General features: G+C 33.1%; 1 protein-coding gene and 1 long non-coding RNA gene across 2 annotated transcripts; one reads left to right on the top strand and one right to left on the bottom strand.

Moving 5' to 3' along the window:
* Nucleotides 1–1,003: 1,003 nt before the first annotated feature.
* LOC143083958 (uncharacterized) lies at nucleotides 1,004–84,247 on the bottom strand. The gene is made up of 20 exons (XM_076260375.1): nucleotides 84,081–84,247; nucleotides 74,063–74,211; nucleotides 72,480–72,503; nucleotides 70,874–70,963; nucleotides 58,786–58,884; nucleotides 57,895–57,996; nucleotides 56,999–57,100; nucleotides 56,267–56,365; nucleotides 55,278–55,379; nucleotides 41,464–41,553; nucleotides 40,013–40,088; nucleotides 23,887–24,144; nucleotides 21,528–21,713; nucleotides 21,264–21,497; nucleotides 9,023–9,180; nucleotides 7,398–8,630; nucleotides 6,450–6,527; nucleotides 3,680–3,760; nucleotides 2,167–2,647; nucleotides 1,004–1,616 (listed from the first exon to the last, which is right to left on the bottom strand). Exons 3-20 carry the CDS (start codon nucleotides 72,495–72,497, stop codon nucleotides 1,585–1,587), a joined length of 3,519 nt encoding a protein of 1,172 aa, XP_076116490.1. The 5' UTR covers nucleotides 72,498–72,503; nucleotides 74,063–74,211; nucleotides 84,081–84,247; the 3' UTR covers nucleotides 1,004–1,584.
* On the top strand, nucleotides 63,581–64,591 carry LOC143082048 (uncharacterized). The gene is made up of 3 exons (XR_012980237.1): nucleotides 63,581–63,694; nucleotides 63,837–63,915; nucleotides 64,483–64,591. It is a non-coding gene; the product is annotated as an uncharacterized LOC143082048 (long non-coding RNA).
* Nucleotides 84,248–135,389: the final 51,142 nt, after the last annotated feature.

Here is a 135,389-nt window from a genome sequence, read left to right on the forward strand (position 1 = left end):
GTATGTTCATATTGAAATTGATAGAAAACCAAAAATTGGGAATTTTGGAAATGAAGGAGGAGGTATAAAACTTCTAACAACACTTTACATACTTTTAACTCCGCTCTGAATGCCCGCGATTTCGCGGGTGTGTTCTAGTAATAGAATAAAAACAGTACATTTGGCATGTTTGGTAATAAAATAATGATAACAATGAAATAACTTCTTATTTGAAAATCACTTAGTCAAGGTAGTGATAAGCCTCTTAGCAGTAATAGCTCTTAAACAAGTTGCTTTTTTAAAAGTTTTGATATTTAAAGTGCATTTTTAAATGTTCTTATATCATTACGGCCATTTATATAATTAATAAAGGGTCTATCTAAGACCAGCTAAAGTAAGTGCTACTCTTTTTTTTTTTTACATTCCCTTAAAATTAAGTCTGTTATTAGATTGTATAGTTACTGCTCTAATTACAAATATAAGTTTAAGTACAACTTTTTGAAATTTCACATAAGACTTACAGTAAAATATTAGAATTTTAATAATTTTTGCTTTCATATCTTGTACACTGTATATTGATTACCAGTATTCATGTGTCGCCTTTGTTACTATTGCAACTTTTGGCAGATCTGATAGCATTCCACAGCAGTTATTAGCAGTTTATAAAACCATATTAGGATGTAAAACTTAGCAGTTGGCATGAATATTCATTATTGACAGCTGTTATTATAGCAGTTCTCATGAATATTCATTATTTGATAGCTGTTATTATAGCAGTTCTCATGAATATTCAGATCTCATTTAAATTTTTCGTTAAAAATAACTGCCAAAGAACTGTGAAGGCTATGGAATGCTATTGGAATGCCTTTATGCAAATTAATCATTGCCTTATATTTGGTAACTGTGAATGCTAATAAACTGCCAAATAATTGCTGTCAAGTGGGAACTGTGAATGCTAATTAACTGCTGAAGAACTGCAGTTCACTTTGACTTGGGTATTTTTTTAATTTTCCTTTTATTATGAATGAAATAAGACGGTGAATATATATAAAAAAAACTGGGATAGACACATAACAAAACAATATTCCAGCCATAAAGGGGTGCCTAGATAATAAAGCTGTGAATATATATATAGCATCAACACCTGATGCCCTTATGGACAAATATTTCTTATATCTTCTCATGAAAAACAAAGAGAAAATGCTTTCCTGTTTTGTCTTATGTTTCTCACGGCACAAGTTTTCTTGATTTCACTGTAAGAATACTTATAGATACAAGTTTATAAAGTTTCACACATATTTATTAAAATATGTAAATAGCGATTATATGAGTAGTATGTTATTAGCAATATTAGTATTACAGTATTTGCTGCATGTGAATATTAAAAAAAAACAGTAATTATACAGTCAAATATTTAACTTTAGTCCAATTTTTTCCACTTGGTTCGCATTCTTCATCTTGCTGTCTATAGTTTTATGAATAGATAGTTTCAACCTGAATTTGACAGATTTATGTTTCTATTATAGATGATCGACTTCGAATCTGTTACTTTGGTAAACTGTGTACTTCTTATGATATGTTTCTCTATTGTGGTTGAACATTGATTTAGTGCTCAATTTCAACTTCAATCGTCATCCCTAAAATAAAATTATAAGCTACTAATTGAACGATTGGTGTTATTTAAGTGGCATTTGTATAATGCACATTTACTGATTAGGACAAGAATAATTTACCAAAGTGCAATTGGTATGTCATTTAATAGGTGCTCCATTTTTTACTGTCGGTTTAAAGAAGACTAAACATGATAATATTTATATTCCTGAGTTATCCTTGTTATAACTGTTTCAAATTATACTTAAAATATTTATCAATGGCAAAATCAGTAGGCGAAGTTAGAATGACTACTCATATCAGGTAACGGAACGCATAAAATATATCGCAACAGGGTCTTAGCAAATCTCAACTTTAATAAATTGTTAAGTCTACATACACTTATATTTTAATACAAACAAGTCTTCATTTACCCTTATTCTTTTACAAACAAGTCTAGTTATGGTCATTGTCATTTCTAGGAAATCACGAAAATAGCCCAGATTATATTAATGGATATTAAACAGTACATTACAGGAAAAACGAAAAAGGCTAAGAAATACAAAAAAAAAAAAGAACGGTTAAAAACATATGTACCTGATATTTCATTTTCAATTGATTTCACTTCCTCTTTAGAAATAGATTTAGCCAGAATTTCCTTCAGACGATCTGTATACAGCTTTGTTGGTGTGTTATGGCGATCAAATCTTGTTAAAAGGTCACTTGATATATTACTTAATTCATTGAAACGCATGTCGTCAAGTTTAAATAGCTGAGAATGTTGTAATTCGTTTCTTGTAAGTCGTATGCGCTCAATATCATCTCCAATAGCTATGTCCGTATTCTTAAAATCTTGCCAACATCCTCCCCATGGTCCAGGATGACATCGTGGGTGGTTTGAATTACTTGGAACATGTTTATTAAGTTTCCTGTGTTCACTGTATAAGTATGTTATATCACAATCACACCTTGGACGTAGATGTGGTTTATCTGGTTTCAATAGATCATATAAAACATCAGCAAAAATATTCAATGCTATCATTCCCATCTTTGTAAAATTAATTTCCTCTTCTGTGAACTGGAAAGAATATATTAAGAGTTAAGAATTGTGATGTAAAACAAGAACAAGATAATCTACAATAAGACTTCACATAAGTTTTGGCTGAATCAATTGACAGTTAACTTGGTCAAGTACTCACAGAAGTTTTAGCAAGAAAACAAAAACATAAACAGTTTATATTAATAAGTAAAACTAAATAGCTGGCACCAAAGCCGAAACTAACTTTTACTCAATTGGAGAAATCTGTGAATAATGTTTCAAAATAATTATTGACAAAATCTTCCTGATAATAATTCAGAAATAGTTTGTTTTGATATCAATGATAAGGAAACAGTGTCAAATTTATGTTTTTTTTTTCTTACATAGGAAAACCATAATAATTAAACACATGTATCATTTATTGATAATTTTTAGCATCTGGTCTAACAATTTAAAACATTCATGATAATATAATTGCTTCAACTTAACTAACAGCAGTATGATGACTATCAAAAGTTCCACAAAGGCAAATGTTGAACAGAAAATAATGCCATTATTTAATGAGAAAAGGGATTTGTGTTGATGAAAAAAAAAGTAAAATCACAAAAATACTTAACTCCGAGCAAAATTCAATCGTAAAGTCCATAATCAAATGGCAAAATCAAATGACAAAACACATCAAAAACGAATGGACAACAACTGTCATATTCCTGACTTGGTACAGGCATTTTCAAATGTAGAAAATGGTGGATTAAACCTGGTTTTATAGACATGTAAGAAAGAGAAATAGAAATATTTCTGTCAACAATTCTATTTCAAGTGTTTGAATTTACATTCTAAAATTAATTCACATTAATGTTTGTGGAAGTCAACATTTGTTCAACTTTAACCATCGATAAAAGAATACTTACATTTAATCTTTTTAACAATTTTGTTCTTCTATATATATCTAGTCATTGTTCAATCTTTAAATTATTATGATATCGAATGGAAAACTAAACTTCTCCTGTTTTATCATTTCGATTTTTAGGAAATGAATATAGCACAAAAATACAATGTGGTGTTACATACCCCTGTCGAAATGGCTGTTCCTGTTGCCCTTTCATTGATATTTGAAAACTCCCTCTCACCAGCTTGGACACGGACACGTACCTCAAAAAAAAAAAAGTATGTCATTCATTTTCCATAGAAAATAGTTGGTAATATTCATGAAAGGTTTACGAAGACAATTTGTCAATGTAGGTGGCACCTATTCTTTTATTCTATTTTGATAAAGATAGGTTGAATAATCGACATAGCCAAGCATGCAAGTATGTCTTAAGATAAAGATAGGTTGAATAATCGACATAGCCAAGCATGCAAGTATGTCTTAAGATAACGATAGGTTGAATAATCGACATAGCCAAGCATGCAAGTATGTCTTAAGATAAAGATAGGTTGAATAATCGACATAGCCAAGATTGCACGTATGTCTTAAGATAAAGATAGGTTGAATAATCGACATAGCCAAGCATGCAAGTATGTCTTAAGATAAAGATAGGTTGAATAATTGACATAGCCAAGCATGCAAGTATGTCTTAAGATAAAGATAGGTTGAATAATCGACATAGCCAAGCATGCAAGTATGTCTTAAGATAAAGATATGTTAAATAATCGACATAGCCAAGATTGCAAGTATGTCTTAAGATAAAGATAGGTTGAATAATCGACATAGCCAAGCATGCAAGTATGTCTTAAGATAAAGATAGGTTGAATAATCGACATAGCCAAGCATGCAAGTATGTATTAAGATAAAGATAGGTTGAATAATCGACATAGCCAAGCATGCAAGTATGTCTTAAGATAAAGATAGGTTATATAATTGACATAGCCAAGCATGCGCGTATGTCTTAAGATAAAGATAGGTTGAATAATTGACATAGCCAAGTATGCACGTATGTCTTAAGATAAAGATATGTTGAATAATCGACATAGCCAAGATTGCACGTATGTCTTAAGATAAAGATAGGTTGAATAATCGACATAGCCAAGCATGCACGTATGTCTTAAGATAAAGATAGGTTGAATAATCGACATAGCCAAGATTGCACGTATGTCTTAAGATAAAGATAGGTTGAATAATCGACATAGCCAAGCATGCAAGTATGTCTTAAGATAAAGATAGGTTGAATAATCGACATAGCCAAGATTGCACGTATGTCTTAAGATAAAGATAGGTTGAATAATCGACATAGCCAAGCATGCAAGTATGTCTTAAGATAAAGATAGGTTGAATAATCGACATAGCCAAGATTGCACGTATGTCTTAAGATAAAGATAGGTTGAATAATCGACATAGCCAAGATTGCACGTATGTCTTAACATAAAGATAGGTTGAATAATCGACATAGCCAAGCATGCAAATATGTCTTATGGCTATGTATGCATATTAGTAAAACAAGTTAGAGATGAGTTACCTCATAAAACTGGAAATTAGTGTACAATTTGGAGTTTAGTATGGGGTTCATTATCACTGAACCAGTATATATATATTTGTTTAGGGGCCAGTTGAAGGACGTCTCCGGGTGCGAGAATTTCTCGTTGCATTGAACACCTGTTGGTGACCTTCTGCTGTTTTCTGCTCTATGGTAGGGTTGTTGTCTCTTTGGCACAGTCCCCATTTCCATCCCAATTTTATTCCTATAAGTTTCATACAACTCAAGGAAATGTTTGTTTTCAGGGATGATTCTTCTATATAATTTAGGGCCGCTGAGTGGCTCTCAATTCCTCCAGCGGCCCCAAAAAGTTGTGTGAAAATAAATTCCCAATTCAGAAAAAAAAAAAAAAAAAAATAATCGATATTTCCGGAAATGTTTCCGTCACCGATTTAGGCAATTCCATTTTTTCCGCATTTGTCTTCAAAGGGTTTTAAAATCCGAATACGAATAATGTAAACGGAAGATTGCTAGGATAAGGTATGTAATCATAATTTATATTGTGTGTTTATCAGAGACGTTTCTCAATACCTTTGTTCTCGTAAAAGCAGACCTTTAAATAAAATTGAAGAAAATGCTATGGGAGTATTTGATCTCGTAAAAGCATATCGCCCAGCAGGTCGATAATAGATGCTTTTTGTCAAAATGAGTCTCGTGAAAGCAGACCTCGGCAGGGAGTAAAACTTATAAATTTTGATAAATTTAATGGGTGCCGATCTCGGAAAAGCAGATCGCCCAACAGAACCGGTTATATAATATGTTTCTAAAAAATATAAATCAATATTTCTGCCTGGCTCTCAAATCAAAAGTCCGACTGTCTGAACATTTTTACATGTTGATAGATCATTCATCAAATAGGATGTCCACACATTATGGAACAGGTAACACTTGATACAATTTCCGTTTTCACAGGAAAATAATGTTATTTCATCATAGATTTTATGTGGAAAAAAATTCCCAATTGGGTGAAAATTCCCAATTTTGATGGTCAAAGGACCCATTTGAAAACACCTGGAATCATCCCTGTTTTTTTTACAATCAGGGACGAAGGTAAAAGGCGCAAAATCATAGAAACAGCCTACTCGGTCAGTAATGCTAAAATGCTAAAATGTGTAAAATGCTCAGTTAAGAGTATCATGATTTTATAACATGAATTGTCTCAATAGATTGCATTTTGATGGAATGAACTATTACAAAGCATATAGTGTCAATCCAAAGACAATTGCTCGATTTGACGAATGCATGATATTTTCTCAAGAATTTTTTTTAAGTAAAATAAGTAATTGACATTGCACTTTATCATTGTTTATGTAATACTTACTACTAGTTATACAAATATGCTATACAATAAAATAATAGATTGTTACCTTGGTGGATTGAACTGTAGTTTGGGTTTGACTTGAGCTTTCGATTTGAAGATTAGATCTGGGAACATTTTCAGAACTCTGTGACAATAAAAAATAATTTTTAAACAAAAGTTAATAACCACTATCGGTTGACCACTACTACCTAATATTTAATTAAAACATCACTCTACTTAAAACTATGAATTATTAATGAAAATAATCATAAATTGTATGTGGTGAGAGCAAAGCTTTAACCCAATATAGAATTTACTTAACCCATATATATCGAAATCTAAAATGACGTCCATTATACGCTTTGAGTACACACCCGTGGTAAAATATGAATATATTGTTCGGGCGGTTCCGATTGTACTCCCACGTCATATGTTTTTTTTGTGACATGCATGTAATTAAGCTATCATTTAAAATCATTCAAACCTATCTAAATACGTTATTGTAATAGTTAAAGCATGCCACTAGTTCCATTTGCTCTGTTCTTTAACGTCTTAATAGTGCGTTATTTATGGGAATGGCATTTTTTCCTTCACCGAGAGCGCCTCCATCAAAACGAATGGCCATATTCGTCCTATTGGAATAGAAATAATTCATGGCGGCTTGCTTTTATACTAACTTTACCACGGGTTTGCCCTTTATGCTGATATTTCACTCTCACTGTAAAGTATTCAGCATAAAGAGCCAATTAACCCGTGGTAAAATTAGTATAAATTCAAGCCCCTATGCATTATTTCTTCAATACCAAACAGTAACACACTGACCTGTTAAAGTGCAAATAATATTTTTATCACTCAATAACTATAACTTTAGTACCCAGGAGAAAAGCAAGGAAAACTTTCATAGGCTATAGGTAGATTGAAGGACTGAAAGATAGTAACCAGTGTACAATATAATTACACATTTTCTATATAGAATACATATAACATGTAAAATATGAATAAATCTTTAACTTACATCAGATGTTTTATGTTGTAGATCTAACCATTCACCAGTGAATGGGTGTATAGTAGTACATGTCTTACAATAATATATGTTTTCCTGATCTTCACTTAAATCAAATGATCCTGTCACACACTCTGGTTTTGTTTGGCCACATTCCCACTTCAACTCAAATCTTACATTAGACATCTTGAATCTTGTACTTATTAACTTGCTTATTTCCTCTGTCACAAAGTCTGCAATGTATTTGAACAAACCTCTTTCAACAGTGACTTGCTTCCCAAACTGCCAAATCTGAATTTGAATAATATTTGGACCTTTCATAATAAGTAATTTTCTCAATTTTGTCGTTTTCTGTAACTCAAAGACAGCTGAGCTTCTGAAAAGAGTAATTTGTCTTTTCTGTTCCTTAGTGACAACTTCTTCAACGTTATATTTCCTGCACAGTGAGGCAATTAAATGATTAATTAAATGAGGTGGTAGAAACCTAAACATATAACATAACCAGGTAGACTTAGTACATATGTTTTCCGTCACATTAAACATTTTATATATATCACATTCGGGTTCTGATTTAATCATACAAGGTAGATAATAGAGAGGTTTGTCATCACCAGCCTCTCTTTGAGTTTCCGATGTGTTAGGACGTATAATGATATCAAATTTCTCCATTACATTCAGGATATGATCCTTGTGTTTGGAAAAAATGCTTTCACCTTTTCTAAATATGTCGTCTAAAACCTCGCTATGCAATTTGCCTCTACTATACAATTCTCTCCATTTGTTTTTATTTCTTATACTAAAAGCACTAAATTTTTTGGCTGTGACAATACATCTAAAAACATCAGACAACCACTGTGTGTCTAAAATTATATAAGAAGGAAGATCATTGAAATAAACTAAGGCTCTGATCTCATGGTGAAATTCCAGGAACAATCTAAGTTCTTCATCATTAAGTGGCTGATGTGTATCAATAGCAATATTCTGAATTTCTTGAAAGGAAATAATAGGTAACACCTTCTTCTTTTCTTGAAGTCGTTTTTCAAGCTGAATAAATTTTAAAGGATAATCTGTATTCCATGTTCTCATTGTTCTTGCTAAACGTAGGATGTTTTCTCGTATTTGCTTGAATACACTGGGATCATCATCTGTATTGGAAATGAAGTATGTTTGCCTGATATGTCCTAGTTCATCGTCTGATATATTCTCTGCATACTTTGAAATATTTTTTCTGCATGCATCATCAATCTAAAAAAAAAAAATAATCCTCTTATCTTTGTACATGCATGATGGGTTTATTGTACTATATCATATTTCAGAAATTGTTGAAAGATCTTTTGTAAACTATTAAAACGGATTGCTTTTCCTATAAACACTTTTAACCTTACAATGTGATAAAGCTTGCATTTATATATTGTCAATATATGTCATATGTGTTGGTCTGGTGAAACAGTAAAACAGGTATCTGTACAAATAAACAATTTGCTGTATGGGCTTTTCTCATTGTTGAAGGCTGTACAGCGATATATACTTGTTAATTTCTGTGTCATTTGGTCTCTTTTGGAGAGTTGTCTCCTTGGCAAACATACCACATTTACTTTTTTATACAAACATCTGACAACATTTGTAATTTCCAATACCTCTTCTACATCACAGATCAAGGCATCTTTCCAAGTGCCAACAATAACTATCGGTGGATCAAGATCATCTGATGTTCTTTTATTGACATCAGATTTATTTCTGTCCTCTTCCAATCTACTGTAACAGTGTATTGAATCCATCCATAATTGGAATAAATCTACAAAGAAATGTGTATACCATGTATAAATAGTTCATATCACCATTCATTCAAGTTTAATGTCATAAATGTGGTATGAAGGATAATTAGACAGCAATTCACAAAAGATCAACAGATCAGAAGATAAACAGCTAAAGGTCACTTTCCAACATTTTCAAATTATAGCAGATACCAGCAATGGAGGAACGAATTCACAAAAAAATAGTTATTACAAGATAACAAGTTGTCTGGCTTAAACATAACATTTTATTTTCGGCTTTTATAATGGACTGTGTCAATCATTTTCTACTATTAATTAATTATTGACTTTTTTATTTACTGTTTCTATTTGACTGCATCATCAAAATCATTGCCAAAGAATTATTTCAGATGTAATTTAAGTGCATTGTTCTATCATGGGAAACAAGTTATGTATACTGTCTCTATTTGTCTGAAAATGCCTTAATTCTGTTTGAGTTTGTCTTACTAATTACTAATTTTGTGTGTATGAGGTGCTTTTCTAGATAAACATGATTAACCTTCATAAGGAATGCTCAAATTCAAAGATTCGAAAGCCAAATGTATAAGACCTCAACACGTTCAGAGCTGTATAACCAAAAGGCATATACTAATTAGAAAATTTCATCTAAAGTCAACTTAGACTGATGGAATTGGAACCTTAATTATTTCTTTTAAATTTATCAAAATTGAGGAAATTCTCAGTCTGAGCCCTTAAATTCACACACAAAAAACAAATCCCAGTTCTATGGTTTTTGAGCACTCGAAATTATTTAATTCGTAAATAAGCCATGAATTGGAGTTTTAATACCTTACTCTGAGAAAACCTAATAAGCAATATCTTTGGCATTTGTTGGTAAAAGGTTTTATTTGACCTTGACCTTATTTTCAAGTTTGTTTCTAAGAAACTATAAGCAACAAATCAACTATATTTTGTGTATCCAATGATTGTAAGGTGCATATGTATTTTGGTTTAGTTTATCTGACTTTGGCTTCATGTTCTTTAATTATGTTAATGTGATACCTGTAGTAAAAGTATATATTCAGATATTTAGGACTATCAACATAAAATCAATAAACATGCGAGACATTTCAGCGTGTTCACTCTTGTTATATCTGTTGTATATCCCCTTCCTGTTTGCTAACAGTTTATCATTTTACAACACTCATTGTACAATGAAATTTGTAAAAGTTTTCTTGGCTTTTTTTTAAGGGAATCATAATTTATATTTGGTGTGCAGCTTCAGTATGTTGAGTTGTAAAATATTTCCATACAACAAATACAGTTGACATATTGCATATAGTATTAGACATTTGCGAAAACTCTCATACACCTACGATTGGGATTACAATTACACTTACAGGTAGCATTTACATCATGGGTCATCTCAAAGTGCAAACATATAATGCCGTTCCAAAACTAGATCCAACTCGTACGACTTTTTTCAATTTTTGAACATTGGGGTTTTACAAATTGTATCTAGGATATGTTGGTATCAAGGTTGTGCTTAATTTAAAGGTACGGACAGAGACCGGAGTATGATAGAGTGGTAAAATATAAAAAAAAACGATTGCCATTGCCTAGGTTGGGAAAACTAGAAATTTATTTCAGCAAGACTTAGTGTTAAAAAAGGGCGATCAACTAAGAAGCACGATGACATTATTAAATGTGTATAAAATTGAGAAAGGAAATGGTAAATGTGTCAAAGCGACAACAACCCGACCACAGAGCAGACAACAGCCGAAGGCCACCAACGGGTCTTCAATGTAGCGAAAATTCCCGCACCCGTAGGTGTCCTTCAGCTGGCCCTTAAAAATATGTATACTAGTACAGTGATAAAGGACGTCATACTAAACTCCGAATTGTACACAAGAAAATAAAATTAAAAACCATACAAGACTAACAAAGGCCAGAGGCTTCTGACTTAAGACAGGCGCAAAATTGCGGCGGGGTTAAACATGTTTATGATATCTCAACCCTCCCCCTGTACCTCTAGCCAATGTAGAAAAGTAAACGCATAACAATATGCATATTGAAATGCATACATAGTTACATTTTCTTTTTTTTAAGAACATGATGGTTAGTTTATGTACATTGTAGGTGTGAAGAAGATATTAACGATTCTTTATTTTATCATTGTACGTGCTCTTTATTTTTATTTTATGAATTAGAACAACTGTTTAATTTTTCTACCGTTTTAGAACTAAAAAAAAAATACCACGAAAAAATAACACCCAGTGGCGGACCCAGGGTGAGGGTTCCGGTGGTTGGAACCCATCCTTTTTTTGGACGACAAATGCATTTAAATGGGGGTATAAGGTTAACACTCCTCTGAACACTAGGTTGGGAACCTTCTTGAAAATGGCTGGATCCGCCCTTGACACCGTCATCAATGAATATTTTTAAGTAGAATATATAATTCCAAATGTTCAGACTATGTTCAAATGTAAAAAAGATGAACTCAAATAATTGAAATTTTAATTTTCAAATTAGTCAAGGTTAATGACGTGTCTGGGTCTGTGACACTGCATGTAATTGATTGAGTTAAATTATCCGAAATCAGAAGTAAAAATATATCATTGCCTTCCATCAAGCCAAGAGAATATTGACGATTTTTTTTTCTAGAGTGAGTCTTGAAAATGAAAAATAACCAAACAGCAAGTTGCTCCACGGTAGATGTAGAAATCACCTTCACGCTTCGACGCTATTAATTATAACGATTTGTAAATGAGTCCCCTCAATGGAGCAAAAAAAAACTTTTATAAAATTTACCCAAGGTAGTTTTGAGGTATGAACGGACAGACGGGCCAATCGAGACGAGTGGTTACTAAACCTGTCATAGCTTTTAAACGACACAGGAAAAAAGACTGCAAGGTCTTGCGTTTTTTTTTTTTTTTTTGGAGTACAATTTTTATAGATATCTTGTGATCATTTTAGTATACGATGTGGATAATTCTTTTCTATAAACAAGCGTGGCTCTAGATTTTTGACACATTATAAAGTAAAGGTTGATCACGCCAATTAAAAAAAAATACACAAATTCATTGGAATTTCTTGCGACATTTAATACAGCGATTCGAATGCATTGTAGGTTGTAACCATATGCGTATGTCGTCGAAAAGACCAATTTACAATAAAAAAAAAATCATTTGGTTTTACTATATATCTCTATTATTTATATATTTACTTTGAGATGACCCTTTGTTTTCGTCAAATGTAATCGTAAGTCTAAAGTGTAATCCTAGGTATAGACGTAGTTTCCGCAAATGTCTAATATAAAACTAAAGGCTCTCAAGAGCCTGTATCGCTCACCTGATTATAAAATATAAAAAAATATAAAATTTGGCTAAAAGTAACAACACTTGGCCAGCACCTCATAAGGAAAGGAACATTCATGCTATGTTTGATTTCATTCAATTCAGTGGTTCTTTAGAAGAAGACATTTGTATGTATTTCCCATAGGGTCCTATGTTAAACTAAGTCCCCCACTGGCAGCCATCTTGAATGATGGATCGGCTACAAAGTAACAACACTTGGTCAGCATATCATAAGGAACATTTATGCTATGTTTGGTTTCATTCCATTCAGTAGTTCTCTATATGAAGAAACTTGTATGTATTTCCCATAGGGTCTTATGTTAAGTCCCCAAATGGCGGCCATCTTGGACGTTTGATTGGCTACAAAGTAACAACACATGGTTAGCACCTCATAAGGAACATTCATGCTATGTTTTGTTTTATTCTATTCAGTGGTTCTCTAAAAGAAGTCATTTGTATGCATTTCCCATAGGGTCCTATGTTAAACGAAGTCCCCCTGCTGGCAGTCATCTTGGATGTTGGATCGGCTACAAAGTAATAACACTTGGTCAGCACCTCATAAGGAACATTCATGCCATGTTTGGTTTCATTCCATTTAGTGGTTCTCTAAAAGAAAACATTTGTATATATTTCTCATAGGGTCCTATGTTAAACGAAGTTCCTCGCTGGCGGCCTACTTGGATGATGGATCGGCTACAAAGTAACAAAACTTGGTCAGCACCTCATAAGGAACATTCATGCCATGTTTGGTTTCATTCAATTCAGTGGTTCTCTAAAAGAAGTCATTTGAATGCATTTCCCATAGGGTCCTATGTTAAACTAAGTCCCCGCTGGCGGCCATCTTGGATAATGGATCGGCTGCAAAGTGACAACATTAGGTCAGCACCTCATAAGGATCATTCATGCCATGTCTGGTTTCATTCCATTCAGTGGTTCTCTAGAAGAAGTTCAAAATGTAAAGAGTTAACGACGACGACGGACGACGCCGGACGACCCCGGACGGACGCCAAGTGATGAGAAAAGCTCACTTGGCCCTTCGGGCCAGGTGAGCTAAAAAAGACTAAAACAAAAAAAACTTAACATTACCACTGTACCATGAAAATGAGGTCAAGGTCAGATGTCACCTGCCAGTTGGACATATACACCTTACACTTATTCTATACACCAATTATAAAAGACTTATTGCTTAAAGTATCTGATATATGGACTAGACCAGGGAAACTTAATCTTATTCACTGGTCCATGAAATGAGGCCGAGGTCAGATGAAAACTGTCTGACGGGCATGAGGACCTTGCAATGATATTAACGGTGCCAATTTTCCTGCACCAAATGCGCATTTCGACAATACGTATCTCTTCAGTGATGCTCGTGGTCAAAATATTTGTAATCCAAAGCTTATATAAAAGATGAAGAGCTATAATCCACAAGATCCAAAAAGTATAGCCAAATCCGTGAAAGGAATCAGAGCTTTGCATGAGGGAGATACATTCCTTAATTTATAATCATTTCTAACATGCATGTACTACATATTGTTATCCTAATATACATAATAATTAAGAGAGAAATTTCAAGAAGTCACTGAACCATGAATATAAGGTCAAGGACAAGGGACATATGACAGACGGAAACTTCATAACATAAGGCATCTATATACAAGGTATGAGCATCCAAGTCTTCCACCTTCTAAAATACTAACAATCAATCAATCTCTTCTTATTTTTTAGACTTGTGTGTAAACCACACCCCTTATAGTTATTTGTCCACCATGACTGGACATCACAAAGGTTCCTGTCACGATTTAACTATGACACAAACTTATATCATGTATTTATGGCTATAATTGGTCTTGACAGTCCTGATAAGAACATTACAATATGAAACGATTCAATTTAGAAAATTAAAAGTCCAATTTATTACAAAACAGTAATCGAAAACAAGACATAATTGACATTACATGAAACAACAACCACCTGAAACACTCATCTACAGGCTTCTGACTTTGGACAGGCACATATAGAATGTGGAGGAGTTGAACTTAATTTGAGTGCACCAGCCAGGACAGTGGTGTTATGACACAACATGCTAACAAACTATGCAAAACATTAAAAGAAAAACAAATATGACAAACAGCAAAACACAAGAACCACTGAATATCAGGCTCCTGATTTGGTACAGGCACATAGAATATGGTCGGTTATTAAATCAATACCTACATGTACCTACCATTACTATTTTTTTAGGATGAACAGATTGTTGCAGCTTAAATGTGCATGTGTTTAAAAAGAATATTTAGTATGGTTTTAATTAACTTATAACATGTATAACAATATCAATTTTTATACCAATAAAAAACAATATTCCCTTCTTTTTTAAGAACTGGGCCATTTAAAGTTAGATGAAAGATGATCTGCATCATTGGGTTTATGATAATGTGGAAAAGTACCAATTGTTTTGAGGTAAGAATGTCACAGAAGAGACACAGCAAACTTTCAATTTATAAGAATATACAAATATTTACATTTTTGGTTTACAACCAGTGGCAAATACTTCACGTAGATGTCAACTTGCCTTAGGTTATATATATTACCGTAGTTGCATCTATTCAAAATCACAGTAAAGGCTGTTCCGTTCTAAGTGTAAGGGTCGAAAGACACTTTTTGTTTTAAATCAACACTGATATAACTTTTAGTTGATTATATTTCCAATATCTTTATTAAAAAAAACCCACAACCCATCAAATTTTAATAAGTGTTTTCTGATGGATCTTTTTGAATTTCACTTTAAGACAACTGTTGAATATCTTATACGAGTTCATAAATTTAGGTGTCGGTATTGATACCAATATTTTAATTTTAATTTATTCTAGAATTGGTTCCTCAGATGTCAGTGAAAGAGACTTACGACTTAATTTTCATGTTTTTGAACAGAACTATTAAAAAGAAAAATGGTTCAAAATCAACAGTATCTGGTATGTACATGCTTTAGTTTTAATAGTATAATAATAAGCTGTAAGTGTGGAATGTTTTCCAATGAGACAACTATCTACTATATGAATACACTTACAAATGTAAATAAAAGCAATAATAGCTAATGGTTACCATACAGCCTTTAAAAGAGAAGGTTCATGAAGGGTTAAAATTGGCCCTGATTTTTTTATGTTTTTTAAATTGGGGCAAAAAATTACAAATGTCACTTAGCAATACTTGTGATAATACTACTAAGACAAAAATATTTTTTCTGGCACTTTCCTTTACTATTTATGGAGCAATGACCCCTTAAATGAGCATAATTTGTACTTTTTGTCCATAATTTTAATTGTTTTTGGCATAATTAACCTTGGCCTCCATCTACGATCCAAAAAGTTTTTATATTGATGAAATCTATATCAAAATTGGAATCTTTTGGTTACAAAACATTCTGGATCGTAGGTGGCGGCCAAGGTGTTTCAAAAGCTTTTAGGTCTAAAAAATGCACAAAATCATCATATTTTGACAAAATGTCCAAATTGGGCTTACTTTGGCGAATATCTTATAGTCTTATGAAAAGAACTGATATATTTAGCATTTATACTTTTGAAATAGACCCATTTAAGAACCAAATTGAGACCTTTTTGATGTTTTATGATAAAGTTGATATTTTAGGCCATTTTGTGCCATTAGTGAACCTTGTCCTTTAAATGTTTAACAACAAGCAAAGCCAATACCTTAAATTTATTCATGACGCTGACACATTCATTACACATGAAAATAAAAAACACTAGAATTCCAAATATATTTGAAATAATGAATTCCTACATTAATTATACCCCACACAACTAACAAAGTTGTGGAGGGTATAATGTTTTTGACCCATCTATCTGTCCGTCAGTTCGTCAGTCCTGTTTCCCAATCATCGCAACTCCTCTCAAACAACACAACAGAATTTCATGAAACCTTTTTAGATTCTAAGGAAATACCATTTAGTTGTGCATATCGACAGGAAATTACGCTTCAATTTTTTTCTAGGAGTTATGCCCCTTTGAACTTATTTCCTCTAATGTACTTCTGCAACAGTTTGTCATTGCAACTGCCATGAAACCACACAACAGAATTTCATGAAACTTTGTAGATAATAAGGACATATATGAGGACATATTAGGAAATTATAGTTCAATTTTTTCTCCTATAATTTTTTATTCTTGCACTTATTTCATTTCTCTAATGACAATGTGGGGACGTCGGGTATGTGAGCGAAATCACTAATGTTCTTTTATTGCATATTCATTAAAACTAATATATTAAACTATAAATAAAAAAAAAATCAGCATGATATTCATGTGATTATGGACTCCTAAAGGATTCCTAACAACTAATTATGTGGTCAAGGTCAAAGATTTTAAAAGTCAACTGAATTTGTCCCAAAAAAATGGTTTTCAAGTGCTAAATAAAATACATTGGATTGAAGAATTGCTTAGATATATGACAATTTATAATTAAAATTAACTCAAATCTGAATTTTCTTGATACTAGGAAGTTGTGTATTTGTTAACGGCAAAGTTCCACTCAAAGATTGTTTTTGTTTTTCTAATGTTAATTAAATACAGAAAAATTAGCACTCATACATGTCATGTGGCAATTCATGTCAGATTTTTATAAAATGTATATCAATGGCTTACATCACATGTCAAGAGTTGGATTGAGGGAAATAGAGAGAAATATCATAGAGATTTACTAACAGTTCAAACAAGAATTTGTGGAATTTTAGTTATTGTCCCTGGGCAGACAAGAACCAGATGCTCCACAGGGCGCAGCTTTATACGACCGCAGAGGTTGAACCCTGAACGGTTGGGGCAAGTATGGACACAACATTCAAGCTGGATTCAGCTCTAAATTTGGATTGTGATTAAATAGTTGACACAGCATAGGTTTCTGACACAGAATGAATGTAGTCTAATGAACTTAACATTTTTTTTTTGCCTTTGAGCAATTCACTATGCTGTTGAATTTTAATCCTCTCAAAAAATGTTTGAAGAAATTTTCTTTTTATTTATGAAATCTGAAATGAGAAAAATTTAACTCCCCCACTCCCATTTTTTTTTACATCCCCCTTTCCCTTTTTCCAAAACTGATCTCAATTCAAATTTCTAATGGAGTTTGAAACAATAACTACTCATTTAAATACATCATAAAATATTAAAATGTAAAATAAAGTGCTTGTTATCTCTGAATGGTAAAGTTTGTTTTAATTTATCAGTTAGTAGTAAAAGGGAATATACATTGTATATTGTAAAAAACAATAATTTAAGTTGATTCAACTACTATTCTGGCCAAAGAAAGATAACTTCAATTGAAAATTTCTTGCTATTGCACAATACTGTGCAATTGAAATTTCTTGCTATTGCACAATACTGTGCAATTGAAGATTTCTTGCTATTGCTGAATACTGTGCAATTGAAAATTTCTTGCTATTGCACAATACTTACATGTAATATAATAATTTTGGATCCTTATTTGAACCAACTTGAAAATTGGGCCCATAATAAAAAATCTAAGTACATGTTTAGATTCAGCATATCAAAAAAGCCCAAGAATTCAATTTTTGTTAAAATCAAACTTAGTTTAATTTTGGACCCTTTGGACTTGACGGTAGACCAATTTGAAAACGGGACCAAAAATTAAGAATCTACATACACAGTTAGATTTGGCATATCAAAGAACCCCAATTATTCAATTTTTGATGAAATCAAACACAGTTCAATTTTTGATGAAATCAAACAAAGTTTAATTTTGGACCCCGATTTGGACCAACTTGGAAACTGGGCCAATAATCAAAAATATAAGTAAATTTTTAGATTCAGCATATCAAAGAACCCCAAGGATTCATTTTTTGTTAAAATCAAACTAAGTTTAATTTTGGACCCTTTGGACCTTAATGTAGACCAATTTGAAAACGGGAACAAAAATTAAGAATCTACATACACAGTTAGATTTGGCATATCAAAGAACCCCAATTATTCAATTTTTGATGAAATCAAACACAGTTCAATTTTGGACCCTTTGGGCCCCTTATTCCTAAACTGTTGGGACCCAAACTCCCAAAATCAAACCCAACCTTCCTTTTATGGTCATAAACCTTGTGTTTAAATTTCATAGATTTCTATTTACTTATACTCAAGTTAAGGTGCGAAAACCAAGAATAATGCTTATTTTGGCCCCTTTTTTGGCCCTTAATTCCTAAACTGTTGGAACCAAAACTCCCAAAATCAATCCCAACCTTCCTTTTGTGGTCATAAACCTTGTGTTAAAATTTCATAGATTTCTATTTACTTAAACTAAAGTTAGTATAGTGCGAAAACTTATTTGGGCCCTTTTTGGCCCCTAATTCCTAAAATGTTGGGACCAAACCTCCCAAAATCAATCCCAACCTTACTTTTGTGGTCATAAACCTTGTATTAAAATTTCATAGATTTCTATTCACTTTTACTAAAGTTAGAGTGCGAAAACTAAAAGTATTCGGACGACGACGACGCAGACGCCAACGTGATACCAATATACGACCAAATTTTTTTTTAATTTTTGCGGTCGTATAAAAATGCAACACAAGGGACATTGAAAAGTTCTGTTCTTTTATTAGCTTCTTTTTTATTCACTCAGGTCACAAGAGAGCTGGAGACCTTGAGAGGCAGGGAAAGAACAGACCAGGGAATCACAGATCCATATCAGATAATAAAATTAAATCGAAAATTTAAAGTTTGAATTTTATGTTATTGAAACTATTAATTTAATTACAAACTTCCTGAAAATTTGGATTTTTGTTTATTATTGAATAGAGGCTAAGGGTATTTGACTATCATCAATGTGCTGACACATTGATTTTTATTCAACTTTAAGAACTTCTTTTTAGGTTTTTAGGGGAATATCTGTTGTATAAGTTACAAAGTTTTGTATGGATATCTACATTTTGAATCATTCTGAATGTTTTCTGAATATATATCTGAATCCTTCTGAATCCATCTGAATGTTGTCTGAATCCATCTGAAAGTTATCTGGATATTTCTGAATGTGTCTGATTATTTCTTAATCCTTCTGATTAAAATCAGATTTTTCTGAATTCATTCTGAATATTGCCTTAATTTATTCTTACATAATTCTGATTTTTGTCTGAATGTTCATATGAAAATTCTGAATTGTTCTTTAATAATCCGAAATCCAGTAAAAATTCAGACATTTGCGTAAATGTACATTATTTTAGCCATTCAGACATTATTCAGAAAAAATTAAGAAAAATTAAGAATACTTGTCAGACAGAATTCAGACACGTTTTTATATGAGGGCAGATGGACGGACGGAAAGCGTTGCATTTGGGACAATAAACACTAAACCTAATTCAGATTAGGTACCCTATAAACCTAGTATGTTGTCATTAGAGTAAATATGAAGACAAAACTGAAAACCATAAGTCATTTGTGTAGAAGATTTAGATTTTCCAGTTTTTCTACCTTATGGAAAATATAGTTTAGTTTAAACATATTTATTTATAGTGGATTGCGAAACAAGTTTTGCAACTTATATTAATCCCTTTCCACTTTGCGGGTGCGAGTGCTGCCTTGTAGCGGCATTAGCCTACTCTTTTTCGAAATCTACAAGGGTGTCTTTAACGTGCAAGAGATATGGCTCTCTCTTAACACGGGTCAGCCATTTATCGTCCCCTTCCGACGGACTATCATTGTTTCCTCAAGACCATACTCGCAAATGGTGTCAAGGGAGACCTGAAAATTGAGTTCCTAAAATTTTCATCCCGAACGGGAATCGAACCAGGAACCTTTGCATTAGTAGTCCGATGCACTAACCGCTACACCACGGCTCTCATGGAAGATAAAGAACCGCAGACCAATAGCATACACATAAGACAGATGTTTGACTGATAAATCTGTCCTTTTAACAAGAGCTTTAATTAGATCTTAGATATAAAAGTTGGTATGACTGCCAATGAGACAACTCTCCATCCAAGTCACATTTTATAAAAGGAAACCATTAAAGGTCAAAGTATGGTCTTCAACACGGAGCCTTGGCTCACACCGCACAGCAAGCTATAAAGGGCCCCAAATATTACAAGTGTAAAACCAACGTTCTAATCTATGTAAAAAACGAGAAACAAGAAATACTTATGAACCACATCAACAAACGACAACTACTGAATATCAGATACCTGAATTAGGACATGTGCAAACAAGCGCAGCGGTTTTACACGTTTTAATTGTACCAAAATTTCACTTTGATCTGATCTGAAACAATAGTGTAACATCACAACATAGAAAAACACACTATAAATTATCAATAGAAATGACTTAATTCAATCAAGACATGTTAACACAAGTGAACATACACTGGACGAATACATTTGATCTATGATACAATGCAACTACAAAATAAAAAAAAAAACCCTAATGGATGAATAATTTAAGTAACAGTTATGAAATGTTAAACAATTTCAGAAAAAACCAAAATCCGTTTGAATTAGGTTTTGGATTTTCAAAATTTTGGCATCAACTATCACTGAAGAGACATTCGTTGTTGAAGAAATGCGTTTCTGGAATTGCAATGGTTCAATTAATTTATTAATTGACTAATTGCTTCACATATTTTTCTCTGTACTCATGGTACTCTGTAATCATGGTACTTGAAGGAATAATGGGTATATATAGTTCTTGACAACAACTTGCATCTTAAGCTTAGTAAAAATAAAATGAAATGTTAAATATTTTTATTCTCTCTACATAAAATGTTACCTTTTGCTTTTTTGTCGTCAGCCTCATTGAGTTTTGTAACAACAAGATAAATTGCATCTGGTGACAAAAATGTTTGATGTGTGTGGTAAAATTCTTCATCTCCTGCAAAATCCCATAACAACAATGTGGCATACTCTTCTTTGTCATTTAAATCAACATTAGATTTCAGCATGGTTTCAATATCCTTTTTAGCTTCTTCTATTGATTGATTTGGCTGCTGATTGGTTACTGGATGTTTAATTGTAGATTCAGTGGATACTTGAGGTTTAACTGTAGATTCACTGTATACTGGAGGTATTTCAGACTGCCCCGATACTGTCTCTGATACCTTTGATTCTATGAGGGTGTTGTCCGTCACAGCTTCATGTGTTTCGTCTTCTACTGACTCTTCAATTGTTCCTTTGTATTGTTTCAATAGTCTTGCATGAATTTCAGCTTCTTCATTGGTTCCTATCATTAGAAAATTACAATCATATGGAAGAAATGTAGATAAATGTTCAGTAAGATCATATTATAAAATCAGCAATAAAAATACAACAATAAACTTTGTCCATCAATTTTTTTTTCCAATCATTAATTCTAAAAATATACACATGGAGAGTTATCAAAATTGAAAAATGGGGTTTCTTTGGTTGGTTGGAATATTGAAATAGCAGTTTTTGGGGTTCAATGAAAACCCACAAAACTTGATGCATAAATTTCATATATAGATTCTGGGAGTTCCGAAATTAATACAGTTGACGTGGATTTAGTAGCTTATCCTGATCTCACATGTGAAGACATTGATATAAAAAAGTGATATGATTGCCAGGCTATACACCAAAGGACGACCTTGTAAACAATTACAACTCACTGTTTGCCTTCAAAATTATATAAAAACCACACCGTCTCATTATGATTCAAGTTTAAATTTTTAATGCAATATTATCATTCTTAATGGAGGCTTCTTATCAATTTTGGGGATATTAATTAAATATTATCATCAATAGTAGTTTGAAACTTTATTAAGCAAAATATTGACAATAAGATATATGATTTTTTTTTTTAAATTCATATATATACAGAGATAAATGTAGATATTAAAAATGGTTTAAACTGAAATACTGGATATTTGAGGATGCCGAGTGTATGGAAAGTATGTATGTAATTTTTCCATCGTGTATTGCATTTATTTATTTAGTCCAAATTGGTTTTAATTATATATATATATTACGATTTCTCACGTTTTTATTTTTTTTAACGTACATATTATGAACATTGTGCATTTCATGCATATGGATCCAAATGAGGTGGACCTATTGTCTGGATAATAATGTAACAACAAAGGCATATTTTTCTTCTGTTCACATTTTCCAATACTGAGCTAATAACATTAATGGTAGAATTTTACTGTACGAGATATGCATTCCTATTATAAATGTCTCTTCATCTAATTAACTATTTAAAAAATTCTTGACCTGGATTCATCATATTCATTGAAATGTAGCCTTTAATTGGATCTTTACCTGTGAGACTTCCCAATAATATTGCTGAAAAATAAGTGATTTAAACTCAAACCAGGTGCTCCTCAGGGCGCAGCTTTATACAACCCCAGTGGTTAAACCCTGAACAGTTAGGGCAAATTTGGTCACAATATTCAAGCTTGATTCTGTCTGAATTTGGATTGTGATCAAATTTTTGTCATAATATAGGTTTTTGTCACAAAATTAATGTGGTCAAAGATCTAACAAATCTATTGCACAATACTGTGCAATTGAAGCTTTCTTCTTGAAACTTTTCAAAAATTCGAAATTTGAAAAATTTTGAACAAAAAAGAAAGCCTTTCAAAAGATGGTAAACAAAAAATCCGCCCCCCCTCAACTTTTTGAAACCCCCTTGGAGCAATAACCCTTAAATTCAATCCCATGCTTTCCATTGCAGGATTGAACCTTGTAGTACAATTTCAGAGAGTCCATACACTTAAACATAAGTTATTGTCATGATTGTTTGGGAACTAGAAACATGCTTCTTTTTGGCCCTTTTTTGGCCCCTATTTCCAACATATTTTGGGCAATTAATCCAAAACTTAATCTCAGCCTCCCCTTTGTTATATGGTACATTGTGGTACAATTTCAGAGAGAACCATACAATTACACATAAGTTATTGTCTTGAAACTAGAAAAATGCTTGTTTTAACCCCTTGTTGGCCCTTAATTCCTAAACTTAGGCCCCATAACCCCTCAAATGGATCCAAACCTTCTACTTGTGGTTTTAAACATTGCAGTATGATTTCAGAGCAATTGAAATACTTCTACACAAGTTATTATCCTGAAACTAGAAAAATGCTTGTTTTGGGCCCCTTTTGGGCCCCTAATTCCTAATCGGTTGGGACCATCATCCCCAAAATCAATCCCAACCTTCCTTTTGTGGTTTTGAACCTTCTGAAAAAATTTCAAGAAGATCTATTCACTTAAACTAAAGTTATTATCCGGAAGCCAATGTGTCTTCGGACGACCACAATGCAGACGACGACATCATACAAATTATACGATCCCAAAATTTTTTGGGGGTTGTATTAAAACAAAATTGTTATAAACATTTTCCTATGAACAGGAAAAAAATATGTTAAGCATACACATCATACCATCTAATTTATTCCACACGCCATCATCAGACATTGCCTTGCATTTTATTGTGCGGATTTCTATTCCATTTGTACTGGTAACATCTGTATTATCTTCACCAAACAATCTTTTAATCAATGAAGTCTTTCCAGCACCCTTTTTCCCAACAATTACTAAACGTATGTCTCTCTTTTTCTCAGATCCTGACTGAAGTAATTTAAGGTACAATTCAACAGATCTTTTGTCTGTCATTGATTTTATTTCAGTTGGAACTTCATCTACAAAGTCAAAGATATGAAGTTTTTTTGGTGAAAAAGAACATTATCTTTCCAAATTGTATTATGATATAAGTGTTATAGTACGCATATCTGTCATTGTTTGCAAATATAAAATCTTTAGATGTTTTCAAATTAAGATGGTTAAATCAATAGTTAAGTGATGTTTTAAACAGGTGATCATTTTTTGTATCTGTATGTGCCTCTTAAATGCCAAAATTTTAAAACTGTTTTTTATTTCACATTGAAAAATTCAAGCAATTCATAACAATATATAAACCATATGCTAAGCAGGGCGCAGCTTTATACGACTGCAGAGGTTGAACCCTGAACGGTTGGGGCAAGTATGGACACAATATTCAAGTTGGCAGCTCTAAATTTGGATTGTGATTAAAAGTTGACACAGCATAGGTTTCTGACACAGAATGAATATGGTCTAATGAACTTAAAATTTTTGTTTTGCCTTTGAGCAATTCACTAACTATGCTGTTGAATATTAATCCTCTCAAAAAAATGTTTGAAGAAATTTTCTTTTTATTTATGAAATTTGTAATAAGACAAATTGAACCCCCCCCCCCCCCCCCATTTTTTTTGACATCCCCCTCTTCTTTATTCCAAAACCAATCTCAATTCAAATTTCTAATGGCGTTTGCAACAATAAATACATCATAAAATATTAAAATGTAAAAAAAGTGCTTGTTATCACTGAATGGTAAAAATTGTTTTAATTTATCAGTTGGTAGTAAAAGTGAATATACATTGTATATTGTATAATACAATGATTTAAGTTGATTCAACTACTATTCTGGACAAAGAAAGATAACTCCAATTGAAATTTCTTGCTATTGCACAATATTGTGCAATTAGATATTTCTTGCTATTGCGCAATACTGTGCAATTGAAAATACTTGCTATTGCACAATACTGTGCAATTGAAGATTTCTTACTATTGCGCAATACTGTGCAATTGAGAATTTCTTGCTATTGCACAATACTGTGCAATTGAAGATTTTTTGCTATTGCTGAGTACTGTGCAATTGAAAATGTCTTGCTATTGCACAATACTTAATATAATAATTTTGGATTCTGATTTGGAACAACTTGAAAACTGGGCATATTATCAAAAATCTAAGTACATGTTTAGATTTAACATATCAAAGAAGCCCAAGAATTCAATTTTTGTTAAAATCAAACTAAGTTTAATTTTGGACCCTTTGGACTTTAAAAGACCAATTTGAAAACGGGACCAACAATTAAGAATCTACATACACAGTTAGATTTGGCATATCAAAGAACCCCAATTATTCAATTTTTGATGAAATCAAACAAAGTTTAATGTTGGACCCTGATTTAGACCAACTTCAAAACTGGGCCAATAATCAAAAATCTAAGTACATTTTAAGATTCAGCATATCAAAGAACCCCAAGGATTAAATTTTTGTTAAAATCAAACTAAGTTTAATGTTGGACCCTTTGGACCTTAATGTAGACCAATTTGAAAACGGGACCAAAAATTAAGAATCTACATACACAGTTAGATTCGGCATATTAAAGAACCCCAATTATTCAAATTTTGATAAAATCAAACAAAGTTTGATTTTGGACCCTTTGGGCCCCTTATTCCTAAACTCCCAAAATCAATCCCAACCTTCCTTTTATGGTCATAAACATGTGTTAAAATTTCATAGATTTCTATATACTTATATCAAAGTTATGGTGCGAAAACCAAGAAAAATGCTTATTTGGGCCCCTTTTTGGCCCCTTATTCCTAAACTGTTCGGACCTCAACTTCCAAAATCAATACCAACCTTCCTTTTGTGGTCATTAACCTTGTGTCAAAATTTCATAGATTTCTAATTACTTTAACTAAAGTTATAGTGCAAAAACCAGGAAAATGCTTATTTGGGCCTTTTTGGCCCCTAATTCCTAAAATGTTGGGACCAAAACTCCCAAAGTCAATCCCAACCTTTCTTTTGTGGTCATAAACCATGTGTTTAAATTTCATAGACTTCTTTTCACTTTTACTAAAGTTAGAGTGCGAAAACTAAAAGTATTCGGACGACCAAGACGACAACGACGACGACGACGACGCCAACGTGATACCAATATACGATTAACAAAATTTCAATGTTTGTCGTCGTATAAAAACTGCATTCCCAAATTTTCTTCACAATTTATAATCTTAAGCATGTTAAGGTGAAATACCACTTTTTATTTTACCCAATTAGTCTTTGTTAAATTTGCACTTTTAAAAAACAAATGTGCAAAATTTATCTTTGTTTCAAATAAACATGAAACAGAAATATTTGGCATGTGTCAAGTTTCATCCTCTCTAGTACTATAGACGAAATTTCAAATAACATATCATTGCATATAAGACAATAACCATCACTGGAAATTAACCAATAAAATGTTCACCTCTTTTTTACCCGTGTACAACATGTACAAGCCTTAGTAACCAATTGTGTTACTTCAAGTTTCAAAAATATTTATAGAAACACCAAATAAAAACAATGGTGCTTTGAAACACCCAAGATATATGTGTATGACACAGAATTCTTTTAATGCAATGACATGTAGTATAAATTATCTACAACTGTAAAATCCGTATGCAACCGGATGTGATGTACTATGAATTGGTGGTATTACGCCAAAAATACACTAACGAAGCATCATCGACATGTGTTAAAGAGATTTTGCTTTATAACTAGTTATAGTATCAATCTTAAATATTCGGTGATTAATTAATTGGTTGATTGGTGTTTAACGCCAATTTCAACACTATTGTCATAGGGTGAAACTTGCAAATTTATTTCTTATCTAAGATCAGTATTTAATTGCCCACATTAATTTTCTATGCTCAAGCGTGTTAAGTATTTGTAGATTTATTGTTTTCATGAACTTTAGGAGACTGTCTGATTGGCCGTTAAATTTATTGTATGATGCAGCTGTGTTTTAACTGTAATCGTTTCTAATTAGAAGCCGTATAATTCATGTCTCTGTTTGTTATATTCTGTCCTTATACTTGTGTGATCTGGAGATAAATGACGATTTAATGTGTGAGAAAGTCATGAAAGTAGCCAGGGCCTTGGCAATAAAAAAACCTTAGTGAATGTTGAGATCGACAGAATTGAAGATAGTTAGTGATAGAGAATGGACGTGTCTTTACATTAACACTGTAATGTAACGAGAGTGCATATATGTGAACTTGTACATAATAAATATGTATGTATGAACCTGAATTCTTAAAGCCAGTGCCTTAGAAGAGCTCCGTGACACTGTTGCGTTATTTTATGGCGGTCAGTGGTGCAGGACACTGGATTGCAAAAAAAAGCAATTAAATATTGCCAAACAAAATAACAACCTAAAAACTGCCAAACAATTTGTTTTGAACCTCTCAAATAGAAAATTAACAAATACAGAAATTATGACGTTGGGAAAAGGCTTAAAGTTTATACCTACGGACAAAATCTCTAGGACAAATATCCTCAAAGATTTCAAAAAATTCGAAAGAAAACTAAGATTAAAGCATTTCTTTCAGGAATACAAAACTATTCCGAAAACAAATCATTCATTTAAAGAAAAGTTTAAATTTAGTGTTCCTATTATAGGCGACAATCCTAAAGAAAAGTACATATTCCACACAAAAATTACACTTTCAAATTATAAACCAAATAAAACCAAAAAGATGACGAAAGAAAAAAAACATTGTCTACGTACTTTACGACACATTGAAACACTTACTATACATAAAGCAGATAAAAACAACATAACAGTAGTTCAAAATAAAAACGACTACACCGATTAGGGTAAACGTCAATTAAATGACGGAATACACTATATTGAAATATCAGAAATCAACATAAAAAATACCATGAATAAAATTAATGAGATTGTGTACAACATGAACAAAGACAATTACTTAGACGAAATAACATTTAACTACATCAAATACGAAAACCAATAAATAACAACACCCTTTGCCTACTTTCTGCATAAAATCCATAAACTGAATAACGAATTACTGAAAGATATTTATAAACAACAAACTGAAATTAAAATACAAGTACCAGCAAGGCCAATCATTTCACAGTGCAACGGTCCATTAGAAAGAATCGGGCGGTGTTTGGATTTCTTCCTATTACCAATAGTTAAAACATAAACTACGTACATATCTGATACAGGTAGCTTCATACGTCTACTCGAAAAAATCAAAGATAGAAACCGATACTTTACTGGTGGTTTATGATATCACATCCCTTTACACAAATCTAAGATTTAGCGAAATTATTGACGCTTTAAACAGTGTCACGGGGATATATGAAAACCTAGAATATAACATAATAAAACCCAGTTTTGACTATTTACTACAAATAACAAACTTAGTTCTCCTTAATAATAAATTTACCTTCAACAAAAAATGTTACAGGCAAATTATAGGAGCTAGCCAAGGACATGTAGCAAGTCCTCAAATCTCAGATATAGCCATATACCAACAAATAAATAAAATTATAAATATCTTTCCACACAAAAACAAAATACTATTTCATAACCGTATGCAAGGTGATGGATATATTTTATTTCAAGTTACTACGGAAAAAGTTAAACTTCTTTTCGAAATAGCAAACACAAAACAACATCCTAATGTAATTTACTAATGAAATTGACAATTTTAATGAAAGAATAGACATATTTACAGAAAAATTTATACAAGACGTTACAAAATCGCTTTTGTAAATAAAATATTAAGAAATATTTCCCATACAGAAAGATTAAACAAATTAACAAACAAAGAAACAAGCATAAACAAAAACACAGATAACTATAATATATATTTCATAACACAATACCACGCTAATGCGGAAAATTTAAAAACCATTATAAGAAAACATTGGCATTTAATTCAAGACAACACACAGTCCAAAAATCTCTTCGATAAAAAAAAACCTACAATAGCATTCAAAAGAAACAGGAACATTGGGGAAATCGTTAAGAACACTTGAAATAAATAAATGTCTCCCAATAGAAATTAATTAGACAGTTACACTAAAACCAAAGGAAGGTGGCTGACAATGACAAATGCATATTGAAACGTATCTTGAACTTAATCTAATAACCAAAACCAGTGATCCATACCATGATAAAACGAACAATAATAAATAAAAGGTACAATAATAACATGAATAAATAAAATATACATAATAATAAACAAATAAACATTGAGAATAAAAACAAAACGGACGACCTCTGAAGAGAGTTACCTGGAATATAATTCCGAAAAAACTTGAAACATTGTACTCGTAGCACGTAATCAATGCAAGGTCGGAAATGTGATACATACTATAAACGGGTGGACATTGGATCAATATACCTACAATGTATAATTTATACTAGTGTTATGAAAAGCTTGTTATTTTGAAACTGAGTAGCAAACGTCCTTAATCAAACCAAGAGTACTTAAAAGTAAATGCACGATATGAGAAAAAAAAACTGACATTCATCTGACGTACAGTAACTATGCATAACAGTCACACACAATTTTGAAAACCAAAGTGAAGATTTGTTCAATCAATTCGAATATTGCATAAATGTTTTGTTGCATTTAATTAATGCATTGTCATTCTCTAAACAGACAGAGAGGCATAAAAGTGAACAGAAAGACGTACAAGGATGTATCATAACACATCTCGACTACGTAGGACAAATAAATAAAAAAGAAAACAAGCATTCTGAGAAAACTGAATGTCAATGCATAGAACACTATCGGTTAAAAATATCATTTAACTGGGAAATAATGCTAACTGAATTGGTAATGTTTGATGTTTTCCAAATTAAATAAATGCTCCACAGGACTGCATAGGTCTAACTCTGAAATTGGGGCAAGTATATACACATCATTCAATTTTGGTAGAGCTCTAAATTCAAATTGTGATTACACATTTGACACAGAATACACTACAGTCGTGGTGGACATTTCAACGTGCTCACAGTGAGCATTGGAATTTGGTGGACATATTTTGTCTATGCCCACCAATGGGTCCATTTGTTTGCTTTGGAGATTCCGTATATCGTCAAGTTATTGGAATTCCAATGGGGACTTACGGTGCACCACTTGTTGCGGACCTGTTTTTGTACTGTTATGAGTTACAATTTATGACTAAAATGAGCAAATACCCATCTGATGCAAAAATTTAACAATACTTTTAGATATTTGGATGATATATTGGCCCTCAATCATGTCAATAATGCCGACTTCAGTATGTATACTAAAGAAATTTATCCTGTTGAACTTACTTTGAATAAAGCTAAAAATAACAATGACCACTGCCCTTTCCTCGATCTTGATATCTATATCAATAACGGGAAGCTTAATATTGATTTACTTATAGGGTCTTTGCATCGGAATTAAACACATTTATTATAAAACCAGTTGTTGGCGTGACACGGGTTATGTTCTTCTCATATATTTTATGATGGTATAATACTAAACCACTAACGGGAGGGAATGTGGTTGATATTCAAATGATGAAGACATAATCTTTCAATAAGTTTAATTGAGGTCTGGAGCTGGCATGTCAGTAACTGCTAGTAGTCTTTTGTTATTTTTGTATTATTGTCATTTTGTTTATTTTCTTTTGTTACATCTTCTAACATCGGACTCAGACTTCTCTTAAACTGAGTTTTACTGTGCGTACTATTGTGTGTTTGTTTTTTCTACATTGGCTAGATGTATAGGGGAGGGTTGAGATCTCAAAAAACATGTGTCATATTTCCTATAAAGTCACTGTGGTCTTATTCTTATGATACAGGAGATGTGTGATATACAGCAATGTCTTGTGACATGTTTCCTTTAAAGTCACCGTGGTCTTATTCTTCTGATAAAGGAGATGTGTGATATACAGCAATGTCTTGTGACATATTTCCTATAAAGTCACTGTGGTCTTATTCTCATGATACAGGAGATGTGTGTTATACAGCAATGCCTTGTGACATATTTCCTATAAAGACACCGTGGTCTTATTCTTATGATACAGGAGATGTGTGTTATACAGCAATGCCTTGTGACATATTTCCTATAAAGACACAGTGGTCTTATTCTTATGATACAGGAGATGTGTGTTATACAGCAATGCCTTGTGACATATTTCCTATAAAGACACCGTGGTCTTATTCTTATGATACAGGAGATGTGTGTTATACAGCAATGCCTTGTGACATATTTCCTATAAAGACACCGTGGTCTTATTCTTATGATACAAGAGATGTGTGATATACAGCAAGACCTTTTAGCATATTTCTAATAAAATCACAGTGGTTTTATTCTCAAGATACAGGAGATGTGTGATATACAGCAATACCTTGTGACATATTTCCTATAAAGTCACAGTGGTCTTATAGCCATAATTAGAAGTTTGCTGCCAGCGATCTCTCTGTCATCAAAACAATAAATGAGTATGTTAATGTTTTGATCTGTCAGAGTGTTAATATGTTGAAATGTCAACTTGTTCATGTTTGAGTATGTTAATGTGTTGATCTGTTTATGAGTTGATACGTCAATGTGTTGCTGTTTGAGTCTGTCAATGTGCTAATTTGTAAGTATGTCAATATGGCAATGTGTTGATATATGTATCTGTTAATGTGTTGAAATGTCAGTTTGTCGATATGTCTGTGTTAATGAATGCATCTGTTTGAGTCTTTAATGTGTTGACATGTCAGTGTGTCAATATGTTAATGTGTTAATGTAGGAGTCGGTTAATATGTTTATTTATTATACTTCACGTTAAAATGCCATATTTTGATTGGCTAATACCAGGGTGTTAATTTACTTTATCACATGACTGAGTGGGGGACAATTGTTTTGAATGCCACCCTCTCGTCCAGACCAATCAAAAATCAATTATTTAAAAGACAATGAATTGAATTTACATCAAGTTATTAAAGACAATGCTTAAGTTCTATTTTTTGGCTTAGATTCTATTATTTAACTGTGAAAAAAAACCCAAAAAACATCTTGCTGAAGTTCTGTTGATTTTTCTAATATCCGTTACGTTGTTATGAACGTGACGTCATGGAAAATACTTTTGAATAAAATGCGTCTGTAAAAGACAATAATGATAGGACATTCAGTATAGTAAATGAAATAACACATAGCTGTGAGGGTGATAGATTGGTACCCATCGAAAAAGTATTGTCAACCTTGGCTTTGCAGCGGTTGACAATGTTTTCTTGGGGTACCAATCTGCTCTATCACCCTCTCAGCTATGTTTTATGTATATACTGTCAGTGTTTCTATATGCCAATGTGTTAAATCTGTTTGAGTGTTTACTTGTCTATGTGTTCATCTGTCAGTGTGATGATTTAGAAGTCTGTTAATGTGTTCATCTATCAGTGTGATGATGCAGAAGTCTGTTAATGTGTTCATCTGTCAGTGTGATGATGTAGAAGTCTGTTAATGTGTTCATCTGTCAGTGTGATGATCATGATGATGTAGAATTCTGCTAATGTGTTCATCTGTCAGTGTGGTGATGTAGAAGTCTGTTAATGTGTTCATCTGTCAGTGTGATGATGTAGAAGTCTGTTAATGTGTTCATCTGTCAGTGTGATGTAGAAGTCTGTTAATGTGTTGATCTGTCAGTGTGATGATTTAGAAGTCTGTTAATGTGTTGATCTGTCAGTGTGATGATGTAGAAGTCTGTTAATGTGTTGATCTGTCAGTGTGATGATGTAGAATTCTGTTAATGTGTTGATCTGTCAGTGTGATGATGTAGAAGTCTGTTAATGTGCTGATCTGCCAGTGTGATGATGTAAAAGTTTGTTGATATGTTGATCTCTCAGTGTGATGATGTAAAAGTCTGTAAATATGTTGATCTGTCAGTGTTATGATGTAGAAGTCTGTTAATGTGTTGATCTGTCAGTGTGATGATGTAGAAGTCTGTTAATGTGTTGATCTGTGAGTGTTATGATGTATAAATCTGTTAATGTGTTGATCTGTCAGTGTGATGATTTAGAAGTCTGTTAGTGTGTTGATCTGTCAGTGTGATGATGCAGAAGTCTGTTAATGTGTTGATCTGTCAGTGTGATGATTTAGAAGTCTGTTAATGTGTTGATCTGTCAGTGTGATGATGTAGAAGTCTGTTAATGTGTTGATCTGTCAGTGTTATGATGTATAAATCGGTTAATATTTTGATCTGTCAGTGTGATGATGTAGAAGTCTGTTAATGTGTTGATCTGTCAGTGTTATGATGTATAAATATGTTAATGTGTTGATCTGTCAGTGTGATGATGTAGAAGTCTGTTAATGTGTTGATCTGTCAGTGTTATGATTTAGAAGTATGTTAATGTGTTGATCTGTCAGTGTATTGATGCAGAAGTCTGTTAATGTGTTGATCTGTCAGTTTGATGATGTAGAAGTCTGTTGATGTGTTGATCTGTCAGTTTGATGATGTAGAAGTCTGTTAATGTGTTGATCTGTCAGTGTTATGATTTAGAAGTCTGTTAGTGTGTTGATCTGTCAGTTTGATGATGTAGAAGTCTGTTGATGTGTTGATCTGTCAGTTTGATGATGTAGAAGTCTGTTAATGTGTTGATCTGTCAGTGTTATGATTTAGAAGTCTGTTAGTGTGTTGATCTGTCAGTGTGATGATGTAAAAGTCTGTTAATCTGTTGATCTGTCAGTGTATTGATGCAGAAGTCTGTTAATGTGTTGATCTGTCAGTTTGATGATGTAGAAGTCTGTTGATGTGTTGATCTGTCAGTTTGATGATGTAGAAGTCTGTTAATGTGTTGATCTGTCAGTGTGATGATGTAAAAGTCTGTTGATATGTTGATCTCTCAGTGTGATGATGTAGAAGTCTGTTAATGTGTTGATCTGTCAGTGTGATGATGTAGAAGTCTGTTAATGTATTGATCTGTCAGTGTGATGATTTAGAAGTCTGTTAATGTGTTGATCTGTCAGTGTGATGATGTAGAAGTCTGTTAATGTGTTGATCTGTCAGTGTGATGATGTAGAAGTCTGCTAATGTGTTGATATGTCAGTGTGATGATGTAGAAGTCTGTTAATGTGTTGATCTGTCAGTGTGATGATGTAGAAGTCTGTTAATGTGTTGATCTGTCAGTGTGATGATGTAGAAGTCTGCTAATGTGTTGATATGTCAGTGTGATGATGTAGAAGTCTGTTAATGTGTTGATCTGTCAGTGTTATGATGTATAAATCTGCGAATGTGTTGATCTGTCAGTGTGATGATGTAGAAGTCTGTTAATGTGTTGATCTGTCAGCGTGATGATTTAGAAGTTTGTTAATGTGTTGATCTGTCAGTGTGATGATTTAGAAGTCTGTTAATGTGTTGATCTGTCAGTGTGATGATATGTTGAAATGTCAACTTGTTCATGTTTGAGTATGTTAATGTGTTGATCTGTTTATGAGTTGATACGTCAATGTGTTGCTGTTTGAGTCTGTCAATGTGCTAATTTGTAAGTGTGTCAATATGGCAATGTGTTGATATATGTATCTGTTAATATGTTGAAATGTCAGTTTGTCGATATGTCTGTGTTAATGAATGCATCTGTTTGAGTCTGTTAATGTGTTGACATGTCAGTGTGTCAATATGTTAATGTGTTAATGTAGGAGTCGGTTAATATGTTTATTTATTATACTTCACGTTAAAATGCCATATTTTGATTGGCTAATACCAGGGTGTTAATTTACTTTATCACATGACTGAGTGGGGAACAATTGTTTTGAATGCCACCCTCTAGTCCAGACCAATCAAAAATCAATTATTTAAAAGACAATGAATTGAATTTACATCAAGTTATTAAAGACAATGCTTAAGTTCTATTTTTTGGCTTAGATTCTATTATTTAACTGTCAAAAAAACCCAAAAAACATCTTGCTGAAGTTCTGTTGATTTTTCTAATATCCGTTACGTTGTTATGAACGTGACGTCATGGAAAAATACTTTTGAAAAAAATGCGTCTGTAAAAGACAATAATGATAGGACATTCAGTATAGTAAATGAAATAACACATAGCTGTGAGGGTGATAGATTGGTACCCATCGAAAAAGTATTGTCAACCTTGGCTTTGCAGCGGTTGACAATGTTTTCTTGGGGTACCAATCTGCTCTATCACCCTCTCAGCTATGTTTTATGTATATACTGTCAGTGTTTCGATATGCCAATGTGTTAAATCTGTTTGAGTGTCTACTTGTCTATGTGTTCATCTGTCAGTGTGATGATGTAGAAGTCTGTTAACGTGTTCATCTGTCAGTGTGATGATGTAGAAGTCTGTTAATGTGTTGATCTGTCAGTGTGATGATGTAAAAGCCTGTAAATATGTTGATCTGTCAGTGTGATGATGTAGAAGTCTGTTAATGTGATGATCTGTCAGTGTGATGATGTAGAAGTCTGTTAATGTGTTGATCTGTCAGTGTGATGATGTAGAAGTCTGTTAATGTGCTGATCTGCCAGTGTGATGATGTAAAAGTTTGTTGATATGTTGATCTCTCAGTGTGATGATGTAAAAGTCTGTAAATATGTTGATCTGTCAGTGTGATGATGTAGAAGTCTGTTAATGTGTTGATCTGTCAGTGATATGATGTAAAAGTCTGTTAATGTGTTGATCTGTCAGTGTGATGATGTAGAAGTCTGTTAATGTGTTGATCTGTCAGTGTGATGATGCAGAAGTCTGTTAATGTGTTGATCTGTCAGTTTGATGATGTAGAAGTCTGTTGATGTGTTGATCTGTCAGTGATATGATGTAAAAGTCTGTTAATGTGTTGATCTGTCAGTGTGATGATGTAGAAGTCTGTTAATGTGTTGATCTGTCAGTGTGATGATGCAGAAGTCTGTTAATGTGTTGATCTGTCAGTTTGATGATGTAGAAGTCTGTTGATGTGTTGATCTGTCAGTTTGATGATGTAGAAGTCTGTTAATGTGTTGATCTGTCAGTGATATGATGTAAAAGTCTGTTAATGTGTTGATCTGTCAGTGTGATGATGTAGAAGTCTGTTAATGTGTTGATCTGTCAGTGTGATGATGCAGAAGTCTGTTAATGTGTTGATCTGTCAGTTTGATGATGTAGAAGTCTGTTGATGTGTTGATCTGTCAGTGATATGATGTAAAAGTCTGTTAATGTGTTGATCTGTCAGTGTGATGATGTAGAAGTCTGTTAATGTGTTGATCTGTCAGTGTGATGATGTAGAAGTCTGTTAATGTGTTGATCTGTCAGTGTGATGATGTAGAAGTCTGGTAATGTGTTGATCTGTCAGTGTTATGATGTAGAAGTCTGTTAATGTGTTGATCTGTCAGTGTGATGATTTAGAAGTCTGTTAATGTGTTGATTTGTCAGTGTGATGATGCAGAAGTCTGTTAATGTGTTGATCTGTCAGTGTAATGATGCAGAAGTCTGTTAATGTGTTGATCTGTCAGTGATATGATATAAAAGTCTGTTAATGTGTTGATCTGTCAGTGTGATGATGTAGAAGTCTGTTAATGTGTTGATCTGTCAGTTTGATGATGCAGAAGTCTGTTAATGTGTTGATCTGTCAGTGTGATGATTTAGAAGTCTGTTAATGTGTTCATCTGTCAGTGTGACGTAAAAGTCTGTTAATGTGTTGATCTGTCAGTGCGATGATTTAGAAGTCTGTTAATGTGTTGATCTGTCAGTGTGATGATGTAGAAGTCTGTCAATGTGTTGATCTGTCAGTGTGATGATTTAGAAGTCTGTTAATGTGTTGATCTGTCAGTGATATGATGTAAAAGTCTGTTAATGTGTTGATCTGTCAGTGTGATGATGTAGAAGTCTGTTAATGTGTTGATCTGTCAGTGTGATGAAGCAGAAGTCTGTTAATGTGTTGATCTGTCAGTTTGATGATGTAGAAGTCTGTTGATGTGTTGATCTGTCAGTGACATGATGTAAAAGTCTGTTAATGTGTTGATCTGTCAGTGTGATGATGTAGAAGTCTGTAAATGTGTTGATTTGTCAGTGATATGATGTAAAAGTCTGTTAATGTGTTGATCTGTCAGGGTGATGATGTAGAAGTCTGTTGATGTGTTGATCTGTCAGTGATATGATGTAAAAGTCTGTTAATGTGTTGATCTGTCAGTGTGATGATGTAGAAGTCTGTTAATGTGTTGATCTGTCAGTGTGATGATGTAGAAGTCTGTTAATGTGTTGATCTGTCAGTGTGATGATGCAGAAGTCTGTTAATGTGTTGATCTGTCAGTGTGGTGATGTAGAAGTCTGTTAATGTGTTGATCTGTCAGTGATATGATGTAAAAGTCTGTTAATGTGTTGATCTGTCAGTGTGATGATGTAGAAGTCTGTTAATGTGTTGATCTGTCAGTGTGATGATGCAGAAGTCTGTTAATGTGTTGATCTGTCAGTGATTTGATGTAAAAGTCTGTTAATGTGTTGATCTGTCAGTGTGATGATGTAGAAGTCTGTTAATGTGTTGATCTGTCAGTGTGATGATGTAGAAGTCTGTTAATGTGTTGATCTGTCAGTGTGATGGTGTAGAAATCTGTTAATGTGTTGATCTGTCAGTGTGATGATGTAGAAGTCTGGTAATGTGTTGATCTGTCAGTGTTATGATGTAGAAGTATGTTAATGTGTTGATCTGTCAGTGTGATGATTTAGAAGTCTGTTAATGTGTTGATCTGTCAGTGTGATGATGCAGAAGTCTGTTAATGTGTTGATCTGTCAGTGTGATGATTTAGAAGTCTGTTAATGTGTTGATCTGTCAGTGTGATGATGCAGAAGTCTGTTAATGTGTTGATCTGTCAGTGTGATGATTTAGAAGTCTGTCTATGTGTTGATCTGTCAGTGTGGTGATGTAGAAGTCTGTTAATGTGTTGATCTGTCAGTGTGATGATGTAGAAGTCTGTTAATGTGTTGATCTGTCAGTGTGATGATGTAAAAGTTTGTTGATATGTTGATCTCTCAGTGTGATGATGTACAAGTCTGTTAATGTGTTGATCTGTCAGTGTGATGATGTACATGTCTGTTAATATGTTGATCTCTCAGTGTGATGATGTACAAGTCTGTTAATGTGTTGATCTGTCAGTGTGATGATGTAGAAGTCTGTTAATGTGTTGATCTGTTAGTGATATGATGTAAAAGTCTGTTAATATGTTGATCTGTCAGTGTGATGATGTAGAAGTCTGTTAATGTGTTGATCTGTCAGTGTTATGATGTAGAAGTCTGTTAATGTGTTGATCTGTCAGTGTTATGATGTAGAAGTCTGTTAATGTGTTGATCTGTCAGTGTGATGTTGTAGAAGTCTGTTAATGTGTTGATCTGTCAGTGTTATGATGTAGAAGTCTGTTAATGTGTTGATCTGTCAGTGTGATGATGTAGAAGTCTGTTAATGTGTTGATCTGTCAGTGTTATGTTGTAGAAGTCTGTTAATGTGTTGATCTGTCAGTGTGATGATGTAGAAGTCTGTTAATGTGTTGATCTGTCAGTGTTAAAATATGTAAATGTGTTGATATATGAATCTGTTAATGTGTTGAAATGTCAATTTGACGATATGTTTATGTGTTGATGAATCCATCTGTTAATGTGTTGATGTATGAACCTGTTTATGTGTCGATCTGTCAGTGTGTCGATATGTCAATGTGTTGATGTATAAATCTGGTAATGTGTTGCCTTTTACAACTGATTTTTATAGTTCGTTCTTATGTTGTTCCGTAACACAACTGTCCAAGGTTAGGGGAGGTTTGGGACCCCGCTTACATGTTTAACCCTGCCATATGCTGTATGTATGTGCCTGTCCAAAGTCAGGATCCTGTAATTCAGTGGTTGTCGTTTGTTGATGTGTTACATATTTGTTTTTGTTCATTTTTTTGTACATAATTTAGGCTGTTATTTTTTTCGTTTGAATTGAATTACATTTGTCACTTCAGGGCCTTTTATAGCTGACTATACGGGATGGGCTTTGCTCATTATTGAAGGCTGTACAGTGACCTATAGTTGTTAATTTCTGTGTCATTTGGTGTCTTATGAAGAGTTGTCTCATTGGCAATTATACCACATCTTGTTTTTTATATGATCTGTCAGTGTGTCAACATGGCAATGTATCAATGTATGAGTCTGCTTTTGTGTAGATCTCTCAATGTGTCAATGTGTAAAAAGCTTTAGAATTGTCAATGTATCAATATGTCAGTTTGTTAATGTGTCAACTAGTCATTGTGTCGATATGTTTATGTGTCAATGTTTGAATTTGATACCTCAATTTTGATATGCTGATCTGCCAATGTGTCAATTGATTAATATTTCCATTTGTTAATAGGTCAACTGGTCAATGTGTCTATCCGTTTATGTGTCAATGTATTAATTTGCCAAAAACTACTTATTCTGTAAAATCCAGTTGAGCCGATGGCTGGATTTGGTTGTCTACTGAACAGGTTGAGAATGTTGTATAAATCGGGTGAGAATGAATTTAAGGTTATTGTGATCTGTAATCAACAGGTTGAGGAAAAAACCGGCCCCACCCTCATATAAATATTCCACAGTCCCTAAATCGGATGAGAATGAGAGAAGTTTATGTTACGGTTAATATGATCTTTAATCTGGTAATCAATCAATCTTCATCAATAGCCTACTTTACTTTTCCTATTAATGTTTTTTTTTTTTTTTTAACATTATACAGGTTATATGCAGATATCAAGGTTTCCATATATTAGAAATAAGTAACAATACATCATTCATGTCATTCCAGCCAGTATATATAATAATTAACATAGACAATTGCCTTGTGTGGTGAACCAGTAGGAATGATAGTACCGCCATTGTTAGCAGACATCAAGGTCTCCGTAATAAGTAATTATTATTTCAGCCAGTATCTGAATAATTAATATTAGATGATTACCTCCAACTACTGGTGCTGCAGGTTCCTGTGATTGGTTGTCAGGAGTCAATTCTGGGGATGTCTTTGACATGGCAGTCTAAAAAAGAAAAACATGTAATAAACTAGTAGAGTGACCTTTCATTGTTAATTTCTGGGTCATTTGGTCTCTTGTGAAGAGTTGTCCCATTGCCAATCGATACTACATCTTATATCTATCCTAAAGTCCTATTTTTGCCAGTGGCAATAAAGATTGTAAGAACAATTTCAAACTTGCCCATAATTTACACATAATGTTTGGAAATGCACAAGATCAAGAAATACACACGTCAGACAAATTATTCTGACAACCAGTCTTTATGGAGAAAGAGGGAATAAAAGACCACAGACATGGTTGTGTTACAGCGATTGGGATCATCAATCTGAATAACTAAAATAAGGGACAACAAATAAAATTTTACTAAAATTTGGTAATATTCTTTCTTTTTCAAATAATTTAGGTTTATGTTTATTTATTTATTTTGATTTCTTTCAGAAGCAGCTATTGCCAAGTTAAAAACAGTAGTTTTATCAACCATAATCATAATGGAGAAAATACATAATTTCTTAAAGTATGTGTTACTATATTTGTTCTTATTTCTCCCATTGTTTAATTGCAAAAAAAAGGACAAATTCTGGTGTTAGGCTGTTTTCTGATTTTTGTGATACCATGTTTATTTCTTTAAAGGTGTCAGATCACTAATTCGAAATCCCTGTCAGAGCCTGTCTATTCCAACAGTTTTTTCAACATTTACAGCTTTATAATGTTTTTAACTTCATAGAAAGCAGGTACGTGTTACTCTTAGTATACTGAATCGTACATGTATAATCTTTCTACCTGCCAATTATAATTCATGTGTAATGTCTTGTAGTAAAATACCAATAACAGAAGGTAACTACTAAACATACTTAACGTTACTGAGTTTACTCATTTCATAGAGGTTTTATCTATGTAGGTGGCTTTGTCTACCCGCTACATACTGAAAGCTTTAAAATCTATACACAGGTTGACAGCATACTAAACATTTTGTTAAGATGTGCTTTTTGTTTTAGTATATGATTATTACATATTTGCATAAACATGTAAATCAACTTTTACGCACAGAGATACACATTATGTATACATAAAAGGAGATGATGTGATGTATATACCTAGGAGATAGCCAGCTGATGACACAAAAAATAAGAGACATCCAACAGATGAGACACTGATTTCAAACATTTGTCTTTCGCATATGCCAACATCTATATTAGGCAACAAGCTTGGAATTGTCAACTTACCGGGTACATTGTTAACTGACAAAAAATACTACAATGACATTAAAAACAACAGGCAACCGTTTTATTGTAACTTCAATGTACCAAGTCTGTTGTGTCTCTAACAATCTGTCAACATATTTGTAAATATCTCTTATTAATTAAGACAGAATATTTACCTTTAGGAGGTCCATCACTTCTTTCTTCTTCCTTTTTATCTCTTCAGAATTAAAGCTTTCTATTGTTACCAAATCATAAGGAGTCTCACCCTGAAATACAATCAAAAACTCTTTTATCAATCATACAAATATACATCTTCTTTAAATAATAGGCAATTGTACTAATTTTACCTATACAATACTTGACATAAATCCAGTCAACCTAAACCAACAACAAATATGAAGTGACACAATAAAGAGATACATGAACAATATTTGAGATTTTACTGTTTAAGAGCATGAATAATCTAGACATCATTGAGATGGGAGCCATCTCTGTGGGCCCCGCTGAAATAATGTATGGTAAAAAATGTATCTTTACCATAGGACATGGAGTTGTCAACTGAAACCAAAGTTTTTAACCTTGACTTTTGACACACCCTCTGGTGTTGGTTAATATACATGTCAAGTATAAACTTTGAAATCATAACGGTTCTCAAGATATAGAGTGGACACGATCTTTACCATAGGACATGGGGTTGTCAACTGAAACTAAAGTTGTTGACCTTGAACTTTGACCTAGGAATTTGTTCATACATTATGACACACCCTCTGGTGTTGGTTAATATACATGTCAAGTATACACTTTAAAAAGATAACGGTTCATAGATATAGAGTAGACACAATTTGTTACGGACGGACGAACGGAAAGACAGACGGACAGACGAACGGACAGACTGATCACTATAGGGCGTCCACCAATTCTTATTATATGTGTAGAATTAATATATTCCTGTATATTTATATTTTCTTTTTCTGTTTTCCTATAGTGTACTCGTTATTTAGATTTTGAAAATATCGTAAACGGAACAGAAATTATTCATTGTTATTATATAATTTAAATCGATGCATCTTATATTTTCGGTAAAAAAAAACATTTACAATTATACCGAAATTAAAAAGAGTCTGTAATTAAAAACATTTTTTTGTTAAATAATATAAAATGCTCCGCTGGGCGCAGCTTTATACGACCGCAGAGGTCCAACCCTGAACAGTTGGGCACAAAATTCAAGCTTGATACAGCACTGAATTTGGATTGTGATTAAATATTTGACACAGCATAGGTTTCTGACACAGAATGAATGTGGTCTAAGAACTTAAAAAAATTTAATTTACCTATTCAAACCATATCATTATTATTTGCTTTTAATATATAAATCAGAAATAACCAATCAAAAATGGAAAATTTTAAAGAAAAAAATTGAAAAAAAAATCCCCCCTCAAATTCTTTTAAACCCCTTATGATTCATCACCCCCAAACTCAATCCCAACCTTCCCTTTGAGGTATGGTACCTTGCAGTACAATTTCAGAGCGATCCGTACACTTGAACACAAGTTATTTTCTGGAAACTAGAAAAATGCTTGTTTTTTGGCCCCTTTTTGCCCCCAAATTCCTTAACCTTTAGAGCAATTACCTCCAAACTCAAACCCAGCTTTCCCTTTGTGATATGGAACCTTGCAGTACAATTTCATAAAGATCCATGCACTTACACACAAGTTATTGTCGTGAAACAAGAACTAGAGGCTCTCAAGAGCCTGTGTCGCTCACCTGTTACTGTATTTACTGATGTCGGCCATCTTGGGTGGTAGGCGGGGTCATTAGACACTTTTTTTAAATAGATACCCTAGTTATGATTGTGGCCAAGTTTGATTAAATTTGGCCCATAGTTTTAGAAAAGAAGATTTTTGTACAAGTTACAAAAATGACGAAAAGTTGTTCAATATTGACTATAAAGGGCAATAACTCCTTATGGGGTCTTCTAACAATTTTGATTATGTTAACTTATTTGTAGATCTTACTTTGCTGAACATTATTGCTGTTTACAGTTTATCTCTATCTATAATAGTATTCAAGATAATAACAAAAAACTGCAAAATTTCCTTAAAATTACCAATTTTAGGGCAGCAACCCAACAACAGGTTGTCGGATTCAAATTTGTGATGGGATAGATCTTATTCTGATGGACATTTAACATGTTTAAATCTTGAAAGATTTGCCCTAAATGTCTTAGTTTCAAAGATATAAAGCAAAAACTGCATTTCACCACTATGTTCTAATTTCAGCCATGTCAGCCATTTTGTTTGGTAAGCAGATTGTTTAAACTATATACCACAATGATAATTGTGGCCAAGTTTGGTTAAATTTGGCCAAGTAGTTTCAGAGAAGAAGATTTTTGTACAAGTTACAAAAAATTACGAAAAGTTGTTAAAAATTGACTATAAAGGGCAATAACTCCTTAAGGGGTTGACTGACAATTTTGGTCATTTGACTTATTTGCAGGTCTTACTTTCCTGAACATTATTGCTTTTTACAGTTTATTTCTATTTATAACAGTATTCAAGATAATAACCAAAAACCTACAAAATTTCCTTAAAATAACCAATTCAGGGGCAGCAACCCAACAACAGGTTGTCCGATTCGTCTAAAAATTTCAGGGCAGATAGATCTTGACGCCGGATGCTTGTTTTTTGGCCCTTTTTTTGCCCCTAATTCCTAAAATTTGGAGGCAATAACCCCCAAAATCAATCCCAGCATTTCCTTTGTGATATGGAACCTTGTGGTACAATGTCAAAGAGATCCATACACTAACACACAAGTTATGTCTGGAAGTTACAACCAGATGCTCCGCAGGGCGTAGCTTTATACGATCGCAGAGGTTGAACCCTGAACGGTTGGGGCAAGTATGGACACAACATTCAAGCTGGATTCAGCTCTAAATTTGGATTGTGATTAAATAGTTGACACAGCATAGGTTTCTGACACAGAATGAATGTGTTCTAATGAACTTAAATTTTTTGCTTTCTCTTAGAGCAATTCACTATGCTGTTGAATATTAATCCTCTCAAAAAAATGTTTGAAGAAATTTTCTTTTTATTTATGAAATTTCAAATGAGAAAAATTGAACCCAATTTTTTAATCACATCCCCCTTTCCCTTATTCCAAAACTGATCTCAATTAAAATATTCTAATGGAGTTTGCAACAATAACTACTCATTTAAATACATCATAAAATATTAAGATGTAAAAAACTGCTTGTTATCACTGAATGGTAAAGATTATTTAAATTTATCAGTTGGTAGTAAAAAGTGAATATACATTGTATATTGTATATAACAAAGATTTAAGTTGATTCTGGACAAAGAAAGATAACTCCAATTAAAAAAAAAATTCTTGCAATAAGATATTTCTTGCTTACTATTCTGGACAAAGAAAGATAACTCTAATTAAAAAAAAATTTGCTATTTCACAATATTGTGAAATTACATATTTCTTGCCATTGCACAATACTGTGCAATAGAAAAGACTTGCTATTGCACAATACTTAATATAATAATTTTTTATCCTGATTTGGACCCACTTGAAAACTGTGCCCATAATCAAAAATCTAAGTACATGTTTAGATTCAGCATATCAAAGAGGCCCAAGAATTTAATTTTTGTTAAAATCAAACTTAGTTTAATTTTAGACCCTTTGGACCTTAATGTAGGCCAATTTGAAAACGGGACCAAAAATGAAGAATCTACATACACAGTTAGATTTGGCATATCAAAGAACCCCATTTATTCAATTTTTGATGAAATCAAATAAAGTTTAATTTTGGACCCAGATTTGGACCAACTTGAAAACTGGGCCAATAATCAAGAATATAAGTACATTTTTAGATTCAACATATCAAAGAACCCAACCGATTCATTTTTTGTCAAAATCAAACTAAGTTTAATTTTGGACCCTTTGGACCTTAATGTAGACCAATTTGAAAACATGACCAAAAGTTAAGAATCTACATACACAGTTAGATTCGGCATATCAAAGAACCCCAATTATTCAATTTTGATGAAATCAAACAAAGTTTAATTTTGGACCCTTTGGGCCCCTAATTCCTAAACTGTTGGGACCAAAACTCCCAAAATCAATACCAACCTTCCTTTTATGGTCATAAACCTTGTGTTAAAATTTCATAGATTTCTATTAATTTATACTAACGTTATGGTGCGAAAACCAAGAAAAATGCTTATTTGGGTCCCTTTTTGGCCCCTAATTCCTAAACTGTTGGGACCTAAACTCCCAAAACCAATACCAATCTTCCTTTTGTGGTCATAAACATTGTGTTTAAATTTCATTGATTTCTATTTACATTAACTAAAGTTATTGTGCAAAAACCAAGAATAATGCTTATTTGGGCCCTTTTTTGGCCCCTAATTCCTAAACTGTTGAAACCAAAACTCCCAAAATCAATCCCAACCTTTCTTTTGTAGTCATAAACCTTGTGTCAAAATTTCATAGATTTCTATTTACTTAAATTAAAGTTATAGTGCGAAAACCAAGAACATGCTTATTTGGGCCCTTTTTGGCCCCTAATTCCTAAAATGTTGGGACCAAAACTCCCAAAATCAATACCAACCTTCCTTTTATGGTCATAAACCTTGTGTTAAAATTTCATAGATTTCTATTCACTTTTACTAAAGTTAGAGTGCGAAAACTAAAAGTATTCGGACGACAACGACGACGACGACGACGACGCAGACGACGACGCCAACGTGATAGCAATATACGACTTAAATTTTTTCAAAATTTGCGGTCGTATAAATTTTTATTTTCAAAATTGTCTTCTTTTGTCCTTATTCAAAAATAAAAATTTTGTTCATGCAAGATTTGTTTTAAGACTGAATGTCGTATTTTCTTTTCCCTCCAATTTTCAAAGGAAAGTAACAAATGCTATGTTAAAAAAAAACCTCCCTACCCCCCATTTCCACAAAAAGTGGATTGGGTTGGCATTGTCTAATATATAATCATCAACGAAATGCCATTTTATTTTTATAAGACATACAATTTGAGAACATAATCTGGGACTAAAACACTTATCCATTAGTCCAAGCATACAATAATATATGATGGTATATTTGTCCTGTTTCAATTACCATGTACATGAACATGTATGAGGCTATGAATGCGCCACCATTTATGAGGATATGAATGGGTTTACTGAAAAGAAAATAATGGGATAAAAAATAAATAACAGAATAAAGAGGTGATGAAATATAAAAAATGTATTGATTGATTGTTGGTTGCTTCACGTCAAGTGGCAAATATGTCATGCATGTTAAGGACGAATATAATAGAGACCAATTGGCAGAAGAATAAAGAATAGAGTGAAATGGCAAAAAATTCAAAGATACTATAGAAACTGACACCTCTTCCCCCACCACCATTACACTCGCATACATACATCTCTAAATATATATTTAATTTTGGTTTCATGGTGACCCCCCCCCCCCCCCAGACATCAAGGTTCTGGGTCCGTCCCTGACTATATTAGAATAAAATACAAGCATAAATAAACTGTTATCACAGAGATATGTATCGCCTTTTTGTAATTTTCATAATGCAAATGTTGAAATTAAAATAGCAATAATCTAACATGTAAGTTATGCAAATATTCAAAGTCGATGAACCATGACTGAAGGTACATGGCTAAACAATCTCCATGGAATAAGATGTGCCGATGCTAATACAATTGCATACCAAATACCATTGACTTAATATAAGTCGTTCCCTTTAAACAAACCTAAACACAAACATTAACTTGTAAACTATATGTAAAAGTTCCAAAGTCAATGAACCATGATCAGGGGTGGGGCTATATAATCTCCATGGAAACGATACTTTCAAATGCCAATACATTTGCATACCAAATATCATTGACTTAACATTAGCAGTTCATCTTTAACTGATCTAATCACAAACAAATACATGTAAACTAAACAAAAGTTTCAAAGTCAATAGACCATGACTGAGGGGGCGGGGTCAAATATTCTCCATGGAAATGAGATGTGCTAATGCTTATACAACTGAACACGTTAACTTAGCAAAATTTGCAAAGTCTATAGACCATGACTAAGGGGGCGGAGACAGATAATCTCCATGGAAATAAGATATGCCAATGCTTACACAACTGCATACCAAATATCATTCACCTACCACTAGTGGTTCCCCATAAATTGACTTAATCACAAACTAATACATGTAAACTATCAAAAGTTTCAAAGTCAACAGACCTTGACTGAGGGGGCGGGGCCAAACAACCTATATGGTAATGAGATGTGCCAATGCTAATACAACTGTACCACCATGAACTAGACCTAATCACAAACTAATACATTGTTGACGCCGCCATCGCACCACCGCCGCCGCCGGAAACAGCATACCTATGTCTCGCTTTTTGCCTGCCTCCGTCAAGGCCAGATAAAAAGCCTGTTGTATTTGTCACAAATATATGGTTGATTTTCAATGTATACTTACATGTATATATGACAATAAAGACTTATTTCATCCCCCCATTCCCCCTTAGAAAAAATTAAAATCGTACGTTAACTACATGTTTTAGACTCAAAAAGCTAGAAAGGGGATGAAATTACTTTGTAAATATATTGGGGTAAATTTTAAAGTAAAGAAGTGATTTGGTCTAGAGGAAAAGGTAAACAATTAGTATTTCTGAATTCGACGATATCAAACAAAATCCAAAGTTGCCACGGTCCATGTCCTGAGTTAAGGTTAATACAATATTCTATAATTTTTATAATATGCCCCAAAAGCAGAACAACACAGGGATGATCCAGGATTTTTGAAGGGGACGTAATTCCCTAAAAGTGAAAATATACAGTCGAGCGATGCGAATTAAAATTTTTAAAATAATTTCATGCAAAAAAATAGACATATATATATGAGCCAGTCCATGCAAAAAGGTACAAAAACGAAATTCTAAAACGTGTGCATAACTATTGGTAGCAGACTTAATTCCCGTATGAGAATATTAGGAGGATTCCGCTTAAAAATAGCAGGAACCCAGGCGGAATCCAAATCTAAAATTCAAACTAAATTAGTATTATCCCAACTCAAATCGGTCCATTTTATTCATTAGGAATGTATTTCTACTTGAAATACCAAGTGCTTGTTGTTAGCCTGTTTACCTGGACACATGTCTTATAACGCAATAAGTACGGATATGGTAAATTCTGTATAATGTATCTCTGGACTGGGGTGTTAAAGATATTTTAATCTGACAACACGAATGCTTAGTTGTTAATTTCTGTGTCATTTGGTCTCTTGACGAGAGATCATACCACATCTCCTTATTTTTATATGTGTTTTTAGATTTACTTGTGTTTTATGCCCAAACAATGCAAAAGCAGAATGCAGAATCTTTAAAATGTGCTGCCTTAGATCGAGTCTATATCTGGAGACTGATTTTACCTACTATTTGGGTGTTTGACTAAGAAGCATTTTAATAAACAAATTGTGGCTTATTTCATATTTATAATACAGTTAAGATTCAAGGCCATATTTTGCTAAATATGAAGATTAATTACTCTTAGTAAAAATTGCGAGAAGATGTTTCATAATTTGTATACAAAAAAAGTTAAGTAAAGACTCTCTTTAAGTTATGCCGGGTAAATATCTTTTTGATAAAATGATGCAACTGGATGCACCCCTAAATACAAAATAATAACCATAAATAGCAGGTATGCGTGAATCAGATAGTAGCATAAAAACAAGAGTGCACATGCTGAAATGTCTCGCCTTCTTTACTAACCATTGATATTATGTTGATAGTCCTAAATGAAAGCTTTACTACAACTATTACATAAACCTAACATGATCCAAGAAAATGAAGTCAAGGTCATATAAACCAAACAAGAAATACATGAACACCTTACAATCATTCAATACACTAAATATAGTTGACCTATTGCTTATAGTTACTAAGAAACAGACTTAACCACAAAAACTAAACATTGACCAATGAATCGTGAAAATGAGGTCAAGGTCAGATGAACCATGCCAGGCAGACATGAACAGCTTACAATCCTTCCATACAACAAATAAAGTTGACCTATTGCTTATAATTTTAGAAAAACAGACCGAAAAACATAAACTTAACACTGAGCAATGAACCGTGAAAATGAGGTCAAGGTCAAATAAAACCTGTGAGACTGACATGTACATCATAAAATATGTCCATACACCAAATATAGTTGACTTACTGCATATAGTATTAGAAAAAAGACCAAAACTCAAAAACTTAACTTAGACCACTGAACCATGAAAATGAGGTCAAAGTTAGATGACACCTGGCAGTTGGACATGTACACCTTACAATCATTCCATACACCAAATATAGTAGACATATTGCATAAAGTATAAGAAAAACGGACCAAAACACAAAAACTTAACTATAACCACTGAACTATGAAAATGAGGCCAAGGTCAGAAGACAAAAGAGGGACAAAAGATACCAAAGGGACAGTCAAACTCGTAAATCTAAAACAAACTGACAACGCCATGGCTAAAAATGAAAAAGACAAACAGAAAACAATAGTACACATGACACAACATAGAAAACTAAAGAATAAACAACACGAACCCCACCAAAAACTAGGGGTGATCTCAGGTGCTCCAGAAGGGTAAGCAGATCCTACTCCACATGCGGCACCCGTCGTGTTGCTTATGTGATTACAAATCCGGTAAATAGTCTAATTCGGTAGGTCAAATTCATGAAAGGGAAGGGGATTGTAGTTACAACGTAAGGAACATATCTGATATCATTTGTGAAACGGTTATTCCATAACGGTCAACCAACTCGTGATGGCGTCCGTAAAATTTACCAAGGGAACTCTTGGTTTAATAGCTTCCTTGTGAGCAGTAACCCTTTATCAAGAAAATCATTATATGAAATGCAAGCACGGGAATATCGTTGGACATGATACAATCCTTCTATACACCAAATATACTAGACCTATTGCTTATAGTATCTGAGATATGATCTTGACCACTAAAACTTAACCTTGTTTACTGATCCCTGAAATGAGGTCGAGGTCAAAGGAAAACTGTTTGACGGGCATGAGGACCTTGCAAGGTACGCACATACCAAATATAGTTATCGTATTACTCATAATAAGAGAGAAAAAACATTACAAAAAATTTCTATTTTTTTTCAAGTAGTCACTGAACCATGAAAATGAGGTCGAGGACAATGGACATGTCACAGACGGAAACTTCGTAACATAAGGCATCTATATACAAAGTATGAAGCATCAAGGTCTTCCATCGTCTAAAATATAAAGCTTTTAAGAAGTTAGCTAAGACCGCCGCCGGATTACTATCCCTATATCGAGCTTTCTGCAACAAAAGTCGCAGGCTCAACAATAAGGAGATGTGGTATGATTGCCAATCAGACAACTATTCACCAAAGTTCATATGATTTAAATGTAATCAATTATAGGCAATCGTACGACCTTCAACAATGAGAATAAAATGCCTCGCTGAGCGCAGCCTTATACGACCACAGTGGTCGAACCCTCAACAGTTGGGGCAAATTTGGACACAATATTCAAGCTTGATACTATCTGAATTTGGATTGTGATCAAATTTTTGACATAATATAGGTTTCTGACACAAAATAAATGTGGTTAAAGATTTTACAAATCTAATGCACAATACTGTGCAATTGAAGATTTCTTCTTGAAACTTTTCAAAGATTTGAAATTTTGAAAATTTTGAAAAAAAATATGAACCCTTTTAAAAAAAAATTGGAAACCCCACTTCCCCCCAAACTTTTTGAATCCCCCTTTTAGCATTAACCATCAAACTTAATTGCAGCCTTTCCTTTGAAGTATGGAACGTTTTAGTACAATTTTAGAGAGATCCATACACTTAATCACAAGTTACTGTCTGGAAATTAGAAAAATTCTTTTTTTTTAACTATAAAAGCCCATTTAAATACATTTGTACATCATAAACATGATAAAAGTATTAAAATAGAAAATGACATCATAGTTATGGCTAAAATTAACAAGAGTGAATACACTGAAATGTCTCGCCTTCTTTACTAATCATTGATATTATGTTGATAGTCCTAAATGTAAAACTTTAATACAACTGTCACATAAACTTAACATTAACCAAGAAAACTAAACATTGACAGATGAACCATGCAAATGAGGTCAAGGTTTGAATAACCATGCCAGACAGACATGTACAGCCAACAATTCTTCTATACAACACATAAAGTTGACCTATTGCTTATAGTTGAAGATAAACAGACCAAAACACAAAAAAATAACACTGAGCAATGAACCGTGAAAATGAGGTCAAGGTCAAATAAAACCTGTACGACTGACATATAGATCATAAAATAATTCCATACACCTAATATAGTTGACCTATTGCATATAGTATTAGAAAAAAAAGTCCAAAATTCAAAAACTTAACTTTGACCACTGAACCATGAAAATGAAGTCAAGGTCAGATGACACCTGCCAGCTAGACATGTACACCTTACAATTATTCCATACACCAAATATAGTAGACCTATTGCATACAGTATAAGAAAAACAGTCCAAAACACAAAAACTTAACTATTACCACTGAACCATGAAACCATAAATACAGAGTATGAAGCATCCAGGTCTTCTACCTTCTAAAACATAAAGCTTTTAAGAAGTTAGCTAAATCCGCCGTAGCCGCCGCCGCCACATCACTATCCCTAAGTCAAACTTTCTGCAACAACAGTTGCAGGCTCGACAAAAAACTTCATCAGCAACAATTAATAGTTATATCAAAAAATTAATTTCTTTCATCAGCATTTAAAAGAAACTTCTAAAAATAAATTGACAGCTAGGACTTTGCAACCACAAAAACCCTTTTAAATACATCAGTATTAAAATAGAAAATGACATCATGATCATGCCTAAAATTAAAAAGCCTCCATCAGCAACATTAAATAGTAATATCTAAAAATAAAATTCCTTCACATACATAATCATGATAATCATGGCTAAAATAAATTATTTTTTAAAATAGAAAATGACATCATGATCATGCCTAAAATTAAAAAGCCTCCATCAGCAACATTAAATAGTAATATCTAAAAATAAAATTCCTTCACATCCAAAATCATGGCTATAATTAAATAACCTTTATTAAACATTTTAAGAATAGTAACTTCTAACAGTGGCGGATTTACCGGGGGGGCACAGGGGGCACGTGCCCCCCCCAGTTCAGGTCAACAATTTTTTTTTCTAACATAATTTTATTGTTACTGAAACTTCTTATCTAGTGCGGAAATTGTCACAGCTTGATTAGACTTCTTAAAGTGGCCTTTAATTAATATCAGCGTCCCCATGCGTGATTTATGACAACTTATCGGTGGGTGTGTAAATATTGACACCTGTGTGTAATGTCTTTATGAAAAAGCTTTTATGTAAAATACATTTACATGTTGATTGGAATAGTACAAATTTGTATTGGTTTATAATACAATACCGATTAAGATCGATTACCAGGTGAAACTTCTGATCTGTGTATTTGAAGAATAGGTACAAACATCTCCTGTAAATGTACGTTTTTTTCCAAAACTTTGTTTTTGTGAATTTATTCAGCAACAAATTAAACTGTTTATTTTTTGATAACTTAGAAGATATGTTTTTTAAACGGAATGTCATATTTCATTCCCCTCTTATTTTCAAGGGAAATCAACAATTTGTTTTACTCCCCCTCCCCTTTCCCCTAATGCCTTCCCCCGTCCAGGAAAAATTAACTGACGTTTCCTATTAAATAATCATCAATAAAATGCTATTTGATTTTCTTTAAAATTAAGTTTGTAACAGAATCTAGGACTTACACATTTCTCTAAAAGCCGAAGCATGCAGTTATATTGTTTTTATTGTTCTTGTTTCAATTACCATGTACATGTATGAGGCTATGCAAAAGGTCACCATTTATGAAGATATGAAGGTGTTTTGCAGATATTAGAATAATGTGCAAAAAAGTAAGTCTGGAAGCGAGGCCAAAACATATAGATAAAAGAATATAGAGGTGATGAAATATAAAGGAAATAGTGTTTGATTGTTGCATGGTTGTTAAACGTCCAGTGGCAAATATTTGATGCATGTTTAGGTTGAATATAATAAAGATCAATTGGCAGTAAAGTGAAAAAGTAAAAAAAACTTAAAACATATCGAAATACAGAAACGATGATCTGACCCCCCCCCCCAAAAAAAAAAAAAAAAAAAAACAACAAACAAAACAAACCTAGCACCCACTCACACTCGCACATATTTATATATATATATTTATATTAAAAAAAAATTTGTTCATGGTGCCCCCCCAGACATCGAGGTCCTGGATCCGCCCCCGTCTAAAATAAAATTGACAGCTAATCACCTAAAGACAATACATTTCTTAAGCAGTGTAAGGGAGGTAATTTGATAATATGTGTTTGAATTACCTCCCTACACTGCTTTCAAATTATGTTTTGTACTTAAGTAATTGTCCATTAACCTGGAAACCTTTGTTTTCTCCCTTGTTTGCCCCTAATTCCTAAACAGTTTGAGCCATAACCCCCCAAAGCAAATTCTTACCATCCCTTTGTGATATGGTAACCTGTGGTATAATTTCAAAGAGATCCTTACATCATTTCACAAGTTATTGTCTGGAAACTAGAAAAATGCTTGTTTGGGCCCCATTTTGGCCTCTAATTCCTGAACTGTTAGGACCATAATCCCCAAAATCAATCCCAACCTTCCTTTTGTGGTCATTAACCTTATGGTAAAATTTAATAGAAATCCATACACTTAAACAAAAGTTATTGTCCGGTAACCCATGTGTCTTCGGGCGACGATGACAAAAGACGACGTGATACCAATATACGACCGCAACATTTTTACAGTCGTATAAAAACCCATACCGTCGAGTCGACTATAAAAGATCCTGACATGAAACAACTTGAATTGAGAAAACTAAGGAACCCAATTTAGTACAAAACAATTTTCGAAAAACCAATATGACAGATACGACCAAGCAACAAAACTGTATACAGGTTTACCACTTAGCTTATGGAAAAGGGGGGGTGGGATATGTTTTATTTTCTATTTGTTTTGTTATTTCTATCGCGGAAAAGTGATTATTTTTTTTAACAACTTTACTTGAATCGAATGAAAAATGAAAAAAAGATTGTCTTTTGAATAGAAATACATTTTATTAAAAGATAATCAGGATATAATTATATACCCTCCGCAACCGACTCTCGCGTGAGTTACGTTAATGTTATTCAATAGAATGTAAGATTATCTTATTATTTGCTCATTTGATAGAGTAAAAGGTATACATAAATTTTAAAAAGTTAAGAACTGACACGAAGACGAATATAAATACATGTAGGTCACAGTATGATTTCCTATTCAGTGTGTATCGTTCTGAACATGCATGAAATATTTGCCACTGGACGTTAAGCAAGCAACCAAAAATCCATCAACCTATTCAATTTGACTCAATTAGATTTTCAAAATCTTACACACGAATATGTTAAATCTGGATTTATTTTATGAAAGTCTACATTAAAATTCATCACATGTATATGAAAATGTTTCTTTATCATGTTTATTGTAGCGATAAATCAACAAAACTTCACGTTATTTGTTTCTAAAATTAAACTGCAGGACTACAATGAAAGTTTCTTTTACACCTATTATCGATTGATCTTTAAAAAAACAAATTTCCAAATCGGCATCAAAAAACTATAAGACGAATAAAGTTGTGAAGTAAATCATAGACTGTATGTTTATCAAGGAAAATAATGACCTTACACAGGTAATTATTGTATGCCTTGGAACATATATCATTGAAACATGATATCGTCCAGGTTGATTCTGAAAAAGAATGACCTGACGTTCTGAAAGAAAATAACTCCATATAGGTATATAAAACTGAATGTTACCTTTTTTGTTTTCACCCAAGGACTGCATTCTTGATCTATCAACCATTTTGTTGTATTAATCCGTCCATACTGAGCAGCACAATGTAAAGCTGTTCGGCCAATCTATATCAATATAAAAATATAAACATGTTAATGGTGTGTGATAATAAATCAAGAGAGGAGTCAAACAATTTATCAAAATGTAACAAATATAACATCTGGTAAAAAAATATTCAATTATATTTGTAAACTGATAAATGGTAGATTAAGATATATAAACTAAATATATATTTTCTGATTCAGTTCTACAAAACAGGAAAAAATAATAGCAAACCCCATTTAATATAATTCTAACAAGTATTTGTTGTCCATTTAACATGTTTGATTAACAACATGATTTTATGTTGATTCAGTAGAATAATCAAAGTTGAAAAAAAAAAAATATTTCAAGAAACATTGAAACGAGTTATATTTTCTGATTCAGTGCGAAGAGACAAGAAAAATGAGACCCCACTTTTTATTATTCTGTCAAGTATTAGGTCTCCATTTAACCCGTCTGATTAACAATGAATCAGTAGAATGATCGAAGTTGAAAAAAATACTTTTTTCAAGAAACATTAAAATGACTTATATTTTCTGATTCAGTACGACAAGACATAAAAAATAAGACCCTCCTTTATATAATTCTGTCAAGTATTTGTTATTTTTAAAAGATGTTTTACATTAGATCTGTAGAATTAACATTATCTGACTAAAGATGTTAACACAACTTGTTCTCATCAACTTCTCATTAAAATCAGATGTTAACAAAATAATTTTTTGTCAGGAAACAAAATAAAACCTTTACTATCTGATTCAGTTCTGTGTTACAAATAAAATGAGACCCCACTTTATATAATTCTAACAAATATTTGTTGTCCATTAAACCTGCCTGATTAACAACATGATTTTGTGTAGATTCTGTATAAAGTGATGTTTGGTCAGAGTAAGGTGATTATATCTATCATTACCGAGTCTGTGGCCTCTAACTGACTTCCCTGACTGATAAGGTACGTCACTACCTCCAGGTGTCCGTACACAGCCGCCAACATTAATGGTGTCATTCCACTCTGTAATATCAACATATAACAGACATCAAAACTTGTGTCATAAACTGGACAATGTTGTGAAATAAATATAAACAAAATATATATCACATGAATCAGTGGTCAAAACTGAATAAAATGACCAGTCACACTTGTATTTATATTCTACATAAACAACAAATAAACAACATGTTTTATTGTGAGATGTCAGAACTTCCATCAGAACTGTCAGGTTAAAAAAAATCAACTTTTTTTCAAGGAACATAAAAACGAGTTATATTTTCTGATTCAGTACGAAGAGACAAGAAAAATAAGACCCCACTTTATATAATTCTGTCAAGTATTTGTTATTTTTAAAAGATGTTTTACATTAGATCTGTAGAATTAACATAATCTGACTAAAGATGTTAACACAACTTGTTCTCATCAACTTCTCATTAAAATCAGATGTTTATAAAATAATTTTTCGTCAGGAAACAAAATAAAACCTTTACTATCTGATTCTGTTCTGTGTTACGAATAAAATGAGACCCCACTTTATATAATTCTAACAAATATTTGTTGTCCATTAAACCTGTCTGATTAACAACATGATTTTGTGTAGATTCTGTATAAAGTGATGTTTGGTAAGAGTAAGGTCATTATATCTATCATTACCCTGGTTGATGTGGCCTCTAACTGACTGCCGTGACTGGCGAGGTACATCACTACCTCCAGGTGTCCTCCCTCAGCCGCCAACATTAATGGTGTCCATCCACCCTGTAATATCAACATATAACAGACATCAAAACTTGTGTCATAAACTGGACAATGTTGTGTAATAAATATAAACAAAATATATATCACATGAATCAGTGGTCAAAACTGAATAAAATGACCAGTCACACTTGTATTTATATTCTACATAAACAACAAATAAACAACATGTTTTATTGTGAGATGTCAGAACTTCCATCAGAACTGTCAGGTTAAAAAAATAACTATTTTCTAGAAACATAAACAATATTTATATCAATAGACTCAGCTGGACAAGACAATTAAAATGAGATCCCACTTTATATAATTCTATCAAATATGTGTTGTCCATTAAATCTGTCTGATTAACGATGAATCAGTAGAATAATCAAAGTGAAAAAAAAAAAACGTTTTTTCAAGAAACTTTAAAACGAGTTATATTTTCTGATTCAGTACGAAGAGACAAGAAAAATAAGACCCCACTTTATATAATTCTGTCAAGTATTTGTTATTTTTAAAAGATGTTTTACATTAGATCTGTAGAATTAACAATATCTGACTAAAGATGTTGACAAAACTTGTTCTCATCAACTTCTCATTCAAATCAAATGTTTACAAAATAATTTTTCGTCAGTAAACAAAATAAAACGTTTACTATCTGATTCAGTTCTGTGTTACGAATAAAATGAGACCCCACTTTATATAATTCTAACAAATATTTGTTGTCCATTAAATCTGTCTGATTAACAACATGATTTTGTGTAGATTCTCTATAAAGTGTTGTTTGGTCAGAGTAAGTTGATTATATCTATCATTACCAAGGTGGATGTGGCCTCTAACTGACTTCCCTGACTGGCGAGGTACGCCACTACCTCCAGGTGTCCTCTCAAAGCCGCCCACATTAATGGTGTCAGTCCCAACTGTAATATCAACATATAACAGACATCAAAACTTGTGTCATAAACTGGACAATGTTGTGTAATAAATATAAACAAAATATATATCACATGAATCAGTGGTCAAAACTGAATAAAATGACCAGTCACACTTGTATTTATATTCTACATAAACAACAAATAAACAACATGTTTTATTGTGAGATGTCAGAACTTCCATCAGAACTGTCAGATTAAAAAAAAACTTTTGCAAGAAACATGAACAATAATTATATCAATGGACTCAGCTGGACATGACAATTAAAATGAGACCCCACTTTATATAATTCTAACAAATATTTGTTGTCCATTAAATCTGTCTGATTAACAATGATTCAGTAGAATGATCAAAGTTAAAAAATAAACTTTTTTCAAGGAACATAAAAACAAGTTATATTTTCTGATTCAGTAGGAAAAGACAAGAAAAATGAGACCACACTTTATATATTTCTGTCAAGTATTTGTTATTTTTAAAAGATGTTTTACATTAGATCTGTAGAATTAACATTATTTGACTAAAGATGTTAACACAACTTTTTCTCATCAACTTCTCATTAAAATCAGATGTTTACAAAATAATTTTTCGTCAGGAAACAAAGTAAAACCTTTACTATCTGATTCAGTTCTGTGTTACAAATAAAATGAGACCCCACTTTATATAATTCTAACAAATATTTGTTGTCCATTAAACCTGTCTGATTAACAACATGATTTTGTGTAGATTCTGTATAAAGTTGTGTTTTCTCAGAGTAAGGTCATTATATCTATCATTACCCTGTCTGTAGCCTCTAATCGACTGCCCTGACTGATAAGGTACGTCACTACCTCCAGGTGTCCTCTCCCAGCCGCCAACATTAAAGGTGTCCTTTCATCCTGTAATATCAACATATAACAGGCATAAACACTTGTGTCATAAACTGGACAATGTTGTGTAATAAATATAAACAAAATATATATCACATGAATCAGTGGTCAAAACTGAATAAAATGACCAGTCACACTTGTATTTATATTCTACATAAACAACAAATAAACAACATGTTTTATTGTGAGATGTCAGAACTTCCATCAGAACTGTCAGGTTAAAAAAAAAACTTTTTTCAAAAAACATTAAAACGAGTTATATTTTCTGATTCAGTACAACGAGACAAGAAAAATAAGACCCCACTTTATATAATTCTGTCAAGTATTTGTTATTTTTAAAAGATGTTTTACATTTACATTTAACATGTCTAATTAACAACATAATTTTGTGTAGATTCTGTAGAATAATCAAAGTTAACAAAAAAAACTTTTTTTGAAGAAACATTAAATCGAGTTATATTTTCTGATTCAGTATGAAGAGACATGAAAAATAAGATCCCACTTTATATAATTCTCTCAAATATTAGGTCTCCATTAAACCCGTCTGATTAACAATGATTCAGTAGAATGATCAAAGTTAAAAAAAAAAATTTTTTCAAGAAATATAAAAACGATTTATATTTTCTGATTCAGTACGAGGAAACAAGACATATAAGACCCCACTTTATATAATTCTGTCAAGTATTTGTTATTTTTAAAAGATGTTTTATATTAGATCTGTAGAATTAACATTATCTGACTAAAGATGTTAACACAACTTGTTCTCATCAACTTCTCATTAAATCAGATGTTCACAAAATAATTTTTCGTCAGGAAACAAAATAAAACCTTTACTATTTGATTCAGTTCTGTGTTATGAATAAAATGAGACCCCACTTTATAAAATTCTTACAAATAATTTTTTTATTAAATCTGTCAATAATGATCAAAGTTTAAAAAAAAATAAAAACAAGAAAAATAAAAACAAGATATATTTTCTGATTCGGATTAATTGATGCTGAATATAAGAGTGTCATGACTATGTCACATGTTTCTGTCAAATATAAGAGTGGTATGGCTTGTTTACGTGATGGTGTTGAGTATAAGAGTGTCATTGCTATGTCACATGTTGGTGTTGAGTATAAGAGTGTCATGGTTATGTCACATGTTGGTGTTGAGTATAAGAGTGTCATGGTTATGTCACATGTTGATGCTGAGAATAAGAGTGTCATGGTTAGGTCAAATGATGGTGTTGTCATGTTCAGTACCAGAGTGGTAAATGCATGTTGAATGATCAAGTGTCACATGTCGGGCTCAGTATAAGAGTGGTAAATGCATGTTGTATGATCAAGTGTCACATGTCATGTTCAGTACAGGAGTGGTAAATGCATGTTGAATGATCAGGTGTCACATGTCGTGCTCTGTACAAGAGTGGTAAATGCATGTTGTATGATCAAGTGTCAAATGTCATGTTCAGTACAGGAGTGGTAAATGCATGTTGTTTGATTAGGTGTCACATGTTGTGCTCAGTACAGGAGTGGTAATTGAATATTGTATGATCAGGTGTCACATGCCAAGTTCACTGCAGGACTGGTAAATGAATGATGTATGATCAGGTGTCACATGTCATGTCCAGTATAGGAGTAGCGACTGAATATTGTATGATCAGGTGTCACATGTCATGTTCAGTACAGAAGTAGTAAATGAATATTGTATGATGTGGTATCACATGTCATATTCAGTACAGACTTGTTAAATGAATGATGTATGATCAGGTGTCACATGTCATGTTCAGTACAGGACTGATAAATGAATGATGTATGATCAGGTGTCACATGTCATGTTCAGTACAGTAGTGGTCAATGATTTTTTTATGATCAGGTGTCACATTCAGTACAGGAGTGGTAATAAAAGTTGTATGATCAGCTGTCACATGTCATGTTCAGTATAGGAGTGGTAAATGAATGATGTATGATCAGGTGTCTCTCGTCATGTTCAGTACAGGAGTGGTAAATGAATGTTGTATGATCAGGGAACACATGTTATGTTCAGCATAGGAGTGGTAAGTGAATGATGTTTGATCATGTGTCACATGTCATGTTCAGTACAGGAGTGGTTAATGCATGTTGTATGATCAGATGTCACATGTCATGTTCAGTACAGAAGGGGTTACGAAATGTTTCATGATCAGATGTCAAATCTTGTTCAGTACGGTGTTGTAAATGAATGTTGTATGATCAAGTGTCAAATGTCTTGTTCAGTACAGGAGTAGTCAATGAATGTTGTGTGATCCAGTGTCACATGTCATGTTCAATACAGGAGTGGTCACTGAATTATGTATGATCCGATTTCACATGTCATGTTCAGTAGAGGAGTGGTGACTGAATGTTGTATGACCAGGTATCAAATGTCTTGTTCAGTACAGGAGTGGTCAATGAATGTTGTTTGATCCAGTGTCACATGTCATGTTCAATACAGGAGTGGTCACTGAATGTTGTATGATCCGATTTCACATGTCATGTTCAGTAGAGGAGTGGTGACTGAATGTTGTATGATCAGGTGTCGAATGTCTTGTTCAGTACAGGAGTGGTCAATGAATGTTGTTTGATCCAGTGTCACATGTCATGTTCAATACAGGAGTGGTCAATAGATGTTGTATCATCCGATTTCACATGTCATGTTCAGTAGAGGAGTGGTGACAGAATGTTGTATGATCAGGTGTCAAATGTCATGTTTAATACAGGAGTGGTCAATGAATATTGTATGATCTGGTGTCACATGTCATGTTCAATACAGGATTGGTCAATGAATGTTGTTTGATCATGTGTCACATGTCATGTTCATTAGAGGACTGGTCAAAGAATGTTGTATGATCAGGTGTCACATGTCATGTTCAGTCGAGGAGTGGTAAATTAATGTTGTTTGATCCAGTGTCACATGTCATGTTCAATACAGGAGTGGTTGATGAATGTTGTATGATCAGGTGTCAAATGTCTTGTTCAATACAGGAGTGGTCAATGAATGTTGTATGGTCCGATTTCACATGTCATGTTCAGTAGAGGAGTGGTGACTGAATGTTGTATGATCAGGTGTCAAATGTCATGTTTAATACAGGAGTGGTCAATGAATATTGTATGATCTGGTGTCACATGTCCTGTTCAATACAGGATTGGTCAATGAATGTTGTTTGATCATGTGTCACATGTCATGTTCATTAGAGGACTGGTCAAAGAATGTTGTATGATCAGGTTTCACATGTCATGTTCAGTCGAGGAGTGGTAAATTAATGTTGTTTGATCCAGTGTCACATGTCATGTTCAATACAGGAGTGGTTGATGAATGTTGTTTGATCAGGTGCCACATGTCATGTTCAGTACAGGAGTGGTCAATGAATGTTGAGTGATCCAGTGTCACGTCATTTTCAGTACAGAAGTGGTCAATAAATTTTGTATGATCAGGTGTCACGTGCCATGTTCAATAGAGGAGTGGTCAATAAATGTTGTATGATCAGGTGTCACTTGTCATGTTCAATACAGGAGTGGTCAATGAATGCTGTATGATCAGTTGTCACATGTCATATTCAGTACAGGAGTGGTAAATGAATGATGTATGATCAGGTGTCACATGTCATGTTCACTACAGGAGTGGTAAATGAATGATGTATGATCAGGTGTCACATGTCATGTTCACTACAGGAGTGGTAAATGAATGATGTATGATCAGTTGTCACATGTCATGTTCACTACAGGAGTGTCTTATTATCAGGTGTCACATGTCATATTCACTACAGGAGTGTTTTATTATCAGGTGTCACACATACTTGTTCGTATAACATTTAAAATGACACGTTTCTGATGACCAGTTATTAACACCTAATTGATCGTCCATGCGGAACTATAACATATTTCACCTGATATTAAAACAAAACAAACTTAAATGACCAGAGCGTGATCAGATAAATAGTCAGAACCAACATTCATTAAGGTGGTACCAAACACCCTGACTAAAATTAATTTGGCTTGTTTAATTTTCATAAAATTTTGACAAAACATTTACCTTGACCCTTTGACAAAAATATAAAAATTTTAACTACAGACTTTATCAGAAAAAAATCATTGGATATATATCAGTTTGACAAACACTAATTTTGATCATTGAGAAACTTAATATTTCATTAACAATAGAACTTGATTAAAACGTTCAGCTGATTTATACAGAGTTGTCTCCCTGTAGTGTTATGTACCACCTTAAGGTGTAATACCACCAAATCCTGGTACGTCACATCCGGTTGCATACGAAAGTAGGACTAAAAAAATATTCCCTTGAATTTGACAGTAGAAAATTAACCCTGCATTTCAATGCACTTAAATTTTTTTGAGTCGTAAATATGTATGTTGGATGTCTGAAATAATCATTCTTTTTTTATTTGATGGTCTTATAAAATATTTTGGAACGTTAAGGTTACATACTTACCAAAGCAGGTAACCAGTAAATAACAGTGTAAAAATTGGGTTGTTTACTTCCGGCGGTGGTTACTTTCTTATATGCAATGAAATGTAATGTGACATTTTCACTGTATCACTGGAAAGGATTTAATTTTACACATGCAAAGTATTTCTTTGGTTGAAATAAAGGTAAATACTGTACAATTTTTTTAAAAGTGCCAATTTAACAGACTAATAGGGAAAAATCAATGGTGGTATTACACCTATTTAGGGAAACTAAATGTGCACTCGTGACCCTATTGTACTTTCATTTTTAAAAGTTATTTATAAACCAGTTCATACATTGTAAACATGGACTATTCGGAATGGATTTAGACACAGAAAGCACGTTTGAGGTAAAATTGCATTGAAATGGGGGTTTACGGGTGTTTTCTAAGTCAAATGGGTGGACAGACGAAGCTGTATTTAGATTACTGTCTTAAATTTTAAATTACCCTTTCATTTTTTTTTATACAACATGTGAATTTTTTATTTCAGTGTTAACCATGTTCTGAAGAGCATTCTGTTGAAAAATCTTATATGTGAATTGGTCTGCTGATGACACTTCAGCATTAAAGTATGTATCAACTATCATCATGTTTTTTGTTTTTTTTTTGGCCGCAAAAGTTTACAATTTGCCATTGTGCCGTCTACATTTTGCACAGACAATAACTGATCTAAACACTTATTTGTCCTGGATTTATACACATCAGAATCCAGTCTCACATACTTAAACTTTATAATTCTTACCAATTATTTTTTTGTACCAGCATTCCAAGGGACATAACCCTTTTTAAAAACATTTTGAGGTATTTTTTTTATTACTCTTTCTCCCCATTTTCTAATGTAAAATACAAGAACGTGGACTTTTTGTGTAAATCCATTAGAAATATACTGTTATGAGTAAATAAAAAGACTTTGATACCAGTAGCAATAAATGATTGACTGAAAGGGAACCGTTATTTGTCACACTAGGGGAACAGACCAAAAACTCAAGTTACACATAAGGGCTTATAGAAACTTCCGTGTAGACTGTTAACATTTATAGAGTCAGTTCTTTCAGCTAAAACACTTTAATTATTGATTTAACATTACATCTATTTCATTTTTGTGGGAAAATAATCACATTTGTTTTATTTTTTAGACAAAAGATATCAAGTTTTGATGAAAAAGGAAGGAAGGAGGAAAAATGGACCAAAACAGACCTTCAAATGAACTCTTAAAGGTGCAATAAAATTGTTTATCATCTTAAATTTGTCTTTTGTATTCTATTTAATTGTTTGAATGCATAGATCATGAGTTTATGATCAGATATTAGTCAACACTGCATTTTATAATGATACACTGAAATTAGGATTTTTCGAAGAAATTAGACTGAAATTGCCGTAGGATATGGCCTTACATTATAGTGATTTTCTCTGAAACTATAGTTCTGACTGAGACAAAACTTGACAGTTATGCTTGAAATAACTTGCAATTGGAGGGAAACAAATTACATGAAGTTTATTTGACATTTAGGTGTTCTTTAATTGCAATAATTAAAGGGTTTGCAGAATTATGACAAATTTACAATTATTGAATGCAAAGCAGACAACCATTACCAGTGATCTTTTGGGATTTTTTTTTGTTATGAGAGTGATTCCATAATTTATAGTGACTACCCTTTGTCAAATATTTGTAAATATTTGTTTATTGATTTTGTTTGTGAATGTTTTGTATCTGTACTTGTGTGTTCAATTATCACGAAGGATAAAAAAAAGAAGATGGAGCTTCAATACATAATAACAAATTGTCATGTAAAAAAAAGGCACACTATTCAAAATATTTAGTTTGTTTACACAAATCTCATACTGTATTTCATGCATTCTAAATTGATGACGACACATTAGAATTTCAGATAAGTCAAATACTTTTGTCCAGTCCGTCCCTTCAACTTCAACTTAATCATGTTAATGAGATTTAAATGTATCTTATTTTAAAGCTTTGAGACAGTAACCCAATAACATAAAAGTGTAATGACATAGTTCATGTCTGTTCTTGGTGCCCTGTGAAGTGTTTTAGGAACTGTTCTTTTGTCTTTTTAATAAAATTTTTCTGCCATGCTATTTTACTTCTACTTATGTAATTTGATTGCCTCCCTGGTATTTTATCCAATATTTTCTCTGGTTGAGAGGTGTGTCATACATCCATGTTTTGTTAATAAATTTCTTATAGTTTGTGTAAACTAGAGGCTCTAAAGAGCCTGTGTCGCTAACCTTGGTCTATGTGAATATTAAACAAAGGAAGCAGATTGAAAATTGACTACAAAGGTCAATAACTCCTACAGGGGTCAATTGACCATTTCGTTCATGTTGACTTATTTGTAGATCTTACTTTGCTGAACATTATTGCTGTTTACAGTTTACCTATATTTATAATAATATTCAATATAATAACCAAAAACAGCAAAATTTCCCTAAAATTACCAATTCAGGGGCCGCAACCCAAAAACAGGTTGTCCAATTCATCTGAAAATTTCAGGGCAGATAGATCTTCACCTGATTAACAATTTTACTTCATGTCAGATTTTCTCTAAATTATTTGGTTTTTGAGTTATAAGCCAAAAACTGCATTTTACCCCTATGTTCTATTTTTAGCCATGGCAGCCATCTTGGTTTGATGGCCAGGTCACCGGACACATTTGTTAAACAAGAAACCCCAAAGATGATTGTGGCATAGTTTGAATCAATTTGGCACAGCAGTTTCAGAGAAGAAGATTTTAGTAAAAGATATATAAAATTTACGAAAAATGGTTAAAAATTGACTTTAAAGGGCAATAACTCCTAAAGAGGTCAACTGACCATTTTGGTCATGCTGACTTATTTGTAAATCTGACCTTGCTGAACATTATTGCTGTTTACAGTTTACCTATATCTATAATAATATTCAATATAATAACCAAAAACAGCAAAATTTCCTTAAAATTACCAATTCAGGGGCCGCAACCCAAAAACAGGTTGTCCAATTCATCTGAAAATTTCAGGGCAGATAGATCTTCACCTGATTAACAATTTTACCCATGTCAGATTTGCTCTAAATGCTTTGGTTTTTGAGTTATAAGCCAAAAACTGCATTTTACCCCTATGTTCTATTTATAGCCATGGCGGTCATCTCGGTTAGTTGGCGGGGTCACCGGACACAATTTTTAAACTAGATACCCCAATGATGATTGTGGCCAAGTTTCAAATAATTTGGCCCAGCAGTTTCAGAGGAGAAGATTTTTCTAAAAGATTACTAAAATTTACGAAAAATGGTTAAAAATTGACTATAAAGGGCAATAACTCCTAAAGTGGTCAACTGATCATTTTGGTCATGTTGACTTATTTGTAGATCTTACTTTGCTGAACATTATTGCTGTTTACAGTTTATCTCTATCTGAAATAATATTCAAGATAATAACCAAAAACAACAAAATTTCCTTAAAATTACCAATTCAGGGGCAGCAACCTAACAACGGAATGTCAGATTCATCTGAAAATTTCAGGGCAGATAGATCTTAACCTGATTAACAATATTACCCCATGTCAGATTTGCCCTAAATGCTTTGGTTTTTGAGTTATAAGCCAAAAACTGCATTTTACCCCTATGTTCTATTTATAGCCATGGCGGCCATCTTGGTTAGTTGGCGGGGTCACCGGACTCAATTTTTAAACTAGATACCCCAATGATGATTGTGGCCAAGTTTGGTTAAATTTGGCCTAGTAGTTTCAGAGGAGAAGATTTTTGTAAAAGTTAACGCCGGACGCAGGACGACGACGACGGACGACGACGACGGACGCCGGACGCCAAGTGATGAGAAAAGCTCACTTGGCCCTTTGGGCCAGGTGAGCTAAAAAAGGAATCAGCAAACTTTGAGTGAAAGCAAGTCTAAATTGGATGGAGAGTTGTCTCATTGGCACTGACATCTGCTTAGATCTATCTCAATGTTTTACTACTTAAACTTACAAGTCCAATACAAGTTGAACAGCAATGAGACAAATTACAAAGCTTTGGCTACAAAACAAACTATTATGTTCCTATCTTTAACAAAGATGTAAAAGTTTTATTTATAATCAAAGCACTTGTGATCGTGATTGGATTTCAGTATCAACAAATGGATGGTGCAATCAATCTTAATCAAGTTTATTTCAGTCTATATCAATGTTATCTACAAACTATCTTATATTTTCAGAGGTTATGTCAATTTATAGAACACCTATTTCTTTTAAGTTATGTTAGTCGTAAAGCATTGAAAAATAATCAATTTTGATATAAAAAAAACGACATTGTGGAATAATTTAACATAAATATTTCATAAATACAAAACAAAACAAGCAACTGTACTTTTAAAACTGAAGATTTACAGCAAAAATGTTTTATAAGAACAGAATCATATATTATACAAATAACACATAGCTGAGACTGTAATAGAGCAGATTGTTACCCTGAGAAAATATTGTCAACCGCGTCAAAGTCAAGGTTGACAATGCTTTTTGGAGGGGTACCAAACTGCTGTATCACCCTCTCAGCTATGTGTTATTTAATTTATTATACTGAATATCCTATCATTATAAATGTCTTTTACAGATGAATTTAAAAGTTTAAAAGTATTTTCTATGACGTCACGTACATAACAACGTTACGGGTATTAGAAAAATTAACAGAAGTAAAGCAAGATGTTTTATTTTTTATTTTGACAGAATAGAATCTGAGCCAAAACGTAGAACTTTTAAGCATTGTCTTTAATAACTTGACTTTAAATTATAGATTTTTGATTGGTCTGGACGAGAGGGTGACATTCAAAACTAGAGGCTCTAAAGAGCCTGTGTCGCTCACCTTGGTCTATGTGCATATTAAACAAAGGACACAAATGGATTCATGACAAAATTGTATTTTGGTGATGGTGATGTGTTTGAAGTTCTTTCTTTACTGAACGATTTTGCTTCTTACAATTATATCTATAATGAACTTTGCCCATTAGTAACAGAGAACTATATTTGGTAAAAATTTACATAAATTTACCAAATTAATGAAAATTGTTAAAAATTGACTATAAAGGGCAATAACTCCTTAAGGGGTCAACTGACCATTTTGGTCATGTTGACTTATTTGTAGATCTTACTTTGCTGAACATTATTGCTGTTTACAATTTATCTCTATCTATAATAATATTCAAGATAATAACCAAAAACAGCAAAATTTCCTCAAAATTACCAACTCAGGGGCAGCAACCCAACAACCGATTGACCGATTCATCTGAAAATTTCAGGGCAGATAGATCTTGACCTGATAAACATTTTTATCCCCATGTCAGATTTCCTCAAGATGCTTTGGTTTTTGAGTTATAAGCCAAAAACTGCATTTTACCCCTTTGTTCTATTTTTAGCGGTGGTGGCCATCTTGGTTGGTTGACCAGGTCATGCCACACATTTTTTAAACTAGATACCCCAAAGATGATTGTGGCCAAGTTTGGATTAATTTGGCCCAGTAGTTTCAGAGGAGAAGATTTTTGTAAAAGATTACTTTAATTAACGAAAAATGGTTAAAAATTGACTATAAAGGGCAATAACTCCTAAACGGGTCAACTGATCATTTTGGTCATGTTGACTTATTTGTAGATCTTACTTTGCTGAACATTATTGCTGTTTACAGTTTACCTCTATCTATAATAATATTCAAGATAATAACCAAAAACAGCAAAATTTCCTCAAAATTACCAATTCAGGGGCAGCAACCCAACAACCAATTGACCGATTCATCTGAAAATTTCAGGGCAGATAGATCTTGACCTAATAAACATTTTTACCCCATGTCAGATTTGCTCTAAATGCTTTGGTTTTTGAGTTATAAGCCAAAAACTGCATTTTACCCCTATGTTCTATTTTTAGCCGTGGCGGCCATCTTGGTTGGTTGACCGGGTCACGCCACACATTTTTTAAACTAGATACCCCAATGATGATTGTGGCCAAGTTTGGTTTGATTTGGCCCAGTAGTTTCAGAGGAGAAGATTTTTGTAAAAGTTAACGACGACGGACGACGACGGACGACGACGGACGACGCCGGACGCCGGACGCAAAGTGATGGGAATAGCATACTTGGCCCTTCGGGCCAGGTGAGCTAAAAAAGGAGTTAAGTGTATTGTTGTTGTGTAACTATATTTCTTACTTCTTATGTAAAATACAGAAATACATGTAATAACCAATATTCATTGTGTTTAACAACTAATCACTCAGAAAAAAAAGGGTGATTTATATATGTTTAACAACAAATCATTCAGAAAAAAACAAGGGTAATTTATATATGATTGACAACGAATCACTCACAACAAACAAGGGTGATTTATATATTATTGACAATAAATCACTCAGAACAAACAAGGGGGATTTATATATAATTGACAACAAATCACTCAGAACAAACAAGGGGGATTTATGTATGATTGACAACGAATCACTCAGAACAAACAAGGGGGATTTATATATGATTGACAACGAATCACTCAGAACAAACAAGGGTGATTTATATATGATTGACAAGGAATCACTCAGAACAAACAAGGGTGATTTATATATTATTGACAATGAATCAATCAGAACAAACAAGGGTGATTTATGTATGATTGACAACGAATCACTCAGAACAAACAAGGGTGATTTATATATGATTGACAACGAATCACTCAGAACAAACAAGGGTGATTTATATATGATTGACAAGGAATCATTCAGAACAAACAAGGGTGATTTATCTATGATTGACAACGAATCACTCAGAACAAACAAGGGTGATTTATCTATGATTGACAACGAATCACTCAGAACAAACAAGGGTGATTTATATATGAATGACAATGAATAACTCAGAACAAACAAAGGTGATTTATATGATTTACAATGAATCACTCAGAACAAACAAGGGTGATTTATATATGATTGACAATGAATCACTCAGAACAAATCACTCAGAACAAACAAGGGTGATTTATATATGATTGACAACGAATCACTCAGAACAAACAAGGGTGATTTATATATGATTGACAATGAATCACTCAGAACAAATCACTCAGAACAAACAAGGGTGATTTATATATGATTGACAACGAATCACTCAGAACAAACAAGGGGGATTTATATATGATTGACAACGAATCAATCAGAACAAACAAGGGGGATTTATATATGAATCACAATGAATAACTCAGAACAAACAAGGGTGATTTATATATGATTGACAACGAATCACTCAGAACAAACAAGGGTGATTTATATATGATTGACAATGAATCATTCAGAACAAACAAGGGTGATTGATATATGATTGACAACGAATCACTCAGAACAAACAAGGGTGATTTATATATGATCGACAATGAATCACTCAGAACAAGCAAGAGTGATTTATATGATTGACAACGAATCACTCAGAACAAACAAGGGTGATTTATATATGATTGACCTTGTGTGTACTGTTATAAGTTAATGCCTTTATGTTTCAAATATTTTAACTTCACTTACACCAAGACTTGTATTTTCAAAATTAGCTCCATTCTGTAAAGATAATTCCACATCTTTAAGATTTCCCTTCAGAGCAGCTCCACAAAGTTTCTGTAAGTAAAACAAAGCTTAAGCATTTCTCTCCTGCACATAATAATGTATTACAAATGTAATAATTCAAATTAAGTAAGTAAGTATATTGGTAATTTTAGTGACATGTGTTATACAATGATCATATTTTAATTAACAAATTAACAAACTACTTTTTATAGTTTGATTTATTCTACTTATGATGTCCACTTTTACAAACTGTGCCCCTCTACTTGCCGACTTGTTTCTTTATTATTATGAGGCTGACTTCATGCAGGAACTTCTTAGGAAGAAAGATAAGAAGTTAGCAATATCCTTTAACTCTACTTTCCGCTATATAGATGACGTTCTTTCACTAAACAATTCAAAATTTGGTGACTATGTGGAACGCATCTATCCCATCGAATTGGAGATAAAGGATACTACAGATACAGTTAAGTCGGCTTCATATCTTGACTTACATCTAGAAATTGACAATGAGGGTCGGTTGAAAACAAAACTTTACGACAAAAGAGATGATTTCAGCTTTCCAATTGTGAACTTTCCATTTCTAAGTAGCAACATTCCAGCAGCACCTGCATACGGGGTATATATCTCCCAATTGATACGATATTCCTGTGCTTGCGTTTCCTATCATGATTTTCTTGATAGAGGGTTACTGCTCACAAGGAAGCTATTAAACCAAGAGTTCCAAATGGTGAAGTTCAAATCATCCCTTCGTAAATTTTACGGACGCCATCACGAGTTGGTTGATCGTTATGGAATAACCGTTTCACAAATGATATCGGATATGTTCCTTACGTCGTAACTACAATCCCCTTCCCTTTCATGAATGTGACCACCGAATTAGACTATTTACCGGATTTGTAATCACATAAGCAACACGACGGGTGCCACATGTGGAGCAGGATCTGCTTACCCTTCCGGAGCACCTGAGATCACCCCTAGTTTTTGGTGGGGTTCGTGTTGTTTATTCTTTAGTTTTCTATGTTGTGTCATGTATACTATTGTTTTTCTGTTTGTCTTTTTCATTTTTAGCCATGGCGTTGTCAGTTTATATTAGATTTATGAGTTTGACTGTCCCTTTGGTATCTTTCGTCCCTCTTTTACAGTTTACTTCTCAAATGCAGTGACAACAACTGATCAAGACAGTGAAATTGCTGTTTGAAATTTCAGAGTTTTTGGAGAAAACACAAACACTTTTGACGCTGTATAATGTATCAGGTTTGCTCCTTGAAATTTTATCCATTACAATTCTTATAACTCTTGTCATTTTGATTTTCTTTTATTTTCCCTCTATGAATCTCCCTGACCATCATCCCTTACGGCCTCTATTATGACAAGACCTACCTATTGTATTTATTGTGAACTTGTTCTCGTCCCGAATATGCATGAAATATTTGCCACTGGACGTTAAGCAACCAACAATCAAGCAATCCCTCTATGAATACAATGAACTACACACATGTAGCTTTCTGTACAGTTTAAAGACAAAAATAGGTCACATGACTATCGAAATTTAAGAAGAAAATCTTACCTTATCCCAATCTTCCATTATATCCTGCAAAAAAAGAAAAAAACACATTTTTAAATATATATATTAGTTTATAATTCTAATATTTTAACCATTGATTTAGGTCATTTTTCTCCACTGTGTAAAGGTTAATGTATCCATCATCTGCAAAGAAGTAAAGGGTTAACAAGGCATACCGACAAAAGTTTACTAAAGACAGTTGATTTTATTATCTCCCCTTTAACATGTAAACTTTAGTTTACCATGAACAATATCTGTTCAGTTGTTACAACAACAAGGTACAAAAATTACCGGACATATAGACAGTATATTGAAGTAAGTTGATTTGATTATCTCCCCTTTAACATGTTAGACTACCAGAAATAATATCTGTCCAGCTGTTTCACTGACAATGTCCTACATGGACATATAGACAGTATATTGAAGCAAGTTGATTTGATTATCTCCCGTTTAACATGTTAGACCACCAGACACAATATCTGTCCAGCTGTTTCACTGACAAAGTACATGGACATATAGACAGTATATTGAAGTAAGTTAATTTGATTATCTCCCCTTTAACATGTTTAGACCACCGGACACAATATCTGTCCAGCTGTTACACTGACGAGGTACATGGTCAAAAGGACAGTATATAGAAGTATATTGATTTGATTATCTCCCATTTAACATGTTAGACCACCAGAAATAATATCTGTCCAGCTGTTACACTGACAAGGTACATAGTCAAACGGACAGTATATAGAAGTAAATTAATTTGATTATCTCCCCTTTAACATGTTAGACCATCACAAACATATCTGTCCAGCTGTTGCACTGGCAAGGCACATGTACATACAGACAGTATATTGAAGTAAGTTGATTTGATTATCTCCCCTTGAACATGTTAGACCACCAGAAACAATATCTGTCCAACTGTTACACAGACAAGGCACATGGTCAAATGGACAGTATATAGAAATGATTTAATTTTGGATGTAACGCGTCTTCTGATTGGCTGTTGTTATTTTGTTATGAGCCCATATACATAATTTAGTCATGTGACCGTGACGTCATCAACGTTTTTTCATGGTTTTCTACCGTTTAAAATGGAATTTAGAATTAAATTATAAGAAATGACTGTGATATTTTTTCTGTCTATTTGAAATAACATAAAAAATGTGGTGTACACTGTTAAATAACCCGCTACGCACGTTAATATTCAGTGTGCACCAAATTTTTGTTGTTATTTCTTCATGGACAGAAAAAATATTACAGTTTTTCCTTAATAAAATTAATTTGATTATCTCCCCTCTAACATGTTAGACCAGAAACAATATCTGTCTAGCTGTTAGTCACTGACAAGGCACACAGACAGTAAATGGACAGTGTATTGATGAAAGTTAATTTGATTATCTCCCCTTTAGCAAGTTTGATCACCGGAAATAATGTCTGTTTAGCTGTTGCAATGACAATGTTTTTATTCTTTGGCTCATGCCATCAAAGCTAATAAGATTTTATATATTACTTATAAAAAGACTTGATGTAGTGAATGTCCAAAAAGAGACACTTACACCTATACATCAGAAATATATATGATTAAGTACCCAAAGTCCCAAACAGAAGTCTGTTGGTTCTAGTCCTGAAACTGTTAACAACTACAAATTATCCTTCATAAAACTCCATTTCTAACTTCAGCTTATTTCAAAGGGTGTCATCATGGCGTTAATACCAGCTGCCACAGGTCAATAACAATCTGCAAATAAACGTTAACATCAAATTTAAATCATGTAAACATAATAGATATCGTCATATGATGCTGGATAAGCCAATCGAATTAAATCAGTTTTTGTATTACGTTTTTCGTATCTTACTCCTTGCAGTGTGATAAGATATATCTCTTAAATCGATAACAGGTCACAACTATAAGAAAATCATTTTTATTTGATATTTCTTCCATTCCTATGGTTGAAAAAATGATAATGCTACGGATTGCACATATTATTCAGCAAATTAAATTCTTATAAATGATAATCAGCACTGTTGTTGTATGGGAATTGTAATCAGGTACTTAAGGAACAAATATTATTTCTAGTTAATCCTGCATAATGACGATTACAGATGCTTGATGAACTTTAATAGAACTAGAATACAGGCGATCCCCCTCTATCTGGTAAATGACATCACAAAGGCACAAAACGAACTTTAATAGAACTAGAATACAGGCGATCCCCTTTATCTGGTAAATGACATCACAAAGGCACAAAACGGACTTTAATAGAACTAGAATACAGGCGATCCCCTTTATCTGGTAATTGACGTCACAAAGGCACAAAACGAACTTTAATAGAACTAGAATATAGGCGATCCCCTCTGTCTGGTAAATGACATCACAAAGGCACAAAACGGACTTTAATAGAACTAGAATACAGGCGATCCCCTTTATCTGGTAAATGACGTTACAAAGGCACAAAACTAACTTTAATAGAACTAGAATACAGGCGATCCCCTTTATCTGGTAAATGACATCACAAAGGCACAAAACAAACTTTAATAGAACTACAGTCCAACCTCGTTGTGTCGAAATCGAAGGGACCGGACCAAAGTATTCGACTCATCTGAGGTTCGACTCATCGAGGTCGAGTGTGTTGTCATAAATTTTGAATGCATGAAATACGGTATGAGATTTTAAACTAGATACAATGAACAGTGTGCCTTTTCCATTCACTCTCCGATTTTGATCCTTCGTAATAATTAAAAACATACCTGTCAACTCACCCGTTTTTTGCGGGTGACACCCGTTATTTTCACCTCTCACCCGGGAGTTTTTCTTTACCCGGCGGGTCCCGGGAATTTCTAACATTACCCGTTTCACCCGGATTTCTGACCGGAATTGTTTCCGGTATTTAGAAGTAATGCGACCTTCGGTTTTATCGGTCTTTTTCAATGTAACCAAAAGTCAAAATGTAGGACTGTTTACCTGAGCTGTGAAATAGCTTCAGGTTATTCCTGTGGAAAAACTAAAACCACCCAAATAGTAAAGAGGGCCCTTTCAGTTGAAAATAACAAAGTGGTAGTTGAAAACAAGCCAAGATTTTTTGTTTTGTCAAAACTTGCTAAAACATTACTGGTTTTGCCAAACAGCAATGCAGACAGTGAGAGGGCATTTTCTTTAGTAAAGAAAATAGCTACAGAGTGTAGGGCTGATCTTAATAAGGATACACTGTGTGCTCTTCTTTCTTGTAAAATGAATACACATTTGCATTGCTATGAACTGAAACCAAGTGCAGTTCTTTTAAAGAATGCCAAGTCTGCTACTATGGAATATAACAATAGTCTGAAATAAACTTGTATACATGTTCTAACTGTTTCATATACATATTGACTATATAAATTATATGTAAACATATTTTTGTTCTTCAATTGAGCCCGCAAAATGTCATACGCGTTATGACCTGAGATTTTTTTTCTCAATGCAGGTCATGACCTGACTTTTCATTTTCAGAGGTTGACAGGTATGTAAAAACACAAGTATAGATACAAATCATGCACAGATAAAATCAATAGTCTATACACAAATATTTCAAAGGTCAGTCAAAATGTTCTTGTCATTTTTTTTTCCAATTGAAATGTTTGATATTCAATAATTCTAAACATATTGTGTAGTCTTTGTCAATGACCAAAATATCTGAAACTGGTGACCACTAGTCTTAAAGGTAACCTTTAAAGACAAGAGTGCACACACTGAAATGTCTCGTCTTCTTTACTAATCATTGATATTATGTTGATACTCCTAAATATAAAGCTTTATTACGACTGTCACATAAACTTAACATGAACCATATGCCAGGCAGACATGTACAGCTAACAATGCTTCCATACAACAAATTTGGCTGACATATTGCTTATAGTTTATAGTTTAACACAAAAACTTAACACTGAGCAATGAACCGTGAAAACCAGGTCAAGGTCAAATAAAACCTGCACGACTGACATATAGATCATAAAATATTTCCATACACCAAATATAGTTGTCTTGACCTATGACATATAGTATCAGATAAAAGACCAAAACTTAAAAACTTAACTTTGACCACTGAACCATAAAAATGAGGTCAAGGTCAGATGACATCTGCCCGCTAGACATGTACATCTTACAATCATTCCATACAACAAATATAGTAAACCTATTGCATAAAGTATGAGAAAAACAGACCAAAACACAAAAACTCAACTACATGTATAACCACCATGACCACTGAACCATGAAAATAACAAGAGTGCACACACTGAAATGTCTCGCCTTCTTTACTAATCATTGATATTATGTTGATACTCCTAAATATAAAGCTTTCTTACGACTGTCACATAAACTTAACCTGAACCATGAAAATGAGGTCAAGGTCAGTTGAACCATATGCCAGGCAGACATGTACAGCTAACAATGCATCCATTCAACAAATATAGTTGACCTATTGATTATAGCATGTATAGTTTATATTAAGAAAAAAGACCAAAACACAAAATCTTAACACTGAGCATTGAACCGTGAAAACCAGATCAAGGTCAAATGAAACCTGCACCACTGACATATAGATCATAAAATATTTCCATACACCAAATATAGTTGACCTATGACATATAGTATTAGATAAAAAGACCAAAACTCAAAAACTTAACTTTGACCACTGAACCATGAAAATGAGGTCAAGGTCAGATGACATCTATCCACTAGATATGTACACCTTACAGTCATTCCATACAACAACAATGAACAAAATATATAGTAAACCTATTGCATAAAGTATGAGAAAAACAGACCAAAACACAAAAACTTAACTATAACCACTGAACCATGAAAATGAGTTTAAGATCAGATGACATCTGCCCGCTAGACATGTACACCTTACAATCATTCCATACAACAAATATAGTAAACCTATTGCATAAAGTATGAGAAAAACAGACCAAAACACAAAAACTTAACTATAACCACTGAACCATGAAAATGAGGTCAAGGTCAGATGACACCTGCCAGTTGGACATGTACACCTTACAGTCCTTCCATACACCAAATATACTAGACCTATTGCTTATAGTATCTGAGATATGGACGACCACCAAAACTTAACCTTGTTCACTGATCCATGAAATGAGGTCGAGGTCAAGTGAAAACTGTCTGCCGGGCATGAGGACCTTGCAAGGTACGTACATACTACATTGTAAATATAGTTATCCTATTACTTACAGTAAGAGAGAATTTATCATTACAAAAAATCAGAACTTTTTTTTCAAGTGGTCACTGAACCATGAAAATGAGGTCAAGGACAATGGACATGTGACTGACGGAAACTTCGTAACATGAGGCATATATATACAAAATATGAAGCATCCAGGTTTTCCACCTTCTAAAATATATAGCTTTTAAGAAGTGAGCTAACACCGCCGCCGCCGTAGCTACCACCGTCGCCGCCAGATCACTATCCCTATGTCGAGCTTAAATTAACTCTTTCTGCAACAAAAGTTGCAGGCTCGACAAAAATGAGGTTAAAATTAGATGACATCTGCCCGCTAGACATGTACACCTTACAATCATTCCATACAACAAATATAGAAAACGTGTTGCATAAAGTATGAGAAAAACAGACCAAAACAAAAAAACTTAACTATAACCACTGAACCATGAAAATGAGGTCAAGGTCAGATGACACCTGCCAGTTGGACATGTACACCTTACAGTCCTTCCATACACCAAATATACTAGACCTATTGCTTATAGTATCTGAGATATGGACTTGACCACCAAAACTTAACCTTGTTCACTGATCCATGAAATGAGGTCGAGATCAAGTGAAAACTGTCTGCGGGGCATGAGGACCTTGCAAGGTACGCACATACTAAATATAGTTATCCTATTACTTACAGTAAGAGAGAATTTAACATTACAAACCACATGCTCCGCAGGGCGCAGCTTTATACGACCGCAGAGGTTGAACCCTGAACGGTTGGGTCAAGTATGGACACAACATTCAAGCTGGATTCAGCTCTAAATTTGGATTGTGATTAAATAGTTGACACAGCATAGGTTTCTGACACAGAATGAATGTGGTCTAATGAACTTAAAATACTTTTTTTTCCTTTGAGCAATTCACTATGCTGTTGAATATTAATCCTCTCAAAAAAATGTTTGAAGAAATTTTCTTTTTATTTATGAAATCTGAAATGAGAAAAATTTAAACCCCCCCCCCCATTTTTTTTCACATCCCCCTTTCCCTTTTTCCAAAACTGATCTCAATTCAAATTTCTAATGGAGTTTGCAACAATAACTACTCATTTAAATACATCATAAAATATTAAAATGCAACAAAAGGTGCTTGTTATCACTGAATGGTAAAGATTGTTTTAATTTATCAGTTGGTAGTAAAAGTGAATATACATTGTATATTGTATAAAACAATGATTTAAGTTGATTCAACTACTATTCTGGACAAAGAAAGATAACTCCAATCAATTGAAAATTTCTTGCTATTGCACAATATTGTGCAATTAGATATTTATTGCTATTGCGCAATACTGTGCAATTGAAAATATTTGCTATAGTAATGCACAATACTGTGCAATTGAAGATTTCTTGCTATTGCGCAATACTGTGCAATTGAAAATTTCTTGCTATTGCACATGTTGCACAATACTGTGCAATTGAAGATTTCTTGCTATTGCTGAATACTGTGCAATTGAAAATTTCTTGCTATTGCACAATACTTAATATAATAATTTTGGATCCTGATTTGAACCAACTTGAAAACTGCGCCCATAATAAAAAATCTAAGTACATGTTTAGATTCAGCATAACAAAAAAGCTCAAGAATTCAATTTTTGTTAAAATCAAACTTAGTTTAATTTTAGACTCTTTGGACTTTAATGTAGACCAATTTGAAAACGGGACTAAAAATTAAGAATCTACATACACAGTTAGATTTGGCATATCAAAGAACCCCAATTATTCAATTTTTGATGAAATCAAACAAAGTTTAATTTGGACCCGATTTGGACCAACTTGAAAACTGGGCCAATAATCAAAAATCTAAGTACATTTTTAGATTCAGCATATCAAAGAACCCCAAGGATTCAATTTTTCTCAAAATCAAACTAAGTTTAATTTTGGACCCTTTGGACCTTAATAGTAGACCAATTTGAAAACGGGACCAAAAATTAAGAATCTTCATACACAGTTAGATTCGGCATATCAAAGAACCCCAATTATTCAATTTTTGATGAAATCAAACTAAGTTCAATTTTGGACCCTTTGGGGCCCTTATTCCTAAACTGTTGGGACCAAAACTCCGAAAATCAAACCCAACCTTCCTTTAGTGGTCATAAACCTTGTGTTTAAATTTCATAGAAACTAAAGTTATGGTGCGAAAACCAAGAATAATGCTTACTTGGGCCCCTTTTTGGTCCCTAATTCCTAAACTGTTAGAGCCAAAACTCCCAAAATCAATCCCAACCTTCCTTTTGTGGTCATAAACCTTGTGTCAAAATTTCATAGATTTCTATATACTTAAACTTAAGTTATTGTGCGAAAACCAAAAAAATGCTTATTTGGGCCCTTTTTGGCCCCTAATTCCTAAAATGTTGGGATCAAAACTCCCAAAATCAATCCCAACCTTTTGTGGTCATAAACCTTGTGTTAAAATTTCATAGAATTCTATTCACTTTTACTAAAGTTAGAGTGCGAAAACTAAAAGTATTCGGACGACGACGATGACGCAGACGACGACGCCAACGTGATAGCAATATACGACAAAAAATTAAAATTTTTGTGGTCGTATAAAAATCTGAACTTTTTTTTCAAGTGGTCACTGAACCATGAAAATGAGGTCAAGGACAATGGACATGTGACTGACAGAACCTTCGTAACATGAGGCATCTACATGTATATACAAAATATGAAGCATCCAGGTCTTCCACCTTCTAATATATTTAGCTTTTAAGAAGTGAGCTAACACCGCCGCCTCCGCAGCCTGTGCCGCCTCCGCAGCCTCCGCCGCCTCCGGATCACTATCCCTATGTCGAGCTTTCTGCAACAAAAGTTGCAGGCTCGAAAAAAATTAGACAGTTTTTAAACACAATTTATTTAACAAAAAATGTTTGATAAAAATATTAAATATTTCTTCAAAAAGCTGCATGTACATTTGTAATTATATAAATGCTTCCAGTGTTAGTCTAATGATGGCTATTTTTCATAATTTAAACCATTTTTGAACCAAAATATTAAAAGAGTTTTTTCCTGAGGTGTCCCGTGATACTCATGATACTCATTTTTGACTTCATGTGAAACACAGAATGCACATCTGATTATGGCTAGGCCGTAAGGAACATTCAGTGAAAGTTAAGAAGTATTACGCCCAGTAGTTTCAGAGGAGAGGTTTTTTAAATGTTGGCAAACATTGGTGGCCTTTGGCTGTTATCTGCTCTTTGGTCCGGTTGTTGTCTCTTTGACATATTCTCCATTTCCATTCTCAATTTTCATGATTTTATGATGAACGAATAGTGTACAATTGTCTATAAGAGGCATTAACTTCTTGAGGGGTCAATTGACAATTTTGGTCATATAACTTTTTTGTAGATCTTACATTGCTGAACATTTTTATATTTATCTTCAATAATATTCAAGATTAAAGATTATAGCCAAAAACTGCAAAATTTACTTAAAATTACAAATTTAGTGACAGCAACAGTGGCAAATCAGGGGGTGGGGGGATTGGATTTAATTTGAAAACGAGTGCATGGACCTCTATTTTTTAAAACGACATTTTGTTTCATTTTGCAGGGAGATTAAAAGGACCAAATTTTATAAAACTGTAAATAGTGCAATTTTATTAATTTTGATAAATATACATTTGTACAGCAAAAATGACGTTTTTTTCTCAATTCATGACCATTTGATAAATATGAGTTATTTCTGAAGAAAAAAATCCATATATATTTTCTTAGGATACTTATCAAATACAGAAATTACAAATTATTTAACAAAAAACAATTTGTGTTTATCTTTTTAAAAAAAAAAGTTATGACTTTATTTCGAAAGGAAAAATACCGCCACCAATCCGAATTTTAAGCAAATATACAAAATTTTTATTTCATTTTACTAAAAAAGTAGCACATGAAGGTATATTTTTTATTACATATTTGATTTAATCAGGCAGAAAATAGCCTATATATGGAAATTTCATCGAACTGTAAATACGGGATCAAAACTATCGTATGCCCTTAATATGCATGATCGAACCCCTTGATGCAAAACTGTAATTGTACATACATGTACATTGTATATGAATATATGCAAACTTAGGCTTCATGTTTTTTGAACATATGAACTCAAAATAATATAAGAATACTACGTTTTTTTTAACCCCAATTCAATCATGTGATAACTTATAAGAATACTACTTTGCTTTATACTCTAATCATGTGATAAGAATACTACGTTGTTTTACACCCCAATCATGTGATAAGAATACTACGTTGTTTTATATCCCAATCATGTGATAAGAATACTACGTTGTTTTATACCCCAATCATGTGATAAGAATACTACGTTGTTTTATACCCCAATCATGTGATAAGAATACTACGTTGTTTTATACCCCAATCATGTGATAAGAATACTACGTTGTTTACACCCCAATCATGTGATAAGAATACTACGTTGTTTTATACCCAATCATGTGATAAGAATACTACGTTGTTTACACCCCAATCATGTGATAAGAATACTACGTTGTTTTACACCCCAATCATGTGATAAGAATACTACGTTGTTTTACACCTCAATCATGTGATAAGAATACTACGTTGTTTTATACCCCAATCATGTGATAAGAATACTACGTTGTTTTATACCCCAATCATGTGATAAGAATACTACGTTGTTTATACCCCAATCATGTGATAAGAATACTACGTTGTTTTATACCCCAATCATGTGATAAGAATACTACGTTGTTTATACCCCAATCATGTGATAAGAATACTACGTTGTTTTATACCTCAATCATGTGATAAGAATACTTCGTTGTTTTATACCCCAATCATGTGATAAGAATACTACGTTGTTTTATACCCCAATCATGTGATAAGAATACTACGTTGTTTTATACTCCAATCATGTGATAAGAATACTACGTTGTTTATACCCCAATCATGTGATAAGAATACTACGTTGTTTTATACCCCAATCATGTGATAAGAATACTACGTTGTTTTACACCCCAATCATGTGATACGAATACTACGTTGTTTTATACTCCAATCATGTGATAAGAATACTACGTTGTTTTATACCCCAATCATGTGATAAGAATACTTCGTTGTTTTATACCCCAACCATGTGATAAGAATACTATGTTGTTTTATACCCCAATCATGTGATTCGAATACTTCGTTGTTGTATACCCGAATCATGTGATATTGGTCAATGCGGTCAAATAATTTTGTTGTACAAGTCAGCATGAGGTATAAAAACTACTGAAATTTTGTTATGTATCAATATTTTGAATAAAAGGAGGACATGCTGGCACCCTAAATTTATGCGAACAAAAATTTGTTGTTATTGTATTGCAATATTGCTGTCCATTGTATTGTACATTGAATCTAACACAAAAATATGGCTTATTTACTATGCATGTATACATGGTATATAGATTAACAAATTAAAGTGCACATATGGTCAGTTTTGGTCAATGCGGTCAAATCATTTTGTTGTTCAAGTCAACATGAGGTATCAAAACTACTGAAATTGGATAATGAAAAACATCCAGGGGATACACCAAAGAGTGAGGAGAACTTGCTTCTTGCAAGACACTTTCCGGGAAAACAATTAGATATATGTCAGAAAACAACATTTTGTTTCATTTTTTTTTTTTTCATTTTTTTTTTTTTACATGAGGCATTTGCCTCATTTGCCTCATTTTCTGCCTGATTAAATCAAATATGTAATAAAAAATATACCTTCATGTGCTACTTTTTGAGTAAAATCAAGGATTTGTATAGTAACCTTACTATACAAATCCTTGGTAAAATGAGATAAAAATTTTGTATATTTGCTTAAAATTCGGATTTGTGGCGGTATTTTTCCTTTCGAAATAAAGTCATAACTTTTTTTTTTAAAAGATAAACACAAATTGTTTTTTGTTAAATAATTTGTAATTTCTGTATTTAAATCATTTCAATGTAGTACGGCCCTGCATACGTTGATAGTTGTTCTTCCCATGGATAGAAACAATTGTTCAGACAAGCTTTTTATAAAAAAAAATACTACCTTACAAAAATGTGGACAAACATCAGCGCCGCCTGGTGTCTAAAAACTATTCAACAGTTCAATGCACGTTTTGTACTGTCTTTTAACTTTCAAATTTGGTTTCACAAATACTTTTACCTTGAAGAAAATAAAATTACTCAGTTAAATGTTCAATTGAAAATATCTTCTCAGTCATTGTTCATAACATTAATACAAAGAGGAAACCCGGAAATATGTCAAACTGTGTTCAAACTGTAAAATCACCTAAAATGTCATTTCTTCACTCGAGTCAGATATATATAACAGAAATATTAAAAACTTACCCTTTAAAGCCATTGAAATGACGTCTTCTTGGTGAAAAAGAATTGTTTGCAGTCTGTCGATAGCAGTTTAAATTCCGAGAAGAGCAGGAAGTTTTTGTCAAAACGAGACACTGAATAACGGTATTAGGACAAGTCGGACCAAGAAAACTCGGACCAGTTTTAAAGAAACTCGGATTAGGTTGACAGACAAATCGGACCAGTTTGAAACACTGATTGGACCGATTTAAAGGCAATTCTTTTCAAAAACAACTAGGAGCAATGGAAAACACTGATTGGGTCCATTTAAGAACGATTCTGAGTGGTTGATTCAGGGGGAGGGGGTACGCAGTGGCGGATCCAGCCATTTTAAAAAGGGGGAGGGTCCCAATCCAGAGTAAAGGGGGGGGGGGGTTCCAACTATATGCTCCCATTCAAATGCATTGATCGGCCAAAAAAAAGGGGACCCCCCCCCCCCTGGATCCGCCACTGGTACGTCACGGTAGTACGGCCCGGCCTCAGGGCCCGGCCCACCGTTTCATTGTTTCGATTCGTCTTTTAAACAATTAAGTGTGATTTGTCACTTAAACTAATCCGAGTTGTCTTAAAATGATTTTGACAAACTGTCAATGCTTTTGTTTAACACATTCGATATGAAATGCGTCAATGAGCGATTGATAAATATTGAAAGCGATGTCGATGAGTTACAATGGAGATCAATGACTAACAATATCGGAATATCCGGAATAAAACAGGAGCCAAATGAGAATACAGAAAACATTGTAAGAAATTTTATCCGCAAAAATCTGGGAATAGGGGAAAATGTCAATTTCGTTTCTGTACATCGTTTTGCCGGAAAACAAAGACAAAATATTCAAAGAATAATGACTAAATTTGTATCTTTGAAAGATAAACAATTAGTTATGAGGAACTGTCACAAATTAAAGGGGACACATATTTCTGTCAGAGAACAATTTCCGGTAAAAATGGAAAAGAAGAGGAAAAAACTATATCCTATATTAAAGCAGGCAAAGAAAGACCGAAAGAAAGCTATATTGATAAGAGATAAGCTGTTCATAGAAGGGGAATTATACGAACCAAGCGATGACAGTGAACCAATACACACGGATAACAAAGAAACGAAGAACAGAAACACTCAAAATATCGATGCAGATAAAAGTCCATTCATTAATTAAAGGGAAATTCCGCGATTTTTTACTTATCATCTAATTATGTTCATCTTAACATAAAAAACACATTTGCAAAGTTTTAAATTTATATTCCTTCTAATAACGGAGAAAATCAAGTATTTGTAACTTTTTTGGTTGAATTCTCGAGTGGGTCGTGACGTATTAGCCCGATTTATTGAATTCTGGGGAAAAATAAAATCTGTTTAACTCTTATAGCTTATCGACAATATACGTAATTAAAAGCGCACAGCTGACGAATGGTCGAAGTTATTAACCACAATATAAGAATGAACGAAAATGAATATGCATATACCGTGTTGTATTGATTGAATTAAACTCCTATAAAATTATCTCTAGTAAATGTTTTTGAATAAATTTAATTAATTATTGTTGAGATTTTTTTCATAAAATATTTATTGAACATTTTTACTGATATTGAACTGAAAATATTTCAGTTCTATTTACCGTTATTGTTTTGATAATCATTTCAATGCAACTAATGTGTGAGCAGAGTGTGTATATTATTTTGTAAAGGTCACTGTATATTTCTCGGCTTGAGGTCAATTCGTTTACCTTGTAGCTATTTAGCCGCAGGTGTGAGTTCAAGCGTACACAGGTATAAATGTTGTTATTTGGAAAGGATAATCAGAAAGGATTAGAAAGAGTATGCTGTCACGATGTTAATACACTAAGATTTAATACACGATGAGAATAAAGATACAATAATTAAATTGTGTAAATTAATTGAAAATAAAATTCAGATTCGTAATTCCGAAAGTGTATAAAAATAAAAGGAAACAATTTTTGATTACTTTCTTAGCGGCAATTGGCGTAAAGATTCAAATATGAAGCAAAAAATAGTAGTTTTAATCTTTTATAAAAACTAAATGCAATATTACTCAATTTGATATACCATTGTACATCTGTTTGATATCATTGACTTTACCGGAATTTCTTAACTTGTATTCAAATCTGGCTGTGTTTAAATGCTAATAAAACTATTGCAATTTTAAAGTTTTTAATTGACAAAAAAATACAACATACAACATGCATGATTTTTTTTTAGTTTCTTTTTAACATTTTATTCTTACATAATTAAATTCATTTGACAATCATTTACACGAACTTTTTGTGAAAAGAATATCAATTATCTAAGCTAAGGCATTATTTTTTTTGAGGATTTTTGAGGATTTTTTTTTAAATTCTATGATAATATTTGTGCAATGTTGAACATGATAGCCGTCATTAATCCAAATAAGTAATACAGTAGTTGTAATAAAAGTTATATTTTAGTCATGCATAACTGATATTGACGAATTTATAATAGTTCGTCCATACATCGTTGTTCTTGAAACAATCAGTATTAGTATACATGTAAGTTTCCTGACGTATAAGAGCCATTGAGGATGAGCTCCAGAGAAATCAGACTAGTGGTGTTTCGTTCGTTTGTTTGTTGGGAAAGGAGAGGAAATGCAACCGCTTGTACAGATAAACGACAGAATTACCATACAAGCATTTATAGTCAACACAATCAGAAAGAGTTCCCATCGTTAGACGGGGAATATGAAGGCTTCCAAGAATGAACAAGTGACATGTCTAACTCTGAACAGTTAGAAAACAGACTATCGACATCGACCGCTTGTTCTTAATATTTGAAACTGTATGCATATATATACGTATACGTTTATGATATATATAGTGATGAGTTCTTGCGTCTAACAAAAACTAAATTCCTTCATGGTTATATCTTGCCATACGTTTATATTGGTTTGTAAGGTGATTACTCACAATCGTTATTTGAAAATCCTGTTTGTGAGATGTAGATTCATTTCAATACAGAAATTTCGTCTATATATTTCACAAGTGTATAACACGGAGAAGCTCTGAAGGTCCATTACTCCCATTTTGTTTGGGTGTGAACCATCGATGTTTACAGCAATATCACAGAATAAGATGATGGTGGTAGAAAGAACTATGGGCGTCATGTGGCAAATATTACATGCATATCGGACAATGAGTTGTCAATCTGTATGAAAAGATTTCCAATACAACCATATTATTGAGAAGGAATGTTTACATGCTATACTCTCGTACTAGTATTACAGGGTTCTTGTGGCGTTCACCTTAGACACACATCTTTTTAACGATGTTTAAAAAAAAAGACAGAACCAATTTAATGTCATATTTCCCTATTTTTTAAATATAACTAAAAGTCTTTTATCTGACAAGAATACCCCTATTTAGCGAACAAGTAATTTATTCTTTTTTCTGTTATAATTGAATACCAAGAAAGAAAATAAATCCCGAAATTAATTTGAAACTTTGATACTCAAAAGTTTCCCAGCAAAATATTCACATTCCCTGGGGATAATTAGTGTTCGTCCAGTGGCATATATAACAATTGTGATGACGAATTACTTCCTTTGTTCGAGAACAATCTTATTGAAATATAAATCTGTGATTTTACTAGGTCCACAGCTTCAATGAACCAAAGCAAAAGTTATACATCGACCTGTATTTAAATCAAATTGGTTCTCTTCTTCTTCTGGTATACAATAGTCTATCGACATTCGATGATTATATACTGTTGGCATACGTGGACTAGTCTATTTACAACACTTTTACCCCTATTTATTCAAAATATATGTTTTTTTCTTATGTTCAATGTATACATGTATATTTTTTAAATTGCGCTATAGTTCCGTAACTTTCTATCCAGTCGTATTAACGAATCGTCGGCAAGTGCGTACATTTTTTTTAAATCAATATTTCTGGTCTGTTCCAATCTGTCCTTCGCTATTGACAATGACTATATATTACATTTTCCCAAATTCACCCTTGGAAAAAATATTTAAATAGATTTTAATTTCATCAAATCTTATTTTTTGGGTATTATTTATATGTTTATGAATTATATTCTTTACCAGTCAGGGGCGTTACTTAAACAAGTTATTTTTTTTAATTACTTATATAAGTAATTTTTTATTTTAAAAATGATAAAATTACTTAATAGAGTTATTTTAATTTTCAATAGAAACATAGACTAAATGTATTTTTCATGATTTTAAATAACATTTTATATCATAAAATAAAGAATTTATCAGATTTAAAAGGAGTATAGAGATAAAGGGTTACTTTGAAAATAATGGCAGAAATATTACTTGAATAAGTTATTTTAAACATTTTTGTAAAAAATAGCAATTACACTTATCTAAGGCACATATGTAATTGATTTAGGTTACAAATTATAAATAACTTCAGGTCTTAATTAATTCACAAGTATCTGTCTATTTATATCAGTCTACCTTCAAGATTTTAGAGGAAAATGATAATTTAATAGTCCCAAGAGACCAATCTTTGACCCAGAAGCGTCGGTATGAAAGATAAGTGCGTCGGAAAGTTAATTAGTGTTTCTGAAGAATTAGTTTTTATATATCAAGGGAAAAATAACCAGATAACTTTAAAAATTATGTAAAGCTAGTAAAATCTGTATTCTTGGACACCTATAAACATAATATTTAGAAAAATAACTTATATAAGTTATAATTAAATTAGCCTCGTTTTCAACATTACTTGTATAGGTAATTTTAATTGTTACTTGTTTAAGTAATGCCCCTGACTGTTTACACCAGAAATGTTATTTATAAACAAGCGTATGAGTTTAGTAATGACAAGTAAGACAGAGTTGTATATTATTCATCTGATAGTTCAAAATGGAAAGTTGTAAGTTATAAGTTATCAGCCGTGTACACTGATCAATACCTGCAGAAGTGAAACGATGCATGAACTTGCAAGCCCGACAGGATATCGCTTGAATACCTGGACGTGTCACCTCACACCCCTCACAATACCTTTGGAAGTAATACCTTTAGCCATGCTGGTGATCAGATGAGGGAAGATCAAAATATATTTGTTTATTACTTTAAAGAATTATGAACAAATTAGATTTTCGAAAACAATTTTCACGGAACACTTATTTATGATTTCAACTTTGACTTTTCACCTAATTCCAATATCAACAGTTTAAAAACAACAGACCATGGTAATTTAAAAAAAGTAAGAATATTTTTCGTATCAAGTTAGTTAGTCGGATAAAACAACCGTACGATTGACAAGATATCGACACGCAATTACGACTACATCGTTTACTGTAGTTTTGTTTCTTTGTGGTTTATAGACATATCGTTTTTATTAATCGGGAAAGAAGACAAAATGGCGGATCGTAGAGAATTGATACTCTAAATTTAAAATCGATGGTGATCGCTTATCTAGCGGAATAAAACTTTAATATCTATGAATTTGAGCATTTTTATACAGAATGAACATAATATCAATTTTTGATTTTTTTGCGAAGTTTCCCTTTACTGAATTCAACGCAACCTAGTGATTTCTACCCATGGAATCGTCCGATACTACAACAACGGAAAAATCAGAAGCGGAACAGAATTGATTCTGACGAACCTTATTCGTAAAGCCTGGCCAATATTAAATCAATCCGAAGTGCATGAACTCTATTAATAATCTATCTTAAAAATTTAACTCTACGCTAGTACTATCCTGAACTTACTTCACAAAAACTGAAAGCCTCTTTTTCGATAAAAGTGTTGCGTTATTTTTTATTTGTAACATTTATTGACCAACGTATTATTTTGTATACTACATTTTGTTGCTCTTGTTGCACACAATGTGCCTGAGCGTATTAATAATAATAAAACTTGTCTTAACTTTTGTAATAGTGACATTTTTAGTGGTCTTGTGATGTTTGTGAATATAATTTTATATATGTGTTTTATTTTATGAAATAAAAGTTACTAAAAAAATCTAAATAATTTATTGTGAAACCATTGCTATAAAAATAATAAAAGTCAGAAAATAAATAATAAAAAGATAGCAGTTAAATCTTTTAATAAATTGTTTTAATCATTTAATTAAAGTGTTAGAATTTATTGTATAGAAACTGGTCTCTTTATATAATGTGAATTACCTTTACATTATTATGCAAATGAGTTTAGTCCGGGTAGATTTCCCGCTAGTCATGCACGCTTGGTTATTGTTTTCGTTTTACGGGTAGATAGTTATCTAGCTAGTAGTTCGCTGCTGAAAGTTGACGGGGTTGGATGTTCTTTTGTATTGAAGATTTGTCCAAAGGCATGTGGTTGTTATAGTTGAAAATATCAGGTATGTTTAGGCAAGGACGTATAACTAACTATATCTAATATACGTCCTTGGTTTAGGATAATTTCTATTGTCGGGTTTCTGTATTTTTCGGTTTGATATAGTTCATATAGCGCACATATGTCAAATTAGTTCTAGTAATGCGGGATTCGCTATTATTGTTAAACTAACACTTTATTGCATGCATGTTCCTTATTTTTACAGTGAATGCACATCCTTGACGCACAAGTATGAGTGGTCAGTGAGCCTAAAATCCATAATTTTGGTATGTGTATATTAATGTTTTATAAAAACATAATATTTTAGCGTGAGCGTATTTTCTCCATATTTCGGGTGAAATGTGTATGTTAATGTAGAAAATGTTTCTATGTTCTATTTTTATTCTATTACATTGAAAAGTATTTACAAATTAAGAAGGGTTGTCATTTAGACCGTTTTACGATTAATAGATACATACAGTTTAACATGAGCGTGAAGAAATAATTCACTGTTTACATACAGTGATTGCCGACACCTTTTTGTCGAGAATACTAAGATAATTATAGTTTACTTAGTTTGATGCAGGTGTGCAAATTATAATTGTATTTATTATGTTTTGTAGGGCGTTTATTTCATTATATTGAATACGTCTAGCTGATGTCAATAATAAAATTATCAACTTTTACTGGATTGGTTTTTTTAGCCACATGACACCCCGTTACACTTTATACATAAATGTCTATATATAAATTATTATTATTAATTATTATAGTATTATGTTTTAATCAGTATTATAAAAAGATAAGTCAAACGGAACCATTGATTCACATGCCAATGAATAATATTGACTGATTGCCGGCTGCAATTCAGGAGGATCTTTTCCTTTGTCACCTCCGTGAGTGAGGGTCTGGAATGGGGGAGGGGTCATTCAGTATAAACAGGCAAAGTACCATCTGACTGAAACCACGCAAACTGCGTCACACCTGTATTAAAAAAAGGGGATAAACATAGCCCAGGTAACTACAGACCTATATCCTGAACATGCATAGCTTGCAAATTACTTGAACATATTCTTGCAAGCAGCATGATGCATCATCTAGAAATCAATAACACACTGTGACTTTATGAATTCAGTACAACATAGATTTAGGGCAAAGCGATCATGTGAGTCCAAGTTATCTCTCCGATTCATGAACTATCACAAAACAATGACAAGAACATACAAACAAATCTCATAATCATGGATTTTACTAAAGCTTTTGACAACTGGGTACCACACAAAAGATTAATATACAAAATGAAATACTTTGGCATATCAGAACAAAAGATAAACTGGATAGAATACTTTCTGTTAAACAGAACTCGAACAGTACTTTTAGAAAACATGACTTTGTCATCTTCAAAAATACCAGTCATATCGGTATTCCCACAGGGTACAGTGCTAGGACCTATACGTTTCCTTATTTACATAAATGACCTTCAAGAATACATCCAGCATAGCAACATCAGACTCTTCGCAGATGACAGCTATAATTTGCAGACAAATTAAATCCCCAAACGACTGCCTCAAGCTTCAAACCATTAAAGACTGGAACCTCCGACATAACACCACTACAGAAACCTTCAAGGATTAACTCACTCACGATGTGCTCCTTGATACCTATCTACACCTGAACATGCTGAAGTAAACAGGCAATCATGATTTTATCTTAAATTAAAAGTAAAATAAAAAAAATTATGTAACGTGTAACCAGGCGTTTATATCTTAAACGAACGTTCCAATAAATACTTGGATCTAAGTTGTCCACAAACAATACGGCAATATTAAAAACTACAACCATCTACGTATACGCTATGCACAATGAATTAAAATATACACACTGACTCTTTGTCGATATAAAGTAACAACGGACAATTATATATATACAAATATAGAACAATAAAACAGCCTGTCCAGAAGATGGGACGGTATGTCACTATAAGACAATGTGGCTGGTACAACTTGTCCTCCGAATGGGACAGTCTGTTACTACTAGAAAGTGCAGCCTGGTACGACTTGTCCTCCGAGTGGGACAGTCTGTCACTACCAGACAGTGCGGTCTGGTACAACTTGTCCTCCGTCAATCCTGTAAACCTGTACGTCCACTTTGTACCCAGTACAAAGTGTCCTGTGAATATAAAGGCTCTTCTAGCACTTAATATATCCGACGTACGCTCGGTTGAAGGCTGACAGCTCATTGACAGCCAACCGACATCCTCGAGTGCCGTTTCTCACTCTCTTATATACCCGTGGTCGATTTGATTATTTGCTGGATAGGGGTGTTCTCTATGTTACCCTTACGGAGCATAGAGAGTCCTTTACGATCACCCCTATAACTTTCGACCCGGCCACTTATTTTCCCGCCAAACGTCTAAATCTATGTAACTCTCTCTCAAGCGTAAACCATGTATTGCTACACTAAGATTCTAATTCTAATGCAACAACGTTTGTAACGTTCATTTTGATTGGATAACGTCACTTTCTTACATGGCATCAATTAATTGATGCTGTGGGACGTAAGCGCAAGCGCAGACGGCATATGACAGATTTTAACGTTGTTTTCTGTCAGTTTCATTAGAATGGAGATAACAATATTGTATTTTAAGCTCCGACGGCATCAATTGGGGATTTGATGGTCGCAAATACCCGTTTACTGTCTCCGCTAACGCGTCGCCAGTAAACTTAATTTGCGACCATCAAATCCCCAATTGATGCCGTCGGAGCTTAAAATACAATACAGTTATCTCCTAATTGATTGTAACCTTAACTACCAATAAACATTACATAACCCACGCCTCAATCTACATTCGTCCCGCATGATACATTTAAAATTGCAAAATTTATTTCAACAACATTTATACACAATCTAAACTTTACTTATTTACATAATCAGCCATGCAGGCTGGTCTCTTACTCTCGTGAAGACCATTGCCCTTCTCCAATCTCGCTGAGGCACACTTCCTTTTCATTGGGCGTTTGTTCCGAGTGCACTTATTGCTACCAGCAACATACGTCCTAACGTCGGATTGCAAACCAGGACAATAGAAAGACTGACGTATTTTCTCAATAGTTTTATGTATACCTAGATGACCTGCACATTTTGTCTCATGACAGCATTGTAAAACTTGCTTACGTTCAGACATTGGAATTACCGCTTGTAATTTGACAACGTTCAGTTCACGGTCCATGTGGCGTCTAACTACTACATCACCATGAACTTCTAAACAACCAAACTGACTCCATAATGACCTTAGAGAATATCCTTTATTTGATACCTCATTGTAATGTGGCCTTTGACCCTCCGCCAGCCACCGCTTAACACGTTTAAGGTCCGAGTCATTCGACTGGAACTCATTTAAAGTCAAGTATTTACCTATGTCTGGCAGCTTACTTGTAACTATATTCACCTGATTTTGTTCTCTCTTAGAACACTCACGGTCCGTCTTTGACCGTCTGTCTGATATGAACCTACACAGTTTTCTGTTTCTAATTTGAATACCTTGGAAAAGTAAAGGGAACTTTAAGTTATCGATGTGTAATATGCTAGTTGACACGTCAATCAGACACTTATTTTTCTTCAAAAAGTCTAAACCTAGAATACCATCGACTTGTAGGTCAGCTACAACGGCCTCTGAAGTAAGTTTCTCTTGACCAAAATCAAGTATAAAATTACCTTTCCCCCGAGGGTTTAAATACTTGTCACTGACTGACTTAATCTCTGACCTAATTTCATTTAAATGTGGCCTACACAAGTGAGGAATTTAATCATACACTCTTGTAGAAACTAACGTTAGTGTAGCTCCAGTATCCACCACAAACTTAGCTGGTACATCTTGAATGTTTAACTCGACAAACATTCCTGCATCCGCTGATGCAGAAACAACAGCGCCTTTGTCATTATTTCAAGACTTAAGTTCAGACTTTGATGTTTTAACCGTACCGTCCGTATCAAAATCATTCTTATTTGTTCCCTCCGTACTTGGTATCTGAATATCATGGGACAATCTCTCGCAAAATGTCCTATTTCTCCACAATTAAAACAGGGACCACAACTGTTTACTTTACTTTGTGTGCTATTTATCTTCCCCCGCGGTTGGAACTTTCTTTGGAACTTTAAATCTTTAATCTCTTTTGTTATGGCCAGTAAATCATTCTCAATCGTCTGTATCCATGTCGTCATTTGTTCCATAGAAACAGCCGTGTCAGGACCATCTGGTGTTTCTGTCCGTTCGTCACTAGAAGTCTGTCCTAAATGACCCATACTGTTCAGTTTTTTGCTCTCAGCCGTGTTATACGCTTCAAGATCAACTGCCAACCGTATAGCATCGTGAAGACCTTTTGGACGAGACTGTTTAATTCTGAGTCTCATTTCGGAGTCTACTAACGCATCCATAAATTGTTCTTTGGCGAGCGTGTCTCTTAATTCTAACGGATCAGTCGGGTAGGCCAGAATAGGAAGTCTTCGTATTAACTGACCTAACCCCGGCAAAGTATCGTTTACTTTTTGTCGACTTTCCTTGAATTGAACACGATAAAGTTCCGTTTGACTGGATGGAGCAAAGCGTTCTTCTAGTGCACTTACTAGGTCTGAAAATACTTGTCTCTTTTCCTTTGGTAAATCACCAAGGACTGATTGAGCCTGTTTAATCAGTGACACGGCTAAGTACAAACCTTTCTTGTATTCAGACCACATATTAACTATGGTACACATCTCAAAGTGTGCAAAGTAATCAATCTAAGAAGAAAGGCCATCATATTTTGAAGGTTTGATTTTAACATCATTTGATCCCGAGCTTACAGTATGATCAGTGCTTTGATTTTTTGTTGATTCCTGCTTAGGACTTATATTTTGATTTTTGTCTTGCCCTTGGATTTTCTATTAATTACCTGAGAATTTGTCATGATATCCCTATCTGGCAAAGGTAGTGCATCACCCACGGCTAATCCTACAGGTGTTGATAGAGACGACCCTGTCGTCACTACACCTGGATCATGTTCTTTGTTTTCAAAAACTTTTGGACGTACACCCTGAGAAGATATAAAACCTTGTCCATGTTGTATTGTGCTTTCGCTAAGAGACTGTATTTGTCTACTTATTTCAGCAATCTGATCGTCAATATTTGACATATTTATTGCAGTACAGTGTAATCAAAATGGAACAATTTATATTAAATAATACACTCGTGTTACAACTCAGCCGTGACTAACCGAACTACTAGTATGCCTCACGGTTCATTCACTTTAATCTTATGCGAAACACTCATGTCACTGACAATAAATTAAATGACAATCAATCAATAAATCAAATAGTATATAGACAACTTGAATCCCAACCGCTAGGCACCAAATACATGAAATATGTAACGTGTAACCAGGCGTTTATATCTTAAACGAACGTTCCAGTAAATACTTGCATCCAAGTTGTCCACAAACAATACGGCAATATTAAAAACTACAACTATCTATATGGAACGCCGTAACTGCCTTATGTTAAAAACTTTCATTATAAGATGGTACTTTGACATTATACGATCATGGTACTTTGACATTATATGATGGTACTTTGACATTATACGATGGTACTTTGACATTATATGATGGTACTTTGACATTATACGATTATGGTACTTTGACATTATATGATGGTACTTTGACATTATACTAATAATACGATGATACGTTGACATTATATGATGGTACTTTGACATTATACGATGGTACTTTATTTATTTAGTATTTAAATAGCCCATCCAAGCTCACCCATGAGCATGAATGTTAGGCCCGGTGTTTCTGCCGTGTTTGGGGAAAAGATCCCTGAGTCCGGCTTCATCAGTGGTCGACTCAATAAGTTGTATATTGGCGTATTATTTATGTTTTTTTTTTTATTTCGTATATTATATTGGACCATATTGTCAGCCTCTAGATTCTAATGTCAAGCTATCCAGCAATTCTCATCGTGCAATTCTCTTTATAAATAGCTATCCTGCAATTCTCTTAATATACATAATAGCTATCCTGCAATTCGTCATCCTGTAAATTGTATGAAATAAGTTATCGGTCGCTACCCCGTTATTTATAATGGTGGGTCGCAAGTCGAGAAGATAATATTGGTTATACATGTCTCCGAATTGACAAAGAACTACTTAGTACAATACATGCAGTTAGATAAAATTTAAATATTTGTGTGTACTAAACTATGCATGTGTAAGAAATCGCGAAAAACGTCCGTGGATTTACAAGAAGGAGTGAACATAGTGTGCAAATGAATCGTTAAATGATGCTTGATGAATGAATAAAATTGACTCGGAGAATGGAAACGGGGAATGCGTCAAAGAGACAACAACCCAACCAAAGTGTAAAAAACACCGTTAGGCCACCAATGGGTCTTCAGGAGTGTTAACGTTTAATATAATTGTTCTCCATTAGTTAATAATTCAATCTACAAGCTCTACCTTCAAGTTCTGTCGCTGATTTATTAAATTGTTGTAATGAGTCATAAGATCATTATGGAACGGGAAAACCACATTAGTAAACAATATCAGATTTACGAAGTCAACGATAGTATATACGGAGTCAGGGGCGTAGCTAGGTATTTAGTCAACTGTAGGCACCAATCGGCAGGGGGTCTGGAGGCCGGAAAACGGTTTTCAGCGTTTTAGCTGCAAAATTTTATGTACAAAAATATCAAATTTACTGGTTATTTAATAATGATAATTATAATATTCATTTTTATTACATAAATAAGGCCGTTAGTTTTTTCTCGTTTGAATTGTTTTACATTGTCTTATCGGGGTCTTTTATAACTGACTATGCGTTATGAGCTTTGCTCATTGTTGAAGGCCGTACGGCGAGCTATAGTTGTTAATGTCTGTGTCATTTTGGTCTTTTGTGGATAGTTGTCTCATTGGCAATCATACCACATCTTCTTTTTTATATGATGAAAAGTTTGAAGAATTATGAATAATGTACCATAACATCTGACTAGTGAAAATTTTTAAATAACGCAGTACACTTCGTAATGTATATAAAAAATTACAATATGCATTGCCCAGCGTAGATCAGCGTATCCCTTTAATTAGGCAGTACCCCTTCGGTATTATTATATCTATCCCTAGCCACACAAACACATACAGACATAGCCGATGCCTAACAAAATTCAAGAAATTCGTATTTCTTTATATCCTCTACTGTCAAATCCATACCAGCTTAGGAATTTAATAGTTGTGGCCATAACACGCAGATTTGAGAGTTTTGCGATTGATTGTATTTATTTACATCCAGTGCCAAATATTTATGCAAGTTAAGGACCGTTGAATTTTTTTTTTTTTACAATAAATACAACTTGGAGCTAGGTCCTGTAATAGTCACAGTGTCGTCAAGGACGAAGCCAGGTCTGGAAATTTAAAAATGCTATGCATTTGAAAATGAAGGATTATTTGATAGGAGCAGAAATTTTGTCTTTCAGTACACCAAATACGAACTCCTCAAACAGTTGCATTCTCTCTACAACTAGGCATCAAATTTAATGTCCCCATTCTGACCAGACGTAACTGCGTATTTATACGTCCTGCACAGACAAACGGACGACCAAAATTGGCAAGTCGGATGAAGACAAAGTGGAAAGCTAGTTGAAAACTAACAACAACTAGTAATTAAAAAACTCATGTGTCTAACTTGAGGTTCATTCAAGTATTTGTTGATAGAAGTGAAATGATCTGAACCAAAGTTCTAGTTTATAGTTTTCATATAAGGTAAAATCGTAAAAACATTCAATTCTATCCAATATTCCATTCACTGATGACGAGAGACTAGTGTACACATCACATTCGAAAATTAAAGAGTTTTGACAACTTCACCGGCTTTCATCTACAGATGCACCCACCTTTTAGCTTATAATATAAGAAATATATTAGGTTTTTTAGCCTTCTTATATAACTAACAAATTAAGACCGTGGGACAATACGGTCTAACAAATTTCTTATAGAAGCAATAATAAGTATCATAATCCGTACTTCCCCAGCATAACTGTAAGACGTTACCGCATCCGTTTTAACTTTTATATGGTTTTATATGAGCAAGCTGTCGCCATTCATTCGGCAATCCTCGGTAGAATCCGCTACTCTCCTTCTATCTATCTTTCTTAGATGAGGGTACGGAATCGGCCGAGTTGAGACGAATGTGTCGCCATTATCACGCTTAAAATGTTGGCGGGAAAATATTCTCTCTTGACTTTTCATAGCTCTATCATCATGATCATTGACAAGTTTAAGTTCTCAAAAACTATTGAAAAATAATTAAACTTTTATAAGACTTTATCAGATGGCTTTTAAAATCATGTTAAAGATTATATAAAAAAGCTAAATGGGGGTCAATGGCAGTGGCAGATCCAGAAATTTTCATAAGGCAACAACCATTTTCTTATTTGGAGGGGGCCTGGGATTTTTATGATGTTCATAATTTTTTTTTCAGAACCTTCCTCCGATAAATTTTTTTTTTCTTATGAGAAGGAAAGCAAAATTTGTTTTCCTATAATGTGGAACAGAAATACATTTTTTTTTCTCAAAACCATAAAATGTACATAAAATTCATTTTAATTTTTTAATTGATGTAAAATGTAAAGTGCATGGCTCTGTCTATATCCTGGCAATGGCTGTTGTCTCTGTTGGTTTTTTTAGCCAACTTTCTACATTATAATATTCTCTGAGTCTGTCATACAGGTACCACAGTCCTTGAATTTTAATACTGCAATTGAAGTGGCCACCATTGTCATATGTAATGGCAAAGAGTGAGTAGCTCCAAATTATAAACATCCACTGTTGAGGGGGGATAGGATACACAATCAGGGCTACTTTAAAAGACTGCTTTAATATGATACCATATATATCCCTGTTATAAAATGACCATATCATGTTTATAATAGTTGCAGTTTTAAGTAAGTCTTAATGTAGTAGCATATATGCGGGAGATCTGGAATGCTTTTAAATATTTCTGGATCAAACACTATTACAGGAAAATACAAAAAGTAATAAGGTATAAATATAAATCTTAGCTTAATCTGTAGACTGGACAGATGTTTATAATCTGCTGTTTCACTGTCTCAACTGTTATTTTCACTATTCTCAAATTCAGCAGTGCAAAAAAAAATTTCAAGCAGGTGACAGCATAATTCTTTTAGCTACAGTGCAAAACATATTTTTTTTTCGTTCAGCTAGGCCATCAAAAATATTTTTTTCAAAAAAATCCCCTCCCCCCCCCAAATAAGAAAATGGCTTTTGCCTAAGTGGGAGTGGGGGCTCACTAACTGACCTAAGAGGAGGTCCGCTCCAGTCACACTTCAGTGATTCCCTATATAAGCAACCAATTTTTTTCCTAAAAAGGCGGGCCCGGGCCCCCTGCCCCCCTAAATCCGCCTCTGAATGGGCAATTTTTTAATGGCATTTCAAATGGATAAGACCAGAGGATTCCGAAAATCTGACAAACATGACAAGCGAACTTCCACATGTATTCTTAATTCATCCCATCAGATAATGAAAACAATTAAACTCACGAAGTTATGACCAAATAAACAATAAAACTTTAGACATTTCTACTTCTTACGATACATGTATCTATTTTTATAAAAATCGCTTATAAAGTTAGAAAATCAGGGGCGATAATCCGACTCTAGTGACGTAGTCGCCTTGGTGATATCTAAATATTTCAAGATGGCAGCCAAATGTAAATAAAGCCAAAACAATATCGTTTTAACAAGTTTTGTCCTTAGAAGTGCGACATATCTTATAATTTATTTGTTACATGGTACCATAAAATCTACAGTCCGAGTAAGTAAGAAAAAATATCCGAAATTGAACAAGTTTACCGCTCTATTCTAGCAGGTGCTCGTTCAGCTGATCAACGCTGAATTTTTTTTGGACTATTTTATGCAGAAAATTATATTTTTTCAGACATTGTTCCTGTAGGCACATTTGCTCCCATAGATACCGACACTGGTTATATAGATTTTTGTTTAATTTTAAAATACCCATCAATTCATATAATTATATTTTTAACATAATTCTGATGTTTTCTCGAAATTCTCGAAACTGAATGAAATTCATAATTTATTTATTTGATGAAAAAGTTTCCCACCAATCTTAATATTTGACATCTCATAAATGGCCCTATCACATCGGTACTTCTGTATAAAGGAACTGAAGTGATCCCCTTTTCTAGCATTTCTCAAAAAACGGCCCTATCACAGCGGCACTTCGGAATATAGGAACTGAAGTGACCCCATTAAGGGGACATCATCGTAAAACCTAGCGTCCGTCCATCCGGTCTTGTTCGCACTCTCATGTGTACAATTCTTGCCAGATTTTTATATCATCAGCAATGACAATTTCGAAAAAAGTCCTAAGCTTTGACCTTTTGAAATAAAACTTAAAATGGAAATCCCATTGCATTTTCTCTAAAGCTTTTATTTCTCCATTAAAAATAAAAGGAAAAGGAAAAACATTAATTTTTATTAGTTATTGCTCTTAATTGTTCATTGGTTACATATAATATGTGCAATGCAGGGGACATAGGAACTTTGTTCTTTTATTGAAAATAAAATTAATGTATGGACCTAGATAGGAACTGGAATTTTTTGATAAGCCTAGGAATGATCACACTCTATTACAGATTAGTTTATTTCACGTCGTCGTTCATTTCACAGGAAACGATTTCAGGATATGGTGGGTTAGTTGTCAGTTTTGTTGTTAGTCAGTTGTAGAAGCCATCGCTCCGCTAGGCTCAATTTCAGGTGAAACATGTCCGAGGATATGTGCATCATTTTCTGCACTTGCCGTAGCCGACGATGTTGTCTTTTTACGAAAAAAATCGAGAACACTTTTCTGCGATATCTTGTTTTATTACATGAACTAAATTATCCTTAATAAAAGACCACGCATACTTCATCGGAAATAACTGGATGCTATCTTCATATCCTAACCTTTGTTACATACGGATACCTCCGAGTTTAACTGCTGCGAACATATCTTTATATTTTATTCTGTCAAAATGATGTGGATGCTTGAGCATCTGAGCATACATGCAAGCTACGCCACTGGTTATTTCCAAATCTTACAAATTTATAGAGACCCTTTACTAGAGAAATGTTTGCTTAAGGAGTTTTATTTAAAACCAAGTTCACCCAATACAGGTTACTTTAATTACACTTATATTTTGTATGGTTTATGTCTTCTGATTAATTTGATCCTTTTCTGAGACAGAAAACCTGCTTTCTTCTTAAAATGTATATATATATAGGAGCCTTCTTTTTGATTATTTTAGTTTGCTTTATACAACATTCAGGCCATTTAAAAGAATATGTTTGTTTGCCCTAACCCTACCGGTATCAGGTCCATTCGCGCCCAATACACTTTCGCACCTCACATGTTTCCCCTCGAAGTTTGTTCCCACCCTACATGTTTGCACCCAATTTTTTTTCGAATTTTAGATGAATTAATAGATATTTGTATAGCAATACACTATCCAAAAACATGAATTATTCAACAAAAAAACAAAACATTGTCAGAATGCAAATTCCTTTTGATTCTCACCAAGGATTTGTATAGTAAGAAGGATTGGAATCTCGCGGTTTATCGTAATCTCTTCCGCGGCGAGACTTTGCTACTCGCCACTATTACTACTACTACTACTCATCACTTACGATATCGGAACATGATTTTTTTTTACACATGCATCGAGTTGTGTTCTTATTTTTTCTCGGTATAGACAATGTTGTAATGGTAAAGGACTAACTAGGCACTTTATTAATATTCATTCTTAAATGTAATTATTATTGATTTTCACTCAAGTTTCAATTGACGAAAAAGCATAATTTAAATGTTTTATTTGACGGACATTGTAATGCAATGTGTATAACGACAACTGGCAATGTGTTTGTATGTTAACTTCTGTAAATTTTTATTTACTTTCTATACAAATTCCTTTTGAATCTCGATATTTATTTAGATGAAGAGAAAAAAAAGAACAATAAAAATTGGGCTCCAATGGGTAGGGTCACCTTGCGAATGGACTTTGGGTGCTAAGTGAAAGGGGCAAACGTGAATGGGCGCAAACCTTACATACTCTGAAAAAAAAAACTGCTTGCTCATATCCTTATTGTCCTGATGTGAAAAAGTTTTTTTTAATCAGATAGGCATGATAGGTGTGAAGTCTAAAATTAGCATCTGACACTTAAGTTTCTCTATGCTGAAAAAAGAAAAGAAAACGCCTACCTACCTATTATCTCGACCTTTTGGGTAGGGTTTGGGCAAACCAAAATAAATTAAAGTTTGGCCTCAATTAGAAAATTATTAAATTTGTTTATTAGATAAAACACACATATATAATATAAAATTTCAAGGGTATAACAAATAAAAACAGCACAATACATTTTCAAGTTATAATAGCCATCAACATCCACTTGTATTTTTGTCCATCTGATGAGTTAAGCCTTTTGCAACTGATTTTTATAGGTCTTTCTTATGTTGTACTGTGATAACACTGTCCCAGATCAGTGGTTAAAAAATCCACTAGCCTGACGCCCGGGACTAGATCATTTACGCCTCGGGCAATTAAAATGTGTAATCCGATATGCCCGACGGACTAGTAACAAAAAATATTGACGTTTCCAAAATAGAAAGTGAAAAATCCATTCATCACTATTCTATGTTAGCCATTTCGATTCAATTAAGTCATCCATGATTCCTAGAATTTGAACTGGTTTGTACAGGTTCTGTTGTACATATTTTTAAACTGGAACAAATAACTCTGGCATGTCTGGGTGGCTTGGTATCATGTGTTGGTTGCAATTCTCGTACTTTAAATATCGATTTCTCATACCATGGCTTGGGGTATTGTACATTGTTTATCGTGCCGAGATTTTCAATTAACGGTATTTGGGGGTATGATGTATTGATTGGTATTGACCTGTCTTGTTGCACAGCTCTTGAGCACGAAACCATGCAACAAAATATTTCTTAATATTTTAGTACGGGAACACCAGAAACTTCGTCAGTTTCAAAACGAAAACGGTAGATGAAGGGAGTAACGAGGCTGAAAATTCATCCCCCAAAAATGCTTAATACGACAGGGAAAAGCCGCGGAAAAAAGTAATAGTGTCCAGGACAGCAGGGTTGTCAAGTTTTTAGCGCGAGACTCACATATGTTCATGCTTTTTTGGCGGCATTTTCCTTTGATCTTTACAATTTGGCCAAAAAATCACGCATTCACTTCCTGAAAAGTTGGCAGAACTGGGACACAATGATTCCCCTGGCAAGGTTGGCTGTTGCTGATGAAAAAAACAGACAATGCTCTGTGAATATTGCCGTAAGTTGCCCCAAGCACGCCAATAAAATGTCTGCTTTGAATGTGGGAACATCTAAGTTAGGTTAAACACCAAAAGAATAAATAACAGATCAACAAAAATGATTAAATACAGTGTATAATGTCTCCTTAAAAACAAAGAACACCCACTTTGTATTGTGCAGCAAACTCTTGATTTTTAAGGCATACTAGGGCTAGCAGGTCAGTTTTGATGGACTAGCAGTTCTTCCAACAGGGCTAGTAAAATCCTGCTGCCAATAAGTCCTGGGCTAGTTAGGTGTAACACAAAATTTTAACCCCTGCAGATTAGGGGGAGGGTTGGGATCCCGCTTACATGTTTAGCCCCGCAACATTATTTATGTATGTGCCTGTCTCAAGTCAAAAGCCATTAGTTCAGTGGTTGCCGTTTGTTTATGTGTTACATATTTGTTTTTCGTTATTTTTTTTTATATAAATATGGCCGTTTAGTTTTCTCGTTTGAATTGTTTTACATTGTCATATCAGGGCCTTTTATAGCTGACTATGCGGTATGGGATTTGCTCATAGTTGAAGGCCGTATGGTGACCTATAGTTGTTAATGTCTGTGTCATTTTGGTCTCTTGTGGACAGTTGTCTCATTGGCAATCATACCACATCTTCTTTTTTATATGACATGTATATATCTAAATATTTTTGAATAAGAATCTCCAGAAAAAAAACATGGGCAATGCGTCTTCACATTTAGTATGGATGAACAATGTTGTCCTTAGTCCTATAATGGCTGTTACATCTCTATTGTCATTTTGAATCAATACAAGTCAATTCACAACAATTATTTAATGAGTCCCAGTCAGCTTCTCAAACCTATTTCCAAACTTTTTTTTTACCTTCTGCAGTGATGAAAAAGAACAGAATAGCAAAATCCAGAAAAGTTTATGATTTTCTGAAACATAAAATGTCTTAAAAAACTTCTCCAGGTGCACAGGGTAGTCTATACTCAGAGGGTAAATATGACCAAGAAGTTACCATATTAGCCAAAAAGGTTATGATGAACCATAACATCAGTATAAAAAAAATACAAAATATGCAAACTTAAACTGACAACAACTAATCAGTAAAAGTGAACATGATGTGACAAAATGTCCCTTTTGCAATGATTTTTAAGCAATCTTATTAAAATAAGTTCTCCTCACTTGCTCCTCGATTTGTTATACATTGTATGTCGCCGTGTGACATATAAAAAATCGAGCAATTGATGAGAACTTATTTTAATAAGATATATTTTTAAGGCTCTACCATGCTAAGAAATTTAGAGTTATTTTTTTGTTCTATAAGAATCTGTCCACTACCCAACAGATTGTGTTCACTTGAAACGAAATACTCTAAATTTCTTAGCATGATTCTTATTTTGCCGATTATTTTTTTGTGTGTTGCCATCTCGAAGTGAAAAACTTTCATGGACGCCTAGATGTATTTAAATTTGAATTATTTTGTAATGTTCAACATGTAGCCCTTTAACAAAATATGTTTGTATTAAAAGGAGCAAATTAAAAAAAGATCAGTAAATTTTATGAAAATTTGAATAAACTTTCATTTTTTTTATGTCACAGGACAGATTGTTTATTAGGGACCCAGAAGGTAAGGGTTAACTTGAATTCTGTACAACATTTTATATTAGTACACGGTCACCTGTTTGCAGTTCATACTTGAATAATGCGTAAAATTTTGCAAAACATTGAATCTTGAAATTATTTTAATTTATTTACATGTATACTGTGGATTTATTTATTTTCAAGGGGTATCAATATTCGTGGATTGAGAAAAACATGCATTTTCATGGATATTTGATTTCATGGTTTTGACAATCTCAGCATATATAAAACATAAAGAAAATTTGGAGTACGTTGAACATTTGAATTCGTGGTTCATCTGTTCCTAAATAATAATGTATTTAAATTACATATATCTAGCAAATAATATGACATTTTTCTATCAAAAGGCCTGTTTTTTCTGTTACAGAATGTCGAAGAAGAAAGACGAACCACCTAAGATCCATTTACCAAAGGAAGAAGAAAAAGTAAGTCATGGGGGGGTTGTAAAAACAAAGAAAAACTAAAAGGGAAATGAGGAAGAAGAAAGAGTAAGTCATGGGGGGTTGTAAAAACAAAGAAAAATGAAAGGAGAGATGAGAAAGAAGAAAGAGTAAGTCATGGGGGGGGGGGGTTGTAAAAACAAAGAAAAACTAAAGGAAAATGAGGAAGAAGAAAGAGTAAGTCATGGGGGGTTGTATAAACAAAGAAAAACTAAAGGAGATATGAGAAAGAAGAAAGAGTAAGTCATGGGGGGTTGTAAAAACAAAGAAAAACTAAAGGAGAAATGAGGAAGAAGAAAGATTAAGTCATGGGGGGTTGTAAACACAATGAAAAACTAAAGGAGAAATGAGGAAGAAGAAAGAGTAAGTCATGGGGGGTTGTAAAAACAAAGAAAAACGAAAGGAGAGATGAGGAAGAAGAAAGAGTAAGTCATGGGGGGTTGTAAAAACAAAGAAAAACGAAAGGAGAGATGAGGAAGAAGAAAGAGTAAGTCATGGGGGGTTGTAAAAACAAAGAAAAACTAAAGGAGAAATGAGGAAGAAGAAAGAGTAAGTCAGAAGGGGGTTGTAAAAAAAAAGAAAAACTAAAGGAGAGATGAGGAAGAAGAAAGAGTAAGTCATGGGGGGTTGTATAAACAAAGAAAAACTAAAGGAGATATGAGAAAGAAGAAAGAGTAAGTAATGGGTGTCAATTAAGTTACAGCAACCCAACAATATGTTTTTGATTCCAGGGCTGATAGATGTTGACATATTAAACAATCACATACCGTCAGATTTGCTCTGAAATGTCTTAGTGAGTATGTTTTTGGGATATGAGCCAAACACTGCATTTGACCCCTATGTCATATTTTTAACCATTATGGTCATGTGAGTTAATGGATCGGATGCAATTTAAACAAGATACTTTAAGGAACATTCAGTTAAAAGAAGAAATTATTGCACTAGTCTACGACGACGACAGGTCACTACAACGACGACAAAATATGACGTCAGACAACTGACGATGACAGACAACGACGAAAACCAAGTGAAGGCATTAGCTCACATTTTTTGTTGATCTTGTAATACTGATCTTTTAGTCCGCTTAGATGATCTATATCTTCTTTAGATTTTGGTCAAAATAAAAAAGAGGGTAAACACTCCTCATTAAAGGGTAATCACTCCTATGAAAAATGACAGTCTACTACATCACAATACATTATGTTTCTAACAGTTATGAAGTACCATATATAGACAATTGAAAGAGCTCATTTTTGTATATATTTTTGCTCTTTTAAGATTTTCTGTAACTGTAACGTTCAAAAGGTAATATAAATGACTTGCATTTTACCCCCTATGTTTTATTTCAGCCATGTCGGTTGGTAGGCAGTGGAATCAGGAAATTTTTCAAAACTAGATACCCATAGTTTAACCAAGCTTGCTTAAGCATTGTTAAGTTCCACTCATTGGTTTAAGAGGAGAATATTTTTGTAAAAGATTACAAAAATGTGCAAATGTTTTAAAAATTGTCTATACAGTACGATAACTCCTAGTGGGTCAATATCCTGAAGAACATGTATATGTAGATTATACTGTGTTTAACATTATTGCTGTTCCAAATTCGAGAGCAGATCCAACAAAGTAAAATATACAGTTTACCTATTTGTTCTAATTTAGCCATGGCGGCCATCTTAATTGGCGCGCTGGTTCATCAGGCACATCTTTGTAACTAGATATATAAATGATGAGTGTGGTCAAGCTTACTTAGTTAAATTTTGCCAAGAAGTTTCGTAGTTGAAGATTTTTGTAAAAGTTAACGGACAATGACTACAGACGCCGGACCTCTAGTGATGAGAAAAGCCCATTACGCCAGTTGAGTTAAACAATGGTTTTAGCCATGTGCACATCTCTGTTTAACAATTATCTGTTCTTTCATGCCAAAAAGGATTTGAGGTTCACGATTGAATTTTTTTTTTAATATAGCAACTTTTTGTTATTATTGTTAATATCAGTCTAGTCACATAATTTAATGGATACATAAATTCGTGGACTCGAATGCGTGTTATTGTGATGACGTCATCAATCGCATGATTTGATTGCTAAAGGATATCCCTACAACAACAACATATAAAATGTTTCAAGCAAAGATAAGACTTATTACTTATTTATTTAATAAACACAATGGCTTATTTTACTTATCATTTTATTTGCCTTATTTCCAACGACCTCGATAACTTCATTCCCAAGCTGTAATTCCAAATCAAGACGCTACTTTCTTATGAACAATATCATGGAACACAATCAGTGTCATAATCTTATATGTTTTTAGTGTATTTTAGCGATAATGCATGAATTTCGGTTTATCAAATGAATTTCGGCTGTTGTCTACTCTATGGTCGGGTTGTTGTCGCTTTGACACTATCCCCATTTCCTTTCTCAATTGTATTCAAAGGAGTTATTGAGCACAGTAAAGTCTTCTTGTTAATTAAGTTCAACTAACGTTGATTATAGAGGATTTGTATAAACAGTTTTAATCTATTGTGTATTTATTTGTTTTGTTAAAAGATTTCTGTATGATCACAAAATTATTATTGTTGTTCTTTTAATATTTTACAGGTTAAAATAAAAAGGCAGAAATATAAGCAGAAAGAAACTTAAAATAATGATAATGATACACATTTGTAAATTGTTTGACTGTTTGTATAGATTATAACATGCCCTTTTCCATATTGGCCCTGGTATCATCCCGAGACCCCCATATCGGCCTCGAGGCTTTAGCTGAGGGCCGATATGGATCGAGGAATGATACCAGGGACAATATGGAAAAGACATGTTATAATCTATTTATCACATATTTAAGTTCTGCCGAAAAGAGAAAAATGAATCATAACAGGTAAAATCTTAAACATTTCATCACAAACGTGTTATCAATTGTCGTAAAGGATGCAATGACGTGACGTAATTTGGAATCAGGGCACAATATCAATATACTCTTTTTTGCCCCGGGCAATTTTGAGGTTATGCATATGCAAATATGTGATAAATAGTTTTATTTTATATTTAACCTTTAGTGTTGACAGTTCTGTAATAAAAGTTGGACCACTTTTGAGTTGTGAACATTTGGTGGATTTTAAAAGTACATGAAATACATGAAATATGAACTTTATCTTTTGTGGAAAAAAAATCATGATTCAAAAGGAAAAAAAATGACTGAACTGTAGCTTTAAGCACACTTTTTAATTAATGAGAAGTTAAAATAATTGTTACTAGCAACTTTAAATTCTATTTTGTTATTTAAAATTTTGATAATTTTTAAAGTTTTTTTTTTTTTATTTTCTTCGGGTTTTTTTTGGTTGGTGTTTCAATTTTTTTTATTTTTGTAAGGTTTTCAATCTTAAAAGATATTTAATTAAATACTTCATCTGTAAACAATGTTTTTATTTTCACTGATCTAAAATTGTACGAAAATATGCTTGTATCAAATTACAATGTTATGCTCACCACTGAGCTTCCATACTGCATGTTTGTCTTGTGTTATTTTTAGAACAAACTTCTTTCACAAAAAAAAGGTGACGTACCCGGCAATTTGTGTACACTAAAAATGGAGCTCATATCAAATAAACTATCTAACGGAAAGAATCAAACTAACTTGTATTATTTGAAGGAAGTTTTAAGGTAGCATTATCGACATAACAACACATGACTTTTATTTTCGTTATACCACATTCCGTTTGAATAATCGTATATCAACGAATATGGGTGACACTAATGTCTAAACGCAATCGTTACATGTCCCAGTCACTGCAGTGACTAAATGCAACTATTTGGTTTCGGAAATATACCTCTACATAAAGTGAAGAAATTAAAAAAAAATCTCAATAGATTTTTTCTTGGTCCATGAACCTGGAACTGAGGTGGAGATTACTATTGATACCTGGAAATTATTTGCATAAACTTTGAACGACCTGTGTAACAGTACCCTTCAAAAATGAGTAAACGAAATTAAATAAATAATGGAGCGGCAAAGGGGCCCATTTTTTCACATAACATTGCGAAATAAACTCACTTGTTCATTTCTTGTACGTTTAAAGCGGACTTTAAAATTTAGAAGACCAGGAAGTTTAATAGTCAAAACGAGGCGATGAATGCGAGCTCTTGTATCAAGTGTACCGTAATGTACAATCAATCAGTACAATTCCATATCAACTTTGTATATGAATTCCCTCAATAAGAATATTTAAAACGGCAAATCATCTGCATCACTTTGAATGCTTTTTTGCTTACATTGTACCTGCTCTAAAGGATCATGTAAACATATATAAAAGAGGAACGAAAAATACCAAAGGGACAGTCAAACTCATAAATCTAAAATAAACTAACAACGCCATAGCTAAAAATGAAAAAGACAAACAGACAAACAATAGTACACTTGACACAACATAGAAAAATAAAGAATAAACAACACGAACCCCACCAAAAACTGGGGGTGATCTCAGGTGCTCAGGGAGGGTAAGCAGATCCTGCTCCACATGTGGCACCCGTCGTGTTGCTTATGTGATAACAAATCCGAGTAAATAGTCTAATTCGGTAGGTCACATTCATCACTTTGCATCCGTCATCTGTCGTCGCAATCGTATACTTTTTTCTCTTCTGAAACTTTTGACAAATACTTTCAATCTTTAACCGAATGTTTCGAAGGGAATGTAGTTAATAAAATGAATTCGAAATTTTGATCCATCAACAAAGATGAATTTGTGGCATGGTACCTTACATTACAATTTTAGAGAGATCCAAACACCAACACAAAAGTTATTGTCCGGAAACTAGATTTTCTTTGCCCCTTATTCCTGGACTTTTAAGGGACACCCACTCCCAGTCTTCCCTTTATGATATGGGACCGTGTGGTACAATTTCAGAAAGATAAATACACTAACACATAAGTTATTGTCAGGAAACTAGATTTGCTTTGCCCCTTTTTCCTGGACATTTAAGGGAATTACCCCCACACCAAATCCAAGTCTTCCCTTAATGATATGGGACTGTGTGGTACAATTTCAGAAAGATACATACACTAACATGAATAACACACAAGTTATTGTCCGGAAACTAGATTTTCTTTGCCCCTTATTCCTGGACGTTTAAGGGAATTACCCCCACACCAAATCCCAGTCTTCCCTTTATGATATGGTACCGTGTGGTACAATTTCAGAAAGATACATACACTAACACACAAGTTATTGTCCGGAAACTAAATTTTCTTTGCCCCTTATTCATGAACGTTTAAGGGAATTACTCCAACACCCAATCCCAGTCTTCCCTTTATGATATGGCAGGGGCGTAGCTACCTAAGGCTCGACTAGGCACGTGCCTATATATAAATTTACCGATTATACGGTTACCCCTTTTGGAAAAAAAAATATCTAATTTAATTCTAATGCGTATTATTGCCAAATTAGGGAACTTGACTCCAGAAATAGCTGACAAAATTTACAACTCTTACCGTTCGGATTTAGGTAAAAAAAAACCAGAATTTGAAGATGAGATAGCACGATGGAAAGCCCGTTGGCGTATTTAAAACAACAGACCAGATAGACTTCTTGGTATTCTTAACGTAACAAACGCCGATCTGTTCCCTTCAGTGTATAGGACTATTTGGATTTTATTGACAATACCTGTTTCATCGGCAACTAGTGAAAGATCCTTCAGCGCGATGAGACGCATCAAATCCTACCTGAGAACGACAATGGGAGACGAGCGACTTTCAAATCTATATCTTTTTCATATCCACCGACACCTCAATGTTGGTCGATGCGAGTATAACTGATTTTATCGGCAAAAAAAACGTCGACTTGACTTTAAGTAAATGTATCATTGTCTTTGTGTATGAAACTGGATCTTAAAGTTATTCATAAAAATTCAGAAATATTAAATTTGTATAACCAATTTTTGCCCAAATTTGAGTTTAAAGATTCGTTCAAAAAAGTTGAAAATCTTTTCCTTTGACCCTCTGTCGGGCCATAGGCTAAAACTAGTCTGATCTACACTGGGCATATTGTAAATATTTTTTTTCCAGATTTTTGTTTGTACTACGTTAATTTAGGTGTTAATATAATATTATTCATAATTCTTCGAATTTTCTTCATGAATATTATCAAGATAAAAACCAGTAAATATGATATTTTTGTACACAAAATTATGCAACTAAAATGCTGAAAACCGTTTTCCGTCTGGGGGCTTTGACCCCCTGGACCTGCTGGGGGACTTGAGCGGCCCCCAAACCCCCTGCCGATTTGTGTCTACAGTTGATCTGAAACCTAGCTACGCCCCTGTATGGAACCGTGTGGTACAATTTTAGAAAGATACATACACTAACAGACAAGTTATTGTCCTGAAACAACAAACATACTTGTTTCTTGCCTCTTTTTGGACCTTTACGTTTGAACTGTTGGTACTATAACCCCAAAATCAAACCCAACCTTTCTTTTGTGGTATTGAACCTTCTGGTCAAATTTTATAGAGATCCACATACTTATCAGACAAGCAACAGTTTTTGATTTAATTTGTTCGCGATATTCAGGACTGATAGATGTTGAACAAGGAAATGATTACCCCATGTCAGATTTGCTCTAAAACTTTAGCGTTTGAGATATAAGCCAACAACTGTATTTGACCCCTATGTTCTATTGTAAGCCATGGCGGTCATGTTTGTTGAAGTATCAAAACTTCGGATACAATTTATAAACGTTGTCGTGAGGCCTGAAAAACCAGAAATTTGACCTTCACCGGCAAAACTCTCATTGTTAAAAGTTGATGTCGTCCTTCAAAAGGTTTGAAACTTACGGTCGTGGAATTCAAAACCAATATTGATACGAACTAAACACCTTAATTCAGGAGCCTAGTTAGAATGATAAAGTTTAACAAATAGATAGGAATGTTTGGTGCATAGACACTCAAAAGGGGGGGATTGGTTTGGTATTTTTTTTTCCTTTACAAAGAGTAGAAAATTACAATGTTTGTACATGATCTATCGCTCAGATAAAGAAACTTGGAGAATTTTGGGTAAAACTGGTAAAAGAATTTGATGTAAAAATTGAGGAAGAGTATTTATCATGTAGACAGATATAGGAAGATGTGATATGAGTGCCAATGCGACAACTCAAGATCAAGGTACAGTCTTCAACGCGGAGCCTAGCCTCACATCGAATGCACAGATCTATCTTATTTAATCTATTATCGATGCTACCGTTCTGTATAAATGTCCTTTACTCTTTATTAGAACTAAGAAAAATATATACACCTTAAACGAAGAAAGAAATTCTGAAAACTCGACATTTCTTTTAGAGAAATGACGTTCAAATGATTCGTGATGGTGATCGTCAAACAAACTTACTGGTAGTTTAATGGTTTTATCTCATAACACTGGGTTTTTTTTTGTGAAGAAACCCCTATCTTATCAGTTTGTTTATAACGAACATTCTCTAAATGTAGGTATTATTTACATAACGTAATACAATACATTGGGTAAAAACATTGTGCAACATGTACACCGCGAAAATAATTATAGTAATTGAGATCCCTTTTTAAGTCTTTTTACAGAACCACTTCTGAATTAATGCCATCTAAATTTAACATTTTATTCTTGCAATAGTTTAAATATACATTAAATCTTCCTTTTACGATAGCAGCTATTTATCATTGTTTTTTCTGAAGTCAGATCTTAGTTGGATATTTAATCATACCTAAGTCTAACATAGTCAGTACGGTAATATGTTTGCTTTATTGTTGGAGGCAATAGTATATCCTGTTGAAGAGAGAGTTGAGAGATACAAGGGAGAGATTTAAACTCAAAGGTGGAAAATAAAGTAACAACTTCATGTGGTTGGTTCTTCATTGGCATGTGGTTTCTGATGAGAGATACTAAGGAGAGATTTAAACTCAAAGGTGGAAAATAAAGTAACAACGCCATGTAGTTGGTTCTTCATTGGCATGTGGTTTCTGATGAGAGATACCAAAGAGAGATTTAAACTCAAAGGTGGAAAATAAAGTAACAACGTCATGTAGTTGGTTTTTCATTGGCATGTGGTTACGATGAGAGATACCAAAGAGAGATTTCAACTCAAAGGTGGAAAATAAAGTAACAACGTCATGTAGTTGGTTCTTCATTGGCATGTGGTTTCTGATGATGTTTTCCCATTGACATTCATACAATCTCATCTTATCATTATATAAGATTATTTCATCATAAAATTAAAAAAAATCCTAAAGTCAACATGGTTGACGTTTTTATGACACCACCTGGTTTTTCATTTTGTTGGTAACCCTTAACGTTCAACAAGCTTTGAGGATGGGCTAGGACTCTTTATAACCTTAGCTTTTGAACCCATACACGGGTCTATAAGTAAACCTGTGGTTTAATATATGTATGAAGCATTCATAATTGGCAATCTGAGTATTATGTATTACATACATGGCAGTTGAGAATACTTTTCGGTGAATGGAAACGTTAATATTTTTTTTGTAATTTCAAAGTGTCTCAAAATAAACAAAACTATTCTCCCATTTGTATTTTATCTGGTAAATTGAAATAAAGCTATTAAGCATGCGCCCTGGCCTGCTTCTTTTTTTTTTTTAATTCATTCATAATTTGAGAGTGTTAACATTTAAAAAAGTTACTTTATCACTATAATTGCATAATTCTTCAAAGAAAAAAACAAAACAAAAACATGTTTAGATCATCACATACACTTTGCACATACATGACTGAGTTGATATGTGTTAATATGCCTTAACAAAGTAAGCATAGATAAAAGTCATGTCGGTTCATTGTGTTTTATTTCATAGATGATATTGTAATAATTAGAAGTATACAAACATCATGAACATGGCTGATAAGTAACACATCATGTTTCGATTGTCATTTTATCGTATACAATCAAAAGTAGTACATATACCTCCAACTTACCGTTCTAAATGAACTCTAGTGACACAAACTTGTGTTTCCAACGACCGAACATTCATTTACAGGTAGAACTAGAAAAACAAGATGTATAACTTTAAATTTGTTTGTTTGAAACATAGTTGGGCTTTTAAACTTCATTAATAAAGTCATAAAGCAATACATAAAATCATAAAATCAACAAAGTTGTTTCTACCTAACACTAAGTAAGTTACGAAGGCATACTTGTTGTAGAAATTGTTATTATTCACATTATAATAGATACAAAAACTAGTATTAATGAAATGCTGTTGTCAAGTTGATAGTGATGCATGTACTTAAAGATTAATTATCATATTGATTGTTAAACAATATAACTTAAATTGTTTGCCAAGTAGAGACATATTTTGAATGAGGTCGGTGTTTAAAATTGAAACGACGTCGGAAATTAAAATGTAACATCATCAAATGTATTGATTCAATAGTTTGATATTAACGTATCATTGAAAAACTATTGTTTGTGTTGTTTGTGTTTTTCTCGTGATAACATATTTTTTTCATATGAATTTCAAAAGTTAAAATGGTGCAGATATCTTATTCATATTTAGTGTTTTCTTTGAATGCTGCCATTTCAAGTCTTTTCTTCATTAATATTTTGTCGTGTTATAGTGGGGGGAATGAGTGCGAACTGGGGTGTCTGTTTTGTTCAGATTGAGTTAAGTATATATTCGATTAATTATTCCGGAATACCTGATATCACCCCTAGTTTTTGGTGGGATGAGTGTTTCTTAGTCTTTTGGTTTACATGGTGTAGTTTTTTGTGTATTATTGGTTGTCTGTTTTTCTTTACCGTTTTTAGTCATGACGTTGCCAGTTATACATTCGGTTTATTATTTTGAATGTCCATCTGGTATCTTTCGCCCTTCTTTCGATTAAAGGTCATTCGCGAAAATTTAATACGTTCGGGTCAACTTTACATATCACAATTACATTAAACAATATTTTTTAAGGCTATGGATTTATTTTACAACGGTGGTATGTAAAGATAACTCGTATCACAAACCTATCCGACACAAATACATATATCTATATTTATATACATCGATCGCTTACAATGAAATTAAAATATTTTGAATTTGATATAAGTTTATGTCTCGAATGAGTTTTTATATTAAAAAAGTAAATTAACAAAAACATCAAACATGAAGGATAATTCAAAACGGAAAGTTTTCAAATGGCAAAATCAAAATTTCAAAATACATCAAAAGAATAGAAAACCACTGTCATATTTCCGACTTGGTACAGGAATTCGATTGAAAAAAATAGTGGATTAACTTCCTGGTCTTATAACATGTCTTATCTAAATTATGAAATAGCTCAATTATTAGCACCTGATTCAAACGTTATATAAATTGTTATAAAATTGTTTTTAATACTATATTAATCATTTTAGCAACTCAATCAACTTCAAATCAATTTCAACTGCATCTTGAGCAGTAACATATATTCCGTTTAAATGTAATTGTATGATATAATAACTATTGCTTAACTTTTACACAATGTAAGCTATATAAAATCATGTACACGTATATTCGATTAACTGCAACACATTTGTAGCGACAAACTAAACTTAAAAGTACAGGTACACGTCTTTCTACATCTTTATATTAAATCTGTTATGATGTTCATATACTCAGGGTAATGATGTGCTAACCGTAAATTTAGGAAAAAAGTCTTACTAGTTGGTAATATGAGGGTGATGTAAGTACATACATGCCATTTAAACTGGCATCTATAGTAGTGACAAAGACACAACATCGTTCTAATATCAGGATACAATATAAAAGCTAGCAAATGAATATTCAAAACAAGAATACTATGCATTTACACGATTTAGTTCTGCGTTTATGAAATAGGTCGTTAAACTATTTTAGGTCGTAAAACTTCGTTCCAATCAATTGCATTTGTGTTTTTGGGGTAAAGTAAGGTTCATACTAATGCAGTTTAAACGGTCTTCAAAAATTAGATACAATTAAACGATTATTGTTAAGAAGTTAATACCAGTAAAACTTAATGGTATCCTCAAATAGAGCTACGCAAATTTTCAACAAAATGCCTATTAAAGAAAGTAAGCAATTGTTTTAAACGCAAATTAAAAAAAGATTTATCATTCCCTTGAGAAAAGTGTAAGACGCCATTTAATTGTAATATTTTTAGATGAAGTAAATATTATACCAGAGACAAAATAAATGCCTCCCGCCGACATTTTTTAGTCAAAAAAGGTAACGCATTCTTTAGTTTCTACCGACCGAAAAATTATTTGCAAGTTGAACAATCATAAAAGATAACAAAGTCCAATTTTATTTGTTTAAGATACAGTCGTGCCTTTAAATAGATTTATAAAGATATAAATTTTGACACGGCTCACATATTGATTTTATATCGAGGATCTGTTAACCTTGCTATATGAAATATAATTTAACTGTATTTGTAACGTCGTTAATACTAGCCTACTCAATGGTATTTATAACTAGTACTGCAAATATTTGCAACTTCACAAAACAAAATAACGGCAGTAAGCAAGTCATCCAAACGCAATATGTATATATATTAGTCATGCCCGTAAGAAAGACGCGTACCGCCATTTACTCATATATTTTTTTTTTTATATTACGCCCCATCGTTTTATTTACAATTCAAATTACCGTATTGTGATGTTAAAGCCGAAATACACTAACAATATTGATTCTAGGCAACGGTTAAATTTGTTCAAAAAAGAAATTGAACAAACACAATCAACAATGATATCTACCTGTTTATGAATATATACATATACTAGATGTTTTAGATTTCTACATAGGCGGTAATAGTAACGTTTTCTTCTATAGCTCAGTCTATATCGTAAACTTAGGCCGTGTTCACATTAACCTAAACTCGGTGTTGTGTTAGTGTAACTCACATATAAACTAAACATGATTACGTCCCCATTGATAAAACGCAATGTTCACATGTAGTGTAAATCATGTTTTGTCTACATGCAGTCGATAGTCGATGTAGGCCTTGTGTAGGTTAAGTGTACATAAAACTAGGCATTCAGAACTTTAATTTTCCCATGTATATTTTAAAAGAAACGATTTTTATATAAAATTGATACTTATAACACTTATTGATAAAGTTATTTACAGGAATATTTAACTAAACTTCATATAATTATTTGTTATAAAAACACTTTACGTAGCCTTATTAACCCCTTATCGACTCATCCATTATCATTGCCGAACATATAATTCATTTGAAAAGGTCTTCCCGAATCGACTGGACGTACACACTGACAGAAATATTTGCCACTGGTCTTTACTCAAACAACGATTCACTCATAAATGCATTACTGAAAAAGGGTGTAATTAATTGTTTGTCTGTGTAGTATCTCAGATCCCTTAAAATACAATTAGAAATGAAATAAAAAAAACATTACCCCTCCCCTTTGCCAAATACTCCATGGAGAAAATATACCATTTTAAACAAACAGAAAAGATAGAAATGTAGTTATCCTTAACATCGCAATTCTTTTTCTTCGTCTGTAAACACGTTGATGCAGCCTACGTTTTTAATGTGTAGTCGAGACATCTTTAAACTACTGTCAATCATCCAAAATGACTTTCTTAAAGGAGCAACAACTTTATTTCAAAAGGGGTGTGTGTTCTGAGTCAGATTTTTTTCTCGCGCAATTGTTTGTAATTAGTGTTTTTTTCGATTGAACCAATTCAATATCTAATACTATAATGTATGGGGAAACTTTGGATTCAGAATATTTGTTCATTCTAATCATCTGTATGACTCGATTTTTTTAAATCAAATTGTGGAAAAATCCATCCCCCCTTTTTTGTATGTCAAATGGTCGTTCCGTAACTGCTAGAAAAGTTGTTCGAAAATATTTGAATTCAGTTCTACGTAATGAACATTAAAATGACATATAGTTTACAAGTGTGAACAAATCGTATGTACTGGTAGCTAAACAAGGTGTATAGATGTGAACAAATTTAATGTGAAACTAGTGTATGTTACATTAAACCTAATGCAAATATGTTTACTGTACACGGCGTTTGGTGTGAGCACAGCCTTAGATATGTATGATGGCTCGTTTCGAAGCTGAGACATTTTCACATATGTGGTTAAATTTTCGGGGTACGAAGTGTGATTCCTTTTACCGTAAATTAGTATGCCCCGAAAATCATTTCGTGATGCGGCTCCTCATGGTAAAACATCTCTTTTTTCACACAATAATTTCTTTGAAAAATTTAATACTTTGAATAATGTAATAACTCTATAGTTTTTACATATTTATTCTATGGTCCTCTACTTTCCAGATCAACTCAAATGGTTAGGCTCAGTCATTTGTTAAAAATTAAAACATGTCCAATATCACTACACAGAGATTTGTTGTTTACTCACAACGTTTGTGTTCCTCAATAGGAGGCGCATTAGAGATATTGACCCCTATGAACATGATAAACATTTGACTGATGACGTTCAGACGATGTCGGTAAAAATATGTGAATATGTAAATATTTTTACAAAATCACAAAATACCTGATTTATTCAAATAAAGATCTTTATTACCGAAAAGGACTAACACATAGCAAAATTGAACAGGCTTACTTTTACGGTCTATTGAGCGCTTTGCTTATATATAATTCGTCAATGGTGTCGCAATTAATGAAATTTCCATAGACGGGAGTTACAACAACCTTATTGTTTCCAGACAACAACATTGTATAACTAGTACCTTTACTTAAAGGGAACGCATTGAAGAAACGCCATTACCCATGTTCCAAATATTATCAGATGCTTCCCAACAGCTTAAATTATAAAAGAAATCAGGTTTGCCTCGGGCGGTTGTCATTATAGAAAAGCAATTGTTCACTTCTGTACCTTTCAATGAAGAATATTATTGTTCCATGATAATTTATTAAACTGCAGTCATTACAGATAATTATTTGTATTTTACGCATTGATATTACAGATACTCAAATGATTACCAATCAAAATCAAATGACACATTCAAGAATATCAGAAAGCAGACAAACGGGGTGATAGAATGAGGTGTTCTGTTTGAAAATCATTCATGGTATGAAATGCATTGTAATTTTTCAAACGATAAATACAAAAGCGAGTTTATTAAAACTAAAATAGAAATAATCTTACATGAATGGACTTATTTGTTGTTGCAAAGTCAGGAAAATTAAGTGAATTAAAAATAAACTATTGACTTGAAATCGAAAACATATTACTAGGTAGATAGTAAGGTACACATAATGCAGGTATTGTTAGGAAAACATTATGAAGCACATCAAATGTTAAAAAACAAATAAAATAATTGGTATTAACATTAATTTTGATATTTCTTAAATGTACACACGTCAGATATATTTTAGGATTTAAATTGAAAAACTACAATACTACCAAAACATAATACGATATTATTTCTAACAAAAGCCCTATCTTTATCGATGCAAAATCAACTAAATGTTTGGTAAAAGTTTCTTTGGAGATCGAATTATACGTAGGACGTCTCTTTTAAGTACAAAACCATTACTGCAGTGTTAGTATTGGATGAACAGCCTGTTTATTGTGTTTCAATACATTGAATTGGTAGATATACTTCATTGTGATTTCTGGAACGTACTGTCTGATTATCATGTCAATTCGTTGAATTAATAGATATACCTCAGTGTTATTTCTAGAACGTACAGTCTGTATCTTAAATTGGTAGATCTACTGCGATATTATTTCTGTAAAGTATAGAGTATAAAGTACCTTGAATTGGTAGATATACCGCAGTGTTATTACTGGAACGTACAGTCTGTATATCATTGCAAAACCTTAAATTGACAGATTTACAGCATTGTTATTTCTGTAACGTACAGTCTGTATATATCATATGGCAATACATTGAAATCGTAGATATAGCACAGAGGTATAACTCATTTGTAACTGTGTCTTGTATATCATAGTTAACTGCCGTGAATTGTTATATATATATATATTGCATAACTAAACTAACTATCATCATGATCATGTATATGCGATTAAAGATAACACGTATATAACCAATGTATCCCTAACTTCTGAATATACAGTCGTAGTATTCATTGAAAGATTAATACTGTCGTTACCTGATCATTTAGATACACTACTTATTTCTTATAAATCTAAACCTCAGATCAATTTGAACAAAAACAAAATTAATAGAAATTAGGAAATAAACAAGTACGTTTGGATATTAAAAAAGACAAACACTTACCTGTACTATGTTTATGTATTGTACATCTCGGTAGATCTTACACAAAAATCAACAAAACATATTTGACTGGTGTTAGTTAGATAATTGGCGCACACTTTAATTCCTCACGATCGAAAAACCACTTGCAAAATTTGAACTTGGGAACGAGATAAGAAATTTAAATGCATATGAAGAGGCTCGATGTGAACCTTCAAACGTTATATTACTTTAATGAAATAAAAACGTTCTGACCTTGGAGTTATACAAATACATTAAGCCGTCAAACATCATGTCCGCACATTTAAAGGATTTAGAAAACGTTCGATTTGTTAGTTTAAATAAAGTGATAAACAACTTTCCAATAAAAAATGGACTGATATAGTATAGGTTTTCTTAAAATAAAAAAAAATGATCTAAATGCTTAATTTCATGTACAAAAATTCAAAACAAAGCATTTTGTATTACGATTGAGAGGAATGAATGGGAAGTTCTAGTTCGAAAGTCTAGTATGTTAGAAAATGATTGCGAAACAATCACTCTAATGAGTTAAACAGCGTAAATAATGATCACAACATACATGTTACAAGCTTGGGTTCAACCATACAAAGCAAACAAAATTTTGCAAACAAGGACCGGAGAATAATAGTGATTGCATCCATAATTTTGACTATTTATCTTCGTCAACATGTATACTAGGTTTAGGATTTTCAAGCATTTAGTGAATTTCATACTCTGATGGTATGATACTTAACCCCTTAACGGGAAAGATTGTGCCTGATATTCATATGATGAAATCATAATCTTTCAATCGGTTTATTTGAAGTCTGGAGCTGGCATGTCAGTTAACTGCTAGTAGTCTGTTGCTATTTATGTATTATTGTCATTTTGTTTATTTTCTTTGGTTATTTCTTCTGACATCAGACTCGGACTTCTCTTGAATTGAATGTTAATGTGCGTATTGTTATGCGTTTACTTTTCTACATTGGCTAGATGTATAGGGGGAGGGTTGAGATCTCATAAACATGTTTAACCCCGCCGCATGTTTGCGCCTGTCCCAAGTCAGGAGCCTCTGGCCTTTGTTAGTCTTGTATTATTTTAATTTTAGTTTCTTGTGTACAATTTGGAAATTAGTATGGCGTGCATTATCTAGTATATATTTGTATGGCGTGCAATAACTAGTATATATTTGTTTAGGGGCCAGCTGAAGGACGCCTCTGGGTGCGGGAATTTCTCGCTACATTGAAGACCTGTTGGTGACCTTCTGCTGTTGTTTTTTCTATGGTCGGGTTGTTGTCTCTTTGACACATTCCCCATTGTCATTTTCAATTTTATCTAAATGTTTAACCGTAAATTTTAACTTGGAAAACAAAGGAAAACATTGAAACAAATAACTAATTCAAATTATACAAAAACATTGTGATAGTATAACACAAATAACGAACTCTCAGCACATGCAATAGTCTAGTCATTAAATCAATAGTAACTTAATTATTGGTGATTCTATTGTAATTATACCTTAATATATGTATTGTCCTAACAAAATTAAATACACACATATTTAAAACATAAAGAACAAGATGTGTATCAAAGCACTTAGACCATGATAGATGTTACTATGACTAGTTTATCTCAGACTAAAAATATTTAACAGATCATACTTATACGGTAATAACTGCCTAAAATATCAAATATCGTTGAAGAAAATTCTTCAGGTGCTTATACTATTGACATGTTACTATAAATACAATTGAAGCTATAACCAATCTGGAAATTTGCAAAGTACAAAAAAAGGGGCAGATCGACAGGGGTTTAATCATCCCATCCATTTCATTAAAATCGCAAACGTTATTCCTATAACGTATTAGGTAACGTGCATTTTGTTTATCGAATAAATGAAGAAAGCCACGAATCTGTTAATGTGTAAATTGTTTTATATGTTTTATAAATTTAATAGTTAATATTGATACATCTAAACAATTTAGGTATCACTCTCCTACGATGTTATATACCTATACACTAAATTAAACATATCGACGATGACCAGGCGTGTAATTTTACAGCAAGATGCGTTTTGTCTATTTAACTCGACAGTGACGCTCAAATTAAGACAATTGGAAGGCTATATAATCATGGAAGTTAATGCAATCTTAGTGTTTTCAGTTTTTCAACATTTAAATGACAACCAATTAATACATGATGCATGTTGGTGCAAACCAGACAAATGAGCAGAAATGATGATTGCGGCGTTTACGTAGTTGCACTGTATGCAAAAGCAAAAATAACTCGTCGTTAACTCCAAGATTTCAGTAAACACTTCGAGATAATGGGAAACAGGTGTTACTTCTTCTTTTGTCTACACGTATACGCACGTTTATCTTCGGTAGCAGGTTTTTAAGACAAGAGTTCCACGTGGTTCATTTGCATTCATCACTCTTAAAATTGACGGATGCCATCATGAGTTTGCTGACCGTTTTCGTTTTAAATTTCCGTTTCACAAATGACGAAGGCCATGATCCAATTGTCATAACATCCTTTCTCCCCCCCCCTTCCGAATGTTACCTACCAGATTATACTTAACTTTGTCTGTACTCACATGAAAAACACCACGGGTCTCACATGGGAAATATGCTCTGTCTATCCTTTCTTAAATTATCCCCGGTTATAGATAGGATTCGAGTTGCTCAGTTTTTTGTTTTATTTGATGCGTTTAGTGAACTGCTGTTATGTCTTTTATTCTTTTTGTAACATGGCGTTGCCAGTTTTAATTTTGACTTTGGAGTTTGAATGTACTTTTAGTATCGTCCGCCTCCCTCTTTCAAAATAAAACCTGGTGCAGAACAAGAATATAAGTTTTGAAAGGCAATAGATTTATACATATTTATATTATTTTACTCAGAATATCTGACATTTCCATTTTAGCAGTTAAAATGAAACAAACAATGTCTGAGATATTTTGATTAAGGATTTTTTTATAATTTTAATTTATCAATGTTGTTAACTTTTTCTCAAATGATATTCAATTTACTCCAATAATTTTGTGATACAGCTTTGTTTGGAGTCTTTCGATGAATTTAACAGAGACTTGGGTATGTTGTGTTCAGTTAACTTTTGCAGTTTCCTAAAGATTATTACAGGATTAAACCTTTGTTTTATATATGTTATTGATGTGTACACCGGGACGATTATCTCAAAAACTGGAAAAACGTCCGAAGAAATAAGAGTCCCGATTTACAATCAATAACCTCTAGAAAAAATGTGTTTAATCCTTTCGATTATGTATCCAAATATTCACGATGTTGTTGGTCCTGCCCTCTTTCGTTCCTCTTTCGTGGTTTATTGCCATCAAGATTAGTGCACATTTCACATATGTTTTATCAACACGTTTTCCCACGTTGTTCCACGGACAATCACTTTTTATGATCGCTCTGCCACTATCAAAATTTACTTGCCAAGCTTTTTTTCCTTTTTACAAGCAAAATACATTTCAATTTGCATCATGGTTGTCTCATATTCATTTACCCACGTGTTCTTTCATTATCTAATTCATAGCAAATAAACATTAAACATTTCATTCGTTTAATTTGTTGAGATTTTTGACTTTCCGTTTTACATTTTACTCGGTATTTGGTAATGTTGTTATACATTTTTTTCTATAACAATTGTTTTGATTTGTTGGCATGGATTCATACTCAAGAATAGCATTTCAAAGATAAATCATTTATATGTTTGACTTATAAAAACCCCAAATGGTGTGTGGATTCGGCCATAAAATAACATCATCTTCGAGTGTCATTGATGCTAGTAGAAGTCATGAAATATTAAGTTAAATTACCCAGTAGCATAAAAAGCACTCGTATAATCATTTAAAAGCAGTAAATATTCGTACATTTTTATTACCTGCCAATCTTTTAAAAGCTCTACTAAAATCAATACAAGTCTGAAGGAGGTCATTCTAGACAAACATGATACCAGGCGTATAAATATGCACGCTTGAAGAGCGTCTTCAAAAAACCATCTCGATTGTACACAGAATGTTTGAATTTTTTATTGATCCCAAAAGGTTTTATCAAGCTTTTTTGGATACACTTATGTAGCATGCAAACTTAAAAAGGTAAAACCTAATCAAATGACAAAGTGAAATACATTACAATATTCGGTCGTTCAGCTTGGACAGAAATGTAATGTTATAAAGGATGAAGTAGCCCAGTAAACAAAATAACATCAGAACAAAATTATTTAAAAGTACTTTTTAGTCGATCTCGTTAACGTCAGTAACTAACGTTATTTTTACGTAGAAATGAATGGTATCAACAACGTCTTCCTGACGTAAGTTTTGACTTTGATACGACCTATTACTGACCTCAAAATTACGTAGTTTAAATACAAATTACTTACATAGACGTTACAACAACGTCATATTGACGTCTTTAAAGTCAAATACAACGATGTTGTTACCAACGTAAATTGAGGGGGGCGGAGAGAGGCGGAGGGGGGCGGAGGGGGGCATTAGATGAATCTTTAGTTTAAAGTGTAATCTTCTGTGTCTTGTCTTCTTATGTTGGTAATGTTGTTGTATATTTGTCAACGAAATATGATTTGAGATTGCAATGTGTTTCCTTTCTTTTTTTGTAAGGCACATTATGGTCAAAGCTTTAACCACCAAGGCTGGGTGAGGTGTTTCCGTCAGGCTGATTTCAAAAACAAATCAGGTTAACCTATAATATTTTTTATATGATTCTTTCAATAATTGAAAATCTATACTATAATAACGCATTATTGATTGTTCACTACTCTCAACATTGGTCTATTTCTCTATTAGAATATTGATGCCGTTTCTACACTGATACTATATCTCGCTGTGTAATTTAATCTTGCTGAGTTTCTGGTCTTTTTTCCTTACGACACATACAAATAAAAAAGAATGTTTTAGTTATGCTATTTCAATCAGCTTTCTTATTTTACGTACGAAAAACCAACTGATTTATTCAAATTCAACTCCCAATGAGGCAAGTTAAGCAAAATACGCTTAGTTTGCTGTTGAGCAGCTGAACAGTCTTTCTGTCTTCTTATTCTATTGTGATTATATCCTAAAACATCAAATATCAGTAAAGAAAATTCTTAAGGGGCTTATACCAGTAAAATGTTACTATGAATACAATTTAAGCTATAACCAATCTGCAAATTCACAAAGCCCCCCCCCCCCCCCTAAAAAAAGGGCAGAGTAGACAGGTGTTTTACGGCGAAATTATATCTTAGCAATGCCCTATAATGAAGCCAACTACTTCATTTAATCTTGCACTTATTGTAACGATTATATTTTAAAGCAGTAAACTTGCCATTACTGATTTTATTTGATCTTCGTGAGAAATACAAATACAGTTTAAAATGAGTAATAAAGTATTTGAAGTTGGACTATTCAAAGATATATAAAACTTCAAACTTGTTTGTTTATAATGAAATCGTGAGTTCAGAATTATTTATGAAGCTATAAATTAAAGATTTGTTCCATTAAATAAATATAATTGACACGTTATCATTTAAGACTTATTGTATTATTCAATTTTACCAAATTCATACAGTTGCAAGTCATGTCGTTGTATTATCTCTTTCAATCTTTTCACAATTTGTTTTTACCGGGTACATTACAACTTTATCGTTTTTATATCTTATAAAGTTGTGTGGTGATACATTAAGATTATAAATCTCTGGTAACTATTTACAGAAGATACGTTGTATGTGCGTCATTATTCAGTTGATAATCATCCCATCAATTCGGTTGGTTTTTTTTTATATTTACATCAAATTGCAAATTGTATTCCTTATACAGTAAAGATAAATGCACTTTGTTTATCAATTTAAAGGATAAAGCCATTAATGGAAAATTGTTTTAATGTTAATTAGGCTTAAATCAAAAAGTGTTTGCTTTCTCCTCTCTGTGATTAAAGTAAGATAACTCTGGTCAATTTTTCTTACATTCAATCATCATAGGAAGATGATATAGTTCTGTTTTCATTTATAGTCTTTTTCAGAAAAGTTCTAATTGTTTTGGGTAGGTCCCAATTACATTTTTACACTCTAGCATTCGGCATCAGTTAGAAGCTTCTGGAATAAAATGTTGGCTATGGTGTACTGTTTTGTGTTTGTGTTAGGCGTTATTACACTTCTTTCATGTATTTGTCTTAAGGGATCGTGTAAAGCAGATTAGTAAACATCAGCTTTCTGCTTCATTTGAGTTCTGGCATAATGATATACACCATACCGATCTGAGAAACCGGCAAATGCCTTTACGAGTAGAATGACTAATGCTGTTGGACAGTTTTTGGTGCATACCACAACTTGAAACAGTGTATTCTTGACAACGCAATTAATGTTTTTCACCGGCATATTGTACCTCAAATTAAAAGTAGGAAAAATGTGTTTTTTTTTAATAATTTCCAGGATATGGCTTTAATAGAGAGCAATTTCATGAATACTGGGAAGATGCTTTTTCTGTGACACAGTCACTTGTTTCAGAATATTTACCCCTATATACCTTAATGGTATATTATTGTATAATAATGGAAAGTTTTATTCTGTAACGAGTGCATGTGATCTGTGATTTAGAGCAGTTTGTCTCATCGCTCTAAATGAAGGCAGATTTGACCTTGCTTATTTTTTTACATATAAACCCGGTATGAATACTAACAGTTAACAAACATTTTTTTATAAGATAACAAAATAATTCTTTATATTGGTATATATTAATTTTAAACATTTCAAAACAAATAAAAGAAATTATAGATATACATAAATGTCTTTGATAAAGTAAAGAAAACTACGATTATCTAGTACATTACATATTTTGTAACGATTTTAAATTTAAAAAAAAACTATATTTATAAAATATAATTATAACCCTGTTCAAGGTAGACAATCAACATATTGACTTTATGAAATTAAATATAGACTCGTAGTTCAAAGGAATATAACTCTTGTATTCAAATGACGCATCAATCGAGTTATTTAGCTGCGAATTCGTGCACCACCTTCAATAAAGATTCTAAATTATCAATATAACCACAAGTTGTTAATCTATAGATACTGACGACTAATGAATTCTAACCACAGTAAAGAATACTTTGTTTGAAATGTTTGAACACTTACTCAAAAAAAATGCTGGAACTACTTGACTTTCAAAGCTCATAATTAACGTGTTTACACACTGATGTAATATGGTTGTTAAACATTACAAACCTGTAATCGTATAAGACACTATACACCTCGTGTGCTTGCATTAACTTATCCAAAAATATATTTATTTCAAGCCTAAATATTTCGACATGTTATTTACATTTAGTAAATTTTAGAATCACAATTTCCGGTTAAGATTTGACTAAATACCAATTCTTGATATCGTCAGGTAAATATGCTATATATACTAAATTAATTATACGACATTGATCAGGCGTATAATTTTACAGCAAGATGCGTTTTGTCTATTTGACTCGTCAGTGACGCTCAAATTAAGACAACTGGAAGGCTTTCTAAATATGAGAGTAAATCAAACTTAGTGTTTTCAGTATTTCAACTTTTAAATAACAGACAATTTTGATAGTATGCATGTCAGTGCAGACCAGACAAACGAGTATAAATGATAATTTCGACGTGTTCGTGGTTGTATTTTCCAAGATTTCTGTAGACAAAAGTAAACCGGTGTTATTTGTAGGCGAGATAATATGAAACAGGTGTGTCTTCTTTCTTATCTACAAGTTAACGAACGTTTATTTTTGGTAGCAGAAGTTCTAAGTGGTGCAGTTGCATCCATCACTAACATTTGTGACCGATGTCATCACGAGTTGGTTAACCGTTTATTGAATTTTTGTTTCAGTGATGATAGATATGTTCCCATTGTCACAACCACACAATCCTCCTTTATCACGAATTATACTCACCATCATGTGTGAACCTTCACCAGTAACACCATGAGTCTCACATGTGGAAAAGGTTCTGTCGACCCTTTCACAGCTCGTTAAACCATCCCCGGTGATAGGTGGGGCTCGTGTTGCTAAGTTTTTTCGTTTTATTTGATGCGTTAAGTGAACTGTTGTTTGCAGTTAGGTCTTTTTTTTCTTTTTGTAACATGGCGTTGTCATTTTTATCTTTGACTGACGAGTTTTAATGTCCTTTTGGTATCGTTTGCCTCGCTCTACCCAAAACAAACTGATGCAGAACAGGAATATCAGTTTTGAAGCGCAATAGATTTATTGTTTTATTCAACTTCTTTCTATAACAATTGTTTTTATTTCTCTGCATGCATTCAAACTGAAAAAAATGCATTTCAAAGATAAATCATTCATTATGTTTGACTTAAATAAAACACCTAATGGCAATTTAAATCGATGCAGACAATTTTTATATTCACATTGTGTCTTAATATTGCCGTTATTTGTATTATTCAATACATCCAGACATAAAATGTAACTGTCTTATTTTGCGACTATGTATGGTCTTTAATGACGTAGTCTTTTTACGGCGCCAAATTGAATGACTTGCAGACGAGCTCTGTCCCATAGTTGTTTTTAAGCTTGTAAAAAATTCAGATAAAGTATGCTAAATAGATATGGGCGCACAAATCTCAGTTAAAAATTTAAAATTATCAGTGAGTAATTAGTAATGCTTTGGGTTTTTTTTTCAGTTAAGTTCATCTCAGTGTGTAACTTTCAACTCTCAGTTTATGTATTGTTTTAATTCCCAGTGTGTGTAAAAAGTAAAATTACAAAAATACAGAACTCCGAAGAAAGTTCGAAATTGAAAGTCACTAATCAAATGGCAAAATCAAAAGTTCAAACATATTAAACGAATGAATAACAAATGTCATATTCCTGACTTAGAACAGTCACTTTCTTTTTTGGAAAATGGTGGATTACATTGGTTTTGTAGCTACCCAAATATCTCACATGTATGACAGTCGAATAAAGTTCCATTATAATGACAATAACGTGTGAAAAAAAAACAATAAACAAGAATAATTGATTTAAAAACACGTTTTGACGGGAATTGCTTGTCATATATTTGATTCAGAAACAATTATCAGACGCTATATAAGATATTTTCCAATTGGCTTCCGAGAAATGAATCCCCTGGTAGCAAAATAACATTTATCTCTTGCACCCAACCGGCATTCAACGTCATTTCAATGCTGAAATGTGGTTGATATTTTCGCATGACGTTGCTTCAAAGGTGTTTCAACGATGTAACAGCAACATCGAAGTTATGTTGCTGAAAGTCAATGTTGCATTTTTATTGTTAAAGTAAGGTTGAAATAAATATGTTGTTTCAACGTTTAACGTTAAAGTAAGGTTGAAATAAATATGTTGTTTTAACGTTTAACGTTAAAGTAAGGTTGAAATAAATATGTTGTTTCAACGTTTAATGTTGGTTGATATGTCGACGATAGAAGTTCGTCGAGAAAAAAAATGTAAAAAGTTATTCATCATCAGTGTTAAAGGGGAACGCATCATAGTTGTATATCGTTTGTTGTTGCATCAACAACAGTTCACAAATAAGGATGTTGTTATGGAAAATTGTAATCAATGTTGCCTTTTAATCTGTTTGTACAATATATATGTTTCCAAAGAATTATAAGCTCAAACCGACGTCTTACCGGGACGTTTATTAAAATAATAAAAGTTTTAAAAAAAATATAAATTATCAATTTTCATAGACAATATTAGGATCGTTTTCAGGAAAGAATAATTCATAGAAATGAAAGTGATTCCTAAAATTAGTTTCCGTTGCTGTATTAATTGTCTTTGAATGTTTGTGTGATATCAAAAACTGGAGATTATAAATGCACACGTGCGTAAAATTCTGAAAAAATGTACTATAATCTGGAAACAGCATACTTAGCTTTCATGATCCTGTCTTTAATATTCTACGTAATTGTTAAGTCATGTTTACAAAATAGTATTTGTTTTGTTTTTTTTTTCTTCAGAAAGAGGAATGGATGCCTACACACCAATAGCAGAAGCTCAATTAAAGAAGGAATGTGCACCAGAAATGGTTGGAGGATTTAGAGACTACAATTTATTTTCACGAAAATATTAGAAATGAATTCAGAGATGATTTGTATCTATTTGACAGATTACCTATTGGCTATATGAGCTTCTGTCATAATTTGACATCTGTTGTACTGTTTTTTTTCTATCTATTATAGATATAAGAAGATGTGGTATGAATGCCAATGAGACACATATCCACCAGAGTCCAACTGACGTTGAGGTCACTAAACGGACTCCAACAATAACCAAACACCACATCGTATACAAGTAATCCGCGATAACCGCCTAACTATGAAACGACAAACACATGTTACAGATGAACCAACAACAAGCAAAGAATTGCGTATTTCAACATGAAACAATGTTGTAATATTAGGCCTAGGGTGACGTTGTTTCAGTATTAAGTTTTAACCTATATCTAATAAATAAAAAAAAACGTTGATGCAATGCTACGAATATAACGTCATATATTCAACGTTGTATCAACTTTCAAAACTAACAGCGAATTTAATGCCTTTTCAACGTTAAATATCAACGTTCAAATTCCGGTTTGATAAGGCGTTGTCAGTTTTCTTTTTCGTCTTATGAGTTTGAATATCCTTCTGGTTTCAAAACATGATGTTGTTTATCATCTTAATAATGTGTTATAGTGTTCTTTTTATTTGTCTTTGTACATCTTTAGATTTAACTGCTTTGTCATTTTTTGTAAATATACTTTTGGCGGTGCGCGGTATTTATACTCCGCACTTGTGTTGATGCGTCATGTTTTTTTGTTGTATTCTTGTTTTTCTTTTTTGCTTATGTGTTTTGTCTATGGGGTGTTTGCCAGCCTTTTTGTGTTTCTTTTTTCTAATAATGTTAGCGTCACGTGCCCCTTTCCGATAATGTAAGTGTCAAACTCCCAATTTTAAATACAGTTAATGAAAAAAATTATCTAGCTACTTTTTCTGTCATTTCTCAGATCGTATTGTGAGCTACTGAACTATCGCATAACAAACAAAACATTTGAACAATAATAAAACCAACCTCCAATGTCTCTCAGGAAGAAATCACAGGTCACATGGTTAATTCTGTTTAGGTGGTGCGTATGAAATGACTCCGGTGAATCAATCATTATTAAATACTTTATACAGATTAGGTGTAAGTTTCATAAAGGTTTGTTATCTATGTACATGAAGCTCTCGGCAAATTGCACGGGCGTCAAACAGGCCGTTAGAGCAGGACAAAAATACAACAAATGTTATACAATTTGTTGCTGAATCTAGAGGTTTCGAGCTTACACCTGATTATTAAATCAAGAAACATCAACACCAAAACATGAACAACTGTCGGATAGAAATTTAACATACTACTTATGCATAAAAGTCGAAACATCATTAGAGACTTTATTTTGGGTTTAAACTGTCCACACAATGTAGGGACTATATGTAGACGATAATTGTAGGCTCCTTTCTTATACCTGCAGGTCTGCTTTGGACGACAAAAGTTATAAAGTTTTCTATAAGAATTGCAAAATGCTTTCATATGATTTATGCTCTATGCTCATATAAATCAGCAAAGTCTGAACAAGTTATATAAAGCTTTTATAAGTGAATGATTGATTGATCGGTTTTTAACACCACTATTGTGCTATTTCGTTGCGGTTAGTTTTTTATTGGTGGCGGAAGACGAAGTTCCCTGAGATAATCACCGACCTTGGGTAGAAAAACTAACGATCCTAGTCAATTAAGATTTGAGTCGAGCGCAACTGGTACGTGCGGGATTCGAACTCCTAATGTCAGTGCTGATTGGCTAGTGCTTTAGTAGTACGACAACTTGGACCACTCGTAAGTGAAAGGATCGTAATGTCACAAGAATATGATATATCAAAATCAACATTATTACAAAATAATCCAGTAATCTTGCAACCAGGTACATTCATGCCCTAAATTTGTCAAAACGGTATCCGAGAAGTATGTGCAATTGTCTCGGGTGCATAGAGCAGATATGAAATGACAGGTACATCAAGGCCCTATACTTGGACCAATATGTGTTTAAAAAATATTAATGATTTATTCGCTTTTGTAAAAAAAATGCTTTGTGTATGATTATCAGACGTAAATGATTGGTCAAAATTGGTAAATGTCTCCAAACAGTCAATAGTTGTCACCTGAGGAAGACCGTTAATAAAGGCAACAGTAGTATACCGCTGTTCAAAACTGATAAATCCATGGACAAAAAACAAAATCGGGGTAAAAATAAAAACTGAGGGAAACGCATTGAATATAAGAGGAGAACAACGACACAACATTAAAATATAACACACACAGAAACGAACTAAACATTAGACAAAATCCTATGAGAATAACAAATATAACATCAAAACCAAATACATGAATTTGGGACAAATAAGTACCGTGACACGTCTTATAGTAATGTAAATTCACACTAAAAAATAAGAGAAAACAAACGACACAACGGAAACATAACGTTAAAATGTAACACACACAGAAACGAACTATAATATAACAATGGCGTAAATCTTTTATAAAACAGTACCAGAAAAGGGCTTCGGACGCAATAAATTATAAAACGTGTTGTTTTCCATTTTTTAACAGAAAATTGCAAGCTAAGTCATATAAATTCCAAGAAGCAATCACTGTTGGTATTTTGTTTACAAGAAGACACCAGAAAAGGTAGTCATTCATTTAACTTGTATATACTTCTCAATGAAGAAGAAACCATAGACTTATAAGGTGTAAGTATTAACTTCAAATGAAAGAGGTAGAACTAATCTATTAAAAAAATGTTCACTACTAAGCCATTTTCTAAAACTCTTCAATCTAAAAGAAAAATTCGCAGGATCTTATATCAATAAAATCATCATAGAAACCAGGAATCAAATTTCGTACGCCAGACACGTTTTTGACTACAAAAGACTCTATAGTAACGCTCGATCAAAAAAAGTTCAATAGGCAAAAAAAAGTACGAAGTGGATGAGCATTGAAGAATAAAAAATTCTGAAAGGTTTTGTTTAAAACAGCTTAGATACTTAGTTCAATTCCTGGCTAAAATTTCTTAATATGACGATAAATCAAAGTTTTATAAACGGGTAAGGGATTTTCTTGTGTTGAAGACCCATTGGTGGCCTTTGGCTATTTTATGCTCTTAGGTCGGGTTGTTGTCTTTGACACATACCCCATTTTCATTCTCAATATCGCTACAGTCATGAACAAATGAATGATGAAAATAATAAGATTGTAATCATGTTGATATATTTTCAATCATTATATCATGTACATGAATACTGATGCTGGAACAACACTGCAATGTTGACATATGTCGGCAAATTTTAAGTATCTACCCATAAATGTATATGAAGGACATCCTTAACATAAACCAGAACTATGTAAGAAGTAGGGCTGTATATTATCACGAAAATACAAATTAAGTTACATTGAATTAGAGACATCCTTTATTATTTTTTTACAAAAAAATATAAAAACTTACCAAAGATACTAGTTACAAATTTGTTATGTCAGACGCAGGAATATATTGGTATGCCAGACGCAGGAATACATTTGTATGTCAGACGCAGGAATACATTGGTATGTCAGACGCAGGAATACATTGGTTTGTCAGATGCAGGAATACATTGGTATGTCAGACGCAGGAATACATTGGTATGTCAGACGCAGGAATACATTGGTATGTCAGACGCAGGAATACATTGGTATGTCAGACACAGGAATACATTGGTATGTCAGACGCAGGAAAACATTGGTATGTCAGACGCAAGAATACATTGGTATGTCAGACGCAGAAATGTATTGGTATGTCAGACGCAGGAATGCATTGGTATGTCAGACGCAGGAATGCATTGTTATGTCAGACGCAGGAATACATTGGTATGTCAGACGCATGAATACATTGGTATGTCAGACGCAGGAATACATTGGTATGTCAGACGCAATAATGCATTGGTATGTCAGACGCAGGAAAGCATTGGTATGTCAGACGCAAGAATACATTGGTATGTCAGACGCAGGAATGCATTGGTATGTCAGACGCAGGAATGCATTGGTATGTCAGACGAAGGAATGCATTGGTATGCCAGACGCAGGAATACATTGGTATGTCAGACGCAGGAATGCATTGGTATGTCAGACGCAGGAATACATTGGTATGTCAGACGCAGGAATACATTGGTATGTCAGACGCAGGAATACATTGGTATGTCAGACGCAAGAATACATTGGTATGTCAGACGCAAGAATACATTGGTATGTCAGACGCAGGAATGCATTGG

Source organism: Mytilus galloprovincialis, chromosome 7 (assembly GCF_965363235.1).
Source record: "Mytilus galloprovincialis chromosome 7, xbMytGall1.hap1.1, whole genome shotgun sequence".
NCBI lineage: Eukaryota > Metazoa > Mollusca > Bivalvia > Mytilida > Mytilidae > Mytilus > Mytilus galloprovincialis.

What these genes read in the sequence shown, in the direction of transcription:
- LOC143083958 (XM_076260375.1), bottom strand. An exon ending in CGTGTGGAATAAATTAGATG is followed by an intron (nt 21,714 to 23,886) that starts GTATGATGTGTA and finishes TTCTAATGATAG; the next exon opens with GAACCAATGAAGAAGCTGAA. An exon ending in GAACAGCCATTTCGACAGGG is followed by an intron (nt 2,648 to 3,679) that starts GTATGTAACACC and finishes TATTCTTTCCAG; the next exon opens with TTCACAGAAGAGGAAATTAA.